A 132,314-nucleotide genomic window follows, 5' to 3' on the forward strand; every position below is an offset into this window, starting at 1 on the left:
TACTGCCCATCTCTGTGGCAGTACCAACTGCAGAAGACTCCTGAACAGTTTAGCAGCAGGGGACCTCCCAACGCCAAACTGTTTCAGATGTAAAATAACAACCCTGGCACACAGAGGAGGTAAGCATATTACTACTTACACTGTAAGACCTCAGGGGAGACCATGACCCTCTGTAGGCTACTGGGGAGCCGAAGGAGGGAGGCTGGGGACTGGGAACTGGGAACAGACCCCCTCCCATGGGCAGGTCTGCACATGGTTGAATCCTCCTGTCAATGCCAAGAGTGAGAGTCCTGAGTTGCTCAGGAAGCTAGTGGCCACATCTACCTGAGGGATCAGGAAGGATCAACTTTCCAAACGACTCTGCCAAACGACTGTCCCTGCTGTCTGTGCTACTTTTCCTTTTTAGAAGACCGTTCAGCAAAAAACGTTACTAAAAAAAAAATGAATCACAGCCAGTGTGGGAAAGTGTGGCAGTTCCTCAAAAAAAGCCACCGCAGACTCACCAGAGCAGTCCCACGCCTGCGACTACAGTGGAAAGGACAGCTCGGAGCGCTGAGCGGGTGACATCTGCACATTCATGTTCCTGCGGGGAATGCTCAATAGCTCAAGGTGGGAGCCGCCTGGGAGTTCATCATGGCGTTGCGGGTCTCTGTGTTTACGTGTCCTTAGAAGAAAATAAGGCTGGGGTGTAGTAGATACTTTTCTGTTGCCGTGATCAAATACCCTGTATGGCAGTTTGAATGAGCTTGACTCAGGGAGTGGTACTATTTGGAGGTGTGGCCTTGAAGGAATGGGTGTGGTCTTGGTAAAGTAGGTGTGGCCTCGCTAGAGTGGGTGTGGTCTTGTTGGAGGAAGTGTGTCACTGTGGGGGCAATGAGATCCCTCCTCCTAACCATGTGGGAGCCAGTCTTCTAGTGGCCTTCAAATTAAGATGTAGAAATCTCAGCTCCTTCTGCACCATGACTACCTGGACCCTGCCATGCTCCCACCTTGGTGATGATGGACTGAAACTCTGAATCTAGTCATGCTGGGTGGTTCAGAAAGAAGAGAGGTTTATAGGGCTTATGACTGGCTGTTTCAGAGCCCATGCAGCATGACCAGTGCCCAACAAGGTTTCCTGGCTGCATAACAATATGGCCGATGCTAACACATGGTGGGAGGAAGAGGGTACTGAGCAGTAAGTACCACATCCTGTGAAACCTGGGTCCTGGACGAGGGGCAGAGAGGGATGAAGAAAAGACAGACACATATATGGCCAAGCTGGTGGGCTTCTCAGATGCTATCAGTACAGCCATAATCCAGTCCATCAGTGAGTTTATTAGGCGTAGCACAGGGGGAGGTGTTAGCTAGTCTCTCCATGGGAGGTCTCTGCAGACCGTCTCAGGCTATAAAGGAGGAAGCCACAGTTGTTAGTCTTATCACACACGGATGGATTGTCCTGTAGATCCAGACAGATTTGAGAATAGCTTGGCTCTTTCTCTCGAGCCTGGGCCATTTGGGTAATGATTTTGCCAATCGTCCTATGGGTCTAAGGTCTTAGAATCTCCCACATGACTGTGTCCATGCCAAAATATACATTCCCTCAGGACTCGACTGACTCCGGGCTTTCTCAGCAGCCTATCGTAGAGGGAGGGCAAAGTGACAGGCTTCGTGAGGGGCTGGCAGGTGGTGACAGTGACCAGTCTTATCTTGGTCATGCTGAGGGAGTGTTTAATCTGCCTCAAGATCTGCCCCAGTTACCTAATGACCACCCCTACACCCCTACACCATTGTTGACAGGAATGGATGGACCCTGTGGTACAGGGCCCTGACTTCAGCACCTGCCGAGTCTGTTGCTTCCCTGTGTCCCTTTGAGGTCTGTTCCCTTGAGGACTACAGGGGCACTCAAGTCTCACAGCGTCCTTGACTCTGCAAGAAGTTCTTGATTGGAGCCGGTTCTGGCTCTCGGGTGATGCATATACTGCGTGGTGAATGTCCTCCCAAAGCCTATCTGGGCTCCCAAGGGGTAGCCTTCTGGCCTAGTCCCAGAGAAGAACTCTGCCAGGGCTCCAGGAGTCCTTCATTGTAGGTGCGAGCGTGGTGATTCCAGTCGGTTGTGAGGTTTTATGTTGACTGAGACCCGGATGTGATAAAATTCGAGAGGTTTTGAGTGAACTCTTCTGACCCATTTGGCAGGACTTTTCTTCTTACGCAACCTGTTGTTGCTGGGCCATTCTTACTTAAGAGGAGACCAGGATGCACTCCTTATGAATCTGAAGTTTTAATCAAGCCACTTTCATTGACACAGGCCCTGGGTTTATTGTTATTTGCTTTAGAAAATGAATCCTTTATCATAGCGGCTCTAACACCTGAGCTATACAGCCACCCATCCCCCATCCCCTCTCTGTTCTCCCCCACCCCCTGCTCCCTCTACTCCCCTCACTCCCCACCCTTCTCCCTCCTCTGTTCTCCCTCCTCCCCGTGCTCCACCTGCTCCTCCTACTCCCCCTCCCTGCTGTCCTCCCTGCTCTCCCCACTCCCCTGCTCCACACCCCTACACCTGCCTGTGTGCTTGCCAGTTGTACATGGCTCTCTGAGGTCTTGCTGTTGGGCTGCACCTTAGTCAGGATTTCCATCGCTGCTACAAAAGCAGCATGACCAAAAGCAAACTGGGGAGGAAAGGGTTTATTCGGCTTACACTTCCATATCATAATCCATGATTGAAGGAAGTCAGGACAGGAACTCAAGCAGGGCAGGAACCTGGAGGCAGGAGCTGAAGCAGAGCCCATGGAAGGATGTTTCTTATTGGTTTGCTTCCCCTGGCTTGCTTTCTTATAGAACCCAGGACCACCAGCCCAGGGATGGCTCCACCCACAATGGGCTGGGCCCTCCACTAATTAAGAAAATGCCTTACAGGATGTGAGGGTGATCTGGCTGCGACCTCTGTCACCCCACTGATCACCAGGGTTGGTTCAGCGGATCTGGCTGGCAAGTCTGGTGTCCCTTCCTTCCTTCACAGCTCCATGTGCGTCCCTCCTAAAGCTGCATGCTCCATCCATCCTCAAATAGAGGAGGACCGGTCTTTGGCCAAGGGAATCAGGTAGCTTCGCTCTCCTGCTAGAACCTCCAAACAAGCTCTCAAGAAAATGCCTTGCAGCCAGATCTCATGGAGGCATCTTCTCAAGTGAGGTTCCCTCCTTTAAGATAAAACCAGCCAGCACAGGCTGGCATGGGGGTGGGGGGTAGGGGGCTGTCTTTTATTGTTATTGCTTCAGAATTGAATGAGTAAATTATTTAAATCACAAGCAGCCCCTGACCATACAGGTGGTGGATAGAGCCTAGGCTAGCCCAACTCAGGCTTGGCTTCCGTTTGTGGTTATCCTGAGAGCTTTGGGCACACCAGGGGGGCTAAGCGTACACTTGTCCTGTGCTCATTCCTTACCTAGCTACACTGCCAAGAAGCAGACACTATGATTTTTCTCCATCCGAAGTGAAGAAACAGAGTCAGAGAGGTTAGGAAACCTGCCCAGTTGATACAGTTGGTTAACAGCCGGAGATCAAGATCGGAGATCGGGACGTAAATTCTGGCCCAGGTTGGTATCAGCCTGATTACAGATCTAAGGAGGCCTCCCACAGGTTCCTGCCAGTCAGAGGACTCAGAATTAGGGGAAGGGCAGACAAGAAATCTGCAGAGTTAACAAAACAAAGAAAGAGAGAAAATAGAGTTCCAAGTTTTTTTTTTGGAGCTGGGGACCGAACCCAGGGCCTTGCGCTTGCTAGGCAAGCGCTCCACCACTGAGCTAAATCCCCAACCCCCCCCCCAAGGTTTTTTTTTTTTTTTAAATTAATCATTCCATTTGTTAACATCTCAAATGATAGCCCCTTCTCGGTCACCTCTCCACAATCCCCCCAAACCCCTCCCCCGAGCTATCTCCCCTCCCTGAGTTCCAAGTCTTTAATCACCAGTGGGGGAGACTGAGGCTGTCTGGCACCCTTTTAGCAACTGTCTGGAGGTGCCACCTTCTAATTGTGGGCACCCACAGAAATCCAAACCCGTAGAGCAGGGTGGATTCTCTCAGTAGATAATTATTTATAATTAGCATCGCAGCGCCACAAGATTGCTTTTAAATTGCTTCAAAATGGTCCCCGAGGGTTTTGAACATCCCCCGAATACGTTTAATTTCCTATCAATTTGTAGTAAGTCGTAACACCCATCCAAAAGTTGTTTTCTTAAGAACGTACATAAATTAAAGCCTGGTATTGTTGAAGGGAGACACTTAACGTCTCAGGGACCGAGGACGGTGACCGAGCACAGAGGGAAGAAGGATGCTGTTGGGTGGAGAGCACCCCAGGGCTCTACCTAACCCGTGGGTCAGGGTGACATTTACCAGCACCAGGACAATGGGAATGTGCAGGCCCTGATCCGTCCCTCTGTTTGTCAGACCAGCCTGAGGGTACAGATCCAGACATAGTTGAACCTTGCTGGGAGGGTTCTGGTTCTAGGACCAGCTTAGGGCTCAGTGACTGGAGGCTCTGAATGAGCAACGAGCCTTGGTACTTGGATGGTCTGGTCTTCGGCAGTGCACTGCTTAAGCTCCACTGACCGCAGCCGTTGAAGCTAGGCATGTGACCAGTCAAGCCCAGGTCTTTGGTATCTGGAGAGGCAAAAGACTGAGGGTGGCTGTGTAGGCCATTGGTCCATAGGAACCCTTTGAATCTAAGCTCCATCTCCATCACAGCAAGGGATTAGAGAGTTCGAACTTGACCTCTTGGTTCTAAAATAAACGCTTGCTGTGAGCAAGGGCTGCTCCGTGCAGATCGCCTGCTGTGTTATTAATGAGAGCTCAATTATAGAATCCCGGCTTTGTGGGGCGCCCAGCATGCTCTCTTCATCCCGCTGGGCCCCGGGGAGGGCCTTCATTCATCCCACACAAAACCAAGAAAATACATACAGATCCTAGGAAGGAAGAAACAAGAAAGGGCCACACTGGCCTCCTACACACCCTCTAGGAGTCAGTCTTGGTTTGCTTCTGCCCCAGAGCACCACCCCTCCCCCATTCAACTTGTAGCTCTCTAGACAAGATAATTAATTGGGGGTAGAGTAGGTGGCAGGTGGGTGGCCCTTCCTCCTTTTTTTTTTTAAACTAAATAAATATGTATTATATATAAGTACACTGTAGCTGTCTTCAGATACCCCAGAAGAGGGCACTAGATCCCCATTACAGATGGCTGTGAGCCACCATGTGGTTGCTGGGATTTGAGCTAAGGACCTCTGGAAGAGTAGTCAGTGCTCTAACCACTGGACCATCTCTCCAGCCCTCATTCCAATCCTTTACTGGGGCTCTCTTTACAATAATCTCCTGATCCCCGCCTCTGGGGCACCAGTGGATCTTCCCTCAGGGCTGCCTTGGGAGCATCTATAAATGGTGGTAGCTGCTGTTCTATCTGCCACAATCCTGAATCCTTGGGTTGGAGCAGCAGAGCTACGGGGAGTTCCCTGGGTTGGGTGGGGTGGGGTGGGGTAGTGGGAGCTGTGGGATACCTCTTTGTTAGCTGTTGTTGGTGTTAGCATTCTTATCTCTTTGTTTCTGGGACTACAATTTCCTTTGCCCTCCCTCCCCCCTCCTCCAGGGGCTTTAGTGATGGGTAGGAAGGAAGGAGGGATCAGGAGGGATTCCAGGAATGGTGACCAGGTGACTCAGTTCGTGGCTCCCATTAACACCTTTCTCCTCCACATCTTTGTCTTCTGTGTCACTTATCATGATGCAGAAAACACCTATTAGACTCTCATAAACGATCACATCATTGGGTTCCAAGTGAGAACCGAGAAAACTCCCGTCGGAGACAGGAGCCAGAAAAGCAAGCTTTATTTCCTGTACGTGCAGTGAGGCGGCCAGTTCGGGATGTGAACCTCGTCCCCGAAGGAAAATGGTACAACATCGTTATAGGATGGGATCACAAAGCGAGGGGAGGTGGAGTGGGGTGAGCTGTTGCCTTGACCAAACTTTTTTTTTCCCTTTTTGACACAAGGGGTTAAACAAGGAAGTTAATGGAGGTGACTGGGTCTTATCCGGGTCACTTGGTTTACAGGGACCTTGTGTCGCCTTTTACAGCCAGGTCCCTCCCAGACTCTGGTCTGGAATTTAGAATGATAACGGAAGGACAGACAAGCTGCAGTAGTCAATTAAGCCAAGATAAGCAACACCTTTACGACTGGCGTGCCTTAGTTTAGATAACAACAACTTCCTTCTTTCCATTCACTGCTTAACAGACGTGAAACACCTGAAGAAGCAGGAACAGACGCTTCTGTTCTGGGGCCTGGGAACCTGAACTCCATTTTGACCCTGTCAGCAAGATGGAGGTCGTGCCTGCAATGGCTGGACTCAGGAAACTCCTAATGTTTGAGACACAGATGCTATAGACCGCCGTTTGGGTTGCTCTGCCTCTCGCTATGCTCCTGTGGACCCCGAAGAACTCAGAGTGGGGCTGTCTTTAGAGAAAAGGCCTTACAGAACTAGTTAAGTTAAAAACAAGGTCACCATGGTGGCCCCGATCCAACCGACTGACTGGTGTCCTTATTAGTGTGTCCGTAGGAAACTCACAATTCCTCACGCTTCAAAAGACATTCCATAGATCCAGGAATGAGCCCAACCCGGACTATAAGAGGATTTCAGGCAGTTACATAAAATCCAGAATTCCTCAGGAACTTGTGAAGCTAGTGGTTCCATCTGCCCAAGAGTTCTTTTTTTCTTTACCTTGGTAGAAGGGCCATGTGGTCACCTATAATGCCTATCAGTTATCACAAGTGCTTCTTACACATTTCAAAGTCTCTCTCTCTTTTAAAAAAATTATTTTATTTATATGAGTACACTGTAGCTGTCTTCAGACACGCCAGAAGAGGGCATCGGATCCCATTACAGATGGTTGTGAGCCACCATGTGGTTGCTGGGAATTGAACTCAGGACCTCTGGAAGAGCAGTCAGTGCTCTTAACCGCTGAGCCATCTCTCCAGCCCCTCAAAGTCTCTCTTGCCACCCCTTCCTCTGCCCTTGGCTGCCTCTTTACTAGCTCTGTCTCTGTTTCCTTCTGGACCTTGCTCTGCCTCTAACCATGACTACCCACTTGTCTCTCCTCCCCAGGTGATGTCTTCTCCGTCTTGGTTGCTCCTTGAGTCCCACAGGTACATCAGGCACTTCTGTGCCCTCTTGGGCTTCTGAGACATTGGAATCCTCCCTCAGGTGGAGTTCCTGCTTGCAACCCTAAGACTCCTCTTGCTTTCTTTAACAGATGTCTCCTTCCCTGCTTGCTCTTCTCTCAGTTTGCTCCTGTCTCTAACTATGGGCTTTCCCCATTCGGAATGCTCCCTGCCTGTCTTCTCTAATCTCTTCCCGCTTTGGACTCAGAGATTCCATTAAGCCTCACTGTCTTACTCCAAATAGCTTGGTCTTACTTAGTACAGCTCAATGGGCAATGGCGTCATACTCCATTTCCAATTTCTCATGGATTCTAATAACTTTTGCCACTACGCAAGCAAGTCATCCCAGAATCTCTTATCTCTAAATTTTCTCTGTTCTTCATCCTTGGAAAAGCGCCTTTTTTTTTCCCCCCCGGAGCTGGGGACCGAACCCAGGGCCTTGTGCTTGCTAGGCAAGCGCTCTACCACCGAGCTAAATCCCCAACCCCGGAAAAGCACCTTCTTTACTCCGCTCATTCTCGTCTCTCCTTCTGATCACTAACCAGTTTTTACAGAGATTCAAATGTCTTTTGGGGATGGATAATATTTAAATATTGTCACACGCTATTTTACTGTATTAAAAAAACAAAGCTGGCAGGGCGGTGGTGGTGCACACCTTTAATCCCAGCTCTCTGGAGGCAAGAGGCAGGTGGATCTCTGAGTTGGAGGTCAGCCTGATCTACAGAGTGGGTTCTGGGACAGACAGGGCTACACAGATAAATCCTGTCTAGGGGGGAAAAAGCTGTTTCTGGAGCTGGGTTATGTCTCTGTCGCTCTGTCTCTCTGTCTCTCTCTCTTTTTCTCCAGGCCCAAGCATATTTATTTAAAAATTTCTCCCAAATCTCTGTCCTGGGTCAGGCAGATGGTTCCATCTGACTCTGTGGAAAGAAGGAAAACAAAACAAAAAGGCACTGGAAAAGACTCTCTACTGGCTGGTTTTGTGTCATCAGAAAGGAAGGAGCCTCAGTTGAGGAAAAGCCTCCAGGAGATCCAGGTGTAAGGAATTTTCCCAGTGATTGATGGGGAAGGGCCCATCCAATGGTGGGTGGAGCCACCCCTGGACTGGTGGTCCTGGGTTCCACAAGAAAGCAGGCTGAGCAAGCCAGGGGGAGCAAGTCAGTAAGCAGCATCCCTCCATGGCCTCTGCATCAGCTCCTGCCTCCAGGTTCCTGCCCTGCTTGAATTCCTATCCTGACTGTCTTTGATGGCAGACTATGGTCTGGGAGTGTAAGCCATTATCAAACCCTTTCCTCCCAACTTGCTTCTTGGCCATGGCGTTTTTGTAGTAGCAATAGAAAGCCTAAGACAGACGCTATATGAGCTTTAAAACAGCCAAAAGGTAAACTATTCCAACTACTGCTGCTTATCCCAAGTCACCAGGCCCTACCTGCCCTTGGGGTTGGTGAGGTGGCACAGAGGTGACAGACTCTAGGAACAGGTGAGAAACGCTGCAGCAAGCTCTTTGACTGCTGCTGTAAGCTCCTTTAATATCCTCCACTCACGCTCCATTGGTCCCAAGAAAGCATCTTTTCTAAACACCAGTTACTGATTGGCTGGCATTGTCTGCACCAGTAATTCTTGCTCTCTTGGGCAGTCCTCAATTAGGTCCTCCAGCAGGAGATGCTTTTGTGGCTACAAGCCCCCCCCCCCCCGCCCCGCTCTGGCGTTTACATAGAGGCACCTCTTGTTCCTGCTACAATCCCAGACTCCTTTTCTTGATTTTATTTAACTCTTTAAATGCTTCCTTTTCTTGCATCTCTAAAACTTTTGCTAACGTATAAATGGACAAGTTATTTTTCTAGATAAATGAGTCAATTCAAGCCAGATTAGAATATATAAGAGCAGAGTTACTGGGGAGCTGCTCTCTGGATAAGTTCACTGTCCCCCAAGACCCAAGGACTAAGGCTAGGGAAGTCATCATGAGAAGGGGGAGACAGGAGGGGGACAAGAAAGAGCATGTGTTTAGAGAGAGGGAGAAGGGAGAGAGACCGAGAGACAGAAAGGAAGGAGGAGGAGGGAGAGGAGGAGAAAGAGGAGAGAAAAATGAGGAGACAAAAAAAAGGTATGGATTATATAGGGAGGAGCCTCTGGGGTAAGGGCAGCCCATCCCCTGGGTTGGAAAGTTCAGGGTTGGGGGCAGGGTACACCAGATAGGGAGTGAGGAATGCTGGGAGAACCTGGAGGCCAGGTCTGCTTTGGTATGTAAAATATGCACCTCAGCCCCTTGTTTCCTGTCTGAAATCGAACACAAACCTTATACTAACATTTGTACAAATGTTTCGTAAGCAATCCGTATCTCAGGATTTGTAAATTCACCGGGTGCGGGTTTTTAAAGAAAAATTGGTAAAATCTGTAGCCACGAAGAAAGTTAGCTTAAAATTTGTAACAGAAAGTGTCGACAGTTTAAAAATCTGCAGTGTACTTGTAGGTAACTTGGATTATTCAACTCTTGTTTAGGAAAACAAATGTTTTTAAAGAAAAAAGTGTGTGTGTGTGTGTGTGTGTGTGTGTGTGTGTGTGTTCCAGATGGGCTCACTTTGGAGTAAACAGTAACCACATGGCTTGCTGCCATCTTGGCTGATGACGTCATCAGGATGGACGCAACCACATGTCCGGCAGCCATCTTTGCTAAAGAGAGGGCATGTCATGTGACTTCACCGCCATCTTGATTAAGGTGACCGTGTACTACAGAGCAACTAAGACAGCACCTGTAAAACTTTTTGATCCTTCTTACCGTTATGTTAATCATTCTCATCCTCATTCTTGTCCCTCGGTTATCATTCAATCTTCTTTTTTAGACTATGGAGGAAGCAACCAGACCTCCAAGGTATTTAGAATTAGGGTGGATTTCTGTATAATGACTAAAATGACAGATGAGAACAAACCCATGAACCAGGCTTGTGGAAAACTTTAAAACAACACATGCTCAATGAAGAAGGTTTATACATTCCTAAAGTTATAAAGGTCTATTCAGATGAACAGAATCTTAGAGATGTATGTCAAAGTACTTGTGTCTTCGCTAGCTATGCTCAACACTAGGCTTCTAGAAAATTTTAGATAAGGAACAGCACGCATTTGGTAAATAAGGTTTATAAATTCCCAACCTCTATTCATTCAGGCTGGTGGGTATGTCTGGCCCCTTTATCTCTGCTAACCTTAAGTTTTAGCTATTTGGATAGATTGAGTCATATAAGAACTGTGATAGTCTATAGAGGTACATCATGAAATGATCAGGAAAGGTCTTCAGTCTCCCTGCGGAGACTGCATTTATGGTTTAAAGTTTAATTGTGATGCTAGAGGAAATTCAAGTCGGAGTTTTAAGGCCCAAACTGAACAGGAATAAAACTGTAAAATTTACATATTTAAAATTATAATCTTAAAACGCTATTAGCTTGTAAGCTATTAAAGGATAATTAAGGCGTGCAGTTAAAGGTCAGTTATAAACGATCAAAGTACTTCGCGTGCTCGGATCTATGCTTGTAGCCGTGTAGTGTGAATGTGCATTCATTTACAAGACAAGCTTTAGCCTCCTGTATATGTGGTCAAGAGTAAGCCTGAAGCAGGTCACAAAAGAATAAGTAAAGTTTGTGTAACGACAGGTATACTTAATAAAGTAGATGATGGCCCTCAAGCCCCTCAGAGAGATCGGTTGGATATGGCGTTTAAGGTGTTTAATGAAAAAGGCTTCCCCTGACAGACAAAATGCCAGCTCTTGGTAGCAGCCACTGAGGTGTTCGGAGGAAGTTTCCCGAGTTCGGCCATCTTCAGGAACGAATTCCACCTTGCGGGCAGGATCAAAACCGAGTTCATGTTCCCAAGGCCCCGGAACCAACTCCTATCCTGCATCTTCAGATGTTTCCTGTTTGTCTGTTAACCAGGAAGGGACGTAAAGAGGGAAGGTGCTCTTATCCCATGATCCTAAGGCGCACAAATAATGTGACTTAATCGGCAATGGGTCACGTGACTGTGGAGCTTGCCCACTTCTTTCGTTTCTCTCTCTCTCTCTCTCTCTCTCTCTCTCTCTCTCTCTCTCTCTCTCTCTCTCTAAATTCCAGGTCAGAGTCCAGGAGGGGACCTGGCTTCAGAAGCTGAATCAAGGACCCCGAAGCCGAGGCCGGGTGACCCAGATAAGTCCCAGGCAGGGTTGGGGATTTAGCTCAGTGGTAGAGCGCTTGCCTAGCAAGCACAAGGCCCTGGGTTCAGTTCCCAGCTCCGAAAAAAAGAAAAGAAAAGAAAAAAAAAAAGTCCCAGTCACCTCCATGAACTTCCTTGTTTAACCCCTTGTGTGAAGATATGATTGGTCAGTGCAACAGCCCACCCCCGCTCTTCCTCCTTTGTGTTGCCATCCTTTGTCACCCTTCGAAGATGAGGTTCAGATCCCAAACTGGCTCCCTCCCTGGGCCAACTTCATTTTAAGCTTCTTTTTCTTCAGGGAGATTTTCGACTTCCACCCAGATCCCAACAGAGGTTGACTCCAAAGATGGGGAGGAATGGACTCTGCCTGGAGCTTACTTTAACCGTGGTCACCCTGACTGTTAGCGTTCAGTCTAAGCTCCACCCCCACGGTTACCTGGCAACAGCCAGATCTGTTCCGCCCCACAGTTACCTGGCAACAGCCAGGCATGCCTGGCACTATAAAAGGGGCTGCTTGGTCCCTCTTCACTCTCTCGCTCCCTCTTGCTCTCGGTCTCTTGCTCTTACCCTCTTACCCCTTTGTCCCTTCTTTCCCTGTTCCCCTACCCCCTTCTCTCCACGTGCTCTTGTCGGACCTCCACTTCTCTACTTCTCTCTCTCTCTCTGCCCTACTACCCTCTTAACTCCAGGTAACTGTGGGGGTGGGGCTTAGACCGAATGCTAACACTGACCAGTGAGCAAAAGGGGCCCCCCACCACTGTTGGGTTGACTGCCCGCCCAGTTCGTCCTCCAACAGGAAAATGTCTCGCTTTCTGTTCTGGCAGCTGAAGGATGATGACCTCTGTTAGCATTTCGTCTAGGCTCTACCTCACAGTTACCTGGCAACAGCCTGGAGTGTCTGACTCGCTATAAAAGGGGCTGTTTGCCCCTTCCTCTCTCTTCATCTTCCTCTCTTATCTTCTTCCCTTTCTGTCCCTTCTCTCCCCATTCCCCTCCCCCCCCTCTCCATGTGTTCATGATGGCTGGCCTTTACTACTACTACTACTACTACTACTACTACTACTACTACTACTACTACTACTTCTACTACTACTACTCCTCTCTCTCTCTCTCTCTCTCTCTCTCTCTCTCTCTCTCTCTCCCTCCCTCCCTCCCTCCCCCTCCCTCCCTTCCTTTCTCTGTCTCTACTACCCCCTACCCCCAACTCCCGTTCCCATGCCCTGAATACACTTTATGCCTCAGCATGGGCCCGCAGAGTTACTCCCTTCCCCAACATCATACCACGCCTCCGAACATATCCCTGGCTTCTTTTTCTTTTTTATAAGATACAACCACCTCTGCCCCTGTGAGGCCACTCGGACTACACTTCCGGCTGGCTCAAATGTATCCTCCTCACATCTCCGTGACGGCGCTGATGAGGAGCTGATGATAATAGCTTTATCAGTTCAGCGGCAGCAGCAGGTAGACCTCGGCTAGTTCCGCCCACCATGACTGTAGCTGCCTGGCCATTTCCTATGTCAGTTGACTTTTTCTTTTTCTTTTTCTTTTTTCTTTCTTTTTTTTTTTTTTTTTTGGAGCTGGGGACCAGGGCCTTGCGCGTCCTAGGCAAGCGCTCTACCACTGAGCTAAATCCCCAACCCCTCAGTTGACTTTTTCTAGAGCTACTAGGTCTCCTGCTGAAAAAGGCCAAGTGCCCGACATGTTCCTCAGACTGAAGAGACAAACTCACACAACAGGCTTAAACAAAAACTCAAGCTAGCATGCTGCTCTTACTAACTAGAATTCTACCTTTTACTATCTATTTAAAAGATCTTGCTTTTTATTTTTTTTTTAAAACTCATTTATTTTATGTATAGGAGTACACTGTAACTGTCTTCAGACACACCAGAAGATGGCATTAGATCCCATTATAGATGGTTATAAGCCACCATGTAGTTGCTGGGAATTGAACTCAGGACCTCTGAAAGAGCAGTCAGTGCTCTTAACCGCCAAGCCATCTCTCCAGCCCAAGATCCTGCTTTTCAATGACCACCCTCCAAAATCAACCACTCATGGTAAATGACTATGGATAGAAAGGAAAAAAAAAAAAAAAAAAAAAAAAAGAATGGCTCTGGGGACATTGGGGATATGGGCAGGCTGAGGAGAGACTGGAGGTGGGAACCAGCCTGTGCACCTTGGTCTGCAGCCTCAGGGCCTGTGACTTGTTCAGTCACACCTACACATGGCAGCCCTACAAGCACGGACAGCCCAGGAGCAAGAAAAGAAACGTGGTTCCAGGTTCGCACTGTCCAGAGATGCCCATGAAGTACCTAACTGCAATTTACTGTGTGTGTTCATCCAGACAGTGGAGAACGAACAGTCACTTAAGGGCTGCCTAGGGGTGGTGCTCTGTAGTTCCAGTAGAGAGGGCTCAGAGCGAGGACTTCAGTGGAGAATAAAGCTCAGAGCAACAAAGGGATGGTTACAGAACTCTCCCTCCCCCACTTTACAAAAGGGAGAAGGATGGGATCGCTAAGCAGGCAGCCCCTTAGGAGAAGGAAAAAAGATAGGCAGGAGTTTTCACATAGAGGTGGTTAGTAGGATGGGGAACAGAGTTTCAGAGAAAGCTCTGGGGTCAGTGTGAATTTGATTGGTCGCCCTACAAGCCATCGAGATACTAAGGCAGTGGCTACTGTCCTGCTTTGATCAGACCGGAAACTGAGATGCAGGGTGGGCTACACTGCTGGCTGGTGGTGTGAGCCCTGTCCCCAGCAGAGCCTCCCGAGGGACCGAGAGACACGACTTCCTCATCTCACAATCACCCTCCCTCAGTTCTGACTTCAGCAGTATGTGTGCCAGGGAAAAGGGCACCATAAACAGATTTATTTTGCAACTCTCCAGCCCCGCTAGCTGTACAGCTGGTGTTGAGATTTAAATGGCGAGAGGAAGTAAGCAGATATGGACGAAGTTTTGAAAGGCCTAGCATTCATTCCCTTTTAGCTGGGGATGTGTCTTATCAGGCATGCAGAATTTCACAAATGACAGGCAAATTCTCTATTGCTGAGTTATATCCCCAGCCCTAAAAGCAAATGTTTATTTTTTTTTAAGATTTATTTATTTTATGTATGTGAGTAAACTGTTGCTCTCTCAGACACACCAGAAGAGGGCATCAGATCCCATTACAGATGGTTGTGAGCCATCATGTGGTTGCTGGGAATCGAACTCAGGTCCTCTGGAAGAGCAGTCCATGCTCTTAACCTCTGAGCCATCTCTTCAGCCCTATTTTCTTTCTTTTTTTTTTTTTTCGGAGCTGAGGACCAAACCCAGGGCCTTGCGCTTGCTAGGCCAGCGCTCTACCACTGAGCTAAATCCCCAACCCCCCTATTTTCTTTTTTAAAGACCGGGTCTCACTATGTATCCCTGGCTGGCCTGAAACAACTTTATGTAGTCCAGGTTGGTCTTGAACTCAACAGAGATCCAGTTGCCTCTGTAGGATGATGTCATTATGCAGGCGAAGGCAGTACAGGATAGAACGAGGCCTGTCATTGGACGAGAAGAAAGGATGGGTGGGAGAAAAGTTATAGAGAGGGGAGGAGACTGGAGCGAGGAAGGAGAGAGGCAGCGGAGAGAACATGGAGATGAATGTTAAGATTGCACTCTGTGTATTTACAGGTTGTTATGAATGTTCTTAAGGGATGGATGTGTACAGGGCTATGTATGTCTAGGTGGGCAATTATGTCTTATCAATTGGATCAGAGGTTATTGTGTTTGGTGATTTTATGTGGTGATTTAATTGAATTCAAGAGAGTATGTGGTGGCTAGAGACGTGTATGTCTGGCATGGTGGCAACCTGCCTTGGGAACTAGATGGATAGAGAGATTGTTGCCAGGCTCAGAGAGAAGCCATCAGCAGTGGTGATATGGGATGGAGGAAAGCGGGTGAGATGCTTTGCTGACTGAGATGGAGATATCTACCAGACACCTTGGGGCACTGTAGTGCCGGATCTAGTGAGGGATAAAAGACAGCATTTCTTAATTTTACAGCAACATGCCTCTGTCTTGTAAGTGCTGGGATTAAAGGCATACATTACCTGGCTTCTGAAAAAGGGTTCACTAGATATCCCTGGTTGGCTTAGAGCTTACTATATAGACCAGGCTGGCTTTGACTTACAGAAATCCACTTGCCTCAGCCTCCCTAGTTCTGGGATTAAAGGCCTGTATCTCCTAGCTTCTCAGTTGCATTTCTAAGCCAGGGGAGTTGTGATAGTTTGCAGGCATTCATCTTTTGCAACCTACTTTTTTATAAGGGTTCAACCTCTCCTCTAGTCCACCACCCAGCAGAGGTAGTTGAAGAGAAACATTATCAGGATCTGGGGGAAGTGGACCTGTTCATCCATAGTTCTTTCGGGGTAGCTTGACTGTTGGCAGCAGATCAGTCCAGTTGCAAATACCAGATGCGACTCAGCACTGCAGACCAGTCAGTCCTCTAGGCAGGCAGACACCAGACATGAACCAGCAGCTGTCTATAGGTCAATCCTGAAAAAGCTGCTAGCCTCCCCAACCAGCCTGAAAGGCTGTAAAATTGGCAAGTTGCTACAGGAACCTCATGACCAGTTCTTGGGCAAATTTCTCTCAATGTCGGAGTTATAACAAGTTGAGCTCAACAATGCTGTGTAAGGAGAACCAATACATGTGTGTCGTTAGCAAGGAATAGCGAGCAAAAGCAAACCAAAGCTCAGTTGCTTGCCTGCCACTGTCTGCGGGGTCATATTTATACTCCTTCATCACAGGTCCTTACACATGTTTGCTGTAGCAAAGCATCCTTTCACCTGTGTCTGCTTCAGGAAAACAGTCTTTCATGTGTTTGCTTTAGCAAGACCTCCTTTCACCTGTGTGCCCCAGCAAAACATCATTCAACAGAACTAACTTTCCAAAGAAAGTAGAAGCTTTCACTTTAGTGGTTAGCTTTTAATCATCAACTCCATACAGCCTAAGATCACCTGGGAAGAGAGTCTCCATGTGGGATGGCCCACCTTGGGTTGGCCTATCAGCGTGTCTGTGGAGGATTATCCAGAGCTAATTGATGCAGGAAGACTCCGCCCACTGTGGGTGGTACCATTCCCTAGGCAGGAGGTCCCAACCAGCATGCATGCATTCATTCTCTCTATGCTGTTGATTGTGGAATGTGATGTGACCTGATTGCTGTCTCAAGTTCCTGTTCCTGTGACCTTCCTACAGCAATAGATCGTAGCCTGGAATTGTGATCTAAACTATGCCCTTTCTCCCCTGTGTTGTTTTTTCGTTAGGGTTTATCACAATAATAGTAAACAGGAGACCTGGGATCCTCAGGCTCTATGGGCTTAGGGTACCCAGGGCTTGCTAAGATACAGGAGACCCTGTTAGGCTTGTAGATGCTAAGGGCTGAGCAGGTGGAGCCTCAGACCCAGGGTCAAAGAAAAGCATCTTCCAGGAGTATCCTGCCATGCTGAAGGCTAGATACTACCTGGCCTGGCTGGGCTTCTGCAAGGTATATGTTGGCAGCCTTGCTCTGGTCCTCGGGAAGCTCACTCTCTCCTCCCTATCTCTGTTCCTCTGACTGGTTGCCCTCCCTCTCTCCTGCCCCAGCTTCCTATGGAAACCACAAGGGCTTGCTGGTGTCAGCTCTTGGGTATCACCTGCTTGGGCTTTGTGTAGAGGGTGCACAAGCCACTGTCTCCGTGGCATACCAAGACTATCAGCTACTCCTCAGGCTGAGAGGAAGAGCCTAGGCTCAAATGTGGGGCTTCTGTGACTGCACAGTTTCCCCAAAGCTTGGGCCCTAGCCCAGGGTCTGCTGCCATCAAGATCTGGCTTCTAGCTCTTGTGGTCTGATCCTGACCTCTGTGCTGGTTGGGCAAGGCTTCTCCACATTTCATGAAGAGAGGTAGCTTCATGTGCTCAGCCAGCCAAAGGGAAGTCCAAAGAGCATCGTCAGACTTACCCAACGTGGCATTTGTTGCCAACTGGGATGTCTGTTCTTGGTCGTCAACTTGACTATATCTGGAAGGAACTACAATCCAGAAACAGAGGGCAAACCCGTGAGATTTTGTTGTGTTTTTGTTGCTTTTGTTCATGTTTTGCCAGACAGGGTCTCTCTGTGTAGCCTTGGCTGTCCTGGAACTCGCTCTGTAGACCAGGCTGGCCTCAAACCCAGAGATCCACTTGCCTCTGCCCCCAGAGTGCTGGGAATAAAGGTGAGGACCACTACTGCCCTGCAAGAGATTATTTTTGCTTTGTTTGAAGCAGATAAACCTTCTGGACAATTCATGAATTGTCTGGACCTTTGAGGTAAGGAAGACAAACACCTTTGATCAGATCTTGAGGCTGGAAGATCCACCTTTAATCTGGGTCACACCTGGTGGAAACTCATATAAAGACATGGACGAAGGAAGTTTCTGCTTGCTGTCTGCTTGCCCTGGCCTTGCAAGCACATCCATTCCTTCACCAGCACTGTGCCCTAGTTCTTTGGGATCCCAGCACATACTGAAAACCAGCTGCAACATCCAGCCTTGTGGTCTGAGCAACTACTGGGATTTTGGGCTTTCTGTTTACAGCCAGCCATTGTTGGCTTAGCTGGCCTGCAGCCTATAAGTCACCCCAATAAATTACCTTCATATATATATATATGCATATACGTATATATGCGTATGTGTGTTTGAGTATATATATGTATGTATATATGTATATATGTGTATGTGTGTATATAGGTATATATAAGTATGTGTGTATGTGTATATATGTATATATGCATATACATGTATATATGTGTGTGTATGTTTGTATACATGTATATATAATAGATATCACATAAATATTATATATTATATATATATTTATTTATAGAGATTCATTCTATAGGTTCTGCTACTCTAGAGACCCCTGATCAATACACCAGCAATACCTGCCATTCTGGTATTTCCACAAGCCATGCCTCAGCATATCCCGGGGCTCCAATCAGTACTGAGAAGAACCCCCGTTATAAGTTTTTGCCTCTGCAGAAGGTACTGTTTACAATCATTTGTTTCCCGAATAAAAGTTGTATTCATCATCCTGGTTTCCTATTATGGGCATCTCCCCATCTAACACCTCCAACTTTTCGGTTCGTGTCCATGAGATTCCAGCAGTTACTTTCAGTCTGGGTAAATGTTGACATCTGTGTACAGTTCGAAGCTTTTGAAATACCCCCTCTGGGGGCTGGGAAGACAGCACAGCAGTTAACGGCATATTGTTCTTGCCAAGTATTCCTGCTTAGTGCCAGCATCCTCACAGGGTGACTCATGACTGTCTGTGACTCCAGCTGCAGGTGATGCAATACCTCTGGCCTCTGAGGGCCAAAACCTCCCTGTGTTTGTACCAGTCTCTCTCACACACATAATTAAAACACAAAAACAAACCTTTAAAGAAGCCCATTTGCCTAGGGCCCAGAACTGTTTTGGATGCCCTTGGAGCACAAACTGCCTCACTTCACAGCAAAACAAACTAGAGCCCGAGGTGTACTTGTCTGGAGGGCCAAGATGGCATCGAGCCTTGGCCTGTAGTCTGGCAGCCAGAAGAACCCATGTCCCTGTCAAAAAGCTCTGGGAGCATGAATGGCCAATGCCCATCCTGTCCCCAACTTGTGGAGACTGAGACATGTCATTTTGTGGTGAAGCCACCTTGGAACTGAGAGGCCCTTCTGGGTTAAGAGGTGGGTAGCCCCCCGTCATTTGGCTTCGGGCTCCACACTCACACTCAGTTTATGGATCTGTGGAACAGGTTGCCAGAAAGTTCTTTCTGAGAATTAGAGCCACTTGAAAGGACAGAGCTTCCTTGGTCAGCTCTGCAGGAGCCCCAGTGTCAACTTGCAACTCCTGAAGACTTTTACACAGCCACTGAACGCCGCTCGGGCCAGAATTCTTTTGCCAGTTGACATTAGAGGTAGGCACCTTGGTTTTTCTAACAGGAAAACAATACAAGTACGAGCTAGGCCAAGAGAAGCCAGCCCCTGCAATATGGACATGATGGTTTCAGAGCCAGGCTGACTGGTAAGTAGGAGTGAGGGTGTTGTGTTGATAAAAAGATAAAGGGGGGGGGGATTATGTTCTATGGAGGTGTGGTGAGGTATGGGAAAGAGGGTGCCTCAATGGGCCCATGTTGAGGCATCCCTTTCCCCTAAAGGACCAACCACACGACGGTATAGTATAAAATAGAGTTTATTCAGGGCATGGAGAGGAGAGTTAAGAGGGTAGTGCGGGGAGAGAGAGAACTAGAAGAGTAGAGGCCGGCCATGAGCACGCGGAGAGAAGGTGGGGAGGAGAATGGGGAAAGGGGGACAAAGGGCAAAGTGGGTAAGAGCAAGAGAGAATGAGAGAACAAGAGTTGGGGGGGAGGTTAAGCAGCCCCTTTTATAGTGTCAGGCATGCCTGGCTGTTGCCAGGTAACTGTGGGGCGGAGCATACCTGGCTGTTGCCAGGTTACTATAGGGGTGGAGCTTAGAATGCTAACGGAGAGAGTGGGCCATAGAGAGCAAGGAAGCCCTAAGTGTCAGGGAAACTTGTTTAAGAAAGAGAATGAAGAAAAGGAAAGTTGTAGAGTGTTTGTTGTTTGTTTTCGGAGTAGCTCAGAAAATTGGTCAGGCTTAACCCTGCTTCCTGGCTGCTGCTCCGTAACCGACTGTTGAATTTTTATTTGAAATTAATCGATCTATACTGGACTGTGACACGCAGAACCAGCACATTAATACTCTGGAAAGTGTTTGAAATTAAGAATATTTTAAACGGGTGTTTCTGCAGTTTAACCGGGTGACCTTGGGCCTTCAGAGAGCGTCTGGTTTCTGGATTTACAGGTGGGGCGCTAAGCCAGCACACTTGCAGGTCCCTGTGGCAATTTTTGTCTTTGAGTTTGGATTACTAAGAATGATCACATAGATAAAGGCTTTAGAAATATTAAGTTCCCAGGAAGAGTTCAAATCCTCTCGCTTGTCGAACGATGCCAAGCAGGTCAGGGAGTGGGTGTACTTTCCCATAACTTGAGGCTACTCTAATTCTCTGTTGTCTGGGCTACTCTTTTGGACCCGCTGCCTCTGTGGCCCCAGCGTCTTCATTGTGGAAAGCAACAATGTTACTTGTTATTGGTGCATAGAGTCATCAAAATTGCCACATGGTTTTTCTCGTGTTTTACAAGAAACTAGGAAACAAAAATTGGTAATGGCTAGAAGGAGGCCAGGAAGGGTGTGTGAATCTCTAATCTTACCACTTGGGAGGCAGAGGCAGAACAGGTTGGATTTCCGAGTTTGAGGCCAGCCTGGTCTACATAGGAAGCTCCAGGACAGCCAGGACTACACAGGGAAACCCTCTTCTGAGAAAAACACCAGAACGAACAAAAATTGGTAAGGAACAATGGATTTATTATCAGTTTGTCCAAATCGTGGAGATGGTGGAGGAGCCGCCAGCCTAATCCCTCCCAGACCAAAGATAGGTACACAGAGCTTTTCAGGAAGTGGGGAGGAAGGAACTTGAGCCTCAGGGTAGCTCCAGATCAGTTTTTAATTTGAGTCCAAGTAGAACAAAGTGGGGTCTCAATGAGTTACTTTAAAAAAAAAAGAAAGAAAAATTGGGTTTGTATAAAGTAGGATTCCCATCCACACTAGCCCTTGTAGAGCCGTTTGTAACTTCGTCTTTGGCAGGCGGACCCCTCGGGTGTGTCTTGTTCTTTGAGGCAGCTTCAGGGTCTAGACTTAGAGGAAGTCAGGATCCCTGACTATCTACTGGTGGAGGTGACACAGGCCTGCAGGGGACCCTGTCCCAGTGGAACAAAACCAACCAACCCCCCACAAGTGTGAGGGAATAAAAGCAAGGAGGAGATGAGCTGGTCGTTGAGGAAGAGGCTCGTGTGTGGAGTCTATGCTTCTCAGCAGAAGCAGCTCCTCGGCGACTGCTTCAAGTCCCAACTCTCAGTGGGGTAGAGGAGGGAGGAGGAGCAGGAAGTTCAAGCTGGGTTACACGAGACCTGTCTTAAAACACAAAAATCAACCAAAATAAATTTATTATTATTATTATTATTATTATTATTATTATTATTCATACTGCTGCTGCTGTGTTATGTGCCCAGCAGAACTGGAGTGTCAGGAAATTGTGAGTCTCCTGACTGGTGACCGGGCAAGCCCAGGTGCATGCTTAACCACTAAACCATCTCTCTGCCCTCCCGTTATCCCTTTTTTTAACTTTTTTTTTTTTTTAAAGAGATATTTCAAACGAAAACTCTAAAACTGAAACAAGCCGTGCTCAGGACCCGGGCGCTGGTGACATTTGAGCCCCAACTCAAACTTGTCGAGTTCGCAGCTGTAAGATTCTCACGGACAGTTTTGTAAACTCGGTCACAGTTAACACACGAGTTGACAGCCCGGGGCCCTAACCTAGCAAGGGCGTCTTCAACCCCCGTGACCCTTTTACAAGTCATCCGTGCCGAGAACATATGGTTCTTCAAACATGGCTGATGCTCTGCCGTTTGAAGAGATCTTTTCTTGGCAGTCCCTACTCACAGAGCTGCTTGGCAGGAGAATGATTGGGAGGGTCTGCTTAACTATGTCTTCTGACTTCTCTTGTTTTGTAGTCTTACTACTTTGCCACCTTAAAAAAAAAAAAAAAAAAGACCCTTCGTCTGTTCTCACATATGCTCTGGCCAGGCCATTACAAATTGTGCCTTCTGGTGTACTAGTTGATACCCAAGAACCTACAGAGCTACATCCCAGTTCTTTCAAGATGAAGGAATATTCAGACCCGAGGCTGCCCTGTCAGGTGCATGCAGTGCTGGGGAATGGAGTCAGGGCTCCAGGCATTTTAGGTTAATGTTCTACCAACTGAGCTACTCTCCAGCCCCAGCATCAAGGTCTTTAGGAAATTTGAATGTGGGCAAACGCTTGAGTGCTCTCGGCTGTGGTTTGTGGGGTCTCTGGGAAATTCCTGCTGGGTCACGTGGATAATTCACCCTCTGAAGGCTGGTGCTAAAGTGACACCAGATGGATCCAAATGCTTTCATGCCACACACGTGGAGATGGGGGTTACCCCAAAATCTAAAGAGGAAGCCAAGCCTCAGACAAGTGGTCCGCCACCAGAACGGGCAAAATCGGCGCTCAAGTTCCCTAATGGTCTCCGTTAGGGTTTCTATTGCTGTGGCGAAACACTGACCAAAGAAGCAAATTGGAGAGGAAAGGGTTTATTCAGTAGCTTACACTTCCACATGATAGCCCATCATCGAAAGAGGCCAGGACAGAAACGCAAGCAGGGCAGGAACCGGGAGGCAGGAGTTGAAGCAGAGACCATGGAGGGGTGCTGCTTACTGGCTTGCTCACCATGGCATGCTCAGCCTGCCTTCTTATAGAACCCAGGACCACCTGCCCAGGGGTGGGACCACCGATGGTCAGCTGGGCCCTCCCCATTGATCACTAGTTAAGAGAATGGCTGACAGCTAAGTCTCATGATGGTATTTTCTCAGTTGAGGTTCCTTTCTTTTGGATGACTCTAGCTTGGATTAAGTTGACATGAAGCTATCCAGGACACTAACCAACCAGCCATTCAGGAAGTGGCTGGATGGAGCTTCCAAAGTGACATACATTTCAAACAAACCCTCTTTACAAATTGCCACCCAGATCACAAACCAAAGCAAGGTTCCGGTGGCAGGGCTACAAGGAGCTCTTCAGACTTCAAAACTAAAACAATTAGTGAGTTGGGTGGTGGTGTCGCATGCCTTTAAATCCCAGCACTTAGGAGGCAGAGGCAGGGGGATCTCTGAATGGGAGGCCCGCCTGGTCTAAAGACCTTGTATCCCCAGAGCAAGCTGACTGGTAAGTCTAGCCATAGCTGTGAGCTCTGGGTTCGGTTAAGAGAGCCTGCCTCATTGAAGGGGTGGAAGAATGAAGCCTGAGGTCAACCTTGGGACTCCCATCTGCATGTGCATACAAACGTACCCATGAACATGCAGACCCACACACATGCAGACCCACACACATGCAGACGTACACACACACACATGCACATGCAGACGTACACACACACACACACACACACACGTGCAGATGTACGTACACACACATGCTTACCACACATACACAAAGAAAACGAAAATGGGTTTATTTATAGTTTGTTGAAACACAGGAATGGGAGGAGACAGAGCTGAGTCCCTCCTAGTTTGTCTGTGGCTATCTTACGATTTAACCGTTTTTCAAATTTTTATTGTATTTGTTTTGGATGTGGGGGGCTCGCGTCATGGTTGAGTAGAAGATAAAAGTCAGAGGTGGCTTTGTGGACTCGCTTCTCTTTCCACCTTTAGGTGCATTCCAGGATTTGAACTCAGTTCCTCAGGACGTTCAGCAAGTGTTTTTCCCTCTGAGCCGTTTCCCACCTCTTATAGTTTAGAAGAAGCTGATCATATCTGTGAAGGAGAATCAGCCTTTCCTAAGAGTAAGGGTGCTTAGGCCCCAGGCTGTTTTCAGTTTTTAAGTCTAGGCATAGGAAGGTTGGGGTCTGTTCAGTGTCCCTGTTCTGAAAGAAAAAGGAATAGGTTTTGTGGGATTCCTGCCCATTCTGGGCCTGTCAGATTTCTCTGTGACCCTTCCTTTGGTAGGAGGCGGGGGGGAGGTTGTTTATATCTTTGGAAATTATGTTAGGATCCACACTCCTGATAAGCAGTAATTTCGCAAGTGATCGTTGATAGCTGAAGGGAAGGGGTGAATACTTTTCAACTGAAGAAATGTTGAAGTGCCAGTTCAGAGGTGACCAGAGTTCCTCCATTTTGAATCAAATTGCCGAGTCTGAAAGGCTCTATTTTCTTTTTTCAAGATGGGGTTTCTCTGTGTAGCCCTGTCTGTCCTGGAACTCACTCTATAGACCAGGCTGGCCTCAAACTCAAGAGATCTTCTTGCCTCTGCCTCACAAGAGCTGGGGTCAAAGGCCACCACTAACCTAGAGAGACCTGTGTTATTAAAGAGAGTCACAGATATGACTTTGGCCATGTCTTCCCAACTTAACATTTGAAAGTGTTTCCTTTTTGAGAAGTTCTCACTCACTCGGTAGTACAGACTGTTCTCAAACTTGAAGCAATTCTCCTGCCTCACCCTCTTAAGTGCTGGGATTGAAGGCCTGAGCCACTTTCTAGGGAACTTTCTCCCTCCCACCCCCACATGTGTCTTGTCTCTCTCTCTCCCTATCCCTCACTCCCTTTCCTCCCTCCCTCTCTCTCTTTCTCTTTTCTTTTCAAAACAAGGGATCAGTTCTATGTAGCCTTGGTTGTCCCGGAACTTGCTCTGTAGACCAGACTCTGGTCTCAAACTCTGAGATTCACCTGCTTCTTTGTCCTGAGTGCTGGAGGAGGGCCAGGTGGGAAGAAGGCTTTTATGATCAAAACATAGGCCAAAGGGGTCCAAGAAATCCTTTCTGAGCTAGCTAGAGCAGATGGGAGTTGCCTGTGTAGACCGTAAACAGAACCTATGTTAGTTGTGAAATTCACTAAGTTATGGGGTCACTGTTGGGAAAGGAGTTTGATTAAACTCAAAGGTTAAAGATGCTTCAGCCATAAGTGTTATTTTTTTAACCTATTTGAAATATTTTAGTGGGAGAGGATGTGCCCAGTCCTGCAGTGACTTGCAGAGGATGTGCCAGGGTGGGTTGGCACCCAGGGTGGCCTCCCTCTTCTCAGAGGAGAAGTGGTGTAGGTGGAAGAAGTGTATGAGGAAGGACTCAGGGGGGGTGCCATTGAGATGTAAAGTGAATAAATTATTGGGGAAAAAGGAACTTTGGTTCAATCTGTAGCAAGATCTGCTGAGATGCGGCTCTCAGCTGAGAAACTTCTACCCCACTGGGTGAGGGGTTCTCCTCTCTCTCCCTGCTTAAACTTTCCCCATTTCCCTCTTCTGTCAGCTCAGCCTCTGCCTTCCAGACAGCCTGGTTGAGTCATGCAGTCTCTTCAACTCTTCTGTAGCCACCCTGTAAGCTTTTAAAGGTGTCTGGTGGTGTGACGAGTTATTAACGTTAGTAATTAAGATCGGGTTGGAGTGAAAGAACCTGTTTGCCAGTGGTCACGGCAGTTTATGTAGCTGAAGAGACTTGGAGACTTGTTACTCAGCAGTTTCCGGCAGTGTGGGAAGGCACATACTTACTTCCCTGTCTGTTACTGGAGATCGTGCCCCAGAACAGAAGCTTTTAAAGGTAGGCAGCCCGGCCGCTGGTATTTGGCCTAAGTCGTTTTCAAGTGAACTCGGAAAGTAGGGCTTGGATCCCAAGGACTGAGCAGGCATGAGGCCACACGGGTTTCAAGTGGTGTGCAGATGGCCCGGTCCTGATGCCGCAACTGAGCCTGCACAGTCCTTCCTGGCCTGTTTTAGCATCAGCCTGCTTGGTGAGGGAGGAAAGCTCAGGTGCCTGTTAGTCCTCTGATCCGATGACTCACTATGGCCAGAACAGGCTGCTTGGGAAAGAGGGTACTCATGGCTGACCCTAGGAAGACCCCGGACTAGGTTAATTGAGGTTTCCTCTTGGGTCGAATGTGGATACAATGTTGCTAGCCAGTTGCCAAGTATAAATAAATCAAAGGGTACAGCACGTGGGACTGAAAAGCGATCCTGGTGCCTCACCAGACACTGGGGACAATCCTCCAGGATTCCAGGATGGGATCCTTACTTGGGGACAGGTGTGTGTGTGTGTGTGTGTGTGTGTGTGTGTGTTAGGAGTGGGGTCCAGGAAGATAAGGGGAATGGGCAGGAGACTCCAAAATTTCCAGGCGCTCCTAGGAGGGCTCAGAAGGAAGGGGATTCTAACCTGAGCCATCAAAACAACCCAGGTCTCAAGGGGACCTCCAGGGCTGGGAGGGGGTCTAGGCTGAGTTTCAGAATGATTCCAGGGGACTGAAGGGAGGCAAATCCAGGCTAGGCCAAGAGAATACCCCAGTTCTTGGGGAAGGCACCCCAAGAGCACTCCAAGGAACCATCGGGGTCCAGGTATGGCCCAGGAACACCCCAAGAACTTCAGGGGACAAGGGGATCCAGGCTGGGCTCAGGAACACCGCAGTACCCCAGAAGGACTCCAGGGGGCTGAAGGAGGGAATTCAAGCTGGGCCCACGATCATCCCGGTGGGACTCTGGGAGGACCGCAGGCGGCTGAAGGGGGTTCGGGCTGGGTCTAGGAACACCCCGCTGGTCCGGGAGGGTGGAGGCTGCTCCCGCGGGGCGCCCCTCACGTCCCCTCCCCCGCCCGCTGTCCGTTGGCCGAGGCGCCCGCCGCTGCGCCGCGGGCCGCGACTCCTCCCCCGCGCATCCGTCCGCGCGTGTCCCCGCGTCCCCGCGCCCGGCGTCCCGCGCCGGCGGAACTGTGGGATCGCCGCGCACAGGAAGTGGCGGCGGCGCCGAGGCGGAGGGCGGCGATGGGGGCCCGGGGCGGCGGGCGCCGCACTCGCTGAGGCCCCGACGCAGGGCCGGGCCGGGCCCAGGCCGCGCGCGCCGACGCGAGAACCGCGACCAGCAGGTGGAGTGCAGGTGAGCGGCGCCGAGCCGGGCCGAGCCGCCCGAGGTCGTCCCCCGCCCGCGGTCGCCGGGCCCCGCCGCAGTGGCCGGCTGCGCTCCGCGGGGCGCGCGGCCTGGAGAGCGCGGCGCCTGGAGGCTCCGGGTCCCGCCCGGCTCCTGTGCGGCCTGCCCGGCTCGCCGGTGCGGTGCGGGGTGCGCGGCGGCCTGGGGATGGGGGCGATCGGGGAGACATGGGGATGCCGGGCCCGGTGAGAGGGCCTGGGCGGCCTCGGGTCCCTCTCCGGGGGGAACCTTGCTCGGCTCCTGGCTTCTCGCACTGGAGGATCCCCCATGCCTGATTTCGGGGCCCTTTGGGCTAATTTCACTTTTTTGCTTGCTCAACGCCGAGGGAGGTCTGCAGGTGGGATGCCCTGGAGGAAGGTTCGAGGGCGCTCTCTCTCTCTCTCTCTCTCTCTCTCTCTCTCTCTCTCTCTCTCTCTCTCTCTCTCTCTCTCTCTCTCCTCTCTCTCCTCTCTCTCCTCTCTCTCCTCTCTCTCCTCTCTCTCTCTCTCTGACTTTGGCGTTGAGACCAAAGGCCGACTGTGAATTTCCACGTTTCACTCAGGCGCTGGGGTCACTCAGTAACCAGAGCCTCTGGAGGAAAACACCTGTCCACGGTGCTCGGTGGGGCACCAGGAGCCCTGGAGCAGTTGACCCCAGGTACCTACGACAGGAGGATCATAAGCACTTAAGCTCGGTGGAAAATATGTGCAGGTTTCCCTTTTTACTTTGAGAGAAGTTTAGGGGCCCAGGGAAATGATTTTAGAAATGGCCTTTCAGACCTAACTTTTAAAGCATTGTGGAGAGTCTTCTAGAGAATCAGTAAGAGATTGGGTTCTTCCTGGGAAACAAGAAGGCTACTTGGATTTGAGACAGATTGGAATGACTCGTCCAGAGCCAAGATCTCTTATTCTGGGTTTGGACATAGGGTGCCGGCTGGGGGTGCTGGGTTTGTGGCTTGTTGGAACTGAGTGGGAGCAGCCCTTTCTGCTTCGATGACATTGGGGAATGGATTGTGCGCCTTCAAAGAGGTCTCTGTGGGTTGTGCTTGGTCACTTTGATCACTTCCTTACTGTCCCTTCCCCTTATCAGGTAAGCAGGACTCCTTCCTACTTTAGGAGTTAGTCTATAAGATTGATTCCTAGTATCACACGCGGTGCTCTGTAATTACATTGTTTCCAAAGACAGTTGCATGCGATTGCCTTGCCAGCCTCTCTCTGGTGTTGGTGGTGTGTGCTCCTCAGAGTGGCTCTGCTCAGCAGGTGGATGTCAGCTGGATGGCTGACCTAGCTCAGTCTGGACCTGCTGGAGGCCTTGTGTGTGGCCCCACCTGGGCTTATCTGTACAGCACCAGGTCTAGGTCTTAGAATTTGCCTGCGGAATTGGTGGGAAGTGGGTTAAACACAGTGTCTCCTAGGGAAGGAAGACAGAAGAGGTGCTGGAGAGAAAGGGAAATGTCTGTCTCAGTCTAGGCTGCTCCCAGACCCAGGACCAGCACTGGGAAGGACAGTGTCTGTGTGCTCTAGGGAACTGGGGAAACTGAACAGAAAGTACCTGATCTACTTCAGAAGTTGGAAAAGAGAGCATCTTCCACAGCAGTGAAGTGGTTTACTTCTTTTCTTGGGGCTTATAGCAGAGACCTTGGGCTGACAGACTGTGAACCACACTGGAGTCTGAGGAGCAGGGTTAGTCACTTGTCCTGGATTACATCACAAATTGTCCCAGCCAGAATTTAAATGAAGAGCAAAGGGACTCCAATTTTCTCAAGTCCTGTCAGGGTAGTAAAAAAAAAAAAAAAACCTGTATTCTTTGTCTCCGGCCCACTTGGAGGCAGGTATGGCATACTAAGATCTTTTAATAGTCGGGGGGGGGGGGGGAAGCAATGATGGAACTTTATTGTTTCTGGGGTCAGAATGACATCCTTAATCCAAACTCACCCCTGACAAGCTGGCGCTGGTTAACTGGTCCACATACCCCTCAGAAGACGGAGCTGGTACCAACTGTGTGTGTGTGTTGCCATCTCTGACTTGTGGCTTTGCAGTGTCACTCATTACCTTTCAGATCCAGTGCTGAACCCTTGGCATCCCCTATTCTCTCCCTTGCCAGATCAATGGCCACTTTCCTTACACTCCTTGCACTTATCCGACACTATCTCCCTTCTCTCACACGCTGACAGACTGTGAATTCCACCCTGTGCATACCTCTGTGATTTCTCCCTTCTCGTGCTGTGGGCGCCGAGGTTTGAACAGCTTGTCTCTGGGCGTGACCGGCCACATTCTGCCGTTGGCATCTTGCTGACTTGTCTGACATGAGTTCCGTATCTGTTTCGTCTTCTCATTGAGAAGTTTCTGCTGCTCTAGGGCTATGTGGAGTTCTGTAAAACATTTGCTCAGGGACTTCGTGGGGGTTATCTTTATCAGCTAACTGAAGAACACTGGGGCCGTCAATGATTTTTTTGTTTCCAATTCGTAAAGTGAGTAACTGAACAGTGGGTCATTCCTAGAACGACCTCGTGGTGACTGCAGGGTTAATTTGAGTGTATTAACCTCACGGTGCTTTGTTTCGGGCGAGTGCAATAGTGCTTCCTCCTTGGGCAGTCTTGCTGATTTGTTTAGAGTCCAACATGTTCCGATCTTGTTTGTCAGCCAAAGTCCAGCAGTGTACACTCGTCACCTGGGCATAAGCTTAGTTGTAGGGATGGAGAGGCAGGCCGATGGGGTCCATGGGTCTTGCTGTACCTGTAACTGGCTACTGGACTAGTTGTGCCTTGCCCAGTGGCCACCTCTCTCTCACACATGGACGGGATATGTTTTAGATGTCAGTAGGTCTGAGTGGAGGGTAGCACACTCGTGTCCTTCAGGAGGTGACAGGCAGAAGCCTCCCTCCTGGCTGGAGTGTTTTGCCTCACTTAGGATAACAGCCTGAAGCTAGGTGCTCTTGTTTGGAGCAGGGTGCCAGCAACCCCACGTCATGTCCCTCTGTGACCCAGGAGCCATGCATCATTAATGTGCAGTGTCTCCATTCCTTTTGGGAAGTGGGGTGAGATCCATTATAAATGACAGCAGCAGTGGATATAGAGTGGTGTAGAAGAGAGCTGCTGCAGGGCACGGGCCCTCTGTCTCTCTGTCTCTGCTGGCTGGCTAAGGGTGCTCTTCCTCTAACAGTTTGCTGACGGGAGCATTCAATACTATACGCTGATATTACATTTGTCCCTGCTTTAAAAACAAGTTTATTTATTTAGTGCGCGCGCGTATCTGTGTGGGCATGCATGTGGGTGGGGCCCCGTGTTCAGAGGTCAACACTGGGTGTCTTCCTCAGTCCCTCTCCACTTGGTTCTTCTTTATTGTTTTAGAAAGATTTATTTTTATTTTAGGCGAGTGAGTGTTTTGCCTGCATGTATGTAAGGACACTACACACTCGTCCTGGTGTCAGAGGAAGCCAGAAGAGGGCACTAGATCTCCCGAGGCCAGAGTAACAGAGTATTGTGAGCCTCCATGTGGGTGCTGGGGGTTGAACTGGGGAACCTCTAGAAGAGCAGCCAGTGTCCACTCTTAACCACTTAGCCATCTCTCGAGCCCCCTTCTATTTTTTAAAGATTTCTTTTTCCCCACCCGCCATGTGCATGTATGTGTGTGCAGGACACATGTGTCCAGGGAGGTACCTATGCAAGCCAGAAGAGGTTGCCAGACCTCTCTCCCTTGGAGCTGGAGTCACAGGTGGTTACAAGTCACCTGTGGCTGCTGAGCACTGAATTTGGTTCTCTGGGGGAACCAAGGGACAGCACTCTGAACTGCTAAGTGGCCTCTCTAGCCTTCCCACCTTATTCTCTGAGACAGGGTCTCTCACTGAAACTGAAGCTGACAGATTTGGCTAAGCTGGCTGGCAGCTAGCAGTTACCATGTACTTCCCTATGCTTCCCTCCCAGCGCCAGGATTGCAGGTCTGAGCTGCTGCACTGGGCTTCTTACATGGGTGCCTGGGATCTGCGGTCCTCATGCTGTGTGATATGCCCCAGCCCCTGCCTCTACTTTGCTTATCTCATTGCCATAGAGGACGGAGCAACTGTGCCCATTTCATATACACCTCGTTTAATTCTCCAAGAGATACCAAAGAAAGGAGTGTCTCTCGGTGACACTGAAGCTGAGAATGGGATCGGCAGCCCTGAGCAACAGGCTTGGCTTGGCAGGTCTAGATTTCAGACACCATTGAATCTCCAGCTACGGGGTTTGTCCTCCAGACCGCTTGATGCTCAGAATATACAAGATGTGAAAAACTCAAGTTTCTCAAACAGATCAAGTGATTAATTAGCTCTACACACACGTCTGTGTTCAGATCGGTGTTTACTCGTGCAGGCTACTCTTGCTGTAGAGGGCTCAAAGCCACAGCCATGTGCCAGAAGTGGCGCTGGACTTGGGGGAATATACTCACTGAGTTTTTCTTCTTTGTGTGAAAGGCTATGTGTTGACGCTGTGTGGGTTCACACAGACAGACAGACAGACAGACAGACACACACACACCAATGATCCAGGCAGGCTTCCTATTGATTGATTTCTGATCCCGGTCATTGTCCCAGTGTAATTGCAGGGACTGGTTGAATGAACCGGTTTGCCTTTTATTAGAAAGAGACACAGGAAGGAGCAGTCGGAGTCCCTCAAAAAGTGTGGTGAAATTGCTGAGATTTTTTTTTTTTTTTTTTTTTTTTTTTTTTTTTTGTTGCTGCCACAGGCAGATTGGGTCCTCGGTAAGGACAGCAAGCCCTCTTAACTGCTAAGCTGCCTTAGCAATTCATTAGCCTGGGCAGATCATTAAATGAAGACAGCATCAGCTAGAGTTACGTGGGAAACGGGTGCAGGTGACGAAGCTCAGAGTACAAGAGGTCTCCTGGGGAAGATGCTACGTGTGGCAGCGTGTGGCAGCGTTGGGGCGAGCCCCAGACAGGTCTGGGAAAAGAGGCTGGGCTGGAGGGAGGCAGGCCAGATGAGGAAGAATCTCAACAGAGGAATCAGCCAGGCCCGTGCAGAGAGCCTGGAGCTAGGAGGTCCACAGGCCCTTGTCCCACAGGCTGCCTGCTGAGTGCCCTGGGCTCCTCCCTCACCTGGGAGCTCCCTGGTCAAGTCATTGCAGATGACAGAAGTCTGAGTGGCAAAGCTCTGGCCACTTAAGAAATGAAGCTTAAAGTTTAATAACTTTGTCTGTCTGTCTGTCTGTCTTTCTTTCTTTCTTTCTTTCTTTCTTTCTTTCTTTCTTTCTTTCTTTCTTTCTTCCTTTCTCTTTTTTTCCGGAGCTGGGGACCGAACCCAGGGCCTTGCACTTGCTAGGCAAGCGCTCTACCACTGAGCTAAATCCCCAACCCCTAACTTTGTCTTTCTAGCTAGGGTGTTTCTTGTGGGGAAATGCTGGCACAGGAGGGCCACATATCCCATTGACAAGCATTCTACCAGCAACATCCCCAGTGCCAAAGTTTAGTCACCTAACATGTTTTGAGTGTTAGCCTGCATGCATGTCTGTGCACCATATGAATGCCTGGTGTTCACGGATATCAGAATAGGGCTGAGGACCCATGGGAATTGGAATAAGGACAGTTGTGAGCTGCTGTGTGGATCCTGGGAACTGAACTCAGGCTCTCTGGAAGAGCAGCCAGTTCAGTTAACTGCTGAGCCATTTCTCCAGCGTCAAGATTAGTAACTTTTTTTTTTAATAGAGAGGGTCTTTTTACGTGGAATTCACTCTGTAGACTAGGCTGGCTTCGAAATCACAGAGATCCACCTGCCCCTGCCTCTGCCTCTGCCTCTGCCTCTGCCTCCTGAATTCTAGTAACTTTTGATAGAGGAGGGAAAGCAGGGCGTGGCAGAAGCTATCAATTCAGGTAGCTTTAGGTTTTAGGAGCAGCCCTGTGGTCTCACAGGCCTCTGCAGCTCTGTGTGGTCTTTGTAGTAAGTGGCCAGAAGCTGGCGTCGGAAGAGAAATTGCCCATGCAGAGAAGGACTCCACAGTTCTGTACAGACATGGAGTCAGGAGCAGGTACACTGGAGAGGTTAAGAGTCAGAGCTGGCAGACACCCTCCATGAAGTACCCTTTGCAAAGCTCTCTCCATCAGTGGTTGGGAGACCACAACCTAGGTTCTAGGTGCTTGTTTTCCTGGAGCCCTGACTGCATTGTAGTCTATGTGCTGCTGAACTTTTGGCTGTAGAGTGTTTCATTTTTTGTCGAGCAAAGTTACAGGTGGAGCTTTTAAGGGCAGATTTCAACAAGGGTCAGGCAGCCAGGGGAGGGAGTGAGGTGTGGGTGTGGGATGTGAGAGGGGCGGGCTGTGCTGAACACAGCGGGGCTCACCTGACCTCCAGTTGCTGACCTCAGCCAAATGTGGAGTCACGGGACCCAAGTTACTAGTTTTTGTTCTTCTAAGAAAGGTCCTGAAATTTGGTCTTGGTGCAAGTTTCTGTTTAGCCAGTGCTGTGCCCCATTAGCAGAGCAGTTGTCCATCCTCAGGCCCACCAGTGAGCCACCACCTTTCCATTCTCATTTCTCAAGATAAAGTTAGAGTCCATGAAATGGACCAAGGCATTTTTCAGAATACACACACAGGGTAGCAGCAAATGATCCTGTATAGACACAAGCTGAAGGAGTGTCCCTCATGTCCATCTGTGCCCTCTGAGAGCAGGGTAGGTCCCCTATGAGGACTCAAAGGCTGAGGACGGGGGCAGAGCATGAGTGCCAGGTGAGAGACAGTGACTCCCCTGCTGTGGTCTGTGTAAAGACTGGGTAGTCACAGAGGATGCTGTACCAGACAGGGGCCCTCAGCCAGGTCCCCTTCCCACAAGTCCTGTGCAAATGTGTGTGGCCATTCAGTACCCAATGTCAATGCCTCAGATGGGTCAGTGAGCTTGAGACTGACTTTGTGCTCTTGGGTACATGGTGCCTATTGCCCTTTGCAAATAGAATGCTGTGGAATGCTGCGTTAGTGAAGTGGGATCCCTGTATCAGAGCCCCCCATGTGTAACTTCTGTGTGACTCCCCTGTATACCCCTCCGTTTCTCCCCCTTCCCCAGTATGTGTGCCTCCTCTATGCCCCTCCCAATGTGTTTCCCCTGGGTATTCCCACTATGCGTTCCCCCTCTGTGGTCCCACTGTGTGCTCCCCCTGTGTACTCCCACTATGCGTTCCCCCTGTATGTTCCCACTGTGTGCTCTCCCTGTATGTTCCCACTGTGTGCTTTCCCTGTGTGTTCCCACTGTGTGCTCCCCCTGTGTGGTCCCACCATGTGCTCCTTCTGTTTCTCCCACTGTGAGTTCCCCCTGTGCTCCCCATGTGTGCTCCTTGGCTGGCCATGCTTTCTCCTCTGTGATGTTTCTCCTCCTCCTCTGCTGTCTGCTGGTGTGACCTTTGCTTGCATTTGACTCCTGCCTAGATTTCTACAGCGTGCTTTCTTGGGTCCTCAGGACGCTTATCAGTGTCCTTGCTCACTGATCCCTTTCCCACTTGAGTTCATCTTTTCACTTCATTTCATTTTAAGGAGCAGATATTTGAACTTTAATCGAATATCGTCTTTCTTTTCTGGGCTGTGTTTTCTGAGAGCTACACAGTGCGTGAGCCTGGGCACTGTGCACTCCGCATGCTGTTGTAGCGGTTTTAAGTCCACTCTCCCTCCGTCCTCAGTCTCTGTAGAGCTTCCTTGTGGTGAATGCTGTAATGGTCCATGCCATGTGCCCTTGTTCCCGGGTGCACTTATTATCTTCGTTGTTTTGGAAGATATTTTAAAAACGCACTATTTACATTACTGGCCCCTTGCTGCTGTTACACGGTTGCAGGTGACTGTTGGGTATTGATGTCATGGCTGGTCACCTAGCCATCCCTCGTGGTTTGCTTGTTGCTTTAGAATCTTCTGCACCCATCCATGACATCTGCCCGGCTCAGGGCCTCAGGGTGGTGCTGAATGGACAGCCATGGGCATCCCTGTTTAGTGCCTGAGTTTAGGAAGTGATCCTAATTTCCCTCTGTGCTGTGGATTCAAACATTGCTGCTTTATTTTCAACCTTCCCATTACTGCTCCTCAGAACAGAGGAGGCGAGAGAGAACCATGCAGAGAAACTGAAGTGACACCAAGGAGATCAGAAGGAAAGGCCCGCCTTTGTGAGATGCAGAAATGAAAGCAGGGGCAATGTTGGCGTACCTCACCAGGACGGCTAAGCTGTCTTAGGCCACCTGCGGTGAGTGCCAGCATAGTGTAGGACAGCCACTGTGCCTGGCACACCCCTGTTGGGACCTGCAGAAACTGTGGGGAGACTGTGTTGGCTTGGATGTACCTACTGTGTTCCCTTTCGGAGACACGGCTAAAGTGTTCAAAACTAAGGTCAACCCTCTAGTACTCTGTAAATTCCTGTTGCCACTGTAAAGGAAGAGAAGCTTGTGTGTGCATGTGTGTGAGTAGCTTGTGCGCGCACGCGCGCGCGCACACACACACACACACACACACACACACACACACACAGTGAAGCATGCTTTTGTGGTTGTAGCTACCTTGTCCAAGATATTAAATGGAAACTTAAGATATTAAATGAGCAGTTTATCAAGGTAAAGTTGGGTACTGCTGTGGATTCTGTGGTGAAGTCACACCATCCCGCCCCAGATCAGTGTATCCATCCTGTAAGACCTACCTCCTCGTTAGCTACTGGGATTACCCCTTTGGTGGTCAGGTTGCTATCATGGTACCATAGTTGTGATAGTTAATACTGACTGTCAACTCGATGGAATTGATAATCACGTACACCATTAGAGAAGCCCAGCTCTGGGTGTGTCTGTGATTTTTGTCTATGATTTCCAAAGACAAATTGATCCTGAGTAATCAGTGGGTCAGCATTTAGATGCCCTTACAATGCAGGGGCGTTGTTGGGGGGCGGTGGTAACAGGTAGGGAGTGCTGCCTGCTTAGGGGACATAGGTCTCTGGAGGCATGTTCTTGGAGTCGTATCTCCCCCCGGCTCCTCTCGCCCCTCTTTCTTTGCTTCCTGTCTGCCAGGAAGTGACGAACAGCTCTCCTTCATGTGGTCCCACCACTATGACACTCTGCTAAGGACATAGGGCCTGAGCCCTCTGAAACCCTGCCCCAAAGTGTCCTCCTGTAGGTGGCTCCACTGTTGCGGTGACAAAGGAGTGATGCAAAAGTGCCACGTGCTAAGGACCTTGTTTGGTTTAATAATGGCACAATGGCTCTAAAGGGGACACTAGGGTTTGCAACGCAGCAACACAGGAGAGAGAGAGAGAGAGAGAGAGAGAGAGAGAGAGAGAGAGAGAGAGAGAGAGACACTCCTGTGCTCACTGCAGTGTTTCAAGGTTTGTAGGAAAAACCCTGTACAGGAAGTCCCACCCAGCCTCAGGTAGCCCGTGAATGGATGACAGGGAGTACCATGTTCAAGGCAGTAGCTGTGAGGAAGAGGGGGGAGGGGCAGCAGTGAGAGGGCTCAGCAGGAAAGGAGTCTGTTACCAAGCCCAGTGACCTGAGTTTGATCCTCATGACCCACATGTGGAGAGAAAGTTGTCCCCTGACCTCCATGCCATGACACATGTATAACACACACACACACACACATACACACACACACACACACACACACACACGGAAAAGGGAGCAAGAGGCCCATGTGTGCTGCTGCTTGATTCCACTCAGAGCCTACGCCCTGGCAGGATTGTGGCCTCAAAGGCAGGGTGCTCAGGCAGCTTCAGGTGGACCAGCAGCCTTAGTTCATGGCCTCAGTGCTGGCTGGATGCACCGTGTGCGGTTTGTGGGCTGCACACTTAAGATGCGCCACCTGTTTACATGTTGTATTTATATATGGAGTGACAGGAGAATTGAAGAAGTTAGCAGCGTCGAAGACGGATTGCAGAACACATAACAGAAAGCCAGACCTGTCTGACTGCTCTCTGGACTCATGGTCAGCACGCTCTGCTAGAGGGGGCATGGGCTGCATTGAGGGGCCTCCCTGGGAACGGAGGCTCAAAGAGGGCAGAGGAGAGGTGCTTGACTGCAAGGGACAGGAAGCATGTGGCTTGCCATTACTCCTCAGGAGAAAGTTATATCCAGCCCTGAGCTTTGAAGGAGGAGATGTGGGGCTGGGCATCCTTTAAGGGATAAGGCGAGCAGCAGGAATTTAGGGAATCGCCTTCCCTGGGAAACTGACTTATGGCTGAGGTCACGGGCAGGCCAGCATGCTGGAGGTGGCCAGTGTGCACAGGTTACTGTGGGCTTTAGACACAGGCAGGATAGCCAAAGGGAACCAGCTTGTGACTGGGACAGAGGAGCCTGCTCCTGGCTGTGTAGTGAGGTGTCACGGAGGCAGTTTAGCTGGGGTACAGCTCGGTCCTTGCTTTATACACTCAGACCCCCAGGGCTTCCTGGCCTGGGAAAATGTTGATGTAAGGCTGTGTTGGGCAACATAGATCGAGTCCCGAGAAGCCTTCTCCAGGTACCGAGAGCGTGGAAACCAGGACATCTCAAATGTTGGGACCGAAGTCAAATGCGTTGATGGCCACCCTCTCAGAGTGATTTCACATCTCTAGGCTGGACACGCCCACTCCAGGAGGCCCTGAGGTGAAGGGGGTGGAGGGTTACACGGCGACTCTGCAGGTCTGTCCACAGGACCCATTGTTGGCTGTGTGCTGAGGAGGAATCCCCAGGCATCGCTCCGGAGACAGTCAGGATGAGAGTCCGGGTGGGATAGGACAGAAGAACACGTTTTAAAATTCCTACATGGAAATAAACCAAGAGTTCACGGAAGGGGCCAGCTGTGGGGGAGGGAGGAGGCAGCCCTGTGGACCGTGGTGTTTGATTTTCAATCATATGCCATGAGAAGGCTGAGGCAGGAGAGTAGTGAGTTCTGGACCAGCTTGGGGTACAGAGTATGACCTTGTCTCAAATGTTTTCCTTTCTCCTCTTGCTTCTGAGACCCTCCTGCTAGTTCGGTGGAGGCCTTCTCTGCACATGTCAAACTGGGCACAGGGCCCCCTTCTCCTGGGTGAGCCGTGTGCTGGATTTCTTGGTTTACCAGGACCATCCAGCTTCTCCAGTTGGCCATGAGGCACATTTATGATGTGTTAGCGGTCTCCTGTAGATTTGTTAAAATGTGGAACTCTTTGTGTCTGTTTGGAAGCGAGTCTGTCCCCAACTTCCTGTTTCCTGCATCTGTGTGTCTCAGAATCCGGGTTGTTCTAATTACAGGCCTGAAGCAGGTGGGGACCCCTTCCTATGGGGAAAAGAGTGGGGGTTTGGAGGAGACATTCTCCAGAAGCCTCCAGCATTTGAAGGCTTGGTCCCCACTTGGAAGCTATTTGGGAAGGATTAGGAGGCGTGGCCTTGTTGGAGGTATGTGAGAAGGGGAGGGTTTTAGGTTCAGATGCCTGATGGCATCCCCAGTAAGCTCTTTGCTTCCTGCCTGTGGAGTGAGACTTGAGCTCTCAGCCACTGCTCCAGTGCCATGCTTGCCTGCCTGCCTGCTGCCACGCTCCCCGCCATGTTGGCCATGGATTCTCATTCCTCTGGAACCGTAAGCTCCAAATAAACCCTTTTCTCTCTGTAAGTTGTCATGGTGATTTTTATCTTAGTTTGTTTTTCAAATCACAATAATAGAAAAGCAGGTAAGACAGAGTTTGTGTGAGGTTAGAGAAAATGTTCCTTAAGGAGGCTCTTAGTCTGGGCCTGGTTTCAAAATGCTGTGTGTGTGTACATTTTCATGCATGTGCATATGTAGGTGTGCATGTGTGTGGAAGCCAGAGACTCGTGTCAGATATCTTCCTCTTTTGGAGACAGTTTTTCCCTGAACCTGGAGCTCTCTAATTTGCTAGGCTGATTGTCTATCGAGCCTTAGGTCCTCTCCTGCCCTTGCCTCTCAGTCCTGAGATTACAGCTACAGTCTGATGTCTTATATGGGTGGCAGGGCAAATTCAGACCTCATATTTACAAGGCAAACCCTGTACCAGCTGAACCATCCTCTGAGCCCTTGGATTTTCTGGAAGATACGATTTAACATCCTCGCTCCATTTCTGCAGTAAGGAGTGCTCTGTCTACATCCCCTGGCCCTGTCAGGATGCATCATTTCCCTGAGCCTCCATTATCTCCTACCATGGCACCAGCTACCCCACACGTTGGGCTCCGTGGCATCTCACCTTTCCTGTGGTCCAGAGGTTGGAGTGTCGCTCAGGGGTTACTCAGACTTACCTTTCCTCACGGTGAGCAGCATGGCGCCAGGTGGCTGCTGTCTTCTGTGAAGGCCTCTGTAGGAAGGAACCGGCTCCAGATTCCTTGGGTAGCTGCCGCCAGGAGTCAGGGCCTTTTCGGTTTGTGCTGACAGGGGACCTTGCTCATTCACACCATCACATGAAGGGGGTGGCGGGGGGAAGAGGACAAAGATGGAGAGATGGGTGGGGGCACAGGGAGGAAGTGTGAGCCAGGGCTTAGGAGACAGAAGTCGCCATGATGTTATCTTGGGTTTATTACGTTTGAGGACTTACAGGAGAGTGGGCTGAGTGACCCTTCGTCCTCTGCTTACAGGGAAATGCCAGGTTCTAGGCATGGGGAGAAGAGCACCGGGGTCATGCTGGGGAGGAGGAGTGTGTTCCCGTGGCAGCATCTGGCAGGGCCACTGCCCTATCAATTTCATGTCATCAGGTCTGTAGTACAGAGCCGTTCTGTCTCCCTGTTTTATTTTATTATTATTAATTTTTTTTGGTTCTTTTTTTCGGAGCTGGGGACCGAACCCAGGGCCTTGCGCTTCCTAGGCAAGCGCTCTACCACTGAGCTAAATCCCCAACCCCTGTCTCCCTGTTTTATAATCCCATGCTTCAGCCGGTTGTGGTGCATGCCTTTAATCCCAGTACTCAGGAGGCAGAGGCAGGAGGATCTCTCTGAGTTCGAGGACAGCCTGGTCTACAGAGCAAGATCCAGGACAGCCAGGGCTGCACGGGGAAACCCTGTCTCAAACCAACCCAAACCAACAGAATCCTGCGCTTCATCTGGCTGGCGGTCCTCTCTTCATCCTGGTGCCCCTCTCTCAGGGGCCTGACCAAGGAGACTGGCAGCTTCTCTGGCCATCGCTGTCACATCTGTTCTCAGTCACCCAGCCTGCAGCATCTCTTTTCTCCTGTCCTCAGGTTTGTCCTCGTATCCTCCTGCTAGGTTCAAGTTGAAACTTAACTCTGTGTGTGCACGCACGTGTCATGAGAGAGACAGAGACAGAGGCAGAGAGACTCGAAGAGAGATCTATTCACCCCGAGTGTTACTCCTCAGGAGCCCGAGTGACGGGGCCTCTCACTGAACCCAGAAGACGACGCCAAGCCTCCAAGACATGGTCTTCCCATCTCTACCTTAACAGAGCTGGGATTTCAAGGGCATGCCACCACACTTATTTTGATGGGGTTCTGGGAACCAAACTCAGGTCACCATGCTTTCCTGATGGCACTGACTGACTGAGTCCTCAAGCATAACTTTCAGCATTGTCTTGATCTTCTGGCTTTCTCCCCCTCTTGGCGCTCCTGTTCTTTTCTCTTCCCTGTTCTATCGTATACATAGGATTTCCCTTATTCAGCCCTAAGCAATCTCAGATTTCTTTCTTCCCCTTTAAAAGCTTTCTTTTTTCTTTTTTTCAGGGTCTCTTTAGTAGCCCTGGTTATCGGGGAAACTCACTATGTAGTTTGAGAGTAGCCTCAGACTCACAGAGATCCTCCCGTCTCTGCCTCCCCTAGAGCGGGGATTAAAGGTGTGGCACCATCCTGACTCATTCCAAGGTTTCTTTTTCCTCTGTGACTCTCAGGTCACAAGCCAGGCTAGCTGGCTTTTGAGGGATTTGCCTGTCTCCACCTTTCACCCCAGCATCTCTTTTTATGTGGGTCCTGGGGGTCTGAACCCAGGCCCTCACTCTCGAAAGCCAAGGGTTTCCCCACTGATCTGTCTCTCCAGGATGCTCTGTACCCACGTTGAGTGAGCGTGTCTGCCGTCCCCTGCACGATTCATGGGTATGAATCCCCCGAGCTCCTGACTAGAGTCAGGGGTGGAACTGAGCCACAGCTGTTGTAGACTTACAGAGGGGAAGCAGACATGGGATTTCCAGGGAGGGCGAAGAAACCACGAAAGTGGTGGGGGAATCTGTGCGATCCCAGAGGAGCTAAATGGCGACAAGCCACCGACAGAACAGCACACTCAAGTGTGCCAAATGACTCAGCTGTCTCTGGGGAACTGCATCCTGTCAGCCTGTGGAGGACAGGACACACATTCCAGGGAGCTCAGGTTAGGAAGGCCTTCCCTCGTGTCAGCTCCTAACAGGGGATGTGGCTGCATGGCGCCTCTGACTTTTCTTAAACCGTCTTTCATCAGCTTGATGCCAGCAAACAGGGCCACGATGTCAGCTGGGTTTTTTGTTTGTTTGTTTTTTCAACGGAGGTTTTGGGAGCTGAAGAGGAACTACACACGCATCATAATGAGCACACGGTAGTGATAGCTAAATACTGTCGGTTTGGTTTGAATTTAGGCAAGGGGTAGCTCGGGCTGGTCTTGAAGTTATGATCTCTGATCTACACCTGCTGTGAACGGGCATCTAAGAGCTGGGGTTACAGGTGCCACTTTTGCTGTTAGCATAAAAAAAAAAGATGTGTGTGTGTGTGTGTGTATGTGTGTGTATTGTGTGTGTGCACATGTGCACACACATGCATGTGCTACTTGTGTGTGTGTGTATGTGTGTATTGTGTGTGTGGGCATGTGCACGCACACGCATGTGCTACCTGTGTGTATGTGTGTGTGTGCGCATGTGTGTGTGCGTGCACATATGTGTGTGTGTAATGTGTGTGTGCACATGTGCACACACATGCATGTACTACTTGTGTGTATGTGTGTATGTATGTGTGTGTATGTGTGTGTGTATGTGTGTGTATATGTGTGTATGTGTGTGTGTATGTGTGTATGTGTGTGTGTTTATGTGTGTGTATGTGTGTATGTGTGTGTGTGGTGTGTGTGTGCGCATGTGCACGCACATGCATGTGCTACCTGTGTGTATGTCAGAGGAGTCCAGAAGGTGCTGGTACACCGGAACTGGGGTTACAGGTGGCCGTGCGCCATCTGGTACGGGTGCTGGGAACTGAGCTTGGATGCTCTTAGCCACTGAGCAAATTGTCCAGGCTGTGAACTTGGATTTTTACAGGTGACAAACAGTAATTCAAATACAGCTCTAAAAAGACGATTGTGTGGGGTGGTGGAACTGGTGGGATGACTCAGTTGATAATTCTAGACCCATGGAAAGAAGCCAGGCATAGTGGCGTCTGCTCGTAATCCTAGCTTGTGTGAGGCAGAGACGGTGCGTCCCTGCGATCGCTGACCAGATGGCCCACCTACTTAATAAGCTCTGGGCTAGTGGGAGACCTGACTCATACTCAGGCACACAGGCACATACACATATGCACTGATACATACACGCATGCACGCATGCATATATATATGTATATATGTATGTATATGCAAACACATATGTGCACCTACATATGCATGCTGCACCGCACACACGCTGCGCTGTCTCTGTGGCCCTCTTCCCGATGCTCACTGGCTCACTGGCTCACTGTGTCGGCTAAAGGTTAGACCACGAGGGGTGCATGGGACCCAGCGGGTGGGCCCAGAATCTTCCTCTGCTCTCCGTGTTGTCAGTGTGATGGGCTCCCCTGTGTGGTCTTCACGAGCACACAGCAGGTGAAGCCTCCAGACTGTCTGCGCAGGCCAATCTCCGTTCATTACACTGGTGTGCCAAGGGGCAGCCGTGGGTTTTCACTTCCGTTCATTTTCTGGTTCTGAAAAGCCAGCGCACTAGGGTTCTGTGTGTCTCTCTCATAAGCCACCATAGCATTGTGTTGTGTGTGCCGTGCGTTAGGAAGTCGGGCGGCAGGCAGGTTCCTGGTTGATTGTTCCTGTGCAAGGTGTTGGATCTTGACCTCCCCTCAGACCCAGACTTGAAGCTGGATCCATGGGTAGTGCCCTAGGACACCTCCCTTCTGACCTCAATGCACGGTCCATCATGTGTGTGAGAGTGGTATGCACATACACGCATACATGGGGCACCGTGTGCATGTACTGCATGCCGTGTGGACCCTCACTTGGCTGACCAGCATGGCAACCTTAGGAAGCAACCATCTTGGCCAAAGACTGGCACACTGAGGAAGGACAGTCCCAGCGGTGGTGGTGGTGGCTCAGGACTAAGTCTATAGATGTCCAAAACTGGCTATGGTTTCCCGTGTGTGTGTGTGTGTGTGTGTGTGTGTGTGTGTGTGTGTGTGTGTCTGTGTGTCTGTGTGTCTGTGTGTCTGTATGTGTGTATGTGTGTGTGTGTGTTTGTCCCAGAACCTTTCTCCTCTGGCCTTATTCCTCCTACTCTCTCCACAAGCAGCTAAAGAGAATGGTAGTCCGCTGTTTCTGTCACCATAGCAACAGGGCATGTGACACCTATGCATGGCACTCACCCTTCGGTGAGAACTTGGCATGTGGACATTACCTCTGCACTGTAGCACTGCCCTTTGTCTCCTTGGGTGTTTGCCCCAGCTCACCACTGGAGCTCCCATCCTTTTCCTTGTGGCCGTGTCATGCGTGGCTCAGCAAGTCTGAGAGTTGCACTCTCCTGCCCGTGGGAATGGCAGCGAGAGTGGGAAGCCTGTGGCTCTCTGCTCGAGAGCTCCGGTGAGGCTGTCTGTGGGTCTGTCCTTGGTCCTCTCCTCTCCTCACTCGCTGACCCAGGATGGTGTGGGAGAGCCGTGAGGCAGGACCTTAACATGAGCCCAGGGCTAAGCCCAGCAGCATCCAGGCCTTCTCAGAGGAGAAGAACTGGCCTGAGAGAATTTCCCAGTTCAGTGGATGTCGGAAACGGGTCACATACAGATCTGTTGCCTTGTGGAGCACAGCTGAGAAGCACATAATTACATCCACCCAGGACAAGCTTCTCAGCAGTGATCCTGTCAGTTGCTCTGTCTTCCTTCGATTATGTCTACCAAAGAGTAGAATACAGCTGGGTGGCCTGCTTTCTCTGGCTACTAGCATGGTGTCAACAGGCAATTGCTGGCCTGTTACAGTGAGCTCTTCTGTACTGCCCCTTATACTGCTGGAGATGGATCTGACAGGTTGAACCTAGGATTTTCAAGTGACACCCATCTCCATGCTGGGGACAGAATGGTCCAGCTCAGGCTGCCTGGAGGGGGCTGAGGAGAGGGTAGTTACCACCTCTGGCTCTGTGGTCAGGGCAGACTTCATCCTCCTGCCTGCTGGGTGTTGGGCAGTAGGCATTTCTGGGACCCCCAAGTGCCTGGAGAGCCAGGTGTTTGACATTTCCACCCATGTGGGAACGAGGCTCTGAGCTCTAAAAATTGGTGTCTGGTGAGGCTCCCTCAAGAGGCAGCAGTGTGTCCCTTCACTGTGGCAGCAGGCACCCGCTCCATGACCATCCCTAGTGCACCAGGAGCCAGCTGTTCCCGAGACCCAAAGGTGGCTAACCAGCAAAGTCCTCATGTGATGCCTGGGTTACTGACACTCAGATCAGAGTGAATGCCTGGCAGCTGTCACCCTGTCACTCTCTCTAGTCCATGGCTGCCTGCAGCTGAGATGCTGCATCTCCTGTCCGTGGGAGGCCCTGAGCTGGGCCATCCCTTCTTTATGTGAGTTTTATTGCACAGATACATGAAAAGGCAGGGAATGAGCCTCAACTGTGTGGTTGTGACATCAGTGCTGTGTGAGGCACACCTCTGAGCTGTACTCTGGCTTCTCAAGGGCGGTCATGGTCTAGGCACTCTGAGGCATTCAGTAGCTGCCTCAGCCGGAGACCCAGGTGCTTCTTCCACAGCCCTGGGCTCCCCAGCCGGGCTTCCTGTGCCTGAGCCTTGGGTAGAGGGTCCTAGTGCCCGTCCTGTTTGAAAAGCAGGTGCCCTGTGTAATTTTAACAGCTAGACCCCATGGCAGGATCTGTTCTAGAGACATGGGCTTGTCCCTGTTTTCAACTCAGTGGAGTTTGGCAGTCTTATCCAACCACAGAGCCGGGCCAAGTCATATGTCTGTCCCTGGCTCCTGGCACTTTCCCTCGCTTCTTCTGGCCTGGCTCTCCCAGTGCAAACCATCCCCCCTTTCCCATGTCCTGGAGGGATCTGGCTGTTAGACACTGGGTAATGCTTGTCAGTGAAAAAGCTGAGAAAGAGTATTAGGACTCTTTACCAGGACACTGAAACCTACGTCTTCTCAGCGGAGCACGTCTCTCTGATTGCAGCAAGCTGTGGCCACAAGCTCCTGGCCTGCCGGGCCTAGCTCACCTGGCTCACTGCTTGGGGACCTTTTCCTGGCCGGCCTATCTTCCCAGTGGTTCTGGGTGGTCCCAGGACTAGACTAGGAGGTCTTGTGCTGGTCACAGAGGGGCAGGGAGCTGTGGGAATAACTTAATAATTTGTCGTTCCTTTCTTCTCAGCTCTCCTTGCCTCCAGTCACCACAGATCATTCAGGGTTGACCATCAGAACAGAGTGTCCCTTTCCCCCAAAACGGCTGAGATAAGTTTTGCCAGCACAGCCACCTTGCTTGCTCCTTCCTGCCATGGCTCTGGAGGGCTCGCAGCAGACAGTGCCATCCGTGAGCCAGAAGTTCTCACTGTCTTCCCTGTGCAGTCGCCAATCGCAGCTCCACACACAGGGGCCTGGCAAAGCAACCAGGTGTCGGCAGGGAGCCTCGGGAGAGTCGCTCGAACACCAGGCCTAGAACTGTTTCTGTGAGGTTTGGAGGGGACTGGATGTGCGTTGGCTGCTTGATGGTATGAGGGGCAAGTTGTTTAGTCCTCCATGTGCACAGTGTTGTGCCTGTGAACAGCGTACTTCTAGGGGAGCCAAGCTGAGCCCTTACAGGGCTCAGGAAAGAACACACACACACACACACACACACACACACACACACACACACACACACACAAGACATTTGGCAAATTCTAAATTCAAACTAGATACTCACACCCAGATGCTTGTTACTATAGCTTCAACTCTCTACAGAATTTTTAAAAAAGTTTTTCCTTTTTTTTTTTTTCTAAAGAAAGCTGGAGAGTCAAGTGTGTTGGCTCGCACCTTGTAATCCCAGGACTTGGAAGGCTGAACCAGGAATATGATGAGGTCAAGGCCAGCCTTGGCTATGTGGCAAGTTCAAGGCCAGCCTGGGCTACCTGAGACTGTGTCTCAGAAGATGAAAAGAAGGGAGCTGCCAGGATGACTCAACCTTGCAAACACACGGACCCACTTAGAGAAACAAGTGTGGAGATGTGACCCCAGCTCTGGCAGGGATGCGGGAAGCAGACAGGAGGATCCCTGGGCTCACTGGTCAGCCCATGTAATTTAATCAGTGAGCTCCAGGCCAGTGAGGGCTCCTAGGACAAAGGAGGTATACATGTGCGCGCGCGCACACACACACACACACACACACACACACACACACACACACACACACGGAGACAGAAACACAGATAGAGACCGGCAAACAGAGAGACAGTTGGACAGAGACAGACAGAGAGAGATTGGAGAAGACGGTTTCCACACTAACACACCAGGAGGCTTTTCTGTGGGGTGTGTCCTGTTGATCATGCTTTGTCCTTCTTACCATGATGGCAGCGTTGAACCAATTTAGCTCTGTGAACCGCAGAGACTTAAGAATGTCTGTCACTATTCATCCAGCACCTTGTTGACTTATAGATCTGTTGGTAGGTTATCTCAGTCCTCCTGCCTCAGTTTCCCGAGTGCTTGTGTTATAGGGGTACACTGCCACACTGGATCGGTTTGCTTTGTGTTTAGGGTTCTTTATCAAGTTGAGGATATTTTCTTCTGTTCTTCATGATGGTGATGCTGGTATTGTTGGTGGTGATGGTAACGGTGGTGGTGGTGGTGATGGTAACGGTGGTGATGATGGTGGTGTCCACAGTGATTTTCAGGAGGGGACACCACCCATTTGCATGTCATCCTTGCACAGTGCCTTGCTAACCTCCGTGTGTGTACCACTGAGGTCTGCACTCATTTTGGCTTTCTAAACCATGTAAACATCTGTAAACGATTCTACCAGCTTAACCAATCAGGCTGCTTCCCTTTGATTGCTGATTACTGTCCAGCACGCTGGCTTTCCCGTGGAGACCTGGCCTAGCCTTGCTCTTTGATGAGTCACTCGCTGATCTTCCTGGGGCTCTGTCATGGTTGTGAGAGATTATGCAGCAACAGCTCTCTCTCTCTCTCTCTCTCTCTCTCTCTCTCTCTCTCGCTCGCTCGCTCGCTCGCTCTCCAACCCTCTCTTTTTCTTTCTTTTTTAAAATAATGAGTAGATTAGACTAGCTTCAAATGTGTTGGGCAGGGAACAGGCATCTTCTGCTTTTTTACTTCTCTTCCTGTCTTGAGAGAGTTTGAGAAGCTGGGTTCCTGATCTGGATGTTCTCAAGGTCTCACTCTGGGCTTGCTGCGCTTGGGTAGGTTTTTCTTTTGAGTGCTAGTATTTGACTTCCATCTTGCTTTTCTGGTTCTTAAGTAGAGTCTCATCTATGACTATGGTTTCTTTTTGAGCCTTAAAAAATTTTTTTATCAGATTTATTTATTTGTGTGTGTGTGTGTGTGTGTATGTATGTGTGTGTGTGTGTGTGTGTGTGTGTGTGTGTGTGTGGTTTTGCCTACATGGATGTATGTGTACTTTATGCATGCCTATGGATGGTGGTGAGTACCAAGTTGGTTCTGGGAGCTAAATATACCCTTATCTGCAAGAATGGTTAGTGCTCTTAACCATTGAGCGAGCGATCTCTTAAGCACACTCCCTCCTCCTCCTCCTCCTCCTCCTCCTCCTCCTCCTCCTCTTCCTCCTCCTCTTCTTCTTCCTCCTCTTCTTCCTCATCCTCCTCCTCTTCTTCCTCCTCCTCTTCCTCTTCTTCTTCCTCTCCTCCTCCTCCTCCTCCTTCTTCTTCAGAAGGGTGAAAGCAGGTGAAGTAAAGTATCTCTGTGTAGATCAGGCTAGCCCAGAACTCCCTATGTAGGGCAGGCTGGCCCGTATTCTGTCATATCCAAATATAGCAGTCCTTGGTCTTTGATGCCCACACAAGGCGAGGGGCCATTAGTTGTCACTCATTTTATGGAGTCCAAGTAAGGGAGTGGCACTTTCCTCAGCCTAGTATGGCCAATAAGTTCTTGGGCTTGGTTTTCTGATATGATTTAGTATATCCCTGTGCCCCTACAGTCTCAATTCACCTCAGCAACTTTTAGGGTGGCACTCTTTCTGATCTTAGAAACAGTGATTTATCAGTCTGCTGGATGGATGCTACCTGGGTACAACTTCTGGGTCCACCCAGGGGCAGTCCTCATCCTCCCTCAAAATGGAGCCAAAGCTGCTTCTGAAATGAAGTCTCCTCCCAGTCTCCTTGGAAGGCCACTCTGTACAGTCTGGAGTCACTTAGAGCAGAGCACAGCCTGGCACCTGCCCACCAGGAGAGAGCTTTTTCAGTCAAAATGTGCCCATCTTTTTCTTAATGTCTGAAAACTTTGATTTTATTTTTATTTTTGGTCTCACTGTGTAGCCCTGGCTATCCTGGAGGTCCATATGTAGATCAGGCTAGCCTCACGGAGATCCACCTGTCTCTGCCTCTTCTGAAATTCAAGGTATATGTCACCATGCTCAGTTTGACAAAAGAATTTAACCAGAGCTGCAGGTAGATTTTGTGTGTGGTACTTTTTCTTTTTCCTTCCCTGTCCACTTTTTCTTGCGGAGCTAGGGACATAATCCCAGGCTTTGTACACTGTGGAGCTCTCTGCACTGAGCTTCACGGCCCTTCATGTCATTTCTGAGCGACTATCACGTTGTTTTCCCATTGTAGTTTATATGATACCCCTGACACGATGGGAACCTTACCAAAAGGCAAAAAGCGACCCTGGCTTCATTGGGAAGATCCAAGAGCCAAAGAACCATCCGTCACTATCAGTCCCCTCTCCTAGCATGCTGCTGTGGAACGACGTCTACCTTAGTCACGTATTTCACGTCTCTTGACATTAGTAGTTGGTCAGGAGTCCAGCTCTTGCTCTGTCACCCTGGCTGGGTCCTGTGCTTGGTGACATTTCCTGCCTCTGCTTCCTGAGGCTGAGGCTGCAGGGCATCTGTGCTTGCCTTTCCCACGTTCTCTTCTATGTGCAGTTTTTATTTTTTTATTTCATTTTGTTCTATTTTTAATTTTTCAGTAGAACTGGGAATTGAATTTGTGTGTGCTTGGACTTGTAAATAAGAACCTGAACTTTAGTCCCTAGAACCCACATAAAACTGCTGGGCCTGGTGGTTGTCACTATAATGAAAGCTTTGGGAGGCAGAGATAAGGGAACCTGAGGGACAGACACTGCCAGCCAGACTGGCTGGACTTGTGAGTTTTCAAACTAATCAGAGACGCTGTTTCAAAGGAGGGGAGTGGTATTTCTTTTGTTACTTTGTTTCTTTCTTTGTTTCTGTTTATTTTCTGAGACAGTGTGTTCACAATGTAGCCTTGGCTGACCTGGAACTTGCTCTAGACCCAGATGGTCTTGAAGTCAGAGATGGACCTGCTCCGACTCCCTAGTAGTGATCATATTAAAGACAGACTATCCTCAACTATCTTGTTTATTTTGTTTATATATACATATATATGGTGTGTGTGTGTGTGTACACCTACGTGTGCATGTGTGTGTGTGAGTGTGTGTGTGAGTGGTGTTCATGTGTGGTATGTGTGTGTGTGAGTGCACCTACTCGTGCATGTGTGTGTGTATGCATGTTCTGCCTGCATGAATCTTTGTTCACCATGTGCCTAGTGCCTGCACTGGGTGTTGGACCCCTTAGAACTGGAGTTAACACATGATTGTCATCTGTCATGTGCATGCTTGGAATTGACCTGATATCTTAGGGAAGAGCAACCAGTGCTCTAAGCCATCTCTCTAGCCCTAGTGGGTACCATTTCTGAAGATGACACCTAAGGTTGTAACACACACACACACACACACACACATGCACACGCACACGCACACGCACACGCACACGAACAAGTTTTGGAGGTAAAAAACATCCTGGCTGGGATTGATTTGGTCAGTTAAACAGTACAGAAGAGACCAGATTATTCAAAGATGCAATGCTTTGAAAAGTAAAAAAGGCAAAGAAGAAAACATCAGTGGGACTATGTCAAGTGGGAAAGAACATAAAGTTGATTTCTATGTAAAGGTCTCATGTGCTGGGACAAAGTAAGGCCTTGATTTTTTCCAACTTTGGTGAAAATTTAAATGCAAGAACTCACCAAAGCCTTCTTTGAAGAAGCAAGGCAATTCACAGTGCCACGTCCCAAGTGAGCTGTTGAAGCCAGGCTGGTTGGCTCCTGTCACTACAAAGGGGCAGAGCTGAGAGTGGAGCAGATTTTCCTCAGGAGTACATGGACCAAAGACAATGTAGAAGCAGCTTAAGATACTGAAAAGAGGCCAGGCTGGGTGGTATACGCCTCTAATCCCCCAGCCCCAGGGAGGTCGGGAAGGCAGGAGGATTCTGAGTTTGGGGCCTGTTCTCTTCTCTTGAGGACACCAAGACTCAAGACCCGACCACTGTCAAAGGCACTGCCATCTGCAGCTGTCGGATGGGGTGGGAACACAGACAGTCACCCCGCACCCACCCAGCAGAATTAATGGTCTTTGGCCTAAAGAGACCCGTCACAAAAAGCGATTCCACTTACATGTAGTTGCTAGAGTTTGCAGTGTGCAGAGACGGGGAAGACAAAGCTCTGTGAGTGGAGAGTGCCAGTGGCTTCACAACCATGCACAGGTGCTTAACATGCCTCAGGATGGTCCGTCTTGTGCAGGTTTTGCCACAGTTTAAAATGGAGGTTTAAGAGTGCTGATCCTCAAAGGTTGGGATGTGGTGTGGCAGGGCTGTCAGGGGCCACTCCAATGTGTGGAGTGGATGGGAAGGGTCACCACCACAAGGTGAGTGGTAGCTCTGGTTAGGACAGCTCCTGGGGCAGAGGGAGGCTTTTCTGTTGTTCAGGGCAGACACTGCAGCCCAGTCCCATTGCTTAGGGACCTGTGGGTCTCTGCAGTGGTCTCTTGTGTCCTGGAATGTAACTGGTGCCTGTCTCAGGCTTTGTTCATTGATGACTCATCTGTGAGCCTCCTGCTATGCAATGGAGTCCAGGCTCCACTTCCCAATCGCCAGGGGCGTGATCCTGGGATTGGCTTGTGTCCCTAATGAAGTTCCTGCCTAGCGCTGTTTGCCTGCTTTGAGAGAAGTGCCTCTCCTAAGCCCCATGTGCCACATTCATGACCATGTCCTCCTCTTCTAGGCCCTGCAGGTCGGACACCCTTGAGGACAGCCATCGCCTGGCCCTGCTAGCCTGTGCCTTGGTAAGTGAAGAGAGCACGGTGGGTTTCAGGAGTTTCTGCATGTCTCTGTGTGTGTGTGTGTGTGTGTGTCCTGAGCATAGCCTAGATGTAGGTCACCTGTGTGACATGGCCAGTTCCAGGTAGTGGAAGATCTTTGACCCAAGTGCATACCTAGGTTAGATAGGACTACTGGGACCATCTGAGCCCTGGGCATGGCCAGGCCTTAATATGTCTGCTGATTTGTTTTTTAAAAAGGACATGCATTTTAATGTCCTCTATGGTTCCGAGGCAGCTGTATCTGTCCTATAGATATATATGTCTGTATCACCAGTGAAGGGCTGGTGAGCTGGGATGCTGGGCTGAGGTGGCTGCCAGGACACAGCTCTCACATGGCATCCCCTCAACAGACTGGCCCCAGAAGCACTCAGGTCTCCTTGAGACCAGCTAATAGCCACCTACCCGAGACCTGAGAGCATGTGACCCTGGGGTCAGAGTTGTTTCCTGATAGAAACAGGGCAGGTGCCTCTCCTTCTGGAGGCCACAGGGGCTGATGGTGGTGGAACACTGGACTCACTATCTGGGTCAGTCGGGCAGTGGGTTCTGGGTCACTAGGCCTGAGAACTGAGCCTAGTCTTCTGTATGACCTGGGAGAGACATCCCTCCCTGCTCCTGCGCCCTCACTCTTTGGAGCTTCATGGCATCCCCAGAGCTTAATGAAGGAGCTGGAGACTCGTCCTCGGTGGTCAAACCTGGATCAGGTGGCATCCTGCCTTTCTTCCAGGGCCCAGAAGACATCTGCAGAGTGGGTGCTATCTGTCCAGTGGATCTGTTGGTTCAGACTGCAGGTTCATGGTTTAGGTCAAGGTCCTAGTTCTTGGCAGGCAGTGGGTAGATAGTTTAACTTTCTGGGACAGAATCGTATCCAAGAGTATTTTGAAACCCACTCTTTTATTTACAACCACAACAAACATTTTGAGTAACTCAGAGCTGAGCCTTTGCAAGAATACATTCCTGTTATCACAGCACTCAGGAGCCGGTGGCAAGAACACCATGTGGTTTTGGCCTGTATGGGCTACAGAGTGAGACCCTGGCTTAAGCCCTCCCTCCGTAATCCACAGCATAAATGGCATTGTTGAACCAAAATCTAGCCTCACACCTTCTTTCTTTATAGTTATGATTTCCTGAAAACAGTATCTAACTTTTCCTTTGTACACACACACACACACACACACACACACACACACTCACACTCACACTGTTGGTGTTTCTGCAAAGTGAACTATATTTCCATACCAGTCCTCCTCACCAAAGATACAGAGATTCTGAAGTCAAGCATCACCATGGCTAGTTGTGTGTGTGGCCACAGCTTGCCCAGATGGGCCAGTGCGATGCTGGGACCTTTCTGGGTCTGGGCTCAGGGGTGGACAGCTGCTTGGCAGAGCTCTGTAGAAAGTAAGCTGTGAGAGGCACTGAATGTACCTCGCCATGGGGACAAGGACTCTGGTTGTGTCACATCTGAGGGCTAGGAAATGAGGGGGAAGAAGTTCCTGAGGTTGGGGACATTGCTGGACCTGCGAAGCTAGGAGTGAGGCCTAAACTGGCTCTACAGTGCAGTGTCTGGGGTCAGCTCAGTGCCCACAGGGCACTGACAGGGCTCTTGGTAAGGGGCAAGACAGGAACAGTTCACATATGGCCCTGGGCCTCTGGCCGTCCCCGCTATCCCAGCACTAATGTTGAAATTTACAGTAGCACATTTGCTTCCAACAGCTGGCATCTCTTGAAAGCTTTCCAAGGGCCAGCAAGATGTGTCAGTGAGTCAGAGCACTTCCTGTGACTGAATCTGACCACAGAAAACATGGCAGAAGGGAAGAACTGACTCCTCGGTGTTGTCCTTTGACCACCACATGCGTGATATGGCATGTAACACCCCAAAGTATTTATAAAAAATTATAAATGAGACTGGAGAGATGGCTCAGGGGTTAAGAGCACTGACTGCTCTTCCAGAGGTCCTGAGTTCAATTCCCAGCAACCAATCACATGGTGGCTCACAACCATCTGTAATGGGATCTGATGCCCTCTTCTGGTGTGTCTGAGGACAGTGACAGTGTGCTCACATATATAAAATAAATAACTTTAGATAAATAAATGCAGACATTCAAATAGCTAGTAAACATCTGTAAAGGTGCGTGTTCCAGGGTATGGTGCAGTGTGGGATACTGGAAGACCCAACATTTGGAGAGCCCTGCTGTGGGAGGAAGTACATGAGGTTCTGGGCCTTGGTGAGATTCTCCAGGGCGTTCAGGAGACCTTATCTAACAGCGCAAAGTAATTGGCCAAAAGGGATTTGCCAGCCGAATTAGCAGTTTGGAGGGGGTGGGGAATAGGAGATGTGTGTGTGTGTGGTCACCCAGGGACACAGAGGACTCCAGTAAGTGTGGCCAGCCCTGAGCGGAGTCCGTCTGCGTCTGTAACAGTCAGAGATACTTCCCAGCCTAAATGGCAAGCTCAGGTTGTTTCCAGTCAGGCTGGGAAGCGGGCAGGAGTCTTCGGAGGAGTGGGACTTTCTAGATGGGATCTTGATTGTGTCTCTCAGAACAATGGGGGACAATCCTCTCTCGGGTCTGTGAGCTGCAGCCCAGGTGTGTTTCCCTGGTGACAAAGGTCTCAGACAGAGTCTGAGGTTGCAGGGAGGGAGTAGGTGCTGGGTGGATACTGGAGGCCCAGGGTTCTCTGCAGAGCAGAGAAGAGGAAATAGGCGAAGGCTACAGAGGGGCTCACTGTGCAGCGCTGTGTCTTGCTGTGAAGGGCAGAGATTATCTCTGTATTCTGAAGAGGTTACGTGAGGGGAGAGCAAAGGGCGCAGACATCGCCCTGACAGGCTGTCTGAAAATGGCAGACATCTTGCAAAGGGAGGCACTTTTCTTGAAAGAAGAGATGAGTCTTATCAGTGCTGGGTGGGTGGGTAGAATGTCGCCATGCAGACACAAAGGTAGGAGCCTGGCGTGTGCGTTAACTCTGTTCTCAACACTTAAATTTTAATTATAGAAGTAGCATATGCTTGTAGACATTGAACCAGAACCAAATATAATAAATAAAGCTATATTCCTCACTCCATCCAGGATCTTACTCTTCTGGGAGGATCCACAAACCCAGAGTGGTTTGTAATTAATCTTCCAGAACTCATAAAAAGCTCCGAGAAACATACAAGCAGATGGTGTCAGCAGAGTGCTTACCCAGCACGTATGAAGCCTTGGGATTGACCCCCGAACACTGCATACATCTGCATGATGACTGTGCCTGAAGTCAGTGCACTCGGGAGACAGAGGCAGGAGAGTCAGGAGATCAAGGTCTTCCTCCGTTACATGTCAAGTGTGAGAACAGCCTGGGCTTGGGCTAGGCTATACCTTGTTTCAAACAATCATACACATTTTTTTTTTTTTTTGGTTCTTTTTTTCGGAGCTGGGGACCGAACCCAGGGCCTTGCGCTTCCTAGGTAAGCACTCTACCACTGAACTAAATCCCCAGCCCCAATCATACATTTTTATAAAGACAGCCAAACAGTTACTAAGTGCGGTTCTGTGAAGCCTCTGCAGCTGGATCCCGTCAGTTCCCACAGACCTGCCTCCTTTTAAAAAGCTCTTCTTGGCGGGCAATGGTGGCATACCCCTTTAATTCCGGTGTTTGGGGGGCAGAGGCAGATGGCTCTCCAAGTTCGAGGCCAGCCTGGTCTCATAGTGAGTTCTAGAACAGCCAGGGCTGACCCACAGAGAAGCTCTGTCTCAAACAGCAACTAAAAGCCCATCTTGGTTCACTAACATCCTGAAGTGTGTGTTTATTACAGTGTGTTCTCAATCGTGCCTACGCCTGTAGGCTCTGGGATGGCTTAAGACCGTTGACTGGAATGGCCCCTTTACTCATGCCTCTGGTTTAGAGAGCAGTGATGAGCTGGCCTGCTCATCTTCCCATGAGGGCCAGCTAGGGCCAGAGGCCATCTGTTCAAATAATGTGGCAGACTCAGCCCTCACAACCCTGCAGGCTGCCCCAGTAAGCTGCCTCCATGGAAGTGGACTTTGCCTTCCCTGTTCTATAGAGCTGACTCTCTGCACCTGTCCCTCCAGCTGGTGCTGTTTGTAAGTTTCTCTGGTGACAAGTGGCTTCGGGAGGAGAGTGGTCTGGCCACGGACACCTTTCCACTGAGGACTGTCTGCTACCTGCACGGTGGCCCCATGTGTAGAATACAGGTAAAGGGCTGAACATGTGCACTTTTCTGGTACCTCTGACCTGTGTGGATGGCATCCATCAGCAAGGTCTCCTCCTGCAACCCTCTGCAGGCCACGCCAGATGCACCCCCTGCCTCCATCTGCTGCGTTTGGCCTCGTGGTTGCTCTGATTGAGTGTCGTGGGTCTTGTCTCATGGCTACCATCTGCTAGGTTCTGCTCATCACATAGGAAGCTGAGGCTACATCTGAACATGGTCTCTACAGTGCTAGCACACCTGACCTTTAGTCAGGGTCAGCTTTATATGGAGTGGGGCTCTGGGTAAAACTATGGGAGGTGACATCTGCAATGTGTCCTGGTCATCCTCGTTGGCGGGGACTTTGCCTTTCCCCTGATCACCCAGTGTGGGCTGGAATCAGGAGGCGAACTCACAGGAACTCAGGGGACATGGAGGAGTGTGTGTCTCCACTACACACTATAAGGCAGATGCTACTGTGTGAGGCCACACTGTGTTTCTCTACTTCACTGTCTTCCTGGAGGGAAGATAATTTTCCTGTATGAGGTATGCTAGCTGCTGTGTAGAACCCCCCCCCAGCAGAGGTAGCGTGGAACCCAGAGGAGAAGGCTATGTGCACAGAGGGTGTGGCACTCTGGACTCCCACGAGGGAAGCCTCATGGGAAGCTTTGTTTCTTACCCTGGCTTTAACAATGTCTTGGACTTCCTGAAACCATCCCATCACTGACACTCTATATTTTTCTCCTCTGATCTCTGTTAAGGTGAGTGCCAGTGATCCCCCTGCCTCAGCCTCCTGCATGCTGAGACTGCAGACAAGTCCAGCCTTACCAGTTCCTCCCTCCTGTCCCTCTTTAGTGCAATGGCTGCGGATGGGTCTAGAACAGGTCCCTGTGACAGGTGGCTTTTCCTAGCATTCATAGAGCTATCCTGTTCTTCCTCTCCCTTTATCCTTTATTGTCATGGTCCCATGGATTGATTTGCTGTAGCTCACCTTCCCATGTCCTGGACACGGCAGCTTCGATGGCGTTTTGGTTTGCTGCATAAGGCTGGGGCCAATCTGTAGGCTGTCTTGTCTGCTCCTGGCTGAGGCAGACCTTTCCAAGGGTCCTCCTCTCTTGGTCCTGGCACTTTCCGTGTCTCCTCTCAGTAATGTGCTGACCGGAGCACAGATGCCTCTGGCAGACGGCAGAGTAGAAGTGTCAGCTCGGATGACTTACCATCATACATATGTGGAGTGTTTCAAATTGACTGCTGCACCGCTGTCTAATCAGAAAGTAGGTTTGAACTGTCAGGCTGCTGTCCAGTGTTCACGCAGAAGAAGCGCCATGCATCCATTGCGTGTCTTCAGAGCTAAACATGGACGAGCTGTCACCTCAGAGTGCTGCCAGCTCGGCTGGCCAAGCTCCTCCACCCCTCTGGTTCCCACAGGTCCCCTCCCCTTCTTCCAAGGTGTTCCCTAAGCTCCCTAGGGAGGGATTGGATGGAGAGCTATGACCTGGGCTCTTTTCACCTAATGTGTGGCTTCTGGGTTTCAGTATCCTCTCCCATCAGCTGCTGAGGCAGCCTCTCTGACTGGACTAGCGCTGAGCTGTGAGGGTAGCAGAATGTGATCAGGGGTCATTTCATTAATTTCTCTCTCTCTCTCTCTCTCTCTCTGTCTCTTTCTCTCTCTGTCTCTTTGTCTCTTGCTGTCTTTCTCCCTCCCTCCTCCCTCCTTCTCCCTTCTTCCCTTCTTCCTTCCCTTTTCCTTGCCAGTCATATTTTGTCCTACCCAAGGCCTCTGAGCTGTCCAGCCTCCCGTTCCTGGTCATTCAGGCAGTGATTGCGCCTGGGCTCCCTCTTGTGGTGTGAGCTTCTAATTAGATCAGCCATTGCTTGGCCATTCCTAGGGGCTGTGCCACCAGTGCCCCAGCGCGCCTTATAGGGGTTGAAGGTTTTGTTACTGTGTTGGTGTCCCAGTCCCACACAGGAAGGCTTGCTTGGTTACAGAAGATGACTGGTTTAGGCTCCATATCCTAGGAGTCCTCACTAGGGTCGCCTCGGTAGATTTCAGGGAGTTTCTGCTGCACTAGGTTTCCAGATTGTCCTCCCAAATGTCCCCCAATTCCAGCTGTTTCTTCTAGTACTCTTTCCCTCCACCCCTCCCCACCAGATCCCACCTAGTCCTATCCCCATCCCCAGTCTGCCTGCAAAATCTATTTCTCCTGCCCAGGGAGCTCTATGCGGCTGTCCCCCCCACCCCACCCCGCAGAGCCTTTCATGTTACTTAGCCTCTCTGGGTCTGTGGATTATAGCGTGGTTATCCTTTACTTAGCAGCTCATATTCACTTATAAGTGAGTACCTGCCGTGCCTGTCTTCCTGGGTCTGGGTTACCTTACTCTGAATTTTTTTCTAGTTCTATTCATTTGCCTAATTGCGTAATTTTTTGTTTTTACAGCTGAATGATAGTTCATTGTGTGAATGAATTACATTTTCTTTATCCATTCTTCTGTTGAGAAGACAGCTAGGTCGTTTCCGGTTTCTGGCTATTATGAATAAAGCTACTGTGAACATAGTTGAGCAAGTGTCCTTGCGGTATGATGGCATGTCCTTGCGGTATGATGGCGTGTCCTTTGGGTATACCCAAGAGTGGCATAGCTGGGTCTTGAGGTCGATCAATTCCCAAGTTTCTGAAAAATACTGCCATATTGATTTTCATCGTGGCTCTACAAATTTGCACTCCCACCAGCCAGGGAGGAGTGTTCCCCTTGCTCCACCTCCTGGCCAGCGTGACCCATCACTTGCCTTATTGATCTTAGCCATTCTGACAGGTATAATAAGGTGGGATCTCAAAATAGCTTTGATTTGTATTTCCCAGATGGCTAAGGATGTTGAACATTTCTTTAAGTGTTGCTAAGCCATTTGAGATTCCTCTGGTGAGAACTCCGTTTCGATTGGCACCCCAGCTTTTAATTGGATCATTTGGTCTGCTGATGTCTAGTTTCTTGAGTGCTTTAGATATTTTGGGTATTGGCCCTCAAGAGATGTAGCATTGGTGAAGATCTTCCCATCCTACAGGCTGCCATTTTGTCCTACTGATGGTGTCCTTAACCTTGCAGAAGCTTCTTGGTTCCATGAAGTCCCATTTATCAATCGTTGGTCTTAGTGCCTACACTGTGGGCTTTCTGTTCAGGAAGTTGTCTCCTGTGCCAGTTCGTTCAAGGTGAATCCCCACCTTCTCTTCTTTCAGGTTTTCAGTCCTCTGGCCACAGGGCCTCTCCCGTCACCAGCCCCGGCCCAAGGCTATAGTGGATGGTTCACCAGCGTGTCAGGGCATGACTGAAAGAGCAAATTAAGAACTTCTAAACTATGACTCAGTAATAAGGAGCCGTACTGTCAAGTGCCACAAGGAACTGGGGACTGAGACCAAAAACCACTTTTTTTCTCACCTCACAGCCCAGTGTCTGCACCTTGAGAAGCAGACTCCTCCTCTTCTAAGAGTGCTCCCTGTGACAGGGAGGACCGAGAGTGGGCAGCTGTTCTCTGGGCTGCAGGAACTCATCCCTAGGCCTGCTTGCTTCTATTTCTGTCTTTCCTCGTGGTCTCCAAGCCTCAGGATTACTGCCTTCCCTTGCTGGTTCATGTGTGGTCTGGTCACACTTGGCTTTTTCCTTTTCACTCGTTCACCTTAAAGCCCCACTTAGTGCCTGCCCTGCTTGAGAGGCTGGGCTGGTGAGTGCTGATGAGCCGTGGCGATCCTAGACACAGCTAAGGGTCAGGAAGCAAGGAAAAATGGGCTTGGGTGGGGGAGGCTTGTGAGACACCCTGTGCCCTTCTCTGGACTGCAGAGAGAGGCATTATCTGTTTGTGGGCACACATGGGTACTTGGTGGGTGTTGGCGGGAGTCTGGCTGGGCTCTTACTCCAGGCCACACCCCTGCTTTGCCTCTGGTCCAGAAACCTGTCTGGTGTGATCAGGTGTCAGGGTCTGGGTCCTGCTCCTCCCAGCAGTGAGGATAAAAAGCCAGCCCAGTCTGCCTTCGGGCACCTACAGCTCTGCTGGGGACCTGCCTGCACAGGTAAGGGTGACTGTTAGTGTGTCCGCATCACCCGAAGGGAGAGTGACGGGGGCATCTCCTAGTCCCTGCCGGTCTTTGGTCTGTCCTTCGGTGGGTGGCCCTTTCCAGATCCCCTCCCTCCACCCTGGTGCTAGATGAGGGTCCTCGTCTACTCTGCTTTCTGGTTCTGGGCCCATGGTTCTTTGTTGCTCAATTTCTAAAGCCAGGTCCCTTGAAAATTTGGCTGAGTGACACTTGTCTCTGTTGGCCTGCTGGCCTCCTTTGGGCGCATCCTTTGGAATGCTTGTTGTTGCTGCTGCCACCATGGCAGTGGGACTTCCCTGAGTGCCTAATCTCTTCTGTGCAGACAGATGTCACCTAGTAAAGGAGATGACAGAGCCTGGCTCCCAGCGTGGTGGCTTCCAGACTTGCATCGCTGCTTCGCCCTTGGAAGGCAGTGAGGCTACACTAAGGCTCTGGGTTTGACAGGCACAGGGTGGGTGGCGAGCAGCATGGCAGCTCCTGGCATTTCCCTAATGCTCACACAGCTGAGCTGGCATGTTGAGTATGTCGGATGGATGAAACATACTCCTGGGTTAGCATCTTCCTCTGGTGTTTTTACCCTGCTCACGAGGGAGTGTTGAATTTAGGCTTACAGCGTCACTGCTGTGGTTTGAACAGGTACTGGGTGTTGCTGATATCCTGAGGGATTGGTGCCTGCTTGCACGATTTCCTCTCCGATCTGTTCCCACGGTTGTGCAATGACTTCTTGGGTAACCAGCCTCTGGATAACGAATCAGTCTCTTGCTTGCAGAAGCACAGCCATCGAGGTGTCACTTGCTGTCTTTGATGAGCCAGTGTTTCTCTTGGACCAGCATCACCTGGAATGGGGTTGAGGGAGGTTGTCCATTCACTGTGGCTGATCAGAGCTGTGGTCTTAGCCCTGGCATCTACTTTATCTGCAGATTGAAATGAACTCGGACCTGCAGGTCCTTCAGGAGAGTATGTTTTTAGACTGCAAAAGTTACCCACATCTTTAGGAGAGAGAGGACTCTGAGATGTGTTGGGGTTGGGGTTGGGGTTGGGGGGGGGGGTTGTTCTAAGAAGATGAGCTTCTGTTGCATGGAGTGGAGCCCTTGGATTCTGTCTGTTCTTGCATTCCGGGTTGGGAGTTGGGAGGGTTCCTTGGCCGGGGATACTAAGGGATGTCCGAACTGCAGGTGAATCATTTCACACCTTGTCTTAGGAGTGTGAGTGGATCCTTTGCCTAATAGGGTGCTAGCTCTGCCTGCAGGGCCACAGGCTCTAGATTGGTATGAGGGGAAAGTTAAGAAGATTCTCCTCTGCAAAGATTCCATCCCTTCTCATCCTCAGGCTTCCATCCCGATGAATACCTGAGCCACACCTGCGCTCACCCTATGGCCGTGATGCTAGCTTACCCATGGTGCACTTGACTTTAAAGATTATGTGCACAGAGAGACAAACAGCAGCGAACACAATCACCCAGAAACCAGGATAATGAGTTCAGCATGCTATAAGAGAAATAATTTAAAACATACATTGTTTACACCTGGGATTCTGCATTGCTCTTTTGAACTGTGGAAGCCAAGCCATGGGGATGGGATGTGGAAAGGGGGAGGGGAGGGAAGAAGAGCGAGAGGTGGGGGGGGGAGAGGGCGGGGAAGAGAGGGAGAGGGAGAGGAAGAAGGAGAGGGAGTTTTCCCAGTTTTGCCCAGGGTCATCCACAGCCCGACCATTTCACAATCTTCACAATCAGGTTCCAGGTGGTGCTGCTTGTCATGCCTGAAGTAATGGTGAGGACAGGGTGTGCAGCACCCTGAGGAGCGGGGGTGATAAGGCCTGGCTTCGGTTCAGAAGGCAGAGCTGTGACCCAGTCCCCAGGAGCACAGGGTGCTGGGGGTAATTAATGAAGCCGTGGTGTAAGGGATCAAGAAAGAAGTGTTCCTGCGTTCTTAAGGCTACACAGCCGTCTTGGCAGACTCTAGAATGTTCATCCAGTGGCTACTGGGAGGGGTATGTGGGAAAGCCTCACTGCCCTGTTCTATAATTAACCTCTGTAGGGCAGGCAGTCTCCCTCTCTCATGCTGGGGTGGGCCTTGGGCCTGCAGTACTGAGCTGTAATCCAGCACACATGAGTTCAGTGTGTGTGTGTGTGTGTGTGTGTGTGTGTGTGTGTGTGTGTCCCACATGGGGGCTGGGAGGGGGTAGTGACTCTGATCACCTACTACAGCATGGGGCTGTACAGACTTGGTTTTAAGCAGATGAGTCGTGGGTCCAAAGCAAGGTTCCTGCTGTCTACTGTCCTGGGAAAGTGGGGGAGTTGCCAGAACCTGTTGCTCCAGAGACAGCGCTTAATACTGACAGTCGATGTATACTACTTCTGGGCTTGGGGACAGGCCCGGGACTGCTCTGATTGACACGTGACTCTCCGGACCCTTTATCTACTTGGGATGCAGTTCACCTTGGAGTGCTTGCGGGGTGATGGATAGTTTGCGTCCTACCAAGCATGTAGCATGAGCAGACGTGGCTGTGGGACTGACTGGAGGCCAGCAGATCCCAGGGCTGCACCAGGCTAGCAGTGGACAGAGCAGGGACGTGGGCAATAGGCAGAAAGGCCAAATGGCTCTTCTAGATGCCCAGCAGGGGTCATCAGAACCCCTGTGCTCAAGATAGCTGTGGCCGAGAGAAGATGGGGGGCTTCCCTCCCTCTGCCGAGTAGGCCCAGCAAAGCGACAGCCACCAGCCAGGCTGGTGCAGTTCCGTTCCATGAGCCCGGCCTGCAGGCTGCATGCAGGAGAATAGATGAGAGAGTTTTACAAGGTGCAAGGAGCAGAAGGCCCAGGCTCAGCCCCTAGCTCCACACTGCCTACCCAAAAAAATGGGAGAGGGGTGCCAGTGGCCACAGTGCTGTGGGCCCATGGCTGCTGCATGCTCTGTAAATGAATGTGACCAACCTGCAGAGGCCCATAGCCAGGGACGTGTCTATTCTGCGGTTCATTTGAGACCAGGCCAGCTTGGGGACACAGGGAGCTGGTGCTCCCATCTCTATTTCTCTTCATGAGAACGTGGCAGATTCAAGCGTCTCCTCTCAAGCGTTTCCTCTACAGAGTAACTGGACCTGAATTTGAAGAACCCAAACCATCTGTTCATCCTTCCACCCCACCCCCTGGCTCTGTGAACGGTGGCCTCTGGCTGGTGGAGCTGTACTGGGACAGTGTCGCCTTGCCCGCCCGCCCTCCCCCTTCCCCATAAGCCCTGTATTTTTAGTAGGTGACTTTGTGGAAGTAGGTGACCCGGCCCCTTCAGGGAGGCACCAATCGCATTAAGACGGTTGGTCTAACTGGACAGGAGGGGTGGCGACGGGGTGGCCTCTGCCAAGGTCACCCTTCCTGCCCAGTCTGCTCCCTTCTGTAGTGGTCAGGGCTGTCTGTCCTTCTGTTCACGCCCAATAAGCCAGACTATAAAGCTTAGGGTCACTGCTTTCCCGAGGGTTGAGGGTCGATTGCAGGGGTGAATAGTTTCTGCTGTGGCTTCAGATTCTTCCCTCACTGACTCCGAGCTCCATACTGAGGCTCCATTCCTGATGTCCATGGCTCCTTGGGGACCCTGTAGTACACACTGACTTTCCTAGTGGGGGTGGCATCCCCTAAACGGGGTGACTTACTGTCTCTCCTCCTCCAGCCCTGTGTCCTACCTGCCTATGTATGTGCCTGAGAGCGTGAGTGCCAATGTGTCAGAGTGTGAGCAGGGAGGTCAGAGGTCACTTCTGGGAGTCATTCCCTTTCCACCGTGCGGATTCCAGGAATTAAACTCAGGTCACCAGGGCCACATGGCAAACGCCTTTATCCTGCAGAGCTGTGTTGCTGAGCTGGTCCTTAGCAACATTCTCATGGAAATTGTTTCTATGCCCATTGCACACTTCTGGCTTAAAACACACACACACACACACACACACACACATACACACACACACACACACACACACACACATACACACACACACACACCAGATACACTAGATTTCAAGCTTCCTTACTGGGCTTCTTTCGAAGCACCGTTTCGGGTTTGAGCCACAGGATGTCTGAACTAGGAAGGATCCCAGAGCCCTTCGGAGCGGTGCCCAAGGTCAGACAGCAGCTGGGACAGGTGCGGGGTCAGCTGGCACTGAGGAGCACGGCTGTAGCTAGAGGCCACCCAGGGCCTCCTTGGGGTTCCACAGCTGCAGAGCTGGTAAGACCCCAGGGTCAGTACCACAGAGCAAGCATGGTGAAGGCCCCAGGTTTTCCTGTCTCACTCTGATTTAGAGATGATAACACTGATCTTACTTTAATAGGGCTATCAGACTTTCTCCACATTGGCTCCTGAGCACACAGTATCAGCGCTCTGTGCTACAGGAGACTTGCTCACGCATGAACTGTTGTGGGTTCCTGTTCCCTGAGTACCCGTGGGAGCTTCTTGTGGTATTACAGATGGCCAGGCATGCTAGGCCGAGGCTGGTTGGCCCTGCTGGCTGGTACCACATAAATTGTTGGTCTGCCCACCGTGGAGTGGTGTGAGGTAGCTTGCACTGAGGCATGGTGAAATGTGGGGCCCCCATCCTTTACAGCCTAGGAGTGATGTATATAAAAATCAGCCTATGTAAAAATCTCATTCATCTCGCATTTGGAACTTTTTAATTTGAAACCTAAGAAATCTCACCAGGAGCACCAAGTACCAACCAGCTTCCTGGAAGCCAGCAGTCTGACAGGCCTTGGCCTGGACCCTTCTGGGTCTGTCCAAGGCACCTTCGAAAAACCCATCATTCGAAGAGATGGATCCCTTTAGAAATCACACTATAATAAATACATTTTTAGGACTAGAGAGATGGCTCAGTGGTTAAGAGCACCCGACTGCTCTTCCAGAGGTCCTGAGTTCAATTCCCAGCAACTACATGGTGGCTCACAACATCTGTAATGGGATCCGATGCCCTCTTCTGGTGTGTCTGAAGACAGCAACGGTGTACTCATATATAATAAATAAATAAATCTTAAAAAAACATACATTTGTGAACTTAATCCCTGCTTGACCAAGTGGGTCATCCTGGTTTTGGCTTCATGCTACTCCAAGAAGCCAGAATCAGCAGGCAGACATGGCTTAAGCTATGGGTGCTGGCTGGCTGGGGACACATCTGCGTCAAGCCTTTTGTCCTGCTGGTGCGAGGGTAGCAGAGTAGGTGTTGAGGTGCTCTTGAGGGTGAGCACAGCAGGTAAGAGGCAGGACAGGTGCTGTTCTGGCCTGGGTATGGCTCCCCCATGCTGGTCCCCATGTGAGGGTTATGAGTTATTTGTGGTTAGTTTAGTTTCTTACTATGTTTTCTATCCAGCTTTTTTCTGAAAGGTTAAAAAACATGACTTTCAGCCAGGTGTCTTGGTACTTGCCCATAATCCCTGCATGTGGGAATCTAGTCATGAATATGGGGATTAGATATGGACGACAGACAGACAGACAGACAGACAGACAGACAAGGTTTCTTATGTATTGGGTAAGGCAGCTAATGACCTTAGAGATAGCACATGCCACACTTCCTTGAGGAAATGTGTGCCAAGCTGATCCTGCCTGGGCCAGCTCCTCTGTCTTCATGGCCCTGTCTTTATGCCAGCAGAAAGAGCAATGGCAGCCACTCTGCCAGGGCATGTGGACAGCGTGGGCAGTGCCTCTCAGGGGTGCAGTGAACATACCCTCAGGGACAAGCTGGTGACAGGTGGTGTCATTTGCAGATGGTGAGAATCTGGAGAAACCCCAGTGTGCAGAGGCCACCTTGTGTGGGGTTGGGGCGGTAGCTGACGCCTCACCCAGAGCCCCTGGCAGGGTTTAGAGCTGAGGCATGCAGTGCAAGCCTAGGTACGTGGGTGTTTTGTGCCTGGGTGCCATGTTGCTTTGCTCTGGCTTTGTTGCTTTGATTTAGGAAACTCCCCCTAAGACACAGGGACAGGGTGGACAGTCCTCCTGAGTGATTGAGGAGGACAGGAGCCTGCCCCCTGTTACTTAGACTGTAGTGCTCCCATGGCAAGGTGCTCCCTGTTACATAGACTGTGGTGCTCCCACGGCAAGGTGCTCCCTGTTACATAGGCTGTGGTGCTCCCACGGCAAGGTGCTCCCTGTTACATGGGCTGTGGTGCTCCCACGGCAAGGTGCTCCCATGGCAAGGTGTTCCCTGTTATATAGGCTGTGATGCTCCCATGGCAAGGTGCTCCCTGTTACATAGGCTGTGGTGCTCCCACGGCAAGGTGCTCCCTGTTACATAGGCTGTGGTGCTCCCATGGCAAGGCACACAACTTGCAGATGGCAGAAATGCCGCTGTAGATTAGGTTGTGCAGGAAGCACAGAGCAAAGCAGGCTGCTTCCTTTGGGTTATCTCAAGTGTCAGAGTTATTTTGTCTGAAGGAACTGCTTCTCCTTGAGGTTTCAAGCTGGTAGCACAGTCATGGTGTCAGATGTTCTAGGAGGAGCAAGTTTTTGTCTGTCAGCCACACACACCACAGTCAGGGAAGGAGGGAAGCTGGAGATGAACTGGGATTCTGCTCACATCTCTTGTACAGAGCCGCCCTCCAGCCCTTGCCTTTCCTGCTGGGTCTCTTCCATACTACCCTGAGATGACCTCCACAAGCTCGCTCAGCTGTCTGTATCTATCCCTCGTGCTGTTCCCAGTGTTCCCAGTGCCAGATGCAGGGGCCAGGCCGGTCCATGCTCTTAGTGCAGAGCCCACCCTTCACAGATAGTCTGGGGTGTCTTCCCTCTCCTTTGTGCCTGCCTTTAAAAATGTCTTGGGGCGATCACGAGCCGCCCAGACAGCACCTGGGGAGAAAGTTTCCAAATATGTGCAGCACCCTGGAGACGGGGCCCCAGACTCCTGGGCTCACGCCTGGCCTGTTTACTCTTTGTTTGGTCTGCATAGTAACTTCATTACCCGTGAGTCCCCATGTTGTTGGAAGGGCACTTTACCAGCTGGGTCCCTGAGTTCCCCGGCTGCCTTGTTCCTGGATTCTCTACCGTCACCATCTACAGCACTGGGCTGGCTACGCACGGGTAGGATGCTGCTTTGCTTCTTCTGCATGTGCTTGCTTATGTAAAGATGTGCAGGGTAGACTGGTTCTGGAGCTGAACAGAAGTCACCTCCTAGAGGCGTCCCTACAGAGCCAGGCTGAGAGTGGGACACAGAACCCTCCACTCTACGGTCATGTGATGTCCAGAGGGTCCTCTAGTCAGCACTAGCGAGCAGTAACTCCTGCTCCTTCGCAGAGCTGGAGGGATGGGTGTGGTGAGAACCTTAGAAGCATGGGCGGGGCCGGTGAGAACCAGGCAGCTTCCTCCTGGAGAGCTCCCCAGGTCTCCCTGGCCTTCTGACTTGCAACAAACTGGGTAAGCTGATGAAGTGGTGACCTGGGCTCCTTAACCTAGTAAGCAAAGTAGCAGGGGACAGCGCCTGGCTACATGGACAGTGTGCTTCCCCAGCCCTCAGAGCCTGGTGTGGAGACCTCGTCATTGGTCCTGGACTTAGGCTGTGGTTCAGCCAGGGCACTTTCTTCAGACTTAGAACAGCAGGAGAGCAGGGTGTCTGAGACCACGACATGTCCTCTTCTCACATGCCCCTGAGTCATGAGGGTGCCGGGGCCAGCCCTGAGAGTCCTGTGCTGGAGACACTTCTGGGATGGAGAAGAGCTGGGAGGCTAGAACCGCCGTCTGGGACAGAGGCACCAGGATAGTGCTGCCAGTCACTGTGGTTGCCACAGCACCACACAGCCCCACCATTTCTCCAGTCCCTCTGGAGGCTGTGAACCATGGCCGCTGGCCCCAGCAGTTCTACCCTGTGTCTGTGGGACGGGCTTAGATTCCACCTATGAGTGTGAAGGATGTCTTCTGGGCCTGCTTGTCTTAGCACAATGCTCTCTGTTTCTATCCACACTGAGGCTAAGACTTGCTTTATTTATTTCTTAGTTTATTGACTGATTTTTATGGCTGTATAATATTCCACTGTGTGTATGTGCTAATTTTGCTGCCCGTTCATCCACGGGTGGACAGTTAGGAGATAAGATAGTTCTAATTTCTTAACTTCCATGCTGTCGTACCACAATGGCTTCGCTGATGTGCAAGGGTCTCTCTCCTCTTTCCACACCTTCTCCAGTGATGGCTACCGTACGCTTTGTTTGCACTGTGTCACTGACTACTGTTCCCAGTATGTCTACACCATTTTTTGTTGTCCTTGGCTCCATCTCGACCTGAGCCTGTGTTGGACACTGGTCTCTGCATTAGTGACTTGTCCTGTGGCTGCGATGACACACTTGAGCAAGGCAGCTGAAGGAAGCGAAGGTTTCCACGGGATCGTGGTTGGAAGGCAGGGATGAGGAGGTGTGGGAGTGTGAGGAGGTGCTGGTCACTGCGCATCCCGGGTCAGGAGCAGAGAGGGAGCGAGCGATAAAGGCTGGTGCTCAGCTCACCAGTTCCTGTTTACTTAGTCCACCCACATTTTGGACCAGTCTTTCTATCTTAATTAACCTAGTTTATATAACCCCTAAAGGGCATGCCCAGAGGCTAACCTAATCTTTTTAAATACTCCTCCTCCCTCCTCCCACCCATGTCTGTCTGTGTGTCTGTCTCTGTGTGTGTGTGTGTGTGTGTGTGTGTGTGTGTGTGTGTGTGTGTGAGAGAGAGAGAGAGAGAGAGAGAGAGAGAGGGAGGGAGGGAGGGAGGGAGAGAGAGAGAGAGAGAGAGAGAGAGAGCTTCTGTGTCCCAGGTAACCAGCTATCAGCTTTCTCTTTCCTCCTGGTTTGGGGCTAGAGTGTCTGTTCACTGCTGTATACTCCAGGCCAACTGCCACACCTCTGGGAGTCTCCTGTCTCCACCTCCCATCTCCCAGAGGGGACCCTGGGATTACAGCCTCAAGCTACCACATCAGGTCTCATGCGGGTTCTTTGCATTTAAACTCCGGTCCCCATAAAACAAGTGCTTTACCCACAGACCCATCTCCCAGCCCTAACTTACCTGTGTAGCCTCTCCCCGACATGCCTATAGGCTTGTCTTTTTGGTGGTTCCAGATCCTACCAAATTGACAGTATTAACCATCATGGCCGCTGACCGTGATCATTTGATTGGCAGGCCTCACGGAGTCTGCAGCCACCTCCTCATACTGTCCCTGTGTCCTTTGCTCTGCAGAAGCCTCTCAGTTTGATGCAGAGGTTTGTTTTTTTTTGTTTTTGTTTTTGTTTTTGTTTTGTTTGTTTGTTTGTTTTTGCTTTGTCTGCTTTTTTACTTTCCCATGTGTTCTTTTGAGTCTGGGCCCATTTCCTCCACACAGGGGTGGTGTCGGAGCAGCCGCTGGCCGCTTTGGCCTTTGTCGTGCCCAGCACATGTTGGGTGCTGTTCTTTTACTGCCTTCCCAGTGCCATTACAGTTCAGCCCTGAATAGAGAGAAGGGCGGGGCCAGCACCAGAAGGTGAGCAGGAGAGCCCACACAAGGAGCGCCCTGCGTGGCTGAGGACCTCTGGGGTACCACAGGCCTGCAGTGGAGGCAGCTGGGTGCTGACACTGCCTGTGGAGACGGCTGTCACCCACCCATGAATGTTTAAACGCCATTTTGGCTGCACCACGGGGCACAGGTCAGGGAGCTGAGAGTAGATGAGGCTGTGTGCTGGCTCGCCACCAGAAGAGATGGACACGCAGGAATACGCAGCCGAGCCTTGGTCACACACAGGAGTTCCCCACCGTGAGACAGAGGACTGGGGGTGCGGTGTCATAGAATCCCAGCAAGTTCCCAGAGCGGCACATAACTACCAACAGCAGCTTAGCAAGTTACATCTGTACAGGCAGCGAAGGGGACACTGGAGAGGAGACTAGCTTACTCCATGTATGTGTTTGCTTGTAACGTGTATTTAATTATTGTAGCCACGGTGCAAACGTGGAAGTCACAGGATGGCTCTCAGAAGTCAGTTCTCTCCTCCGAGCAGGTTCTGGGAATTGAGCTCTGGTTGGTAAGTGCCTTACCCTGCCTGCCACTGGTCCTGCCCAATTGAAAAAGCTTTGGTCTTGCTGGGCATGGTGGGGCACATATTTTAATCCCAGCACAGAGGCAGGCAGAGCTCTGTGAGTTGGAGGACAGCATGGCCCGCATGCTGAGTCCCAGCATAACCAGGCTTATGTTTAAGGGGGTCTGTCTCTTCAGGTTCTGGGGAACCTGAAGTAGAAGTGTGCTGCAAGGAAGCATCACCAGTGGAATCAAGGGCTTCATCCAAACCTTGCTGAAGTCTTGATATAAGCAGCGTCTAACTTCTACCTTAAGGAAAATGGGCTGGTCCTTAGCAGGCCATGGGTTAGTTACCTGGGTGCTGCCCCCAGGGACTCCTCTGACAGTGTCCTTTGGAGTAAATGCTTGGCTCACAAACTGTCTGTGCTACCACTGTGTCCCTTTAAGACAAGAGTGCTCCTTCCCCAAACCCAGGGGACAGTGAGCTCAGCTGTGGGCCCTGTTGTCTCGTGCTCCTCCCAGTGGGTATCTATAGGTGACCATCAGTCATCCTTTGAGAGCCAAGAGGCCCATTGGACAGAACGGTGAGGCTTCAGTTAAAAACGTAGACTCTGCCCTAAGCTGGCCGCTCGGGGGCCACTCTGTATGGGAGCTCTTTGTGCTCTTTGAGCTTAGTCAAGGCTCTCATTGCAGGCCTGGCCCTTGTTGCTGACCCTTCCCCTGCTTTGGCGATCTCGTGCACGATAGCGTGCACATGGGAGTATCCTTCTGCACCCTGCCCCTGGGGCGAGGCTGGTTCTAGGAGCCCCTGTTGCACTCTGGGAATCTTATGAACTACCTTGAAGATCACCCCTCGTAGCCATCTTAGAGCAGTCCTGGTTCCCCATGAGCTGGGCCTCCCTGCTCCACGAGTGATGCCACACTCAGTGTGAGGACGGCGCTGCACACGCAGCCTGTCACATCTGCCTTGATCTGGTGCTCAAGCGCCCCTCCTGAGGCTGTTTAAACTGTCTGGAGAAGGTGTGAGAGTTACACACATGCCACTGCCAGATGGAAAATCCCAGCTCCCCCTGCCTCTCCCTCCCCCACCCCCATGGCCAGGCTCAGGTGAGCCATTCCTTCATGACAGTGTGCCTGTCTCACTATGGAGGGGTTCCTCAACACTGCTCTTGGGAAAGAAGTTCCTGAGGCAAGGAGAAGGAATTCCTTAATTTTCAAATACTCTTTTTTTTTCTTCATATATCAACTCCAATTCTATAAATAAAATTATGAGGGCTGCAAGAAAGGGGGGGAAGGTACCCAGCATTGAACATCCAGGTGGCTGATTGCTCTTATAAATCAACAAATGTCTGTTACCTAGCATTCCCTAAGGGCAACAAGAGCCGCAGGAACTCTTAGTGCGGTGGTGCTGGTCTCTGGCTGTGCAGGCATTAAAATGTCAGCAGGACCGAGCCACCCAAAGGCTTGTGCTGGGAAGGCATGCTGCCCGTCACAAGTTTCTTCACCAGGGTGGCCCAGAGAAAGCTGAATGTGGTTTCCCAGTCCGTGCTGGAGGCTCTGGCCACAGCTTCATGGAGCTCAGAGCTCAGAGCTGGTGCTGATGTCTTAGCAACAGGTGCCCTGTTCACAAGGCCAAAACAGGCCAGACACAGTGGCCAGGCAGAAGAATGCCCGAAGAGGGAAGGCCTGTGGTGTGCGGTGTCTTTCCTGTCGTCAGCAATGGGGCTCTGGGTCCCTGAAACATGAGACACTGGTGGGAGCCCTGGCCAAGCGGAGTCCACTCTCTCCACATGGGTGGAGCTCCTGAGGTTCGTCTGTGTGAGCCTGGATCCCTGAGTGGTGCTCAGGCCCAGGGCTGCTTTGCCTCACTAGTTCAGCATCTTTTGCCTCAGTGTTCACACGCCTTCCCTCAGGATCTCAAAGCCACAGAGTACTGGGCCTTAAAGCATCTAAGGCTTCCAGACAATGTGCCCAGGCTGTGGAGTGACTCACTTACACTGCATCCGACTCGGGAACCCAAGGGACAGTGTCTGAGGCATGGACCTGGGGACTTGGGCTTGGTCAGCCTTCTGTTCGGGCCTGGAGTCTCTGGCCACTAGGCAAGGACCCTATGATTCTCTTTGGTCCCAGTCCTGGTTGTCGATGGTCAGGGCCTAGTGACCTGAGTCACGTCATAATAGCTCCTAGAAAAGCTGCTTATTGGATTAGCGAATGTCCCACATCAGAGCCTTCAGCGGTCCCCAGACAGCAGACTGCCCTGTGACCTGCTTCAGCTCGTCTTCTGTCAGTAGGTAGTCAGGAAGTTCTCGGGACAGTCTTTTCCTAGTAGTCTCAGTGCCTACCTGACGTGGGCAATACAGACCAGTCACATCTTCCCTCCTTGAGCCTGCTCCCCAGTCTGCCAGAGGCCTTGGCACAGCCAGGCTCCTCCTCCTCCTCACCTCTAAGAAGCTCGAGAGACAGGGAAGCCATGTTGGCCAGCTCCTCAACCTGCCTCTTCTCTGGGGTCTGCGTCGCTCTACTGGCTGTGGCCCTGGCCTATTACTTCTACTGGTGAGGGAGGCCTGGTGCAGGCCGTGTGGGTTTGGGGATGGTGGTATGATGATGCGGGTGTGTGGTGGGGCTGCAGGCTGGGAGAGTGCAGGTTCGGGTCGTGTGGGTGTAGGCAGTGTTGGGCAGTAATGGTGCTGACACTGTAGACGTGGGCGGTTCTGAGTGGGCAGGGCATGTGTGAGCACTGTGGGTGCAGGAGCTACGGCAGGGCTCGGGGTGGCTACTTCTGCTCTATCCCTTGGCTTACACCCTGAGGCCGTGAGAGCTGGGAAGGGCCCAAGTGACAGGAGCTCATCTGATCTCCCAGTTCCTAATTCGTGTTGGAGGTTGTTCAGTGATGTCCCATGTCCCCAGGGGCACAGGTGCTGGATCCTTCCAAGCTGGGAGGCTTGATTGCCAAAGTTTATCAGTGTTTTTTCTCCACAATCTCCTGCGGCCTTCACCTCTTTCCTGCCTTTGTCCTTCACTGCCTTCTCCTGCTGGGTGAGCCAGCTTAGATGGGATCTGTGAACGGAACAGAGATGGGGTAGTGCTCATCACAAAGGCTCAGTCCAGGAGCTGGACTCTGCCCTGCTCAAGAACACCATGACCATATCATGTCACTGCTGAGCCTCAGCTCTCCAGTGTTCCTCAGTCAGGTGGGGACGTGCTGCTGCTGTGGCTCTGTGGAGACAAAGACTGGCCGCTGGGCAGCCCTCTGAGGGGGTCAGCATGCCCGCTTTTGGGTGTTACCATCACATGACATGGTGGAATCCAAACCAGGGTTGTGTCCGGGGAGTGCTGAGTGAGGGGACAGAACGCCATCGTGTCATCTTTGTTAGAGGGCTCGGGGTGTTGTCTCGGACCTGGCCAGGTAGCAGGTAGTGAGGACCCTGGTTCACAGCAGCATCTCACGGGGCACCCAGTTAGCACTGAGTGACACGGGCAGCTCATACAGTCTGCAGCTCTAGCGGAGTCAGCTGAGGGTGTGGAGGGCATGGTGTCTGTCCTGCCGTGCTAGAGCTCACCATTAAGTCACATCCTAGAGTCTCCAGGCCTGGCACCATCTCCAGTGTCTTTTCTGCGACCCTTGCTTCAGATGTCTGTATAAGATGCCCCGCAAGACGTCCCAGTGATAGGAGAGATGGGACCCCGACCCCTGACTGCATATCCACTATCTCTTGAAGGTCCCCTTTACGCCCTCATAGCATCTCCAGTCAGCTCTTGAACCAGGAAATCCGTGTGGCTTAGTTTGATGAAAAACATCAGAGTTAAGAACCCCACCCAGGCGCCTCCCCCACACGGTAATAAAATAGTTCAAGCTCATATAGTGTTCGCTGCGTGGACTTAAGCTGTTGCCCATTTCACAGAAGAAATATCTCTCCGAGAAGCAACTAAAGTGGAGAAAGGCATTTATTGGCTTGCCTGTACAGTGTGAGACCTGTCAGTTGACTCCGTGGACCCCCCTATTGGGATGTGATCCCGTTTTGAATGTAGCACCCTCAGAAGCCTGTGTGGGCATCAGAGTGATGTCGCCTGGAGGGTGTCAGAGCTGGACGACTGACGTTGCCTGGTTCCTGAGTCAAAGTAGCCATAGCCATTTCTTTGAGCGTACAAACCATGGCGAAGCCTTAACTGCGGTGATAGTGACTGGACAGAGTGTGGCACTTGGGGCTGCTTCTGGAATCAGACCTTTGTATGTGTACGAGAGAGAGAGAGAGAGAGAGAGAGAGAGAGAGAGAGAGAGAGAGTGTGTGAGAGAGAGTGTGTGTGTGAGCATGCGTGTGAGAGAGAGTGTGTGTGTGTTATGTATGTGTGTATATATGTGTGTATGTGTGTGAGAGTATGCGAGTGTATATGTATGTATAAGTATTGTTTATATAGAGAGAGTGTGTGTGAGAGAGAGAATATGTGTGTGTATGTGTATGTATATGTGTGAGAGGGAGAGAGAGAGAGAGAGGGAGAGAGTTAGAGAGAGAGTGTGTGTGTATGCATGTAAGAGTGTGTGTGTGTGTGTGTGTGTGTGTAGCTGAAGCTTCACACACAGACTGAGAAAGGAGCTTTGCTTGGCTTGCTCGCACAGCAGGGGGTAGAACCGTGAGCTAGTGATTTGATGAAGCGGTTGGTCAGATCCCTGTAGGGAGGTGATTGGCCATCTTCAGAAAGGGGTGGAGCACACAGCTTCCTGACCTCAAGCTTCAGCAAGCCCCTGTTCTGACCTTTTCATGGGATCACATGGTCTGACCACATGGTTTGACCACAGGGATTGACCATGTGAATTTAACGTGGCCATTGTGTTGCCCGTTAGGAGAATGGCACCATTGTTTGCTGACAGGACCCTGGATAACCTTGCAGTTGGCTTAAGGGATTTTTGAGACTTCGTGTGTTGGAGTTGGGTCCTGCTGCCTCCTGACAGGAGCCTGCCCAGACACTCACTTCATTTACCCTCAAAGCCACCCGGTGGTCCTGACAGGGGCAGTTGGTCTGTTCTCTTCAGATGAGAGACAGATTGGTTTATACATTGTAATTTAGATAACCGTCAGCCCAGATCTTTGGAGCTCATGCTTTTTAATGTAGTTAGAAGTCCAAGTGTCACGGGACTTTTTGGGCTTTTTAATTTGTTGACTCTTAACAGTTTTTAATATCAGTAGAAACTTAGTAATCCAGTTGGTCAGACCTGATTAACATTCTTTGCTTTTTCCTCAATAGTTTTTCTTGGCTTCTGAGATTTGGAATTTCAAGTGGGGGTATCCCAGAGTGAAATTCCTTTAGGGAGATTGAAAAGCTCGGTTTAAACTCTCAATTGTACCGAATGATGAGAAGATTCTTTTCATACTGATGAAAATCCCTGAATCTTGAACCTGACAGCTTGGTGACATGGGAGGTCTGGGTAAGCAGTCGGGAGCACACAGCGGTGGTGAGGACACGGGTGCTTCCTCAGTTTTACCGACACTTGGATCAGTGTGGTTTCTATAGCTCAGGAATGTGCCACGAAAAAGTTGAGTATCTCAGAGAACTAAAAAATATGAGTGTGTGTATGTGCGCACGTGTGTGCATGCTTGTGTGTATGTATGTATGTGGCATGGAATGTATGTGGAGGTCAGAGGCTCTCTCTTTGTGTGGGCCTCAAGGTTTGAACTCAGGTCATCAGTCTTTTGTGATAAATGCCTTTACCATTTTACCACTGCCAAAACATTCAAAGAGTCTAAATATGGAAGCACATATGGACTATGAACGTGAGAGTTAATGGCAGTGTTCACTCAGGACTGAACCTCTGTGTTTGGTGTAGTTCCCGAGTCGTATGATGTCTGTATGGATGGGCTCAGAAGCAGCTGGCGCAACCTCGAGGTGAGATATGAATCTAGGAGTTCACTTCCTGGCTTTGCTCCACAGACACCATTAGCACACAGGCCCCGTGAGCCGCAATGGCACCACGAGCCTCACCCACACAGCTCTTTAGTCCAGACTGAAGGGAGTCCTGCTGCTGTGTCTTTTTCCCCAGCTGATGGAATCAGCCTCAATGTTTTCTACCTTTCCCAGGTTCTCCCAGGGACTGACTGTGGGAACTCTGTGACCAACTCTGACGTTGTATTATTATGTCCAAAAGTCCCTTATGGTGATATACGATGGTTCAAACAATCCTTAGCGCTTTAAAGGACTCCCAACACTTACTTTATAAGCAGACAACAATTTTCTGGAGGGGTGGACACGAGCGTCACCTGTGTTTCGCAGGCTGAGGATAAAGGTATCTGTCGCTTTTGACAGTTAATGCAGAATGTATTTAACCATCAACCCAGATCACAGATGCAATGAGAGTTTTGTGTAAGCAGTCGAATCTTACAAATAGACCTAAAGCTTTCTCCAGGGAGGTTAGTTTCACAATTGTGCAACTTAGCAGGAACGCCTGGCCCTGCTTAGACTTGCCATTGCTGTGATGAAACACCATGATGAAAAGCAAGTTGGAAAGGAAAGGTTTTATTTGACTTACACGTCCAGAGTCAGAGCAGGGGCTGACGCAGAGGCCATGGAGGGATGCTACCTACTGGCTTGCTCCCCCTGGCTTGCTCAGCTAGCTAGCTTGCTTTCTTTCTTTTTTCTTTCTTTCTTTCTTTCTTTCTTTCTTTCTTTCTTTCTTTCTTTTCTTTTTTAAAATTTTTATTAGATATATTTCTTTACTTACATTTCAAATGTTATTCCCTTTCTCAGTTTCCTGTCCATAAGCCCCCCCATCCCATTCCCTCCCCTCCCCTCCCCCATACAGGTATTCCCCCTATATGTCCCCCTTACTGCCCCCCATATTCCCCTGCACTGGGGGTCCAACCTTGGCAGGGCCAAGGGCTTCCCCTTCCACTGGTGCCGCAACAAGGCTATTCTCTGCTACATATGCAGTTGGAGCCCTGGGTCAGTCCGTGTATAGACTTTCGGTAGTGGTTTAGTCCCTGGAAGCTCTGGTTGGTTGGCATTGTTGTTCATATGGGGTTGCAAGCTCCTTCAACTCTTTCAATACTTCCTCTAATTCCCCTCAGCTTGCTTTCTTATAGAACCCAGGACCACCAGCCTAGGGATGGCCCCACCCACCATGACCTGGGTCCTCCTCATCACTCACTAGTGATGAAAATCCTCTATGGCTTGCCTGAAGTTTAATCTTAGGAAGGCATTTTCTCAATCAGTGCTCCCTCCTCTCTGATGACTCTAGCTTATGTCAAGTCGACATAAAACTAACTACACAGCCTTTGAGTTGTTGAAAATTCTTTTTAAAAACATTTACTTATTTCGCATACAGGAGTAAAGTCACCCATACGCCATGCTTTCGTGTGGCGGTCAGAGAACATACGCGTTGTTGCCGCAGGGTCTCTTCTTGTTGTCACTGTGTGGTGTATACCAAGCTACCCAGTCTGTGAGCTTCTGGCTGGTTTTCTTGTCTCCCCCACCCATCTCACGGTGTACGTCCGAAGATGGCGTATGTGCTTTTTATGTAAGTTGTGGGGCTCAAACTCAGGCGTTTAGGTTTGCATGGTAAGTATTTTTATCCACTGAGCCATCTCCCAGCCCCAATAATTCCTTGTAGACTTTCCCACTGTCAAGAGGTAGCTTTCTAACAAGAGAAATCTTTGGCCAATGGGAGAACATATAGACATTTGGATCAAAGCTAACCAAGAGTTTTAAGTGACTGTGTCAGTAAATAAATAGATAAAAATTTTTAAAAATCCTTGTTCCATAAGTCAGACTTCCTATAAATGTCACTGCGAGCAGACTAACACTCTAGGAAGCCTGGGAGTGAGATGGCGAGGTAGGTTAGAGCATTTCCAAGTCCACTGTGAAAGAGGAGCCAAGTCTAAGCTCTGTGTGCTTAACCTTAAGATGCTGCTGGAAGCCGAGCAATGGTGGCACACACCTTTAATGCCAGCATTCGAGACAGTCAGAGCTCAACAGAAACCCTGTCTAGAAAAACCCAGTATGGCATGGAGTGGGGGGGAGTAACAGGTCAGCAAGTTTTAGATGACTTTTTTTCTTTAGTTTTTTTTTTTTTAACTTGTATCTTATCTATGTTTGTCTAAGAGGAGGCTTGTGAACACACTCTTCTTGTACAAGGGCTAATAGCTGTCAAAACCCATCCTAAGGCTTGGCAGTGATGGCACAAGTCTTTAATCCCAGCACTCAGGAGGCAGCGGCAGGCAGATCTCTGTGAGTCCGAGGCCAGCCTGGTCCACAGAGCAAGTTCTGAGACCACCAAAGCTACACAGAGAAACCCTGTCTCAAACAACAACAAAGCCATCCTAAAATCTTCACACGTGTCATATATTACGCATGCTAAGAATAATAAGTTTTGCACAGTTTTTAAAATGTAAAATGAGCTGGGTGTGGTGACACCTTTATTCCCAGCACTGGGGAGGCAGAGGCAGGCAGATCTCTGTGAGTTTGAGGCTAACCTGGTTTACATAGTGAGTTCCAGGACTGTCGGCTACATAGTGAGACCCTGTTATGAAACAAATAAACAAACAAGAGGAGAAAAGTAAAATGAAGTGACTGCAGATCTCGCCAGTTACTTTTAAGAACTTTAGGGGAAGATTGGGGTTTGCTGTAAATAAAGTAACCACAGGCAAATAATCACCCTCACACAAACAACACAGAGTGAGCTCCTTAGAGAAACAAAGTAGCAAGCTGGTATCTCTGATCTTCAGACAGGAGAAGGGCCTGACCCAAAGGGAAAGGAGCAAAGATAAAGTGGGGAGAATTAGATGTTCATTTCCCTGTAAGGCTCCTCAGCCAGACAGAGCCTTTACAGGGAAACGCTAATAGAAAAATGCTTTCTCTGTTCCCTTGACTTTGTCCTAAACAATCTAACAAGGAATTCAGAATAAGCCACCAGGCCATCCACCCAGCCTAGAGAGCGCTCAGTCCCAGAAAGAGCTCATCAATGCCACTGAGGAGGCCACCTGGACAGCCCTGCAGGGCTTGTGCTGGAACCTGGTTCTGATCCATGTTACTCCTCCAGTGACAGTGGAGCATCCTCAGGCCCCACATTCAGGTGCTCAGATCTGTCCAGGAGCGGCACAACTTTTAGCTCAAAGGAATAAGTGTTTATTCCGGAGCCAAATAAGAGTGACCAAGGCCCAGGAATACAGATTTAGGGTACCCCTAAATACTATATCCCAGTGTAGTAAGAGCTATATGAAATTTTTATAATAATGGAACGAGAAAGTCATATATTAAGGTAGTATTAAAATACCTTGGTGGAAACATCAGGGAGATTGGTACAGCAAAGTGGGGAAGCCTCTGATATAGGCTTCTCATGTTATTCTTAGCCCACGATTGGTGGGAATTAGGGGACTCCGCACATTCCAAAAGGATTTGCCTCAATCATAAAAATGTCACGTCAAACCCAGAGGTGGGCTATAAATATCTCTTAAGAGGGCTGAAGATAGCCCAGAATAATTTAGTTCTGGACCTGTAAGATTCCATCTCTCTACAGTCACAGAAATATAAGAAAGAACGAGACAGCTCTGATATACCCGGCTGCCTTGTGAGTCATTAGTGCGCCTCATACATCTTCCCCCCCTCCCCGGGAACGCTGGTTCTCAGAAATTTCTGTCTGGGGGTGGGGGTGGGTGTCACTGCCACGCACACGGGGTCTTGCTGGGGAAGCGTGGGCTTAAGTAGAAAGAGCAGTTGTACCTAGAGGCAGAAGTTGGTATCAGTTGCTATTCCTGGACACGTGAGGTCTGGCCCGCCATGCCAGGTGTCTGCGGCCACCGTAGCTTAGAGCTGCACTTGGAGGGTCTGCTGAGGTCCTTACCTTGGAGAGTGTCAGGCTGGGGGCAGAGGTCAGAGGCGGTGCCTTTGCTCAGAATCTTCCAAGGTCCTGGATTCCTTCCCCAGCACCACAGAGAAAAAAAATGTGTTAAGTGATGTTGTCCCAGCCTCTTCTCCACAGACGGTGCCTTAAGCTATGAGCCTCACTTATTCACTTCCCTTTTCAAGACGGGGGGAGAGGGTGTCTCTCTACATAGCCCTGGCTGTTCTGGAACTCACCACATAGACCAGGCTGGCTTTGACCTCACAGAGACCCACCTGCCTCTGCCTTCCCAGTGCTGAACTAAAGGCGAACACCACCACACTCAACTGTCTTTCAATTTTTTTAATATTTCATAATCGTGGACGTGACTACTTCATGCCAAATAAATATGAAAAGTTCTCCAAACCCTACTGCTCCGGAAGCCAGAGGTTACCTTTAGGATAATGTCTTCCAGGGGACGGGGTTCCTATGCTCCAGAATGTAGTCACTCGGTGTCCGAATCTCTGTCTCGGACCAACCGGTAAGGAGTCTGCAGCTAGGGTTTGGCAGCTGCGTGTCTCAGGAGATGGTGTACTGTGGCTACGGCATCGAGGAAGGGACTGTCGTCCCCGTCCAGTATAGAGATACAGGTGGGGCTGCAGAGGGCTAAGGGAAGGGACCCTACACTGAGGCTTGGTATGAGGCGGTATGGCCCAGCTGCTGCTGCTTCCTGTCCTTGGGGAAATCAGGCAGAGAGTTCCCAGGTCAGAAGACTGAGTTGTACTTACAGTGAGGAGGCCCTGAGAGCCCAGTCTTCCTGTGTACCCCCCATGTGTGACATCGTTCCACCCACCAGCTTCCTGTGGTTTGGGAGTGTAGCATTGCTTGAGGCTGGGCCCTGTGGAGCAATGAAGTGTAAGGCTGCCGAGAGTGTGGGTAATCTGGCCTGGGCACCTTGGCTGCTGTGCACTTGCTCTCCTGCCCCCCTCCGCAAGCCCTGCTGTTCTCATGTGCCAAGTGTGAGCATGAGCTGGCCACACAGCCGGCCCTGACGTTTCACCCACTTGGCAGAATGGCTATTTTTGTACTCTGGGACCCAGCTGAGTGGTCACTATACTATCCCCACTCCTGCCAGCTGAGTCCTGTTGCCCTGCTGTGGGAGAAGGCTCCAGACTTCCCCAGCCAAGACCCCAACCATCTGAAATCCAGAGGCCAGGGAGAGAAGGCAAGCAGAAGAGCAGGTAAGGAGCCAGGGCTCCCTGAGTTCCTGCCAGGCCTGGGAGGGCAAAAGGAAGCCCAATGGAGGTCATGCTCCTGCCAGAACAGAAGCGCAAGGACAGGCTCAGAGTGGTTTTAAGGGCACTGACCCTGCTGACCTACTTCCCTGGTCATTGAGCAGAAAGAGCCTATATCTCCAGACATAGAAAGCCAGGCTCATCGCTCAACTACAGGAAGGTTGTACAGGTTCCCAGCCAGCCAAGCCAGGTGGCCTGGTGGGGCAGCTTGACCTTGGGGGAGGGGGAGTTACTAGACTAAGTTATAGACCAAAACTTGAATTTGCTGTAAAGTTCGGAGTCAGCAAAGGCAGGACATACATAAGAAGCTAACAGTTGCAGGGCATGGGGAGAGGAGAATCTAGGTATGAATTTACATGTTTTTCTCACAGATGAGCTCTTCAGAGTAGGCCTCCCTCCTGAAGGGTCTACTGGCTTCTATTGAGATCTGAGCCGAACCCTCCTGGGGGGTCTCAGGGCAGAAGGCCGGGTTCCCTCATCCCACTTACCCTATGTAGCCCCACCCCTGTGGCAGTGTTAGGTGCATTCAAGGATACTGAGGAGGGGAGTGAGGAGGGGTGTGAAGGTGGCAGGCTCTGGGAGTGGCCAGTGCAGCAGTACAGGTCCCAGGGAGGGGCGAAGGGCACGGATTAGAAGAAGAGAGCAGCCCAAGGTCGTGCTGGGGTCTGTGAGTATTAGGATGGCTACTACTGCATAGGCCCATAGCAATCGCAGCAGTCACCACGGAGAAGCATGCGCTTGCTTGCTGCTCTTTAAGGGTGGCCTCTGTTATACCTCATAGGTTTATGTGCCACTGGCTGGATTAGTATTTTAGAAACTCTCTCTTGCTTAAAGCATGTCTACTGCGCTTTTCTGAGCTTATATTCAGACATGGAGCTCAAGTATTTGACTGCCAAGAGGGTGACCCCAGTGCATGGGAAAAATCGGGCCTCTTCCTACCCTTCTGTGTCGACCCTTGCAGGCCCGTCCCACGTGGTAACACCCCACTGCCATGTGCCCTGTGAAGGCTGAGGGGGTCGTTCTGAGACCTACTTTGTTTGTTGAGGTTGAATCTCCACCTTCCCGAAAATCTAGTTTACATGTGTGAAATATGGTGCCAAGTTATTGCAAATGTGACAATGCCCTTGTGCTTGTCTGAGGTTTGTTAAAGGCCTGCAGAATGCCCATACCTCTGGGCTTGCCCAGGAGAGCCTCTCTCAGGAGGACTCTTCTGTGTCCCTGTGGGGAGCCTGGGGCGGGGCAGTGACCTCGTGGAGAAAAGCAATGGAGAAGGAGCCTGAAGGCACTGGGGAACAAACTCCGCCCAGCCCAGCTTCTCCTGTCCCGCCTTTGGCCTCCCCATCCCCTTGGCAGACAGCACCTCTCTTTCTGCTTCTTCTGGTGGGTTGTCCTTAGGCTTCTGACAGGATGAAGAAAGGCTGCACTTTACAGGTACCTGAGCTTTGAGCTGAGGGAAGGAGGGACGAGCTACCCATCCCCCACCCCACCCCAACACCCACCGCTGCCCAGGAAATGCTAGAATTCAACTCCACCAGCTTCTTAATTGTGAGCTGTAGTGTGTGCATGACCAAGAATGACCACAGTAATGGCAATTATACAAGAATTCTAGGAGCAGTGTGTCACCGTGCACCTGTGCGTAAGATGACTGACATGTCAATGTGTGTGCACATGTGAGGGCATGTGTGTGTTCATGAATGTGTTAGACATGAGCATACACACATGTGCATGTGGATGAGTATACCTGTGTGCATTATGCATATATGTGTCCTGTTCACTCGTGTGCTGTTCATGTGTGTACGCGGCGCATGTGTGTGTGCATGTGTGTGCAAGAGTTAAGTACACCTGCATTATGCAAAACATGCATGTGTTGGAACATGGTACTCTGCCCTGGCCCAGGGTGGTGTCTTGGTGTGAGAGACACAGCCACGCCTGTGAGCCCAGTCCTGTCACAGGCCCATTGTGGAGTCATCAGGCCTGGGAGCTCTGTGCCTCCCTCCACTTCCCTTCCCACCATCGCCACTGCTCAGGCCAGGGCAGTCACCAGAAACACCCTGGAGGCCGTAAAGATTCAGGAGCTGGGGACTTGGGGTAAGCGAGGGGCAGGAGTTTCTCATTTGCTCTTATGCTTGCTGTACTGGGGCCCCATGAGTCCCGATGAGTAGAGTTGAGTCTGCTGCCCCTACTGTCTGCTTTAAAAGCACCCAAAGTGGGGGCGTCTCTTCCCTCTGGTCCTTTGACTCCTCTAAGAGGGAGTGGCTCCAGACCATGTTGGTACTCACATAACTGGCTTCGGAGCCCCTGTGCAGTGGCCAAAGAGACCAAATGGACGTCTTGAATGTGCCTTTCTAGCTCTGAGGGGAAAAGAAGCTTACAGTTATGGTTATCTCCTTCCCTGGGATGGCAAAAAACTTGCCTGGTTTGTTCCTCCCTCCCTCCCTCCTGTCCCTCCCTCCCTCCCTCCCTCCCCCCCTCCTGTCCCTCCCTCCCTCCTGTCCCTCCCTTCCTTTCTCCTTCCCTCCTGTCCCTCCCTCCCTCCTGTCCCTCCCTCCCTCCTGTCCCTCCCTCCCTCCTGTCCCTCCCTTCCTTTCTCCTTCCCTCCTTTCCTCCCTCCCTTCCTGCCCCCTTCCCTCCCTCCCCCCCCACCTTCTCCCACTAGCTGGACCTGGATCACACATTTTCTGTTTCAGGAGGAGAGGGGTGTGGCCTTGTGGTTTGTGTTGGGCTGGGGCTCTGCTCTCAGAACACAGGGGTGTATACTGCTGTGGTGGTTGTGCTCAGCACACAGCTTCCAGGTGCTGTTAGCTAACCTTAGATGGTTCTGGGGCCACAGGGCAGAACTCTGTCAGGAGTTCGAGGGGCTAGTGTGTGACATTTAATTGTACCTTCAAATCCATTAGTCTAGACAATGAAGTGCTCTAACATTCCCACAAACTCAGCTATGGTTTTAACCACTTTATTTTATTTTTAAAAGATTTATTATATATAAGTACACTGTAGCTATCTCCAGACACACCAGAAGAGGGCATCAGATCTTTACAGATGGTTGTGAGCCACCATGTGGTTGCTGGGAATTGAACACAGGATCTCTGAAGAGCAGTCACTGCTGTTAACTGCTGAGCCATCTCTCCAGCCCTCCCCCTTTTTTTTAAAAAATTTGTCTAAATCCAGTAGAAACACAAGTCCACTGGAGCCCAGAGGGCCTGTGTGGGATGCTGAGAGACCAGACATTCATGGCCTGTGGCTGTGCTCCAGCACAGACAACCTGAGGCTGCAGACCATGGCTGTGGGTTACCTGCTCTCAGTACAAGAGGGGTGGGATTGCACTGCTGATGGAGCCTGTCCCTGGGGCCTGCGTTCTTGGTCTGTGTGTGATGTGGTGCAGCCCATCCTGGTGCTGACAGACTTCACAGTTGTGGCACCTACAGGGCTGTACCTTCCTGCCTTTTCTGAGTCACTTTTCTTTCTTGGCTGTGTTTCCTATGAACTGTGAAGTCAGTTCACTCAGGGTGGTGGGGGATCTTTGGATCTGTAGTTAGGCTTTGGCAGTATTTATAAACAGCTTATGTATTGGGAAGGCTTATGGCCTAAGCAATCTAAGACCATCCACTTCCCCGAGGCTACGTGGGTCAGCAGTTTCATCTGGGCTTAGCTGGGTGCTTCTGGTTCCCCTGGAATCGTTCTTGTTCACTGACAGATACCCCAAGGTGGTCTGGTCTGGTGACCTAGGCAGGGTTGGGCTCAGTAGATATGGGTCAGTAGACTGACCCACGTATCCCCAATTAATGACCAAAGGTCATAGCAGGTTGCAAGGTCTCTGGAGGCAACCCTGGAAGTCATAAATGCCATTGCCACCCAGGCAGCCAGCCCAGGCCCTGAGCCAGGGGGTCAGTGCTCATCTGAGAAGCAGCAGTGTGGACCAACTCAGGACATGAACACCAAGGTGGCCTGCTGGTCAATGCCTGGACCTTACTCAGCTGGGTTTTCTGTTTCAGCCACACTGTTCCGTGCAACGTGTTTGTGCATTGTGCGTGCACAGCTATAGACTGTCCTAGAGCCTGGACACATGAGGGACTGGTATATCTTCATCCGTCTAGTTGCTAACACTTGCGAGCCCATACCCTGCTAGCTATAGAGGAAGCCTTTAGGCTCCCCACTTTCTACCTGCCTAAAAGGCAACATGGCCGCAGGGTCATGCTGGTGAGACATCAGAGCTGCCGGAGTCTCCTCCACCCTGGTAGAACCACTCCCCTGAGCACTCTGCTTTTCCATACCCACTTGGCCCCTCAGAAAGGTTTGGCTGTTATATTTTTGCTCTTGGCTGTTTATGACTAGTTAATGCTGCACCTGACTAAGACAGTTTGAGATACTATCCCATTCTGCTGCCGTATGTCCTCTTACACTTTCCTGTTAATAATTCTCCTCCAGCATCTGCTGATTCTGGACCAGCTCAGTTCACCGCTTACAAAACAAGGTTGGGAGGGTATGTAGGGAATGCCCTTGGCCCAACCCCTCACACAGCCTGCTCCTGCTGCACATCCAGGCTTGGTAGGGAACTGACCGTGAGGGAATGGGAGGGAGACAGCACAGTGACAACTGTGTTATCCTGCAAACTGGAATTTGATCACCAAAACCCACATTGCCTGCATCTTCCTTGTGACCGAGTCTCCTGTCTGGGGCATCACAAACAACTCATTTTCCATATTTTAGGGTCTTCCATCTGCTAAATGGCAGCCACACTCTCTGAAAGCCTCTTACCCCTCAGCCAGGCAGTGTGAAACGTAGGGAGGTTGGGCACTGAGAGACAGACACGAGGGCATTCTGGGACGAGGTCCCCAGGGAAGCAGGGCAAAGGGACCAAGGTTGACGAACAGGCTCCCAGAAGATGGGGACTGAATGTGACCAGGAAGTTGGCTGAGGAAAGAGGGACCAACAGGTTTCCCAGAGCTTAGATTAGGGAGCCGAAAGCCTATGTGTTTGTAAGAGGCATGTGAGGCCTTGGGCTGCACTGTTCGCCTCAGGGGCCCAGAACTCTGGAGGTGAGTTGCTGGCAGATCTGGTGCCTCTTCCCTTGGCATATGGCTCCGTTCCTTCTCTGGTGAGCACATGCGATCAGATCAGAAACAACAGCACTTACCTTCTTCACCTTTTGAAGCCCTCATTTCGAAGTACTGTAGCATTCTGAGGTGCCGGGGGTTTACAGTTGGGGATGACTCAATTCAGTCCTAGTGAGGAGTCCTTCAGGGCAGAGGATCAGGCAACGCCTTCCTTGTGTCTGGTTGGCTGGCTCAGTGCCCTGATGATGCCCTGAGCCCCAGCTATCTCAGGCCAAGACTGAGAGCTCCTTTAGGTCACAGTCAACTCAGGAAGGGTCCCACTTCTCAGTGAGTGGTATCTGTGGGAAGGGAGTGTGGCTCAGGGTCCTGGACCTCCTCCAGGGACGTCCTTGTGGGAGGAGCATCTCTCCAGTTCCTGGTTCCCAGCTGTGGTAACATTTGAGGGTTTGCGTAAGACCCGTACAAGGATGCACTTGGAGTGCTGCTGGTGCTGCCGCCAAGCGTGGCTAACCCTGTAATCAGCACAGATTCGCTGAGCCGCGGCTTCCTCCTCCCCAGAGGGCAAACACCGCCTGTTCCTCAGAAGCTAAGGCTTCTTCTGACCCAGGAAGGTGCTAGTTCTGGCAGGCTGGGAAGTGCCATGATGAAACTCAGGAAGCAATGGTGTCACTTTTGGGGCAAGATGTTCTAATGTCAGGCTGGCCTCGGGAGCCACTAGCCCCAACTACCTGAGGGTTATGGGAAAGCCCGGAAATACCTGCGAGCTATAGGTACGGCCCTGTCCTCCAGCTGTTGGTCAATTAGGCTCCAGAAACCATGTCTATTAGTCACATCCAATCTTCAAAGGTCACGTGGAAATCATAAATCACACCAGTGCCTAGAGATGGGAGGGACCAGATGCCAGGGCAGGAATATCTGAAGATATTGAGAGGGCCACGGGAGAAAGAGGTTGTGACTCTGACAGGGCCATCCCACTGCAGGGGATGCAGACTCACAGATGACAGGTCTCATGCTCTCAGGCATCCCCTGCAAAGACTGTAATTAGCTGACACCATGCTCCTGAGCCCAGGATGTCTAGTGGTACCACTCTCCTGGTGTCTCCTATTAGCTCCTATTAGCTGCCCTGTGGAACCCAAAGTGACTGTGAGGAAGTGTCGCCTTGAGGTGGCAGCGTGTGTTTCCAGATGGCTATGTAGATCTCAGAGTTGTCAGGATCAGGTGCATGATAAAAAAAGAAGAAAGGGTGTGGCCCTGAGAAGTGCTGTGAGGTATGGTCAGGGTGCAGCTGGATGCCCTGTGCTGCTGCCGGGGTTCAGGCTTTTGTTGTGAGCACAGCTTTACAAGTAGGTGGTCCCAGCATACAGGACAGTTCGAGTGTCTGAGATACCTCAGCTCTGGCCTGTGTGCCAGGAGTGTCCAATGGAGGCTAAAGTGGTCTGCGGTTTGGCTGAGACAGTAGGTCACAGTAATCAATAAAACACTCGCAAGCATAATTTCAAGCCAAAGAGACTCTTGATGTGCTGCCTGGTGATACAATCGCGCCGCAAACACACAGTGGAAATCCACAGCCAGGGAACCGGAGAGGCTGTGAGGCAGCCACAGGGATGCTGGATCCAGGCTGGTCTGCGGTTGCATTTATAAGATTAAAACTCCACTTTTAAAAGTCGTATTTTACAGCTCTCCAGTACAAGCTCTGCACATTGAAACTTGGGTTTGAAATGTGGGTGTCAACTTGAAACCATCTGAGGACTCTATAGACTTTTAAAACTTGCTGGGTGTGGTGGTGTATATGTCTTAAGCTCCAACACTCTGGAGGCAAAGGCAGGCAGATCTTTATGGCCAGGACTACATAGTGAGACCAACACCGTAGTCAGTGAATTCAGGCCTTCCTTCCCCACACTCCCCTGGCAGGATGGACCAGAAACTGTGTAGCCAAGAGCAGAGCAGAGCAGAGCTGGCACGAAGGTTGAATCGCATTCCTGTGGACAGCACTGAAGTTAAAAAAGGAAACAGTCCTGGAAATGGGGTGTAGCCAGCACCGAGGAAGCAGGCCCTGTGTCTATCACTGGGGCATTTGAGGACTACAGAGTGATGGCTGAGGTCATGCTCTGCAGCAGACACATGTCGTGGGACACTGCGTTTGACAGTTCTGTGTGGGTGACGAGGCTATAAGGCTATTCAAGATATCCTGGGCTATGAAGTAGAGCAATGGTCTTGGTGCTTGAGCTGAGCTCCAGGCTAGCCTTTGGCTATTCTATCTGCCTGCTTCAGGTTTGGCTGGACCCAAGGACACCAGAGATCCAGAGGTGAATGTGGTAGGTAGCAAATGCACTGTAGGGACAGACGTTGGCATGGGCTCACCATGGAGTCCACACAAGCTCTCTAGTTCAGAGGAGACCTCCTCTGCCATGCAGCACGTGGGATGGTGGCTAGAGCGGGATGCGCAGAGAAAGCCATCCTCACAGCCAGAGCATGAATGGGTGAAAATCGTTATCAGGGAAGGACAGCTGAGGACTTAGCAGTGGACACCAGCCCTGCTGTTACACACCAGCGGGGCCAAGCTCAGCACTGTGATGCCAGCCTATTTGTGCTATCCTACGCCTTGGAAAAAGCTATCAGAACAGTGACGGGCACAGCCAGGGCCTGGGGTGGGACCAGTCTGCACGGCTCATTCTGTGTAGTGGTGGTGGCCTCCTGGCCATTGAGTCTTGACACCCAAACTTGAGAACATGGTGACTGCATGTAAGACCTCACTGGAGTTCGATCTTAAAAATCATAGTCTGTCCCTAGGGCCCTGGCTGTGGGATCGGAGGTATGGCATATCTCCTTTGAAAACCCCAAAGCCACTGGGTGAGGCACAGTGTAGAGCCTGAGTGTGGGGTGCTGAGGGCGGTTGCATCTCCTGGGGCTGCTGGGTCAGAGCCATCAGAGCCATGTGATGGCTGTGGAGACCCCAAGCCACCTTGTATATTCAGGTCTATTCAGATCCGTCCTGTATGGTATAGGAAGGAACTCTGAGGTCCCTGGGGTGTGAGGGTCCATGGCCTGCAGGCTCTGGCCTTGGAACATGAGCATAGACTCAGACCTCAAAGTCAACACTGACATCTCCTCCTCCTGGCCCCTTGACTAGGCCATTCACCCGTCCTGTGCGCTAAGTCACCTGTTACACGTGGTCCTAACAGCATCCACTGCAGGACTTCATGACTGTTGACAAGTTGTGATCAGGCAGTTTGCTGTAGGCCCTGGACAGTCGTGTCTAAGAAGTGTCCCTGTCGCCTCTCTTCTCTTTTGTCCTCATCTTTATTGCTGGTTTAACAAATAGCCATGTGGGCTGGAATTCCCTTTCAGTGACAGCTAAGCCACCATGGGCTTTGGTCACCTAGAGATCTGCCTGGAACTGAGGTTCCCTATACAGCATTGGGTGTAGTCTCCTTCACAAGAGTGTGACCTCCTGTGTATCTGTCCCTAGTGCAGGGTAGCTGACTATCCACTGTGTGTGTGTGTGTGTGTGTGTGTGTGTGTGTGGTGTTCATGTGTGGTGTGTGTGTGGTGTGTGTATGTGTGTGTTATGAGTGTGTGTGGTATATGTGTATGGTGTGTGTGTGTGGTGTTCATGTGTGGAATGTGTGTGTGGTGTGTGTGTGTGTGTGGTGTTCATGTGTGGAATGTGTGTGTGGTGTGTGTGTGTGTGTGTGGTGTATGTGTGTGTGGTGTTCATGTGTGGTATGTGTGTGTGTGCTTTGAGTATGTGTGTGGTGTGTGTGTGTGGTGTTCATGTGTGGAATGTGTGTGTGGTGTGTGTGTGTGTGTGGTGTATGTGTGTGTGGTGTTCATGTGTGGTATGTGTGTGTGTGCTTTGAGTATGTGTGTGGTGTGTGTGTGTGCTGTGTGTGTGTATATGCTGTGTGTGGTATGTGTGTTGTGTGTGTGTTGTGTGTGTGTTTGTGTGTGTGTTGTGTGTGTGTTTGTGTGTGTGTCTGTGGTATGTGTGTGGTGTGTGTCTGTGGTATGTGTGGTGTGTGTGTATGTGTATACATGTGTTGTGTGTGTGTGTTTGTGTGTGTGTATGTGTGTGTGTCTGGTATGTGTGGTGTATGTATATATGTGTGTGGTGTGTGTGTGTAGTATATGTGTGTGTGTGTTGTGTCTGTGGTATGTGTGTAGCATGTGTGTGTTGTGTATGTGTGTGTGTAGTGTGTGTGTATGTATGTGTAGTGTGTCTGTGTGTGTGTATCTGTGGTATGTGTGTTGTGTGTGTGTGCATCTGTGGTATGTGTGTAGTGTGTGTGTGTCTGGTGTGTGTGTAGTGTGTCTGTGTGTGTGTGTATCTGTGGTATGTGTGTTGTGTGTGTGTGTATCTGTGGTATGTGTGTAGTGTTTGTGTGTGTGTATCTGTGGTATGTGTGTAGTGTGTGTCTGTGTGTGTCTGTGTGTCTTCTGTGGTATGTGTGTAGTGTGTCTGTGTCTGTGTGTCTTCTGTGGTATGTGTGTTGTGTGTGTGTGTGTCTGGTGTGTGTGTAGTGTGTCTGTGTGTGTGTGTATCTGTGGTATGTGTGTTGTGTGTGTGTGTATCTGTGGTATGTGTGTTGTGTGTGTGTGTGTGTCTTCTGTGGTATGTGTGTAGTGTGTGTCTGTGTGTGGTGTTCCTGTGTGATGTTTGCATGATACACACAGTGTGTGTTCCTCACTTTCCAGGGTCAGCCTCTCTGAGCCAGGCACAACAATGCATCTCCTCCCTGAGTGAGAACCGTGGTGTCCGGGCCCCAGGCCTGTGCCTCCTCCACACTTACACCGACCACTTGCCCTGTGTTTCCAGGACGGCTGTTCTCAGTGAAGGACCGTGCGGCCGCCCCTGAGCAGCGACCATGGGCCTGCTTGCCTACCTGAAGACCCAGTTCGTGGTGCACCTGCTCATTGGCTTCGTCTTCGTGGTGAGCGGGCTGATTATCAACTTCACCCAGCTGTGCACGCTGGCCCTCTGGCCCATCAGCAAGAACCTATACCGCCGGATCAACTGCCGCCTGGCCTACTCGCTCTGGAGCCGTAAGTGCCCACCCTCAAGGGCGGTGTGCAGGGCCTTCTCTGTGTGCCCACCCACGAGGGCAGTGTGCAGGACCTTCTCTGTGTGCCCACCCACGAGGGCAGTGTGCAGGGCCTTCTCTGTGTGCCCACCCACGAGGGCAGTGTGCAGGGCCTTCTCTGTGTGCCCACCCACGAGGGCAGTGTGCAGGGCCTTCTCTGTGTGCCCACCCACGAGGGCAGTGTGCAGGGCCTTCTCTGTGTGCCCACCCATGAGGGCGGTGTGCAGGGCCTTCTCTGTGTGCCCACCCACGAGGGCGGTGTGCAGGGTCTGTGTGCCCACCCACGAGGGCATTGTGCAGGGCCTTCTCTGTGTGCCCACCCACGAGGGCATTGTGCAGGGCCTTCTCTGTGTGCCCACCCACGAGGGCAGTGTGCAGGGCCTTCTCTGTGTGCCCACCCACGAAGGCAGTGTGCAGGGCCTTCTCTGTGTGCCCACCCACGAGGGCGGTGTGCAGGGCCTTCTCTGTGTGCCCACCCACGAGGGCGGTGTGCAGGGCCTTCTCTGTGTGCCCACCCACGAGGGCATTGTGCAGGGCCTTCTCTGTGTGCCCACCCACAAGGGCATTGTGCAGGGCCTTCTCTGTGTGCCCACCCACGAGGGCATTGTGCAGGGCCTTCTCTGTGTGCCCACCCATGAGGGCGGTGTGCAGGGCCTTCTCTGGCAGGGCCACACCTGACACTCCATCCCAGCACAGAGCCGGGTACAGCTCAGGCTCCCTGAGGTCACCCCCTCCAGGCGAACAGGTGTCCGAGTAACTTTCCTGGGCTCAAGTACATGCTATTTCCATATCAGGCGGTGTGACTCACAGAGAAGGAGGGTCTAACACAGCGCTGTGGCTGCTTTCAAACCAGCAAGAGCAAGGGAAGAATAGGCTCGGTGACCTGACCCGGCCACCAGTGCACAGTACCGAATGTCCCAATTCACACTGCAGGGTGCAGTAAAACCTGGGGTGCCCCTTAGTCACGAGTGTGCGTGTGCTACCTATCCACCAGAATGTACTAGTGCAAGAAAGCACATATACATGAGAAGCCTTCTCCACGTCTGCATGGACAGACAGGCGCTTACTCCCACCCTATGCATCATGGGAGGGCACTGAACCGGTTTCTACCCGCAGTTTACATGATGCCAGTTTGACTCAGTTGCTCCCCAGGATAAGAACACAGCCTCGAGAATCCTGCAGATGTCCATGCCCCCCCAGGCCTCCTCACCTTCTCTTGTTGATAAGGGCCCGAAGCTCTCCAGGGGTCGTCTTGTGAATGCTCACCCTTCCACAGTGTGCCCACCACACAGATACCAAGGAAACGAGTAGCTCTCCTGTACCAGAGAACCCTCTTGCAAATGCATTTCTAAGTAAAGAGAGAAAAGCAGATACACAAAGAAGTGTGCAGTCCACTACTGTTTCTACCTGGCTGTTGCAGCAGAGGCATGGACAGAGGCAGGAAGGGGCAGCAACGCCCTAAGAAGTGGGTGCAGGATGGTGTGTGTTACCCCCACGGGAGAGGGCACATGCATCTCACAGGGAACTGTCTTTGGGTTCTGCACCTTGGTCCCCTCCTACCTAGAAGCCAGTGACTCCAGTCTGCCTGATCCCCCTCCTCAGCTTGACTCAAAAGGCAACAGCTGTTGCAGACAGCAAACTACAATTCCCACATGTGCAACATGACTTGGTGGTGAGACCATTCCACTGTTGACAGAAAAAAGCTAAGCTGTAGACTCCCACATCCGGTGCTACCCTGACACCAGAATAGCACACACACCAAATCCTGAGGGAAAAGGAAACAGAGCCCCTCAGCTATCGTGGGAGACATGCTAGAAAGTCAGATGTGTCCCCGTGAGGCTTCCTGACCGAGCCCTGGGAGGGGCAAGGAAGCCAGTTAGCATCAGCCTAGCCTCAAGCAGAGATGGGGGGTACATGATGAATGAAGCATGTCCTTGGGGACCCTCTAGGTGCCCAGACCTCAGGACTTCCTTCTGTTGTGACTGGGTCATAGCCTGGGCTGGACTGGAGGACGATGACTGTGACCACTCTCAGGTGGCAGAGCCACCCCTGTGTGTGTTCTCATGCAGACACATGTGACTCTCGGGCATATGTATGGGATGCCCTTCAGGCCACGTGCTAATGTGCCTGGAAAACATTAAGGACCCCACCTCTGCAGTATTCCAAAGCAGCTACACCATTTGGCACCCCTTCTGGGACTAAGTGAGAGCTCCTCAGTGCCCAGGGCCTCGCCCTACTTGTGGGCTCCATGTTTGAGGCTGACAGCATGCCCTAGCTCCATTCCAAGGGAACAGTTCTTTTCAGGGGACCCTGGGGTTCTCACATGGAGCAGTGGCCAGAGCCACAAGTGCCTCCTGCCACCATCCTACATTTGGCGATTACGTCCTGGTCCACCCACCTCAGGTGCCTGGCCGTAATCCTGCCACACCAGACCATGGCGTGCAAGCAGGATGCCTACTCTCTTGTGCTTCCTCCCAGAACTCATTTGTACTCAAGCTCTATGCTGGTCGAATGCACACAAAGCTCTCACCATGACACCTTCTGGCCCTAATCTTATGATGGTGCACATGCAGAGGAACCAGGCGATGAGGAACCAGGCGATGCCATGGTCTTGCCTTACCCTGGATCTGTCATGGCCGGGGAGTTGCAGGCAGGTGGAGGCTGAGTTCTAGCGACCTTCCTCATTCTGGTGGAGATGCAGACAGTTACAGAGTACCCTCCGAGCTCCCGCCATAGCGCCCCTCGTGTCCCTGGGCAGCCGACAGCCTATCAGCCGCTACAGCAGTAGATCTCATAGGAGTGCTCCCACAGGCCTGGGGGAGGCAAGACTGAGTATGGACCATAGCTTACACCAGATGTCCACCTTATCCTTGCTCTCCAACTGTGAGTTGCACAGCCCTGCAGGCATTGTCTTCCCTGTCATGCAGGAAGGGATGTCATCCAGCTCCAGCCTTCCGCACACGCAAGCTAGTGGTCACGTGACATTCAATGGTGCACAGTTATCCACCAAAGTGACCTGGTGGCTGAACACTGAGGCAGTGTGACCCACTTAGATCTGCAGGGCCCTGCATCTTCTATTTCCTGCCAGCAGCTTCCTTGACACAAAGTAGCTATTTATGATTTGGGAAAACTTACAAACACGGGTGCTCCAAACTCACTTCTAGAAGGAAGTTCCCCTCTAGATGGGAACAGAGATGGACTTGGGTCTGACACTGCTCTCCCAGAGCCTGTGGAAAATGGGGGCGGGGGAGGAGCTGGAGCAGGGCACTGGACAGGCATCTCCCAGTGCTGACCCCACCCTCCCGCAGAGCTGGTCATGCTCCTGGAGTGGTGGTCCTGCACGGAGTGCACTCTCTTCACCGACCAGGCCACCGTGAACCACTTTGGGAAGGAGCACGTGGTTGTTATCCTCAACCACAACTTCGAGATCGACTTCCTTTGTGGGTGGACCATGTGCGAGCGGTTTGGCGTGCTGGGGGTGAGCAATGGGGTCAGGGAGGGGCTGGGTGCATGACGGCAGAGTGGGGCCCCAGGAGGAGACCAGGTATCGGAGTCCCCAAGACTCTAGAGGCTTGTTCCTTAGAGGCTTCTTGGCTTGGCCCCTTTCCCATTGAGCAGTATGGCTAATGGAGGAGATGGTGGGAGGGTGTTCCCATGGGGTCTCCTCTGTAGTCTCTCCTGCCTGCTCTCAGGACTCGCTGTGACTTCATTTCTTGTCACTACCTTTCTCCATCCAGAGGATCCCACTCAAGGCTAACTGAATAATTGGTGAGCTGAGTGGCCTCAGATGAGTTTAAACTACACTAAGAGGGCCAGGGAGTTCCGTGCAACCAAAGCCCTTAAGCAATGTCGGGAAGATGGGGGTCAGGAAGGGACCTGGAACTGAGGTGCTGCTATTCACCATGTCGTGCTGCACCTGCCAAGCCACCAAGGTTTGGCTCTTGAGTAGTTTCTAGGGTGGCCCCTTGTGTATTTGAGGGGTGCTGATCCAAGAATCATTCAGTCATACACCCATTTATATCAAAACTTGAGCCGGGAGAAGCAAGGCCTGAACCCCTGGGGTGTCTGTGAGGGCTTCTGTGCAGGCGCTCCCCACTGACAGGTGCCGCTGGTCTCCCTGCAGAGCTCCAAGGTGCTGGCTAAGAGGGAGCTGCTGTATGTGCCTCTCATCGGCTGGACATGGTACTTCCTAGAGATCGTATTCTGCAAGCGGAAGTGGGAGGAAGACCGGGACACTGTCATAGAGGGGCTGAGGCGCTTGGCTAACTACCCGGAGTATATGTGGGTGAGTGTGCTGCGTGTGCCATGAGGTGCCATGGCTTGTGGATGCAGCTCAGTCCTCCTGGGTACCAGGACCCAAGCTATGAGGTGAAAGCTCTCCGGCTAGGGAAATAGCTCGCTTGGTAAAGCAAATAAATAGTGCTTTTACCACACAAGTGTAAGAACCTGAGTGTGAGCCCCAGAACCCAGACAGAAAAGGCAGGTATGGTGAGCACAAATTATCCCGGCACTGGGGGAAGCGGTTCGCTGGCTGGCCAAGCTCCAGGCCACTGTGAGCTCCCATCTCAAAAAACAAGGTGGAATCTCAAACACACACACAGTCACACACAGACACACACACATGCACACACACAGACACACGCACGCACACACGCACGCACGCACACACGCACACACACACACACACACACACACACACACACACACACACACCCCTGTGCAGACACATGCCCATGATACCATCCCAGATTTGCAGACTTGGCCTCATTCCTAGGACATAGCTTCCACCTGTCCCCGCTGCTGAAGCCCAGATTTGGCAGACACCTGCCCAGGGTGCAGGCGGTGGGAGTTCCGGCCTGCACGGTATTTCTCACCCCTTTTCTTGTCTACTCTCGGAAACCCGGCTTCTTAGTTCCCATCTCTCCACCATGCTCAGGGACAGCAGATGCTTTCTGTTTTCTGGTCAAAGGCTGCTGCTCCTTCAGGTCTCTCTTCTTCTGGAGAGTTCTCTCAGGAAAACTGTTCTGATTGCACTCGTCTGCGTGAGTAGAGTGCAGATTGCAGCCCTAAAATAAAATGCCATTTCAGTGACACAACGTGCTTGCCGCTGGATGAGTCTGTTTTTCTCTCTACCTCCAGCAGTGTGTGGTATGTGGTCCGGCATGCATGACAGGCATTGAATGGCAGGGCTCTGGTTCCGTCCCTGCTGTCCCGGAATAACCTTCTGTCCTCTCCCTACCCCTAGTTCCTCCTGTACTGCGAAGGAACACGATTCACAGAGACCAAGCATCGCGTCAGCATGGAGGTGGCTGCCTCCAAGGGGCTCCCCCCACTCAAGTACCACCTGCTGCCCCGGACCAAGGGTTTTACCACTGCAGTCCAGTGCCTCCGGGGGACGGGTAAGCCTGGGACCCCGGGAGAAGCTGGAGGCCGCCACTGCCCACGAGGCCACTGGGCAAAGCGAGAACTTAATGGGGCTGGGGATGTTGCTCACGTGGGATCCTCTGTTCTGGTACCCCATAAACCAGGCATTGGGGGAACTCCCTGCAACCATAATACTCAGGAGGTGGAGTCAGATCAGGAGATTATTTTTGGCTATATAAATTCAAAGTTCCAGAGACAGTTTGAGGCCAGCCTGGACAAATGAGAATTTGTTTCAAAAGGGGGGGGAAAAGCTTTATTTTATTTTTTTTCTTTTTTCTTTTTTCTTTTTTCCGGAGCTGGGGACCGAACCCAGGGCCTTGTGCTTGCTAGGCAAGCGCTCTACCACTGAGCTAAATCCCCAACCCTATTTTTTTTAAAGTAGAATATAAAATATAAAAATGTAAAATACACCAGAAGCCCGGAAGAATGGCAGAAGTAGGATTGACCTGTTAGAAGACCTGCGATCTCTTTGGGGATGATAAATTGCTACTTAGTGGCAAGTTGTCCAATAGTAAAACTCAAATAAAGCAAAACATTAATTATAAAGGAGAATGTCAGAGCAGAGACATCTGGGAGGGGTTACCTAAGCCACAGAAAGGGGCCAAGAGCCCTGGGCAGGAGGGCACCACCAGCAGAGAGGGTCTGAGCACTTGGCTAGCCAGCTGGGAGTGAAGATCACCGCCCCATGCTCTGCTGTGTGGAGGAGGGGCAGACCCAGGTGAATGCTCTGCTGTGTGGAGGAGGGGCAGACCCAGGTGAAGTGTGGCTTTTCTGTTAGGGGGTGACATCACTGCTCCAGAGTGTTTCCCATCATCCATCGCTCACTGGTCCTGTCTCCTCCCCTCAGTTGCAGCTATCTACGACGTGACTCTGAACTTCAGAGGGAACAAGAACCCATCTCTCCTGGGGATCCTGTATGGAAAGAAGTATGAGGCAGACATGTGTGTGAGGTGAGCGCCCGTCAGAGGGCTGTCAGGACTTGGCGTGGCCTGCTGCAGGACTCCTGAGGGTGTGGGACATAGCAAGGCAGCCTAGTAGCCTCTGGAGTCCCCTGGCCAGTGTGAGGGCTGTTTCTTGTGCGTCTCCCAGTCTCAGTGGACACCTATGCACACACGTCTCTGAGGCAAGCTCTATTCCAAGTCTGCCCAGGGTCAATTGGTCTCCCTGAACAGCAGTCACACAGAATAACCTTTGATCTCTTGTTTTGAGCTAGTGACATGGGACATCCTACAGAGCCCCTCCTGGAGTGGCACAGCCCCCAGGTGGCTGCGATTTGGCATTTATAGGAAGCTCTGATTGGGGAAGGCCTGGCCTATTTTTCAGAGCCCAGGTGATGGTGCCTGCAGGGTTTGCTTGGCCATCGTCTGTGATGCAGCCACCGTCAGGACCCATTGGAAGGGCCCGAGGCACATCTGAGACCTCCCACGCAGAGGCAGCCTGCCTTGTAGAACACAGAGTCACAGGTTGACCGGGTGGATAGAGTCCATGTCTCAGTGTTGGCTGAGGAGCAAAGCCAAGGTGATGTTCATCTCTGTGCCCCTGAGGAAACAATTCATCAACATCAGTTCTGCTCCACGCCTGCAACTGATTCTTCTGAGTGGACTTGAGCTCATACTAGTTTACTAACTACACTGTGGGGACTTTCATAAATAAGTTTGTGGACATAAACTAGTAAGAATTCTGGAATTTTGGGGTCTTTTAAGAACACAAATGTTATAAGATTGTTTTCACTTTAGTCGCAGGTGTGGGGCTGCTTCGGACGTCCACAGCAGCTGACTATGATTTGCCTCATGCTCTAGCAGAGGCCTGCTTTTGCCAGTTGCAGACAGTCTCTGTGACTGTGTGGGGTCTGTAATTCTGGGGACCTTTCAGAGGGTAAAATGTCAAGGACCCCGAGAGATAGGGTGAGTCGTTGTCAGAGGGTAAAATGTCAAGGACCCCGAGAGACAGGGTGAGTCGTTGTCAGAGGGTAAAATGTCAAGGACCCCGAGAGACGGGTGAGTCGTTGTCAGAGGGTAAAATGTCAAGGACCCCGAGAGACAGGGTGAGTCGTTGTCAGAGGGTAAAATGTCAAGGACCCCGAGAGACAGGGTGAGTCGTTGTCAGAGGGTAAAATGTCAAGGACCCCGAGAGACAGGGTGAGTCGTTGTCAGAGGGTAAAATGTCAAGGACCCCGAGAGACAGGGTGAGTCGTTGTCAGAGGGTAAAATGTCAAGGACCCCGAGAGACAGGGTGAGTCGTTGTCAGAGGGTAAAATGTCAAGGACCCCGAGAGACAGGGTGAGTCGTTGTCAGAGGGTAAAATGTCAAGGACCCCGAGAGACAGGGTGAGTCGTTGTCAGAGGGTAAAATGTCAAGGACCCCGAGAGACAGGGTGAGTCGTTGTCAGAGGGTAAAATGTCAAGGACCCCGAGAGACAGGGTGAGTCGTTGTCAGAGGGTAAAATGTCAAGGACCCCGAGAGACAGGGTGAGTCGTTGTCAGAGGGTAAAATGTCAAGGACCCCGAGAGACAGGGTGAGTCGTTGTCAGAGGGTAAAATGTCAAGGACCCCGAGAGATAGGGTGAGTTGTTGTCACCCACTTGGGGGTTGGTTGCTGTTTGTTACAAAAGAAGGACGCAGGAAGACGCAGGGACCTCTCTCCCGTCCATTCTTCATTCTCTCCTATCTAGTGATGGGGTGAAACAGGCGGAGGGAGGGACACGGGGTGGGAAAAAGAAGGAAGTAGCAGAGACCAGCTAGAGTGAGCAGTGAGCCCACCGGCCTTTTCCTCCTGACTTTGTGAACAGCTGGAGGCCCAGGACCGCAATCTGGTCCTGGGAAACACCCTGGGTTGGAGTCAAGTGAGCCTACGGTCTTCTCCTTCATATTGGTCAGCCTCCAGCAGGGAAGCCGACCCCAGGGGGACTACGGTGATTACTTCTGAGCCTTAGGTGGTTTCCATGGCCAGGTGTGTTGGTCAGCTTCCTCTCACCGTAACACCTACCTGAGATAATTAACTTACAAAGAAGAGACTTTGTCTAGACTTAGGAGTTTAATAGTTTCAGTCCACAGTTGAGTTTCTGTTGCTTTGGTCCAGTGTAGGGTCAGCACGCTATGGCAGGAACACACCCAGGGCTGAATATAGCAATCACTCCATCAGTCAGTTGGCTAAAGAGGGAGGGCTGGGGCACTGACCCCTCAGAGATGGCCATGACCAAGGACCTCCCACCGGCCCATTTTTTTTTTCAAGTAGGACCAGGATTGTAGGAAACCAAAATGCTAATACATGATTTTTGAGAGACAGTGGAGAACAAAAGAACAACTTTAAGGTAGATGACAGTGACTGAGAATCTGGCCGTGTCCGGAGGTGAGTCCCCTCAGAGGCCAGTCATGCTCCTGTCCTCTGGCTTAACTGCCCCAGGTCAGAGCCAGACCGTGGCTGGGTGGCCATATTCCCCCCCCCCCCCCGTCCAGCTGCTCAGTCACCCATCAAGCTGAAGTGTCCCGCATGGGCACCCAGCTATGACAAGGGAGGCCTCCTCTCTCTGCCCTTTCCTCTGTGATATGCTGATTCTGTAGAGACGTCGAACTGCGTTTCAACAGACAGCTTCGAGCTCGCAGAAGCCTTGGCTGGTATGTGCTCTTGAGCACGGACTTTGTCCAAGTGTACTGTTCCTGCCACCCAGCATACCTCCGCAGTCACGGCCAAGGGCCTTCCCCCATGCCTCCCTCAAGGGAGACAGAACTCTCGGGGTTGTGATGGGGCAGGCCTGCATTACATAGCCCCAAAGGACCTCTGTTCTTTGTGCTGTCATGTTGGCTAGCTTTGCGATGGCAGTTGTTCCTGGAAAGTTCAGGGTAGCAGGTTCAAGCTCTAGCTGCCATGAGCAGGAAGACTACCATGTGTCTATCTTGTCATCTTACTTCAATAATGTGTATTATGTAGTAGTGCACATGCATATATGGTAACACACATACACACACATACATATACATACACACACACCCATACACACACATACACACACATCACACAACACACATACATACATACACACACACATACACATACACACACACCCATACACACATACATATACATACACACACACCCATACACACCCATACACATATACACACACACCCATACACACACCCATACACACACATACACATACATACACACACACTCATACACACACACCCATACACACACATACACACACATACACATACACACACACCCATACACACACACACATACACATACACACACACTCATACACACACACCCATACACACACACCCATACACACACATACACACACACACCCATACACACACATACACATACATACACACACACTCATACACACACACTCATACACACACACCCATACACACATATACACACATACACACACACCCATACACACCCATACACACACACACACACACACACACACACACACACCAGGAGACCCATGAACTAGGTCTGAACCTTGTGGTCCTCTTGCTATAGGAGGTGCCCTCCTGCTCCACCCCCGACTGTGAGCCATCTGTGCCAAACCCTCTCCCACGCAGTCCCCAGCATGTGGCTGGAACCCTCGGGAGGTATAAATATGAATATTTTATCTGCTAAGATGCTGTTGCCTCTGACCCTGATGTGCCCGTAAGCCTGCAGCAGTGCTCTGTGGAGCATCATGTTCTGTGGCCCTGGGCTCCACCAGTGCTGTGCTGAGGTGAAGAGGTCCCTAGACACAGCCCACACAGCCACAACCCCTCAGGGCCTCCATTTTAAATGTACAGGTTTGTCTCAACCTGTGAACCTTTCACATGGTTTTTTTCCTCTGAAAGAAAGGGCCACCTGTGGGCCACCATGGTGGCCATCCAAGCCCCTCTCCAGAGTTCACCAGTTTCCCCCTTATTCCAAGTTCCATTACCCACAAGCAAATGAAGTCTGAAAACACTAAGCAGAAATTTCCAGAAGCAAGCTATCTGTTTGGGGACTTTAAATCCTCCCTCTGTCACCCTGGGTGCAAAGCCTTGTCTGGTGTATAAGCTTGTGTAAGCCACCCTCCTAACGTCATTCACACAGACTCATGGTGTTTGTGTTTAAAAGTAACTTAATGGCTTCAGAGCACAAGGGGTGTGAAACGAAGGGAACACTCAGGTGTGGAGCACGGCACACCAGAAAACAGTGTGCAGAGGGGGCTGAACGCTTAAGGTGTCAGATGTCCTTGGGACTTGGGATCTGTGCTCCCAGAGGAGGACCATGATCACCCCAGTCCTTGCTAACCTGTGTGAACCTAAGTGCTCTGCGCCACCTCCTGGCTTCCAGAGGTACTGCAATTCCCTGTGGAAAGCAGGCTGCGCCTGTCTGGTGCCCAGGCTTGCACGAAGCCTGCTCTGCCATAGAACCTGTTGAGGAGCTCCTCATTCTCTGACGCCACATCCAATTTCTGACTGACAGAAATATGCCACCTGTCTAGCTTGCTTTTTTGTCTGCCTGTTGGTCTGTCCTTCCTTTCTTTCCAACAGTAGTTATATTTTGAGATGGGACTTTTCCTATGTAGCCCTGGGTGGCCTGGAACTTGACATGTAGACCACAATAGCTATGACCCTCTCTCTGCGTCCCAAGTGCTGGGATTAAATGCGCGTGCTGCCATGTCCAGCGCTAAGTCTTGTGTTTTGTTTTATGTTGGTTTTTGGAGACAAGAGTTTCTCCCAGTAGCCCTGGCTGTCGTGGAACGGACTCTGTCACTCAGGCTGACCTCGAACTCAGAGATCCTCCTATCTCTGCCTCCCGAGTGCTGGAATTAAAGGTGTGCACTACCACACACTTGGCTCTAGCCTTTTAAAGTTCATGATGGTTATGTGGAAGAGTCCGAGAGCTGGCTCTCCCTACAGGTGGCAGTATTGTTTGTTGCAGACTAGAGCCAGATGATCGTAAAGCATTTTTACTGTCATTGACAGCCATCCTTTCCCCACCATATGTTTGACCTAACATCCTGGTGACTATCAGAACCGTACAATGTACTCCTAGCAAACCACCAGCTCCCAGTAACCCAAAGGCGAGGATGCTATGGGATAGGCTCTGAGACCTGAGGTAGAGGGCCCTTGCTGTACCCCACCACCTGTAACTCCTACCAATGCCATCCATATGTACTTTAGAACTTTCCTCATTCCACAACTAATAAAAATCTCACGTAACTACTCACAGTAGAAAATGGCATTTTGGGAAACTTCACTATGTGGTTTGGGGTCACAGCTTCTCGTAGCTGTCAATCATTGAAGGTGACAGTCAAGGTCAAATGCCACAGATCCTTGCCCTTGGTTGTCTCCAACAGGATGTGTGTTGGGGAAGACCAAGGCCACTGCAGTCACCCTATGAGGAAGTAGAGGCATGGTCTGCCAGGCAGATGACTCACAAGGGTCCCCAGACATAGAGGCATCTTTCAGCCCTCATGTGGGGGATGGCTTGGCCTTGCCCAGAAGGTTCCAGCATGCCAGATGACTGACTGACTGGTTGTTTCAGAAATTAAGAATGAGGCCTGACGCAAGGCCCTGGGTTCGGTCCCCAGCTCCGAAAAAAAGAACCAAAAAAAAAAAAAAAAAAAGAATGAGGCCTGAGTAGGGAGCCTCAGGTGGTCTCACCTGTGTCACTTGCTCCCTCCCAGTGTAGGGCAGGTGTCCATTCACTCTTTACACTTTACAGGAGGTTCCCCCTGGAAGATATCCCAGCAGACGAGACCGGCGCGGCCCAGTGGCTTCACAAGCTGTACCAGGAGAAGGTAAAGGCTCCTGCTTGCCCTTGTCTCACCTCCAAAGCAGGCTGGGGCAGCAGGGAAGGAAGGAAGGAAGGAAGGAAGGAAGGAAGGAAGGAAGGAAGGAAGGAAAGAGCGTGCCACATGGTTCCCCTTTGGATGCCAAAGACCGGTGGTCCTCGCCTGCATTAGAGTTGTCTCTTGTTCTTAAAACTTGAGAAATTAATGCTGAAGTGAAGTATAAAGTCTGGCCTGGTGCCTGGTGTGTGCAAGTGAAACTGCGTTGATGGCATTTGACCACATTTGTCCCTTTTTTATATAAAGGAAATTTTAAGTGTGTAACAAACCTTGCCCAGATTTGCAACAGCTTGCTTATGTCACGGGTATCCCTAGATTTCCAACAGCATGCTTATGTTGTGGGTATCCCCCAGACTTATAACAGCGTGTTATGTCATGGGGCCCCTCAGCAGATGCCTTGGGGTGCTTCTGAGCACACATGTCCAGTTCCCAGTCCAGAGTGCGTGCTCACCCTGTGCCCACTTCCTGGGACAGTAGGTGTCCTCTTCACATTGTTCTGGAAACCGGATGGCCAGAAAAACCTATAGCAAATTAAATTCCCCTCAGTGCTGGGAACAGCTCCCAAGGAAGTAAGGGAGCCCCAGAGACCAAGTCAGGAGGAGAGCTAGACTTGAGGGTGAAGGGCCTGGCTGGCACTGCACCACCTGCTGGTAGTGCTGTCCCCCCTCAAAGGCTTGAGTCATGGGGTCAGATGGTAAGATGTGGCTTCACTCAAGACAGTAAGGTATCGAGCTCGTCCCAGCCCTCCTCCTCTCCCTCCTCCTCCTCCTCCATGCTGAGGAGTGCTGCCCTGGTGACTGTCCTGGCCCACCTACACAGTTCCACAAGATGGTGACACTAGGCTGGAGAGAGGTACACAGAGAGTCCCCTCAGGCTGCCAAAGGAAGCCTGTGCACATCTGGAGGGAGGTGACCCCAGAGGCAGACAGCTTGGGTTTGCCCAGACTGGACTCAACCGGAGACCGGCTGCAGGCTACTGCAAGACAACCCAAGGGAATACACCCTTCCTGATACCTGACACAACTATCAAAGCCCTCAGAGGGACCTGAGAAGCAGCAGACAGACTAAAATGAGAACAGATGAAAATGGAGAACAAGGAGGCCCGCAGAAGAGCAGAAAGAGCAGCGGGAAAGACGGCAGGGGAGTGGAGAACAGAAGCAGCCCGCAGAGCGATGCAGTAGGTCGAGGACTGTGTGCATGCACAGCGCTTGCCTCGTGGAGGTCCCCTCCGCGTGTCAGTGTTCCTCAAGAGTGTTATTAATACAGTGGCTCGAGAGACAGCTCAGTAGTTCCAGCTGTTCTTTTAAAGGACCTGGAGTCAATTCCTAACACCCACGTGGCAGCTCAAAAATGCCCGAAAGTCTAATTCCAGGGCTTCTGATGCCCTCACACAGACATATATGCAGGTGAAACACCAAGGCAAATAAAATTAAAATAAATTATAAAAGGAGGAGCCAAGCGGAGCGGAGCACACCTTTGATCCCGGCACTCAAGAGGCAGAGGCAGAAGGATCTCTGAGGTGGAGGTTCAAGGCCAGCATCCCAGGACAGCCAAAGTGACATGGTGGGACCCCCGTCTCAGGAACATATACATTAATCAAATAGAAAGCTATGGACACGGCTGATAGAATTAGTGTTAACAGGAATAAAACAAGACACGACCAACAAACAGAAGAGCAAATTCACGAGCTGGGCCTGGCTGGCTTTGTGCCCGCCTGTTTGGAAGCCGGGATAAAGTGTGCCATCTCTTCTCCCACCCCCGATGCCCAGCAAAGTTCACAGCACAGGTCATGTACCACAGACGCACAGACCCGTCATCCCAATGAAAGAATTTCTCCTGGGGTCCAGAACATATGTCCGTCCGTCTGTCTGTCTGATCGTTCTTTCCAGCATAGCATTAGAAGCCTTAGCAGAGCGATTCTGGAGACAATGAGAATGTCCAGGTTGGAAAGGCGCACGGTCAAACTGCCCTGTTTGCGACGCTCAGCCTAAGATTCAGAAAAACTTCAAAACTGTCGGAATGTTAGAACCGGGAAGTCCCCTAAAGTCGTAGGATAAAAAAACAGTGTCCAAAAGCCAATATCATTTCCATGCACTGAAAGTGAACTAGCGGAAGTCAAATCCAGGCAAAACCAGGGAAACCTGGGCGCTGAACTAGCGTCAGACCCGAAGTCTTCCTGTTGGGAGTGTCAAAAGGAAGCCCAGTCAGAATGCAAGACGCTGCAGCCAGCATTACGTCACTTCAGCCGGCATTACGTCACTGCTGTCCACGGCGGCCAAAGTAACAAAAGTCACACGTGCCCGAGTGTACGCGTGCGCAAACACATACACACACACACACACACACACACACACACACACACACACTTTCTCTTTCTCTCACTCACCTGGGTTAGTATACCTCAGGAAGAAAATGTAGCCGGGTAGTAGTTTATGCCTCCAATTCCAGCATCCTAACCCTAAAGGATCAGAAGTTCAAGGCCAGCACCAACTATGTGGAGAGTCCCACACCCACCTGGGTTGCAGGCCTGTATCAAAGAAGGAGGAGGAGGAGCAGGAGGAGCGGGAGGAGGAGGAAAGCACATAGGAATGGTATGGGGCCAGCACAATGGCTCAGTAGGTGAAAGTGCTTACCACGAAAGCTGCTGTCCTGATTTTGGTCCCTGGATGCTGTGTAGGAGGTAAAAAGCCTTGTGCTGGGCACACAGATGACTCACTGTAGGGGTGTGGACTGCAGCCAGGCCCGGACCCTTGGCTGTCCTTTGATAAATGCTGGGGTCTACACCAGCAGCCACTGGCCAGTCCTGCCCCTCGGCCGCTCTTCCTGCTTGGCTGGCCGTACCCTAGCAAGCTCCCCTCCTGAGTCCAGGTGACCCTCCCTCAGACAAGCAACTGAAGATCCTCCATGGAGGTGCTCCTTCCGTCTGCTTCACGATGTGGCCTGTGCCCTGCCAGGCGGCTTTTGTTGCTGAGTTGTCTCCTAATCAGAGTCACTCCTGTCGATCTCAGCTTGGTCCTCTCCCCTTTGCTCTCAGGATGCCCTGCAAGAGATGTACAAGCAGAGCGGCGTTTTCCCCGGGGAGCAGATCAAGCCTGCGCGGAGGCCGTGGACTCTTCTCAACTTCCTGTGCTGGGCCACATTCCTCCTCTCTCCCCTCTTCAGCTTCGTCCTGGGCGTCTTTGCCAGTGGATCCCCTCTCCTCATCCTGACGTTCTTGGGGTTTGTGGGAGCAGGTACAGAGCACGGATGTGACACCTCACATGCAGGGGTCCACTCACTGGGCCACCGCCATACCCAGGACTTTTGGCTCATTGTTGTGGTGGCCCCGGGAGGCAGAGGCTTGGGTCAGGGAACTGAGTGTGGTGGCTGTGAAGAACTAGCGTGGCTTCCTGTACTAGAGTGACCACACACGGGGAGGAAGCGGATAGGGGTGGGGGTGGTAAGGCCAGTGAGGACACCCTTGTGAGGCCTCTCATCGCTCCTCTCTTATCTTTCAAGCTTCCTTCGGAGTCCGAAGACTGATAGGAGTGACTGAGATAGAGAAAGGCTCCAGCTACGGCAACCAAGAGCTTAAGAAAAAGGAATAATTAACGCTGTGATTGAACACCCATATCCTGACGCGGTATCCAATTAACTCAATTAAAACAGAACACCCAAGAGCGAGGGAAAGAGACACTTAGAGACTATTTTTCTTATTAACTGGTGACTAATATTAACAAAACTTGAGCCAAGAGCAAAGAACTCGGCCTGCCAGGTGAAGATGGTTGGCCAGCACCGGCAGGGTCCCATCGGCCCTCTGCGGGGACAGAGGCGGGCTTGGGTGGGGGGGGTGGGGCTGTGGGGCTCCCCCAGAACTCTGCCTCCAAGAGGCAGCCTTGGCTGCTCTCCCTTCTTAAACTTAGAATGAGGCTTTTGTTTCTTATCGGTTATTTGGGGAATGGACCTGGCCCCAACCTTGTGCCCTCCACCCCAGAACACTGGCTCTCCAAGGGTGCCGCTGCCTCACGGGGGCAGGTCAGCTGGATTCTTGTCCCACAGCGCTCTTTTGTCCTGCCCTGCTTGGCACCTTAGCTTCCAGCCCCTGGGGAGGGAGGAAGTCTTCTTAGAGATAAGCACACACTGAATGTGGATCTGGCCCCTTTGTCCCTCCCTTGCCCTGGGGGCTGAAGACCACACCTCCGTCCTCTGCAGCGCCCACCGGTGGCACCGCCTTGCTGGGGTTGTGTCTAAGCACCTTAAGTCTCTTTTAAAAGTGAACGCCCGAGAACTCTGCAGAATGTGGAACCCTTGAGTTCGTACAGCGTCTCCATACAGCTCTGTTATCTCCTCCTCTGTAGCCAGCAGGCTGCCGTCCCGCACGGGGCCTGATGGGAAGACCACACTCGGGCCCCACACTTCAGACCTGTGGTGCCTGGGGGGGGGGGGTGCTCCAGCCTATGGGACTCCCCTGGGACACTTCATGGGGTGGTGTCACCATCAGGCCTCCTTGTTCTCAATCAGACGCCTTTAGTGCTTGTTAGCATTAGAGTCTCTTTACAGGTGTTGGTCTGTGGCTGGCTCGCAGCTTCTCCCTGTCCTCCTCCTCCTCTGCCTCCATTCAGGCAGGTGTCATGGCTGCCGACCATACCCACCGTTGCCCCTTACCACCTCAGTGACATACACTGACCTGGCAGAGAACAGGGGGCCCCAGCCCGCATTTGGTACCTTGCCAGGGTCCCTCTGCTGGCCCTGGAGGCCCATTTCCTTCTTGTTCAGCACAGGAAGGACCTGCCTGGTTTCTGGGAGACCCAGGTCCTCGGGAAACACCATCACATACTTTTACCTTTGGTCTGGAACTGGCTCTTTTAAAGTCATTTCATGTTTTCTAACAAGGAAAAACTGGGTAATTTTTTTTTTTTTTGCATACTGCAACCAGAGTTCATAGTAAAAGCAGAGAAGATGTTATAGGATACACTGGAAGAAGGAGACCTGGAGAAGCCTGAGGGCTGACCTGGGCCTGGCTGCATGGCCCCAAGTGCTGGGGACCTTATAAGGCAGCATGCCCAGTTCACAGAAGATGCTACTAGCCTCTACGGTCCATGCACAATGGAGTGGCTGCTCCTGTCACTCTTGGGTAACAGCAACACACATTTGTAAGGGTAAAGGGTTAAGTCAAGCTAACTGAGACACTGAATCTCTTCCCCTCCAGCTGAAGGCTTGCGTGCCCTGGCCTCTGCCAACTGTAAGCTACCTTGGGTACTCCCGAGGGTCAGCTCCCCACTGGTAGGTTTTTCCTTCTGTCTTTCTGTCTGCTTGGGGTCTCTGTCTTCCCCCACTCACTATTCCCTCACAAATCGGAAGGAAACAGTCCAACGGGTCCTGCTGTGCATGCACCTGGCCCCAGGAAAGCCACCTCAGAGCCTTTACTGCTTCACTAATGCCTCTGGCTTCCTACAGAGCCTTTGAGGTCAGCTGACTGTTGAGTCCATGAATGACCGAGGAGTCCAGGCTGCAGGCTCTGTCCTCCTAGGCCTCCCCCTGCTCATGATCCAATACAGCGCTTCCGAGAGCAATAAAAACTACACTAGGAATGTGGGAGTGGGCTTTTTGGTTTTTTGGGGTGGGGTCAGATCTTGCTTTTTCATCTGCTTCAGAAAGAAAAAGGGGGAGGAGAGCCCCTTCGATTTTTCTATTAAATTAATAAATCTCAGAATAATGCTTTTCTCTTTTCCTTCACACCCTACTACTGATAGGCATGACAGATGTCATGGGCAGATTCAGACAGAAGGGTCTGCGGAAGCAGTGGGCTTGCTAGCCTTCAGGGAGCCCATGCTGGAAGCAGCAGGCTCAGGAGCCAGAGGCATTCTGGAACCGGAGTGGTTGGTGGCCTCAGGAGGGAGGGCCTGGACTGCTAGGCTGGCTCTGCTTCTGGTTCTCCAGCAGAGGGGCCCCCACAAGACTGGGATATGGTCTCCTCCCTACTCAGGGTCAAGAGTCAGATACACGAGGGCTCCCACCATCTCCCCGAGAGACCCTTCCGCTGTCCAGGCGGTCTCCCACCCCTGGTCCCCAGCCACACCCACGTACCTCACGCAGGCCTCGCTGAAGCTATGCTGAACTTCAGCAGTGGCTGCCACTCTCCTGCCTGCTTGTGGCATTTCATGGCACCCATATTGAGCATCTAGGCTCTCTCTGAGGGCTTTGTGTTAGCATCCTGATGGGTGGCCATCCTGGAAGAAGCAGGAGCATCATACTAGGAAGGCTGAATGGTCAGAATGTGGGTAATTAGAGATCAGGGACACTCTTCTTTTGACAAGACCTGTTTAACCCAAAGGGTAAGCAAACAGAACAAACGCTTACTGTTTGTGGATCTTTGGTGACTGCATCTGGGAGGCACATCTGAGATGCTGTAAGCCCAGTCCTGGGGGAGGGGAGACAAGGGGGCGGAACCCGTCTGATTACAGAGATGAGCTTTGAATTCTCAGGCTGCCTGTTAACAAACTGTAACAATGTAACAAGGCTTTCTTGTAGGAACAATGCAGGTGTCTTCACAGATGCCTTGGCTGCCCCTCCCAGCCCCTTTTGTGCACCTTGCCCTGAGAATCTTTTCTGCCTCTGATGCAGTCCAGCCTTCATACTATCCCAGGAAAAGTCAGGGTTAGCCCCGATTTGTGTCAGGTTCCGGATGAAGAATTAAGTGACTCTTCCTGCATGTTGCCCTGTCTCAGCCTGAGGCTTTATAGGACGAGCCAAAAGTAACCTTTCCAGCCCTGATGACCTGCACCTCAACTGTTTGTCCCACACATAGACCCGACCACTAGCTAGATGCATGCGACGCTTAACGCTAGCCATTTGGTGTGGCTTCTAGCCCTCTGCAGTGTCATGAAGCTCAGGGTTAGAATGGCGCACCTGTGATGCCTGCTGCCTTCTTTCTAGAAACATCTCTGGCCCATAGGCCAGCCCCAAACCAAAGGCACCTGGGCCTGGGTGAGGGCACCCCTGACCTGCCTCAGGCCTTGTCCCAGAGTCTTGCCATGGGGCTGTCAGGAGGGTGCTGACATTCATGCCCTAGATTCCCTGCATACAGGGGCCAGGATTTTAAAATGCCAGTTCAGGCTTTGGGCGATCTACTTGGCTGACAGGGTGGACACATGAATCGAATTTATTACAGGCTTTTGAAATCGGTTAATCCAGGGGAAAGGTGGGATTCTCACAGACCACTCCAGAAATCAACCCAACGAGAGCACTTTGCAGAGCCATCAGAGATGGTGGCCTCCTCTCTTTACAGACAGCGACCTGTGAAACTGTGAACTTTGTACTGACAGGTCACCTGGAGTTTTCTTTTTTCTCCCGTAGCTTTTTGGTTTCTTTCTGTTGCAAAAGTGTTTGGACAGAAGCAGAACTGTGAACGAGATCCTGAAATGCACTAAATTGTATTCTATTAAACTGGAGTTACTTGATTCAATGAAAGAGTTGCGTCGCTCCACTTGTATTTATTGTCTCAGAGTAGTAACATTGTGACAATCAAACATGACTGTACCTCCTGGCTTCTCTGCACCGAGCATCAGTGAGTTCTGTAACTACAGGAACGGCTCTTTCTGGAAGCCGCACAAACCATGAACTTCAATGATCAAGTGCTGCGTGTGTGCGTGAGTGCGTGCATGCGTGGGTGGGTGGGGCAACTATCTGGGCTGCTTTTCCATTACCAAGAAATCGCCATATCTGACTGTGGGCAGTCTCCAAGAGATGCATTTGTCTACAGGGTGCAACTGTGTTATTTGGGTGATTCCTTTTGTACTCTTCTTTTTACAAGTTTGCTACTCACAAGCTTTCCGGAGTAAGGATGGAGGGCTGTGCTCTAGGAAGTTGTCCAGGTCTGGGAGCCAAAGTAGACTTCCCAAGGCCTGGGTCTACGGCCTGGCTGTGTTGACTGCTATGCAAAGCTCTCTCTGTCCACAGCATGTAGAAGGTCACTCAAGCGGCGTGGCGCTCCTGCTTGGTGGTACTTTCTAGGTAAAATGCATAAGTATCATACACTTGTTTATTACAATGTTGTGAAAGGAGGGATAAAATGTCCACAATATACAAGAAAGTGACTCTCTGCCTCTTTTTCTTTCTTTTCTTTCTTTCTGGTCTGCATAGACTTCCAGGAGGGACAGCTTTCAAGTGCTTCCTGTCCCTTGGGGATACCCTCCTCTAATCCCTTGGTCTCTGCCTCTTCTCTGAGGCCCTTCAGCTGGCAGCGCTGCCCCCGGGCCCCAGGGTCTCCACTATGCTAGGAACTCAAGTCCCCCATGTTGGATTTTAAAAGCCAGGGAGGAGGCTGGAGGGATGGCTCCACAGTCAAGGGCTCCTGCTGCTCTCCCAAAGGACCCAGGCTTGATGCTTAGCACCCACATGGCAGCCCATAACCGTGTAACTCGTTGGGAATCCAATGCCCTCTTCTGGCCTCCTTGGAGACCAGGCATGCACAGTGACATACATGAAGACAAAACATTTATACACATAAAGATATATATATATATATATATATATATATACATATATATATATTTTTTTTTTAAAAGACTAAAAGCCGTTGGAGGGTGAATGTTTTTCAAAATCGGCATGCCTACGTCCTGAACTTTGGTAAAGTCACCTTCATTCTGGGGAGATAGTGAGGTTCCCTGTCTCCATTAAAAAGGAAATTGCGGCTGGAGAGATGGCTCAGTGGTTAAGAGCACTGTCTGCTCTTCCAGAGGTCCTAAGTTCAAGTCCCAGCAACCACATGGTGGCTCACAACCATCCGTAATGGGATCCGACGCCCTCTTCTGGTGTGTCTGAAGACAGCGACAGTGTACTCACATATAATAAATAGGTAAATCTCCTATTAAAAAAAGGAAATTGGCTGGGGCTGTAGCTCAGCGGGTGGAGTTCATGCTTAGCATTCACAAAGCCCTGGGCTCCGTCCCCAGCATCACATACACCATAGTGGAGCACAGGACCATCATAGCACTCAGGATGCTAAGACCCTAGGGGAAAACAAGCGATGCCTGCCAGCATAAGCTATGTGAGGCAAACCAAAGGCAAAAGGGATCCTCTGGGGTCATTCATATTCTCTCTCTCTCTCTCTCTCTCTCTCTCTCTCTCTCTCTCTCTCTCTCTCCTCTCTGTGTGTGTCTATGTGTCTGTCTCTGTCTGTCTCTGTGTCTCTATGTGTCTGTCTCTGTCTCTCTCATTGTATGTCTCTTTGTCTGTCTGTCTGTCTCTGTTTCTGTCTCTGTGTGTGTGTCTGTCTCTCTAACTGCATGTCTCTGTCTATGTGTTTGTCTCTGTCTGTCTCTCTCTAACTGCATGTCTCTGTCTCTGTCTCTTTGTCTGTCTGTGTGTCTCTGTCTATGTGTCTGTCTCACTGTCTCTCTGTCTCTTGTCTGTCTCTCTGTCTCTCTAACTGCGTGTCTCTGCCTCTGTCTGTCTCTCACTGTGTGTGTCTCTGCCTCTCTCTCTCTCTCTCTCTCTCTCTCTCTCTCTCTCTGTCTCTGTCTCTGTCTCACACACACATACACATGCCATTCACACCTGTGCCCAAGGCTGCTTCTGAACCTTTTCTGGGTCACCTCTTACTATCAGGCTTCTAATGTGACTCCCACATAAAATGTTTTTAAAATGGGAGACTTCCTTCTGGCAGAGTTAGGCTCTATGGCTATAATTTAGTCACAGTCCAATCCACCTGTCCAGGAACCCCTAGAGTAGCTCAAACCAATGGGTATCTTCTACCGTATACAACAGGAATTGGATCATGTCTTGTTGGGCTTTCAATGCTAGAGCCAAGCTGGAAGACAGGGTCACATGCTTCACGTATGGCCCTGAACACGCAGACAGAACAGCAGGGGTGAGGGGTGAAGGGTGGGGGTGAGGGGTGAGGCACCTGCTCTGAGACAGCAGGAGAGCCTCTGGGAGTCCTGCATTTCTAAATTTCCACCCATCTCAGAATGACATCATTGCCCACCTCAAAACTAAAGAGACATATGACTAAACCCATAAACCCACTGGTTTTCAATCACTTGTTTTTCAGAAGAGTTTGAAATCACCAGCTTTGGGGCTAACGAGATGGTTTAGGCAATAAAGATGCTTGCAGCCAAGCCCGACAGCCTGAGTTCTATCCCCAGGACCCCCATGATGGGAGGAGGGAACTGATTCCTACAAGTTGTCTTTTGATCTCCATATATACATGCACTCATCGACTCAATGTTAAAAAAAAAAAATCAAATTTGGCAGTCACACAGCCGAGCCATAGGCTGTAATTTTACCAGCCCTGCTGCGGGTGACACCTCCACGTACCATGGCGTGGGTTACTTTTCGGTGATTGTTAAAGCCACCAACCCTTCGCTTGAACCCAACAGGTGACAGAAAACAGACCACATTGTCGGAGCACTGAAAATTAAAGCTGCCATCCCCCCACTTCATCTCGTGATAAAGATAAACGTTATCTATCTAAAGATTCAGCAGTTACCATAATTGGCACTCTGATTGGTGGCAGAATAGGCATGACTCACCGGCGCCTCGATGGGGTCAAGGGGACATTAGTGGCTTTAGCTTGCCTTTTCTAGGCCAAGTGGTGGGTTCACCCCTGGGTCCCTTTTCTGAGCATTCTAGAATGTTCCTTCTCTCCATCTGCTTGCTCATTCTGATGGCTAATGCACACTCTAGCTCGGTGCACTAATTTTGGTCCAATGGGTGCACGTGAAACCGCACGCCGAGCTCGGCTTGCCTCCTTACATCGCCTTGGAGACGTGTTTTCGATCTAGTGAAACTGATTTTATTAACCTAGTCTTCCTGTTTCTTGTTTTCAAGAAGGATTTGGTTTGACTCCCCATCGTTGGATGCGCGTGATATGTGTGAGGTCGGAGGACAACTTTGGGGAGTCCGTCTCCTCTCCCACCTCGCTGATTCCGGGGCTTCTCCTATTGCTCTGCCTACCTCAGGGTAACTGAGAGGGCCAGGAGGACGGACATGGCCCACTGCATCTGGCTTGTGGACCGAGGCTTGCTCAATAGACACACACACACACACACACACACACACACACACACACACACACACATGAATTGAGCTGCTTAGAGTGGAACCCAAGGCCTTACGTATGCTAAGATGGTGTCTTGCCACTAAGCCATAACCCCGCTCCCACACTGATGAACGCAGGCCTGTGTTCTACCACTGAGCCACACCTCCAGCTCCCTTTATGTTTTTGTATTGTTTTCGGATTAATCCGATCTTGCTAAAGTTACAAAATTATTATGTTTCCTCTATGGGCTGACACGTGTACGGATGTGCGTGTACAGGATGTGCGTGCCCATGTGTGCCAATGCCAGAGGTCGACATTGGCTGTCTGTTAGCCCGGACAGTCTCATTTTGCAAAGCTCCTCCATTTTAGTTGGACACTGGCCATTCCTCTAACTAACTTCTAGAACTACCATAACCTTTGCCCCACCCTAATTGTATAGCTGCCTCAGACACAGCCGGACTACAGGGCATAGTGTGGACTGCGCGTCAACCATGCTGCATACAAACTCTCTTTCCTCTGAAACTGGTAAGAAGAGGTCCCACTGTGCCATGCGAGCCTGAGCTCTCCTCAGAGCCCTTACCATGCTGCTGTTTGTCTGTGGTGTTAGTGACTCTTCTAGCAAATCTCTTACCCCAAATAGCAGTCTACCTCAGTGTCCCCCTTGAGCCTCAAGCCTGGAAACTCACCCTCCACCTTACTTTTTTGAGTCAGGGTCTCTCACCGGCCCGGTTTGCCAAGTAGGCTAGACCAGTGGAGCCGGCAAGCACCAGGATCTGCCTGTCTCCCGCTCCTCGGGGCCTTGCTTTTTAAAAATGTAAGTCTCAAGGATCTAACTCTAGGCCTTGTGCTTGCAAAGTAGACCCTTTAGAAGTCGAGCCATCACCCCAGACTCTCCCATACCTGGTTTGGGGTTTGATCTTAATGCTTCCAGCCAAGATGCCTTCAGTGTGAACAAAGCAGTTCTAAAGCTCCTCTGGCGAAAACTCAATTTTCGTTTTTTTCGGAGAATGCTTTTATCCACACGAAATAGCGATAGCCTGCTATTACTTTCTTTTGATTTTTTTTTTTTTTTGGTTCTTTTTTTCGGAGCTGGGGACCGAACCCAGGGCCTTGCGCTTCCTAGGTAAGCGCTCTTTCTTTTGATTTTTAAAGAATGATTGTACGTTTATGAGTGCTTTGTCTGCATGCATGTATGTGCACTGTGTGGGTTCAGTACCCACGGAGGTCAGAAAAAGGCATTGGACACCCAGAAACTGGAGTTCTGGATAGTGTTAGCTTCCACACCGCTACTGATCAAACCCAAGCCTTCTGCAAGAGCAGCCAGGGAGTGCTCTTATCTGCTGAGCCGCCTCTACCCCTCTCCTGATCTTTAAGACATTCCCTGCCTTCTGCTCTTCTGGCTAAGAAATCTAAAGAAAGTATTTCATTTCTCAGTTGGGGATCTGTCCTCAATTTTCTCCTCGGGATGAAACAGATTCTGCAAGTGGGTTTCTGGGGCTAACAGGAAGGGCCACACTGTTCCAGTGGTGACTGAGACAGGACACCCAGCTGGTGGCTGAGTATATCTGTTTGCTGTACCCTGGGGTGTAGGCTTGGGGCCTTGGCAGGGCCTCTTCTGGGCCATCTACTTGAGCTGATGCGGATGTCAGCGACAGACCCGTGGTTTCTGTGTTCATGACTCTTTGGCCTAATGTAAACTGGGGATCTGGCCTTGAGAAGGCTCAAGAGACCAGCAGGGTTGGTTCGGTGGGTAAAGGTGCTTGCAACCAAAACTAGTGACTTGAGTTTGATCTCTGGGACCCACATGGTGAAAGCAAACAACCAGTTATCTCCAACTACACACACACACACACTCACACACACACTCCACACACTCACATACACACACTCACTCACACTCACACACACTCACACACACTCTCACACACTCACACACTCACACTCACACTTGCACACACTCATACACACACTCACACACATACACACTCACACACACATATACACTCACACACTCACATACACTCACACTTACACTCACACACACTTACACACACTCACACTCACACTTACACACACTCACACACTCACACTTACACACACTCACATACTCACACATACACACATATACACTCACACACTTACACACACACTCGCACACATCACACTCACACTTACACACACACTCACACTTACACACACTCACATACTCACACATACACACATATACACTCACACACACACACTCACACACACTCACACACACACACATTCGCCCCAAATATATATTTTAATGTAACAAAAATATTCTTTTAATGTTGATGCTGCCAGAAGCTATGTGAATAAGTAGGTCAGTACGTGGCTGGAGTCTATGTTCACTCTGGTATCAGGAGTCACTGCTGTGCTGGTGTTCATGAGGTTTCATAGTGGAGGGCTGAGTCCCCTTGGGGCGGGAACCTCAACTGAAGAACTGCTTTGATCAGGATGGCCCATGTCATGGTTTGAGCATTTTTGGCCCAGAGAGTGGCACTACTGGAAGGTGTGGCCTTGTTGGAGAAGGTGTGGTCTTGCTGGAGTGGGCGTGGCCTTGTTGGAGTAGGTGTGTCACTGTGGGTGTGGGCTTTAAGTCCCTCATTCTAGCTGCCTGGAAGCCAGTATTCTGCTAGCAGCCTTCAGATGACGCGATGTAGAACTCTCAGCTCCTCCTGCACCTTGCCTGCCTGGATGCTGCCATGTTCCTGCCTTGAGGATACTGTGCTGAACCTCTGAATGTGTAAGTCAGCCCCAATTAAATGCTGTCCTTATAAGAGTAGATTTGGGGGGGTTGGGGATTTAGCTCAGTGGTAGAGCGCTTGCCTAGGAAGCGCAAGGCCCTGAGTTCGGTCCCCAGCTCCGAAAAAAAGAACCAAAAAAAAAAAAAAAAAAAAAGAGTAGACTTGGTCATGGTGCTTGTTTTTGCTTGTTTACAGCAGTAAAACCTTAACTAAGACAGCCTATGACCCTGTCTGTGAGGAATTGTCTAGATTGATGAGGGAGGGAGGCCAACCCTAGGCAGGTGGGCCTGGGTTTTATAAGAGAGGTTGTTGAGTAATGAGCCAGTTAGGGATCTGGTAAGCTCCTCGGTTTCTGCTTCAGTTCCTGCCCTGGATTCCTTTGGTGATGAACTCTGACCTGGAAGTGTAAGCCAAGTAGACCCCTTCTCTTGCCCAAACAGAAGAGCAAACCACAATGCTCATCTGCTGCTGTGGGTAAGACAGTACCATGGCAGCTCTGAGACAAGCTCTGTTGGGTCCCTGCTCACTTTCTCCCAACCAACATGCCAGGGGAGTTCCGTACATGATGGTGGTCCCCTGAGTAGTTCTTGTCTCCAGCAGACTCTGAGAGGACACTGAGCCTTTCCCAGACAGCCCCACTGCCCACGGACCTCTCCTTTCTCATTTTCCTTCCTATGTCTCTGCTTCCTAACCCCAGACCAGCAATTGAGCAAGGATCACACTGCCCATGCCATTCCCAATGTGAATGTCGTGTGCTCCTTCCAGAAAGGATTTCCAGTGATACTGCCCCCCTCAGGGTCACCCCTGAACTGGAATGTGGAGTGGCAAGTGTTTCCAGAGGGGCCATCGGAGCCAAACACTTGCTGTGATGACTGTGACTTAGGCATGGGGTTAGGCTCCTGGGTCTTCCTGTTCTTTTGACTCCCTGTGCACCTGCCCCACCCAGGTGGCTCTGATCGAAGCTCTAGAGACCCTCCCCCAACACCCACCTAGATCATGACTGCCTGGGACCATTGTCACCAAAACAAGCAACATTTTGTTATCCAAACCAACTTCAACCTCAGAGAACCTGGAGACCTGGAGAGTCGGCCACAAGACGTCCCCACTTAGGGGGAGAGCAGAAGTCAACTGTGTTGTTTTTAAAACAAAATATCAAACGTTTGATTTTTACCAAATGAAGGCTCAGGAGTCAGTGATGGTGGTGAAAGCCTGCTAGCTCTGAGAGAAGAGAAAGCAACCCGCTGACCTTCCAATTCCACCAAAGTCCCAAAAGGACAACGTTCCTTCTTCCCCACACTGCCTTAAATACCCTTCAGCTCAAAGACCCTCCTTTCCCTTCCCTGGGTTTTCTTATATTCACTCCTGGTCAGCTGGTTGCTTGCCGGGCCTCTTGACCTACGGTTGACTTTATTTAGCTCTTGTTTACAGAAAGCTCCTGGGTTAAAGGTGTGGGCTCAGGCTGAGCCGCACCACAATGAGAAACAGGTTTTTTTTTCCAGTTCACCATCTTGGGTTTCCAGAGTGATCAAACATCCTGCTACACGAGACATCAGTTGACATTCCTCGGAACCCACCTCTGTATTTTATTCTATTTTGTATGTTATTTCACTTGTGTCTACGGCCCTGCTCCGCGCCCAGCACTGTGGTTACGTGGGTGTATCACCATCCCCCCACCTTTGACAAGGATTCTGAGGGTCATACGTGGGCCTGCATGGCCAATGCTCTGTCACTGAGCTACCTCCCCCAGCCTCTCCGTGTGCTTCCATTGACTGACCAGCAGTGGGATGAGTTCATCCAGGACTTAAGGTTGACATCTGGACTGGTTCCTGCTTTGTCAACTTGACAAGAGCTAGGGTCATCTGGGAAGAGGGAACCCGAATTGGGAGAACGTCTCTATCAGATGGCTTATGGACAAGTCTATGGGCCATTTTATTGATTGGGAATTGATGTTGGAGGGCCTATCCCATCCCAATGTGGACAGAGTTGACCCTGGACAGGTGTTTTTGTTTTGTTTTGTTTTGTTTTTTTCCGGAGCTGGGGACCGAACCCAGGACCTTGCGCTTCCTAGGCAAGCGCTCTACCACTGAGCCACATCCCCAACCCCTCGTTTTTGTTTTTGAAGCAAGCCGAGAAGGCCATGAGGACCAATCCCGTAAGCAGCACTCCTGTGTCAGTTCTGCTTCAGTTTCTGGCTTGGGATGCTACCAACTTCCCTTGATGACCGACAGCCAAATGCCCCCTCCCCCTGCTCCTCTTAGTCCTGCTCTTTATCACACCAGTAGAAAGAAACTAATACAAAATCCTTAGGCTCACAACCCCATCCCAGGCCCTGGCCCTCCCCCATACTCACCAATGATGGTACTTCTGTTGGCCTGGCCTGAGACACCAACTAAGGACATGCTGTGCTGGGCCAGGGTAAATAGGGCGGTTCTTCTTGGCAGCACACCACGGTCCTGCTGGGAGGCTGAAACATAACTGTGTCCTGTGACCACCCCAGAGCCTCCCTGCCATCCTGCTGGAGCCTCTGTGGCCCACACAAGCCACTTAGAGAGCGCCCTCAACTAATGGACATTTAAAAATGCATGGCAAGGCTCCTGCCAGCTCCTAGGCTTTGAGGAAGATCGATCCCACGGTCTCTGACAAAAGTTCAGGGAGGCCCGCCCTAAGCCCCCTTCCTTTTTCTTGATCCCTGAAATCTGCCAGAGCTTCAACCCTGTTCATGAGCTCTCTGATACCCCCTGTCTATGTGGCTCAGGATCCCCGTATGCCCTTTCGGATCAAGGACAACCCTTGGCTGCTCTGACTGTCTTGTAGCTAACAGGTGTTTAGCTTCAAATACAGGACATACCCAGAATGCTCTGCTGCCTTACTCATCTTCTGGCCTCCCGAGGCTACAGGCACCTACAGAGGGCCCCAGAGTGGAAGGTCCAAGCAAAGCACACTTCCAATGCGGCACTGATTCTTTGGGCCTACCCCTTGCCCAATTGTCCCAGAGTCTTAGGCCACTCTGCTTCCGCAGGGTTTGGTCAGCTGACCATTCACACCATGTCCTTAGATGCCCTGTTGCCCGAGGTACAGACAGTGACACTTGGAACGTGTCATTCACCAACACCACGCAGAGTCAGCAATCCATCCCCGGACTTCTGCTTCCCTACCTCATCCCTCCACTGGGTCCCCGTTCCCTGGTTCCCATCTTTCCCTCCACTGGGCTTCTGCTCTCCCTGATGCCTGTAACAGAAGACACAGTGGCCAGTGACCTACGCGAGGACAGATAGTTCTTATTGCCTTCCTTCCCCTTCCCCCAAACCCATTCCCGCTCCAGGTCTTTGGCTCAGCGGCTTGTTGGGTGAGAGCAAGCATTCAGCCCCAAGACTTGTCCGCCATGTTCTGCAGGGGCCCGTACAGTATAAACAGCAACTTTGGCTGCAGCATGGTTGAACTTGAGTTCCCAGCATGGATGATAGAAGCCTAGGAAGGGCCTTGTGGGGGTGTTTTCTGGGCCACCAAGCACAGGGAATACTGTTGCTGTGATGGGCTAGCTCAGAACTGGTTAGGAACTGATGAACTGGGTTGGGGATTTGGCTCAGTGGTAGAGCGCTTGCCTAGCAAGCTCAAGGCCCTGGGTTCGGTCCCCAGCTCCGAGAAAAAAAAAAAAAAAAAAGGAACTGATGAACTACTGTTAACTGGGAATATGTTTGGCTGCTGGGATGGTCGTCACTTGGTCTGAAGACTCAGGGTGCAGTCTGACTGTGGGGAGGGTCTCTAAATGAGGAGGAGGGGTGGGTGTGTCGAAGGACGGGCACGCTGCTGTCTCTCTACGAGGACTCAATTTTGCATATCTGGGACCCAAAAGTGGCTCAAGGTTGTTACCGAGTTGTTTGATAGGTTCAAAGTGAAGCTCTGCTTTTGCGCTGTTGGGATTAAACGAGGTCGGTAATCCTGAGGCACTGAACGTGGGGACTGGGTTCTCACACAGAACCACCCATGTCTATGTGGATGGTCTCTAACTACTAAAATGCTAATAGTTTTTAGATCTCCACTCCCCCCTCTTGTTAACTTGCACTGGCCTCACGTTCAAATGGGTTAAACCGGTTTTAACCTGCACAAGCCAGCTGACTTTGGGGCTGGTTATTTACATATGCCGCCCTGTTAAGAACTTGTGTAAATGCTTTCACTGGAGAAAGACAGTTGCTATGTGACAGAGTTCCACAAGGTAATTTACAAGAAGCCAAAATTTATTTCTCATGGTTGGGGGTGGTGGTGGTGGAAATTCTAATGCCCAAAAGATTTAATCTGGAAGATGGGAGGGCAAGTGAGAACCAGAGAGAGAACAAGAAAGATCAGACAGGAGGCCCCATGCCTTCTGTAATAGACATCAACACATTTGTAAGCAAAGCCCTTGGTATGTAATATGGCCCCCCAGGACCCCCCAGACACTGCATTAGGGATTAAATTCCAGTGCATGGACTTTGCCAGCACAGTCAAACTCCAGTGACAACCATGAGAGCTTTCGTCTCAAATCTGTTGATAGGCAGAGTGACAGGAACAACCTTTGATATGTTTGCGACACCTGTCACTTTGTGACCTTTGACCCAGAAGCACTCTTCACTTAGCGCTGATGAATCATATCCCTTAAAAAGTTTCATTTGATACTGTAGTTGCAGAGTGAGGACGCCTCCTCTTGTGTGCTGTCTTCACTGGGTTTTGGCATCAATGTTACAGTTTTGCATTAAGAGGCAGCTGTCTGTTCTTATTCTTTTTCCTGGGCTCAGGGGATTCCGGGCTGGTAGACTCCCTTGGGATGCTCCAGGGTCAGGTGGTATTTTGTGCATGGGAGGGGGATTTGAAGGGAAAGGGCTCTTTAGCAACTTTGCCAATTTGTTTGCTGTAAAGGAGCCATTCAGTTTTTCCAAAGTCAGTTTTCCCTAGAAAATCCCATTTCATCCTAATTTAAAATGTAACAGTCCCGGGTTGGGGATTTAGCTCAGTGGTAGAGCGCTTGCCTAGCAAGTGCAAGGCCCTGGGTTTGGTCCCCAGCTCCGAAAAAAAGAACCAAAAAAAAAAAAAAAAAAAGTAACGGTCCCTTTGGCCGTATCCCTTTCTTGTTTCAGTGCCGGTATTTCCCCTTTGAAGCTTCACTGACCTTTGCTGATCCAGACAGTTCTCCAAGTGGCAAGCAAGCCTACGGGCTCTGTTCTCATCATGTGCTTGTGCCTTTTGTCTTCATTGATTCCTTCCTTCTTGTTGCATTTAAATAGTGTTTTCAACCTTTCCGGTCAGTGCTAGGTCCATTTCTTCTCATTCCTCCTGTAATAGAATGATATTTGGGCCACAGCTGTTTCATGATGCCTGCTTCCAGGCCCCACCCAATGAGCTCACATCTGGATTTTACAAATAGTGTTATTGGGTTTATTTATGCTATCCTCTTTGGTGGGGAGTTAAGAGACAGTTCATAATTTCCAAGTAGAATGGCTTCTTTCTTTCTTCCTTCCTTCTTTCTTTCTTTCTTTCTTTCTTTCTTTCTTTCTTTCTTCCTTCCTTTCTGGTTTTGTTTAGTTTGCTTATTTTGTTAATTCTCCCTTTTGGGAGTTGATAGACATTTTGGCATACAGATGTTCTGAGTGTTTCTCTGCCACAAGGAGAGGAACCACACCCCTGCTGCCAAGTTGCAATAATGTCCCTGTGGACAATGTCCTGGGCTAGGGAACCTGTTCACCTTTTGTTTCAGACTCATTATAGGTGGGATTTCTATGAAGCAGGTGTGTGTGTGTGTGTGTGTGTGTGTGTGTGTGTGTGTGTGTGTGTGTGTGCTAGCGTGCGCACAAAACCAGCTCTGAGCACCAGGCAAAATCTAGAGCTACATAGGGTTTGCTGCTCAGAAAGCCTACTTGGTATTGTGGGGACTCCCAGCTGGACATAGGGCAGATGAACATCAGTAAACCTCAGAGGACACAGCCCACTCATGATATTTGTCACTTTGGTCTGGAGCTTCTGTCCTAGGGGGTGGGGAGAGGCAGCCAGCTGCTGGGGAGGGAGGAAGGATTTTGCTTTCCCCCAGGCACAACAGCGAGGGAGGTTGAGGCCAGAGGCCTGGCTAGGATAGTCACCAGTCCTCCAAGGGACTATTTTCAAACTTACTTCCAGGGTTAGGAAAAGGGTGTCAGAGATGCTGGGTTTTCTGAGGGCAAGGAGTAAGAGCTGCTCAGGTTCAAGAGTTGATGGTGGCGACTCTCTGAGCCAACCCATCCTTGTTTGAACCAGCCCATCCCTGGAACAGTCAATAGACTCTGAACATTCAGGCAGTGGGATAACCCTCTGACTCTACCACAGCCCTGGTGCTGGGCTGGATAGCAGGGAGTGACGCATCACCAACACAGCGGAGTTTGCAGGGCCCTGGATGCAGCATGGCATCTGGGAGATCCCAGAAGGAGGTTGTGGGGGACAGCAGCAGACCAGGAGCCATTCTAGGACTGTGGCAGTATCCCCTTGAAGCTAAATATGGCCTCATTGAGCAAAGGGTTTATACAGTCTGTTTCTTCCAGGTGGTTCTAACACCTTCCTGGTGGTTCCAAGGCTCTGAACTTCTTTGGAGAAGGTTTTCAGCTTGGAACAGGACACTGGAGCCCATGGCAGTCTTGGAGACAGAACTAGCTGAACATCCTTTCATAGTATGCTGAGAACAAGTAGCCTGGACATTTGACATTTGATGTATGCCCTCAGGAGGATCACTCTTTTCTTACCATTTAGGCCATCGAGGCTGGACAGAGAGCTGCACCAGTCATGTAGGAATAACTGTGGCAGCCCAGGTCAGCTGACATCCCTGGTTCAGTATTTCCCAGTTTTTCCCATCACTACTCTCTGCTGTGTCACCCGACCTGGAGATATGCCAGGGGCTATTGTGAGAGACATTGGCCTTGCTCCCATGGCTGAATTGGCTTTGGCCTCCAAGGCAGCTGGTGACTCCTGGAGCCCTACGAAAGGTGAAACTCAGGTGAGGGCTTTAGCCCAGCGGCGGCTCCCGAGCTGAGGTTCATGGGCACAGGCAAGGACAGATTTCTTGGGGATAAGCTTGGCATGGTGAGACGCAGTGAGGAGCCAAGAAAAAAAAAAAAAAAAAAAAAGAGGCGACTGAGCTAAAAATAAGAGCATCGAACAGTGTCGGGAACTGCTGTCTCTGGGGCCCGGCTTCATCTCTTTATTGATACCCATTTAAGTGAAGGCGCGCTGTGCCTGTGCAAGCAGACTCAGAGAGCCACTTCTGACCAGCGCAGAGGACAGCGGCAGCAAAGATGAGACCCTGAAGAAGAGATCTGAGAATGGGAGTGTGGAGTAGGGATACCCACTCTGATGGTTTGAATATGCTTGGTCCAGGGAGTGGCACTACTAGTAGTCGTGGCCTTGATGGAGTGGGTGTGGCCTTGATGGAGTGAGTGTGGCCTTGATGGAGTGGGTGTGGCCTTGTTGGAGGAAGTGTGGGAAGTGGCTGGACAGATAGCTCAGCGATTAAGAGCACTGACTGCTCTTCCGGAGGTCCTGAGTTCAATTCCAGCAACCACGTGGTGACTCAGAACCATCTGTAACGGGATCTGATGCCCTCTTCTGGTGTGTCTGAAGACAGTGACGGTATACCCACATACATAAAATAAATAGATAAATCTTAACGGAAAGGAAGTGTGTCATTGTCAGGGTGGGCAATGAGACCCTCAATCTAACCACGTAAGAGTCAGTCTTGTCCTAATGACCTTCATACGGAGACTGCACCTGCCTGCCTGGACGCTGCCATGCTCCCACCTTGATGATAATGGACTGAACCTCTGAACCTTTAAGTCAGCCCCAAGTGTTGTCCTTATAAGAGTTGTTTTGGTCACAGTGTCTGTTCACAGCAGTAAAACCTGAACTAAGACATCCACCAAGGTCTGAGAGGGCCCCTCAGCAAGAGTGGCTGTCACAGCTTCTCAGAGCATCTGTCCTGCCCGCCCTGGGACAAATGTTGTCACATGCTCGCCACCTTGACTCTGCTCCCGCTCTAGACTTAGTTCAATCTAGCAGGAAAATAATCTTTGCATGCCGTTTACCTATCTGCATATAATTGTTGCTGCTTTCCTTCCCTAGTGGACTATCTGATCTCCTCGGGAAAACCATTTAGGGGAACATTAGTTAAATGGCAGCAGTAAAACGCACTCCAGGGGATGTCGGAATCAGATGTCTGGTCTGCATGTGCAGATGCTCCCCAGATGCCTGGAGAGTTCATGAGGGGGAGTAGGGGGAGAGACAGAACCCAGAAGCTATGCCTGAGTCCATGTGTGCCTTGAAATTCACATGATACCATTTTCAAGTTGGGTGACTTCTTAAAATACTAAGCTGGGCATGATGGTGCATACATTTAATCCTGGCACTCGGGAGGCAAAGGAAGGCAGATCCCTGTGAGTTCAAGGCCAGCCTGGTTTATATAGTAAGTTTCAGGACAGCTAGGGCTGCATAGAGAGACTCTGTCTCAAAAAGCAGATAGATAATTAAATAGATAGATAGATGGATGGATGGATAGATAGATAGATAGATAGATAGATAGATAGATAGATAGATACATGGATGGACAGACGGACAGACAGGCAGACACACTAAGCTGAATTTTGAGATAATACAGATAGGCTTGCTGTTTCAGAGAGACGAATAGGCTCTCTGTCCGTGGTGGAGAAAGGGAGGCAGCGTAACCAAATCTTTACAAAGCTGCAGCACAATGTTCCAAGCAGGTATGTTTGGCAGCTCTCGGCAACCATGGCAAATACTTCTGAAGAACTACCTAGAGGGTGACAGGTGTCTTTTAGCTCAGAGCCTCACGGGCTTCGGGTTCAGCAACCATGTTCTGTGGGCTTTGGATTGGTGTGAGGCCGGATGAACACCATGCGGCAGACATCTGTTGTGGAGGTGACTCACTCCATGGTGACCAGAATACACACACACACACACACACACACACACACACACACACACACACACACACAGAGAGAGAGAGAGAGAGAGACAGAGAGACAGAGAGACAGAGAGACAGTCAGAGACAGAGAGACAGAGAGACAGAGAGACAGACAGAGACAGAGAGACAGTCAGAGACAGACAGACAGACAGGCAGGCAGGCAGAGACAGAGAGACAGAGAGACAGAGATCAGCCCCTGTGTCTTTCCTTTAGTGGTCACTTCTAGTTGCCAACTTGACCCAACCCAGCATCTCATGGAGGGATCATCTAGACTAAGTTGGCCTGCGGGCATGCACACGTGGGGTTGTCCTCACTGCCTTCCTTGAGGTGGGAAAGCCCAGTCCCAAAGTGGGCAGCTTCATTCCCTGGTTTGGGGCCCTGGATTGTATGAGCATGGACAAAGGGAGCTGGGCAGCAGCAGGGGCTGTGTGCTTTCAGCTCCCGTCTGTGGATGTGACGTCACTAGTTGTTCATGTTCCTGTCACCCTGACTCGCCTGCTTGATGGAACGCGGTCTAGAATTTGTGAGTTGAAGCAAATCTCTATCCCCCTTTTCATTCCAACAACAGGAAGGAAACTAGGGCATAGAGCATAGGTCACAGGTCATAGGGCACAGGGCACAGGGCATGCCGTAATTACTCCACCTAGGCCCTACCTACCACAGTGCCTTCACTGAGGAAGCAGTCGATGTGTTATTCGTCAATAAGATCAGAGCTCCCACCATTCAATTTCCTCTCCAGGGCTCCACCAACTGGATGCCAAGCCTTCAACATATGAGCCTATTGGGGGACACTTCACATCCAAACCATAATACCAGGTACCAATATTAGTATAATCCTGACACAGATCAATCCACGGAGACCCCATATCTTCCATAGCCTCCCCCACTTTATGCACCCCCACATTCCCTGGTGACTACTGATCTCCCCATCTCTCTGGTTTTGGTTTTCCACCAATGTCTCGTGACTGAAATGGCACGTTCACCTTCAGGCTAGTTTAGTCTAGGAGTTTCTTAGTGCTCTCTCTGGAGACCCACCCAGGTTGTTGCAGGCAGCAGAGTTCATCTCTTTGCTGTATGTAGTAATCTAAGGCCCAGCCCAGCTAGTTTACCACTCACTGAAGGACATCTATGCTGTACCCAATTTGGGGTCCCCTATGAATAACCTTGCTAGGAGCTTTGCTGACTTACCATTCTTTTTGACTCCATGCTTTGGGGGTGGGTGAGCAAATCATTCTGTTCCATAAAGCATATGCAATATCCAGACATATAACTTAGCATATAACCGTGGGCTGCTGGGAAAGATTGTTTGAGTTCTGAGGCCATCAGCTTTCCCAAGCAACCAATCAGAGCAATGTGCTGTCTTATGAGAAAAGGATCTGGAAAAAACCCACAGTATTGATCAATGGGATCACTGGGCCAGTTTTTGTGCCAAGCCCAATTATTTTCCCCGTGGGACCGGGAAGGCCCCAATAGATGTCAGAGGAGACCGAGCCAGCAGTCCACTTCTGGTCCAGTGGAGCCCGAGTACCATTTAGCATAGACAGTGGGCTCACTCGCCTTGGCCATCCCCTCCCTGCAGGAGGAGAACCTCCATGTGGTGCTGCCATGGAATGAAGCCAGTGTCCACATCTTCATGTGAGCAACTGGCGTTGCTTCCTCAGGGTATCTGAACCCCTCTGTCTATACAAACAGACAAAAGACATGGTGAGCAGGCTGTGGAGGCCACCCCTCCAATCCCTGGAACTTTTAGTTTCACCTTCAGTTTAGCTATTTAAATGAATGTGATATGGCATGGGAGGAGGTGAGAGAGAGAGAGAGACAGAGAGACACAGAGAAAGAGAGAGACAGAGACAGACAGAGGGAGACAGACAGACACACACGCACAGAGAGAGAGAGAGACAGACAGACAGAGAGACAGAGAGAGACAGACAGACAGACACACACACAGACAGACAGACAGACAGAGACAGACAGAGGGAGACAGACAGAGAGAGAGAGAGAGAGAGAGAGAGAGAGAGAGAGAGAGAGAGAGAGAGAGATCAAGGGTCTGGTAACCGAACCCAGGGCCTTGTGCATACTGTGGAAGTCTGCTCCCCCAGCATAGCTTGCAGCCATTTTGTTCCATGCCTGCCAGTCATTTCATACTATTACTGACACAGAAATAATAGCTTGACTCGGAGCAGGGTCAAGCTGAACGCATGGCCTGTTATGTTCTGAGGTTTGTTAATCCTAAGAAATTCCACAACCATACGCTCCACTAAGGACCAATCAGAATAAAGGTCTGTTAGAACTGAGCTGTCTGGACAGCCGAAACAGCTCGAGTCAGAGCCGACCGCCGGATAATGCTTTGTGCGCCTGCGCACGAGCTCGGTGTAGGTTTTGCCTTTATAAACTGGCCCTGGGAAACATTCGTGGTCACAGTTAGCTTCCAAGTTGGGTCTGTGGCCCTGATCGGTCAGTCCTGGGGTGAACGCTCAATAAATTGTCTCTGTCTATCTGAGATCAGTGTATGTGTGCTTTATGGGTCTGACTCCTGGACTCCAGCACAGGTATCCTACAGCTCAGCTACACCCTTAGCCCTTCACAGCCACATTGGTTGTTTTCCTGTTGTATAATGGATGCTATGAAGGGGCTAATTTTGATTGCCAACTTGACAGATTCAGAACTATCTAGGAGTTTCCTCGTTTCCCCCAACAGACTCAGTAGCAGACTGTCTTCCCCCTCTCTGCACCTCCTGTGGATCCCACAGACCAGCCCCTCCTCCCTTCCCTTCCCAACTTGTCGATGTGTCCCAGCCTCTAGCTCCGCTCCAGTAGGCACACCAATGCTGGCTACCACCGGACATGCCTGCCAGAATCAGTCCAGTCATCAGAATAGCTTCCTCCTGCAGCAGATGGGACTGGGTACAGAGACCCACAGTCAGACAATATTCTGAGAGTATAAATGTAGGCTTATAACTGTCGCATGTGTTGTAGGATTACTGTGGGGTTCCCCCGTCCATTCTGCCACAGGACTCCACCACTTGGGGAGGAAATCGACCGCGCTTACCCCACACCAGCCACCGCAGGGCAGGTGTCCTGCTGTGGGAAGCCTCGGGACACCCGGGACACCCGGAGCTGGCTCGGGGGCTGGGAGTGGGGTTCCCCAGGCCTGGAAAGAGGCGGGGCTGTCCGGTTCTCAGGCTCTTGGGCATCCAGGCACCACTGGCTGCCGAGGAAGAGCTGAGAATGGAGTGGGGGCCCATGGGGCTGGATCTAGCCTGGGACGGAGGGAGAAAGAGGAGGAGCTCCATCTGGTCTTGCGGGGAGAGTCCTTGGCTAGACAGTGGCGGGCTGCAGGCTTAGTGATGCTGGCTGGGAGCTCAGGGAGGTCTTCTTCAGGACACTAGACGGCTCCCAATGAAAAGAGTCGGTCCGTGGTTTTAAGACATTTATTGTCATGGCGAAAGTGAATGAAGAAAATCGTACCCCACTTCTCAAATACCTTTGGCAGGGAGGAGTGTCTGGGAAGGGAAATTCATTGGCTAAGCCTCCAGGCCTACGTCATTATAATGAAAATCTGTCTTGAGCCTACCGGACCTGTGGTCTTCTACCTGTGGAGGGGCGTTGCCCTTATGTGACTGATGGCCAGGAATCTATGGAGGGCTACAGCTAGTGACAGGCCTGGTTTCCTGAGTCAGGCGAAATGCCCATCATCCCTTTCAGGGTCACCAGGGTGTCAAACCTCCGAGACTGGGTACTGGGGTGCCTTTATGTTTGTTTATCTTTCGTGACTCTGGCCATTAATCCAGGGCCGGGCACACTCTCAGCTTGTACTTTACCACACAGCCACCTCCAGACCCCTTCTTGTTTTTATTCTTTTGTTCTCTCTCTTTTTTTCTCTCTTTTAATGTTCATGGGTGTTTTGTCTGTATGTGTATGTGTGCACTGGGCACATGCTTGGTGCCCACAGAGGCCAGAAGAGGGTATAGGATCTCCCGTGTCTGGAATTACAATGTGTTTGTTTGCTACCCTTGTTGGTACTGAGACTCGAACCCAGGCATCCAGAGGAACAGACAATGCTTTTTACTGGTGAGTCTCTTCCCAGCCCCTCCTGTCTCGTCTTGACTTCTTTATTTGGATTAGTAGAATCTGCTAAATCTTTTTTTTTTAAGATGTATTTATTTAATGTATGTGAGTACACTGTGGATCCCTTCAGACACACCAGAAGAGGGCATCAGATCCCATTACAGATGGTTGTGAGCCACCATGTGGTTGCTGGGAATTGAACCCAGGACCTCTGGAAGAGCAGTTAGTGCTCTTAACCACTGAGCCATCTCTCCAGCCCCTGCTAAATCTTTTTTGGCTCCTTTCTCTTGTGTTTAGCTCTGGGGGGGGGGTGACCTTCTGTGTTCTTGGCATCATCTTACATCCTATTCAGAGTTGATCTTACAGCCCCTCTCTTTCCTCCCTCACACAGGACGCTGTACACTTCCGTTTTAGCTTTCAGAATTTCCTGCTTCATACCCTCGTGAGCTGACACATCCGAGAGACAGTCTCTATGCTTCGATAGTGAGAGATGAGAGAAGTGCTTTGTCTCTACGTTCAGGCTGAAACCACCTCACAGATTTGCCTGTCTAGAAAAGCCTCTGAAAGAAGTGAAGAGGGGCTAGCCTGGTTTTATACACTTACTGTTTAGTTATTTTTGCTTATTTGTATTTTGTTTGGTTTGGTTTTTGCCTTTGTTTATTCAAGACAAGATCTCTCTCTCTCTCTCTCTCTCTGTAACCCTGGCTGTCCTGAAACTCACTCTGTAAGCCAGGCTGGCCTGGAATTCATAGAACTCTGCCTGCTTCTACCTCCCACGTGCTGGGCTTAGAAGTGTGCACGACCACTTCCTGGTTTGTTGGTCAATTTTTGGGTGCCTTCCTCCCTGGGAATCAGTGCCTTCATCTGGTACTATTCCTCCCCATCTGAGGAGGTCTTCCGTATCTAGTACAATCTGTCCTCAGGCCTTATTACCTGAGACATCTTTATCATTTTCTGGCTTCTTGAAGAATACTTGTATTTTTGAAGAACACTGTGTGAGGTTTGACGTGTTTTTTTTTTTTTTTTTTTTTTTGGTTCTTTTTTTCGGAGCTGGGGATCGAACCCAGGGCCTTGCGCTTCCCTGGTAAGCGCTCTGCCACTGAGCTAAATCCCCAGCCCCTTGACGTGTTTTTAAACTTAGTATTTTAAATATGTCAGAGAGCTGGTGAGATGGCTCAGTGGGTAAAGACATATGCCGCTGAGCCCGAAAACCTGAGTTTGAGCCCCGAGTAGAAGGAGAGAACTGATTCCTGAAAGTCTTCTCTGACCAACACATGCACACCACGGCACACGCATGCACACATGGGCCACACATACATACACATGCTAACTAACTAAATAATTAAAGTAACAAACTAAATTTCCACCTTGTTTCGTATCTTCAGCTAGGAAGCCAACTCCACCCTCGCCATCCTGGGAAGGCGATGTTCATACTTTCTGTCTTTCTTCTCCTCCGCTGCCTTCAAGTAGCTCACCCGCGTGTGGGCTTTGCGTGAGTCTCCCTCAGATTTTTCCAAGCTTTCTTTTCTTTTCTGCTTTGCTTCCTTCTCCATTGACAACTCCTGTTCCATGGGCGTCAGACATGTCCCTCTTGGCTAAGAGCACTGACTGCTCTTCCAGAGGCCCTGAGTTCAATTCCCCGGGCAACCACATGGTGGCTCACAACCATCCATAATGAGATCTGGTGCCCTCTTCTGGCCTGCAGGCATACATGCAGGCAGAACACTGTATACGTAATAAATAAATCGGGAAAAAAAGATTATTTTTTATTATGTGTGCGTGCCACACCTGTGAGGTTTTCCTGAAGAAAGTGTCAGAGTCCCTGGAAGTGGAGTTAAAGGTGGTTGTGTGCAGTCCAGTGTGAGTGCTGGGAACTGAACTTGGGTCCTTTGCAATGGCAGCAAGATAGCGCTGAGCTGTCTTTCGAGCCATTTGATTCGTTTAAAATACTTTCTGCTTTAGGGCTGGAGAGATGGTTCAGTGGTTAACGCCCCTGGGTGCCCTTCCGGAAGACCTGGGTTTGATCTCCAGCATCCACCTGGTGGCTCACAACCATCTGTAACTCTAGTCTCGGGGAATCCAATGCCCTCTTCTGGCCTCTGCAGGCAACGGGCATGTCCATGTTACACAGACGTACCTGCAGGCAAAACACCCATACATGTAAAAGTAAATAAAACAAAAATAAAATATTTTGTTGCCTCACCGCTGCCGTCCCTCATTTGTGTTCATTTAGCCCCTTGAATATACATTTTATAGTTGCGTTGGCCTTGGTAAACAGTCTCTGGCTGCTTTCTGTTGAGGTTGCTTGCCTCGGAGGAGCCTCACACTTCCAGCTTCTGACCAGCCATTTCGTGATGCCCTTTGGACTCTGATAAGTGATACACAGCGAAGTCTCTGGATTTTCTAGGCTTGGGGTCTTGTCTTCCCTTTTAGCTCACAACTCCGT

General features: G+C 50.7%; 1 protein-coding gene and 1 long non-coding RNA gene across 4 annotated transcripts; one reads left to right on the forward strand and one right to left on the reverse strand.

The window, feature by feature from the left end:
- Positions 1-10,869: 10,869 nt before the first annotated feature.
- Positions 10,870-12,293, reverse strand: LOC120098853 (uncharacterized). Its single transcript, XR_005497504.2, has 2 exons — positions 11,469-12,293; positions 10,870-11,080 (listed from the first exon to the last, which is right to left on the reverse strand). It is a non-coding gene; the product is annotated as an uncharacterized LOC120098853 (long non-coding RNA).
- Positions 12,294-26,727: 14,434 nt separating this feature from the next.
- Agpat3 (1-acylglycerol-3-phosphate O-acyltransferase 3) lies at positions 26,728-111,104 on the forward strand. 3 transcript variants are annotated; one of them, XM_006256243.5, is made up of 10 exons: positions 26,728-26,866; positions 51,222-51,282; positions 90,524-90,750; positions 94,097-94,266; positions 94,912-95,073; positions 96,034-96,187; positions 97,060-97,162; positions 102,911-102,986; positions 106,071-106,269; positions 106,535-110,485. In XM_006256243.5, exons 3-10 carry the CDS (start codon positions 90,573-90,575, stop codon positions 106,621-106,623), a joined length of 1,131 nt encoding a protein of 376 aa, XP_006256305.1. In that variant the 5' UTR covers positions 26,728-26,866; positions 51,222-51,282; positions 90,524-90,572; the 3' UTR covers positions 106,624-110,485.
- The last annotated feature ends 21,210 nt before the right edge of the window (positions 111,105-132,314 follow it).

Source organism: Rattus norvegicus, chromosome 20 (assembly GCF_036323735.1).
Source record: "Rattus norvegicus strain BN/NHsdMcwi chromosome 20, GRCr8, whole genome shotgun sequence".
In the NCBI taxonomy this organism is placed as follows: Eukaryota; Metazoa; Chordata; class Mammalia; order Rodentia; family Muridae; genus Rattus; species Rattus norvegicus.

Coding starts and splice junctions, on each gene's coding strand:
- Agpat3 (XM_006256243.5), top strand. CDS start 90,573: ATGGGCCTGCTTGCCTACCTGAAGACCCAGTTCGTGGTGCACCTGCTC. Junction 94,267..94,911: donor AGCGGTTTGGCGTGCTGGGG/GTGAGCAATGGG, acceptor GTCTCCCTGCAG/AGCTCCAAGGTGCTGGCTAA. Junction 106,270..106,534: donor CTTGGGGTTTGTGGGAGCAG/GTACAGAGCACG, acceptor TTATCTTTCAAG/CTTCCTTCGGAGTCCGAAGA.